The sequence below is a fragment of the Panthera onca genome, chromosome C1, assembly GCF_046562875.1.
Source record: "Panthera onca isolate mPanOnc1 chromosome C1, mPanOnc1 haplotype 2, whole genome shotgun sequence".
Lineage (NCBI taxonomy): Eukaryota > Metazoa > Chordata > Mammalia > Carnivora > Felidae > Panthera > Panthera onca.
The window spans coordinates 129,339,861-129,484,039 of NC_138346.1; the positions used below are offsets into that span (position 1 = coordinate 129,339,861).

At 39.7% G+C, this 144,179-nt stretch overlaps 1 protein-coding gene and 1 pseudogene across 2 annotated transcripts; both read left to right on the forward strand.

Annotated features, from left to right (window-relative positions):
- The first annotated feature begins 20,497 nt into the window (after window positions 1-20,497).
- On the forward strand, window positions 20,498-81,498 carry LOC132672485 (mitochondrial adenyl nucleotide antiporter SLC25A24). 2 transcript variants are annotated; one of them, XM_078451607.1, is made up of 10 exons: window positions 20,498-20,902; window positions 38,717-38,843; window positions 43,298-43,385; window positions 53,953-54,064; window positions 61,091-61,249; window positions 63,580-63,732; window positions 70,393-70,500; window positions 72,459-72,626; window positions 77,507-77,657; window positions 80,333-81,498. In XM_078451607.1, exons 1-10 carry the CDS (start codon window positions 20,720-20,722, stop codon window positions 80,515-80,517), a joined length of 1,434 nt encoding a protein of 477 aa, XP_078307733.1. In that variant the 5' UTR covers window positions 20,498-20,719; the 3' UTR covers window positions 80,518-81,498. The 2 variants fall into 2 exon arrangements, with proteins under 2 accessions (XP_078307733.1, XP_060480590.1); XM_060624607.2 differs by lacking the exon at window positions 20,498-20,902 and adding an exon at window positions 33,024-34,135.
- LOC132673075 (segment polarity protein dishevelled homolog DVL-3 pseudogene) lies at window positions 44,793-49,281 on the forward strand (annotated as a pseudogene).
- Window positions 81,499-144,179: the final 62,681 nt, after the last annotated feature.

Genomic DNA, 144,179 nt, shown 5'->3' on the forward strand with positions numbered 1-144,179 from the left:
CCAGAGATCCTGTCTTAATGCCATAGGAGAAATAACTGGACAATATTATAAGATCTGTGGTGTCAGAAGTTCAATTTAACACCAAGGCACCCTCTGCGTAGTTTTTCAGATACCGTTAGAGCTTAAAGATCACACCCTTTGTGGGTTACCTTGCAGAACTGTGATACAAACTAGTGAAATTCATGGTCTCCAGAGGGTTAGTAGCATGTTACACCATATAACTAAGATTTTTGGATAGGTTAGAGTGGGTTATAGAAAACACTTAGTATGATGAATTAAAGATAAAGAAGGACCATAGCAGAAGTGATGATCTGGAGACACTTGGGATAAGTGCCTATTGAATTTTTGACCCCAATAAATCTCTGGACTTCACACAGAAAGGTAAAGGACTCTCCAGAAATCACAGAGGCCTTTCAGAAATTTAGTTGGCAGTCCACTGCAGCAAAACAGTAAGCCCTCAGATCCCCAGAGGCCTCTTATAGAGCACTCATTTCTCTAGCTGCATGCAAACCCTGTGTTCCTGAGGGCAGCGCAGAACTTCTGGATATTCTGTTGCCCAGACTGCATATTCAAAAACCAGTTTATTAATCTATTCGCTTTGGAGAGAGCAGTTGAGAAAATCCCAGCATGTTAATCATAACATTCTGAAGGCTGGTTTTAATCCTTGCAAAAACCAACAAGCATCTGTGGGTTCTCAGGGTTCATAATATTTCAGGAAACAGACTATTTCTATTCCTCTCATTTCTAGATTAGTGTATAATTTTCTCAATGATCAATTTTCAGATAGTAATTAATCTGTTGCAGGTGTGTAGAAAAAATCTTGAATAAAGCACTTTAATTGTAGAGGGAACTAATGAATCCACTAATCAGTGCACACTTCTTTACCTCCATTTTTCATATAGGAATGGGTATCCTTAAGGATGATCATGGTGGACTGATAGAAATGGAGTAGTGAACTTTCCCTGAAGCTGTTCTTAGAGTGTCCATCTCTGCCATGTTCTAATCCCACCTTACATGTTGTCAAGTGATCATTGGCCTTGTATGAGTGGTCTCACTGTGCCCCAGAACAAAAGGAGTCCAGACTGGCAGAATGACTAGCAGAACAACTAAAATATTTTCCCCAATAACACCAGGCTCCCACCAGGGCTCACATTCGGTTTATAGTTCAACATGTATGTGCCAGGTACTATGCTAAGCCAGGTGTCTAAAGAGCAACAGAAGTCTTAGCATTTACACAATAGTTCTCTAAGCTGACAGCTATCCACCATGTACCACCATGGGAGTGGTGCAACATGAGGGAGTAGTCTGCCTATGTAGCTCCCCTCTGCTCTGGCAGCTGGGAAGAGACCAGTCCTGTGCTTCAGCTAACTACCTGGGACCTACTGTGCTTGTAGAAAATCTTTCTCCTCTTAAACTTCTGACTTTATCTCAGAGAGATAGGTATAAGTTGAACCTGTCTCTGCATCTTCAAATACAGCCCTGTGAGGTTTACAATTTTATGCACAAGTCACAGTTCTGGCCCTTTACCCAATCTAGATCCAAGGTCTCATATCCTTTTCCTGTGTGACCATTGCCTGCTATTATGAAGCTCAAATGAGATGATGGATGTGAAAGTATTCTAAAAACCACAAGCTTTATGTGAGAATATTACAATTTTTAGGGTAAATAGTATGTTTGTGGTAAGGTAGAGAGTAAGGATACTTTGATTCAGAAAGACCTCCAGTTCTGTCTTTAGCGTTCATTGTATTTGAAATTTGTGGACGGTCAGTTAATCTTGGAGTCTCAGTTTCTGTATTTTTAAAGTGGGGACAATAATATTGCCTTTTGTAAACCTTATTTACAAGATTGTTGTCAGAACCAAATGAGATAAGGGATATGAAACTGCTTCATAATATATGAACAGCCATTATAAATAGCCTTAGTTTATTAATCCATTCAGTTTGGAGAGAATACATGTGGACTTTGTAAGATATGCTTAGACTTCAAAAATAGGAAACTGTAATGTTGGTTACAATCCAGATCATTTATATAATGTACAAAGGTGGTCTCCCCCTGGTATGCTGTTGTCTAGCAAGGAAGGAGTCTGGTGTTCCCAGGGGAGACCTGTACTGGAGTCAGAGCACTCTGAAGGTCCCAGTGTCATCAGGACTGCTCTGCCGGCAGAGTATTCAAGCCTGACCTTTGTGTCTCTTTCAGCTTCTGCAAGGTTCTTTCCAGCTGAGGTCTAAGTCTTGGGCTTAGGGGCCCCCTGTTTTTCTTTTGTTTCTTCTCATGTATCAAGACAGCAGTTAGTTTGGACAGAGGTCCTAAAATGTCCCAAAGACTGAGGGAAATAAATTGTTAGTCTGAGCTCACTTATCACAAATAACTAAGTTTTGACTCTAAATAGACTAAACATGTTTCTTTGTAATTTTTGCTTCTTTGTAAACTATAAGGTCATTGCAATTTATTGCAGCCCCACCAGGTTTTTTATATACTTTGTCTCATTTAATTCTCTGAAGATTTCTATAAAATAGATCACCACTGTTTCACAGATGAGACAGACTCAGGTAATTTATCCAAGAGGACACAGTAATTCAAATTGAGTTCTTCTGATAAAAAAATTAATGCTTTTTCCCCAATAGTATAATGATCTTAAGTCTTGGGGGACTGTCTCAGCCTCTTAGAACAATACTACATGAGACAGAATGAGGCTAAGCAGCTTATCATTTGTTCCAAGACAAATTTTTGTTTATAACATTTCCAGTCAGGAAATCTGTAAAGTTTGAAGAAAGTCTAGGAGTTTGAAATTCAAATCTTGCCAAGTTGACAGGGTTTGGATAAACTCCTTGGACTTCACATTAAAATCCCCAAAGAGCTGTGCCTTAAAAGTAAGCCTGGAACTTTAGGACTAAGGGCTAAAATAAACCTCCCCTAACAAAATGTAAAGACTGGTCCCCATAGACAGGATCAAGGTTATCTGACAATAATTTTAAATCATCAGAACAAAATGCATCATTTTTTAAAATTTTTTTATTTATTTTTGAGACAGAGAGAGACAGAGCATGAGCAGGGGAGGGGCAGAGACAGAGGAAGACACAGAATCCAAAGCAGGCTCCAGCCTCTGAGCTGTCGTGGGGCTAAAAGCCTGACGTGGGTCTCGAACTCACGGACTGTGAGATCATGACCTGAGCTGAAGCCAGACGCTTAACCTACTGAGCCACCCAGGCACCCCAAAAACACATCATTTTTTAGCAGACAGAACAAAATCCAGAATTGCATAAATGTATTACCAGTAATGACCAGTATACCAAAAAACAAAATACAAAAAAACACTGCAGGTAAAGAAGCAGGAAAGGATCATTCATAATCAAGAGGAAAAACTTGCGTATAGAAGCAGACTCACAGGCGACATAAGTGTTGGAATTAACAGAGGACAGCTACTATAAATAAGTTAAAGGATTTAAGGACGTCAAAGATGGAGAATTTTGGCAGAGAAATGAAAACTATGAAAGAACTAAATTGAAATTATAGCACTGAAAAATGTCTGGAAAAAGATGAACTGGATGCAGTTAATGGCAAATTAGAGATGACTGAAGGAAGAGCTAAAGGTAGGTCAGTAGCCATGATCTACTTTGAAGAACAGAAAAAATAATTGGTGGACAGATGAGCTTCAGTGGTCTGTGACATAATATTGAAAGATCTAACATACATGCAATTAAAGCCCAGGAGAAGAGGAGAGAGAAAGTAGGATATAAAAAAAAAAATATTTGAAGGAACAATGGTCATGAAAAATAGAGGTAGACTGAAGGTCAGGGAACTTTAAGCAAGATAAATACAAACCATACCTGAGCACATAACAGCGAAACCACCAAAAACCAAAGATAAATCTTGAAAGCATTCATAAAACTCTTCATTGATTTAACACTGGCTTCAAATTAAAACTCCAAACTGTTTTTCTCTCTTGTTGCTTTCTTGAGTTATGTCATTTCCCACTTCACATTTTCATGTTATCTAGTCATAATCTTCATTGTTTGGCTATCCCTTTTCCATTTTTTTATGTCTGTTTTATGGTCTTCCTTCACAGTTGTAATTGCTCTGTTATATTTTTTCTTTTTAAAATATATATATAGGAATATTAGCTTAGAATTTTCATCTACCTGCAGTAGGCATTTTGTGTGTGGGAGTTTTTATTTATAGGAAAATTGGTACTCTATTTTTTTCTTATACTGCCTTAATCTAGATGCTGAGCATATTCATTTTTATTAATCATAGTTGAATGAGATGGAAATTTCTGGATTAGAATTAGAAGTTTCTGTGGAGTTTGTTGGGAAGCCAGGATAGCTTTCCAAGCTTCATAGTTCAGGGAAACAAAACAGCTGCCTTTGTGGATATAGTCCTATCTCCCATGGTTCTCGGGACCCAGCCTAGTTTAGGGACCCTGGACTTCCACAGATTCTTTGTATGTTGCCATTACCAAGAAACACAGTAATCACCTTCCAGGAGGATGTACTTTTCAAAGTTGGTGGGAACTTTGTGAAATCTGCCCCTTCAGGGTTCCGTCTTCCAGCATTTTCTGAGCATTTCTCTTTGCCCTTCTCCACTGGTATCCTGTCAGACTTCAGTCTTGTTCACAATGGTTTCTTTTCCACATAGGATCCTCTCCTTATAGAATGTAACATTTGTGGAAATCTCTGAGATCTTCCACTGCCGGGCCCTCTGTTCTTCTCTAAGACATGCATCACAAACTCCTATGCAGGCTTCTTAGCGACCCTACCTTTGGTAGTGCTTATGCCCAGTTTTGAGTTTTCAGATTTTCCCTGTCTCCTGTATTCACTGAAATGTAGTTTGAGGGATTTTTCTTTCTCCTCCTATTTCTCTGGTTTCTAGAAGAAATAGTGCAATTCAGAATTTAGTTTCTACCTCATTCCAATGGAACCCAGAACTCTAAGTAAGACAAAATATATCCAATTGAATATTTAGATGATTTTCTTTGTAATTGAGATTTTGAAATAAGAGCTAAATTACACGAATGATGGCAGATGGTGGGAGCCAGGTTTCTCACTGCTAGGGGTGGGGGTGGTTACAGATAAACAAGAGCAGGAGGCTGGAATGATCCATGTGGTGAGGATTAGTGTTGGAGACCTCAGTAAGAACTCATGTTTATCTCAAAATATAGATATAGATGGTCACATATAGGGGATTTTTTGTAGTTAGGTGTATTTTACACAGGTTATTATACACATATTTCTTTGGTCAGTTGAGAGAATAACACCTAAAAGAACACTCCAGTGGCAACCAGCACACCTAATGCCCAGATCTTGGTTTGTGATATTCTCTAATAAAAGACTCCTTGGAGAAATAATTGATTCTAGGACTGAGGAAGTAAATATATATATGATGAGCTTGAAGCATCTTGTAGTGCCAGAAAGTAAGGAAGTGATCATAAATTCAAAACCAAAACCCACACACATACACACATTAATGGTGATATGTAAAAGGGACACAGGAGTTAGCTGAAAGAGCTCCCGATCAGCAAAAGTGGAACAATTTGAGCAATGAAATTAATGAAGGAGTGTTGAATTATAACCCAACATATAAAATAAATATCTGTAAGTCTGTACTGATGTAAACAAATGATTGAATAAATAAATCAATGGGAGAGAATAGACAGATATCCTGTGCAGAATTCTAAATAATAATGTAGATACTTCTCCTTCAACTCTCCACTCACTAAGTGTGGTGTAGGCATAGTAACTTCCAAAGAGTACAATATGGAAAGGGTTTGGAAAAAGAGTAGGTTTATTGGAGAAATCTAACAAACATGCCCCAGCCAGGTAAAGTCAATATGGGCCAAGTTATATTGATAATATATACTATTGACATAATGTTATGAGAATGGCTCTTTACCTCTGTTTCTTCCTTCCAAAACCCCATAATCCCATAATCATGAGAAAAACATCAGAGAAGTCTCACTTGAGAGACATTTTACAAAGTCCTTCATCAGTACTCCTCAGAACTGTCAAGGTCATCAAACACAAGGAGAGTCTGAGACACTGTCACAGCCAAGCAAGGAGGAGTCTAAGGAGACATGATGATTAAATGTAAAGTGGTATCTGGGGTGCAATTTTGGAAAAGAAAAGAGGCAGTATGTTAAAAACTAAGGAAATCTGAATAAAGTATGGATTTTGGTTAATAATGTATCAGTATTAATTAATTGTGACAAATACATCACACTAATTTAAGATGTTAATAATAGGGGGATGCTGGGCAAGGGGTACCTGGAAATTCTCTGTATTCACAATTTTCCTGCAAGTCTAAAACTATTCTAAAGTTAAACTTTTATTTACAAATTGTTTTTAAAATACCTCCACAAATTTCTAACTTGATCCCTAAGAGCTCCCTAGGAGATGGTATTATTCTCATTGAGAACCTACTGAACTGGTCCCATACTTCAAACTCTGATGTCTTACCTCTCTTTGCTCACTTAGAAAAATTGAAGGTAAGGTGGAATGCACAAACTTTTTAGGAATAGATAAGGACGTTGTCTCACTGCCATGGAGTTGGTGTGAAATATTTTCACTAGGTAATTTGGTTTGCTGCCCATTTTGTAATTATAATAATGATGATGATATTAATTACAGTAATAATATTGATGATAGTGATATTGGTAAACTCAAGAGGGAAATGGGGAAAAAGTTGGGCTTCTTGTTAAATCCTAATATTGAGAGTAATACGTGTTGGGGTGGGATTCTCAGACTTACTACTGGAAAGACAAGGAAAAACTGTCATTGGTGTGATTTTCCTATAAGCAATTAGTGTAGCTCATTTTCTTTGCTGCTTATAGTAGAAACTGGCCTCTTAGAACAGTGGTATTATTCTATTAGAATACACACCAGCCTCAGCATAATCTTTTTCTTAACAAAGATAGTTGATCTGTAATCAGACAATCCTTAAGAGAAGGGAAAGAATTTCCAACCTGACATATTCTTTCTGTATCTCCTTTAAAAGAACTATAATCACTGGACATAGCAGAAAGAGAGGGTTATAAAAAGTTCCTTGCTTCTATAAAAGCTATGAGTTCTGTGAATGACTAAAAGAAGACTTTTGTTAAGAAGACAAGACTGTCTGAAAATATCAAATTTTCCCTTATCAGTAGAAAAGTCAGATAAAGAGAACAGTATGCCATTAGAAAGTAGATTATGTCAGAGGAAAGACAAAAACCTCACCAGGAATGGATAGTGTAAATATACCATGAAGTAGTGGTGCAACAGACACATTATGAAACAGAAGGTGATGTAGAAGATTGCGTGTGAACAGCTTATACAGGTGATCCTAGAAAGATAAGCTTACCCTAATTTTTGTGGGCGTCTAATAAATTTTTAGGGCATCACGGTACTTTAGCCTACTATGAATTTGCTTTTGCAACAACATATGTTGCTTAATGCTTTTTCTTTTAATAGAAGTTCCTTTGGATTTTTGCTTGTAAATTGGACAGTTAATGCCAGATTATTGAACCTTCCAGAGGAAAATTTTTTCTCAAGTTTATGCATAGTATTGAGTTAGAGATGTCTAGCTCCCACAAAATATTCAATCTCCCCCTTTTTGTGGGAATGCAGCTAAACATTTCTCAGCATCCCTTGCAGTTACGGTAGACATGTGACTAAGTTCTTTCCAATGGAATGTGAACAGAAGTGACGTGTTCAATTTCTGGACCTGAAGGGAGATTTCCTGAAACTCTGCATGGAGGAGAGCTATCTGTGACCTGGAAGACCTGTATAGTACTATTATATGAATGAGAAATAACTACTTTTGAGTTTGAGCAATTACAGTTTTGGATGTATTTGTTAGAGTAACATAAAGTATCCTAATGTGAGACTCTTGTTGAGTAGTCAGTGAATGAAAGAAAAATCTTTCATAGGGCTTTTTTTTTAAAAAAAAATCTGACTATATACTGTTTACAAGGAGATATGCTTTCGACCAAAAGATAACAGCTAGGTTGAAAGTAAAGAAATGGATTGCTTCTTGGCCTTTTGGCTAAGATCAAGTGAATGCAAAGATGGAAAAAGATATATCCTGTAAATAATGATTATAAAGCTAGCATGATTATACTAATATCAGACAACATAGACTTCAAAACAAAAAAAATGTTACTAGAGATAAAAAGGGACATTTATAATAATAAATAGGTTAATCCATCAGGAAGTTATAATAATCAAAAACATATATGCACCTTACAACAGGGCCCCAAAAGATTTGAAGAAAAAACTGACAATTGAAAGGAGACAATTAATAATAATATTTAGACACTGTAATAGTCTCATTTTCATAAAGGATGTAACAACTAAGCAGAAGATCAACAGGAAATAAAACATTTGAGGAACACTATACACTAATATATATTAGACCTAATATATATGGAACACTCTACCCAACAGTAGGAGGCTATACCTTCTTCTTAAGTGCACATGAAACATTCTCCAGAATAAACCATATGCTAGGTCATAAAATAACCTCAATAAATTAAAAAGGATTAAAATCATACATAGTATGTTCTCTGATCTCAGTGCAGTGAAATCAGAAATTTCACTCCATTTGATAACAGACCATCCTGAATAATTTTGAAGAACAGAGTTTGAGGATTTATACTACTTGATTTTAAGACGACTGTAAAGCTACAGTAACAAGACAGGATGGGATTGGCATAAGGATAGGCATTCAGATTAATGAAACAAACTGGAGAGCCCAGGAACAGACCCGTGCATATGTGGTCAATTGAATTTTGATAGAAGTGCCAAGGTATCCAATGGGGGGAAAGGATAGTGTTTTCAACAAATGACTCTGGGACAACTGGATGTCCATATGGAGTAATACGAACTTTGATCCTCCTACCTTTCACAATTCACAAAAAGTTAGCTGGAATAGGTCATATCTTAATGTAAAAGTGGAAACACTACCATTCAAAGTATTGCATATTAAATTAAGACACCATTTTCATCTCTTAAATTGAGAAAGTTTCTGAAAGGGAACCTGGGTGAGTCAGTCTGTTGAGTGTCTGACTCTTGATTTCAGCTCAGATCATGATCCCAGGTTGTGGGATCAAGCTCCACGCTTTGTGTGGAGCCTGCTTAGGATTCTCTCTCCCTCTCTCTCTCCCACTCCCTCTGCCCGTCTCCCTGACTTACACACTCTCTCTAGAAAAATAAAAATTAAAAAAATTTGAGAAAGTTGATAATATTCTAATATTTAATTGCATTTTTAATTAAATAAAGCACTTGCATCTTTTAATTAAATAAAGCACTTTCATACACTACCTGTGGAAGTGTGTATTAGTCCAAACTTACTGGAGGGCAATTTGACAATACTTAGCAGAAGAAGAAAAAGCCATAACTGAGCAGTTTTACTTCTAGAAATTTATCCTAAGGAAATTATCATAGATATTAAAAAAGATTTATCTACTGGAGTGTTTATATTTTCTATTGTTTATAATAGCAAAGAATTGTAATGAATATGTATTCATGAAATCTTAGTTTAAATCTATAACACATTACAACATTAAGCAGTTCTTTGAAATGTTGATATAGGAGAATATTAATGACATGGGAAGATGTTTATACTAAATCATCTAGCAAAAGCAGTACTCAAAATATTATATGTAATTTGAGATTATTTTATTAAAGAAGAAATATGCAATAAAGCAGACATAGAAAGCAGAGTTGGTGCGGGTGGGAGAGAGAGAGAGTTTACTATATCTAAATTAAATCTCTGGACAGTGAGATCATGAGTATATTTTCCTCTGTGATTTTCTATATTTTTCATACAACAAATGCGTATCAGTTTTATAATCAGAAATGAAATTGCAGGGCTCCTGGGTGGCTCTGTCCATTGAGCGTCCGACTTCAGCTCAGGTTATAATCTTACAGTCTGTGGGTTTGGGCACTGCATCAGGCTCTCAGCTGTCAGGGTGGAGACTGCTTTGGACCCTCTGTCCCCCTCTGTCTATTGGCCCCTCCCCTGCTTGTGCTCTCTCTCCAAAATAAATAAACATTAAAAAAAATGAAATTACAAAAGTCATTTAAAAATAATGAGAGAAATTATAAAGGAGAGATTTTTTTTTCTTTTTTAAAAAATGTTTATCTGTTTTTGAGAGAGAGAGAGAGACAGAGCATGAGTGGGGGAGGAGCAGAGAGCAGGGACAGAGAATCTGAAGCAGGCTCCAGGATCTGTCAGCACAGAGCCTGATGTGGGGCTTGAACCCATGAACTGTGAGATTATGACCTGAGCTGAAGTTGTACGCTTAACCGACTGAGCCACACAGGCTCCCCAAAAATTTTTTTTAAGATTTTATTTTTTAAGTAATCTTCACACCCGATGTGGGACTCAAACCTACAACCCCGAGATCAAGAGTTGCACGCTCCACCAACTGAGCCAGTCAGGTGCCCCTATAAAGGAGAGAATTTTAAGGTGGCTGAAAAAATTCTAATACAACATAGGTGGCTAATGAAGCTCCTTTGTTTTTAAGATTAAATGCCTTCAACAGCCTTTAAACAATAAAAATATAAGAATAAAACAGGCATATTTTAATCCATTTTTTAAAACTTAGTAATTTTATTATAGTTGATTTCTCAGCCATCACGTCTTGTCTCATAAATAACCTTTGTTCTAGGAAGAGTTTGGTAAAAAAGTGCTCATAATGTTGTATATATATACTCACCCTATCAGGTCACAAAGGAAAAAAAAAAAGCAACCAAGAAGTCTGTGCAAGATGTTGCGTGGGCAGTGGGAAGTTCTTCCGAGATTTAACAAATAAATTTGGCTAAAGAAAATTCAGACAGGTGCACATCATGGCCAGCCTTACTCCATTCATTCATGTGCACTCTGGATTACTGCAGGCAAGTCATAATTAGATTGATGATGATTTGTATAACCCAAATACATGTTTTTAATTCAATGATAAAATAAAAAAGAATGGTCTCCATTTTCTACTTTGGGTTTTTATTGGTAGCAGTGTTAGGCTTTTAGACCAATAAACTTATTTTTTAAGCAAGCATTTCTGGTTTGAATTTTTTCAGAGAGGATATAATGGCTTTTAGTGCTGTAGTATATCCCAATTTGTGATGATGATGTACGGTCCCAAACAAAATATGGTTGCCTCCAAGATAATTCTTCTGTCTGCAGAAGAAGGGATGATAAGATATTGCTCTCCTCCTCCAGTAACAATATTTTGGAATTAATGAAGTGCTTTATAGTGTATTATCTCACGATTCTTCCAATATCCCTTAGAGAAAGGCAGAAAAAGTATTACTAATCCAGACTTGTCCACAAAGAAACCGGAGTTCAGAGATTTTAGGTAAGTTTGCTGGAAATTAAAAATGTCTAGGAAGGACCTGGGAACTAAGGTGGTGTCTAGAAAGGACATGATTGTTGGGACCAGATCTATAGGAACATGAATCATGACTGTCATTTGGAAAAGTCACTCAATCTTTTTTTTTTTTTAATGAAATTTATTGTCAAATTGGTTTCCATACAACATTCAGTGCTCATCCCAACAGGTGCCCTCCTCAATGCCCATCACCCACTTTCTCCTCCCCCTCACCCCCCATCAACCCTCAGTTTGTTTTCAGTATTTAAGAGTCTCTTATGGTTTGCCTCCGTCCCTCTCTGTAACTTTTATTTTCCCTTCCCCTCCCCCCTGGTCTTCTGTTGAGTTTCTCAGGATCCACATGAGTGAAAACATTTGGTATCTGTCAGAAAGTCACTCAATCTTGCTGATAGTTTTCACATATGTAAAAAAAGGGTTTTGGAACACCTGGGTGGCTCAGTCGGCTAAGCATTTGACTCTTGATCTCAGTTAAGGTCATGAGCTCATGGTTCATGGTTTGAGCCCCAGGTCAGGCTCTGCACTAACAGTGTGGAGCCTGCTTGGGATTCTCTCTCTCTCTCTTTGTCTCTCCCCTCTCCCTCTGCCCCTCCCCTGCTCACATACACACATACGCACACTCTAAATAAATATTGAAAAGGGGGGGTCATTAATTCCTACTTTGGAAGATTGTTAGGAGACTTAAATGAGAATAATGTAAGTAGATTATCTGGAATTTAGGATGTTACTCTAACAGCTGTATTCATTCATTTCTCTTAAATATCTCTATATTTACTGAGACCCTTGCAGCTGAGTATTTTAAGTAGGAAAACAAACATAACTTATGGGATGGAATTACTAAGCCATTTAACTGTGTTTCCCAGAGTCACTTTGACTTTATTTCGTGTGGGGCTGGTGCTTGCTCTACATGAAATTTGGGGCAAGGCCCACAGCTTTCCTGATTGCTTCAGTTAACAAAAGGTTCTTCAAAAAAATAATTAATATGCTGGGTGCAGTGCAGTCATCACAACTGCGATCTCGAAGGTAAAGAACTTCTCCCTCTGCCTTTGCTAAGGCCTTCTGCAATGAGGGGGCTGGGCGTGTTTGGCTTCTCTCTTTTCCCCTTCCAGGATTCTTTCTCTAGCCTGTGAACAGGATAGAAAGGAGAGGAAAAGGCCAGGAGGCCGGTTCTTCTGTGACTAACATGCTGACAGGAGCTGCACTGAGTTCCCTGCCCTGACATCTTTCTTTAATGGGGCTCTTTCGTGGCTTCCGTGGAGACTTCCTATCCCACCCAGTCACTAGGAAACTCTATTCTGTAGTTTCTTGTTGGGTATCATGCACTCTCCCTGGCTGGTCAGTTATATTTCCTTCCTTCATCTCTACACAACTGATGATGTCTCTACTTTTTTTTTCCTACTGAAGTTTATCTCTGAATTTAGACAGCCCTTCAGCCCTTTTAGACAGGACCCAAGACAACACAGTCCTTCCCTGGGGCACCTTGCACAGCTCACATCTGATACAGAAGAAACATTCATACATTCTTTGTTTCAACAGACTGTGTAACTTTCCTAAGGCAGCAACTTCTCTTTCACTTTATTGGTGATAACAGTCAGCAAACATTCTGTAACCGTAACTCTGTCCACAGTCCATCAGTCCTCAAAACTCGTGTCAGATTTTCAGGGAGTCTCACTAAAGCTCTTTGCTCTAAGCTGGAGATGAGGGGCACGTACCTCTTCCCCCAGGTGGAAGGTGGGGCTGGGTAGAGGAGGGGACTCAATGCAGCAGCAGCTCTTTCCAAATATCCTCTTCTAATGCAATCCCTTTTACCCTCAGTATCGGTGAGGGTTCTCACTTACCGCCATGACTTCCTTTGAAAATTCTGCATTATGGTCGTGCATATCATTTTGAAATAGGTTATCCGTGGTCTTGGTATCTTAATCTAAAATTCTACTTAACTGCCTGTTCATTCTGCATTACCTTATATAAAATTTGTGTTCCTATATGTTGAGTATGAATTTAGCTTTTGTTAATTGAATCTCATCTTGTCGTTGACTTGAATAATAGTTTCAGAGATACTTTATTGTTTTTATCTGATTTGTTTTTAAGTGGAACTGACTTTTGGATGTTTGACAAATTAGATAGAATCTGATATACTGAAGCCCAAAGCAATTACATTTAATAAAGAAACTCTATCTGTACATCTATATCCTCTTCCAGAAAATGCCCTTCTCCCTTTTCCTTTTATCTGGTTTCCCTGGGAACTGCAGAGCATTGACATAATCCTGGGACCATGGCTAATTATTCCAGCAGTGAGCGCCTAACCCCAAGAGGAGTCCGGCATGAAGACTTGGAGACTTTGTATCAGAGAGTGTTAGCAAAGATTCTCTCTGGCGCCTGAGGGGGCATGACATAAAACTGAGAGCTGTTGCAAGCATGCTTTCTACCACGTGTAGAACACAGAGGTGAACTGTGGGAAAAGATGGAAACAAGAGCTCAGATGGGAGCAGAGAACGTGAGAGAATCTCAAGGCTACTCCAATTCGGGGTTCTCATTTCACCCCAGCTCCAGCTGTAGTCCTTTCTCCTATTGCTAAGTTAACGCAAGTGGGATTTCTGGCATTTTGACTCCCCAAACGCTATTTCCTGATAGACTTCTAAGGTGTCTTGGTAAAAAAAATTGTTTTGAAAACAGAAAATATAAAAATTAAGTTTTAATATGACTATAAATTTATTGTATATACACACACAAGTATTATAGTGCCTTATATAGAGCCAACATCTAGGAGACCTTTGAAGCTGTACAGTCATAAAAAGGAAGGGTTAAGTAAAATCAACAACAACAAAAATGTATCAATACTGTAACAACTTTAAAAAGTGGGACACTTAAAAAAAATTCCATAAAAGTCAAATCATTTTGGACAGCTAATTTTGCATAAAGACCTGATCAAAGGCAGTGAGAAACATGAAAAAAAAAAAAAGTGGTACACTTTGGCAGCAGAAGATGTCAAGGGTTACAAAAAGAATTTTAACCATCTTTTGGCCTTTTTTGGAGCACATTATCTAATTTGGAGTTACATTATCTACTTCAGGGCTTAAGTAGATGATGGAGTCACTGAGAAATCATTCACAAGGATTATAAAGTTCCAGACTCCAGAGGAACCTTAGATTTTGTTATTGACAGAGGAAGTATGCCGATGTGATGCATTGTTTTTGCAATATATAAAATAACTTTTAAAGGTAAATGTATTATAGTTCTGTTGATTTACTTTAGTTTTGTTAGAGTGCAGGAATGGATATAGACAGTATTTTTTTTAATGGAAAGAAAGTATATTGTTACACCCAGGTTTTAAATAACATTTCAGTTTGTATCTTTTGTTAGTGTAGTTTAGGTATCTATAACTATATTGATGACCAAAAAAGAAAGACCCACTTTTCTTCCTTTCCCTGGATCCCCTTCTGCTTTCACTCCCCCACTCCAGCTTCTATTTAGCTCTGACTGTCCTTCATCTTTAGGTAACAGCACCCTCTATTGAGATGTTAGCAACATTACATGGTGGCCATTTTCCCCAATGCTGGCTTTTTCTTTGGGAGAACAACACTGAAAATGTACTCAAGAGATGAACTTTCTGCAAATTGAATTGCTCTCAAACTCTTTGAAACTTACTACAAAGATACAAGTACAGTCACATTAGTACAAATATACAAGTGATCATGAGTTTGAAGACATCACAAAGACGTATGCAAACTTTAATGTAAGGCATCAAAAATTTGAATATATATATATATATATATATATATATATATATATATATATATATATAGCAAAAAGGCATGAAAGAAAAAAACCAGCAAAAATTTATGTTTTAAAAATGAGTGATGGGGGCACCTGGGTGGCTCAGTCGGTTAAGCGTCCGACTTTGGTTCAGGTCATGAGCTCAAGTGTGTGTGTTCCAGCCCTGCGTCTGGCTTTGCTGACAGCTTCAGAGCTTGGAGTCTGCTTCATATTCTGTGTTTCCCTCTCTTTCTGCCTCTCCCCCACTTGTGCTCTGTCTCTGTCTCTCTCTCAAAAAAAAATTTTTTTTAAATGAGTGATGAACGTTTTAAAATGGGAAAATGTGCATTGGAAATTTCTCTCTGCACAGCATAACTAAATTTTTTTTTAATGTTTATTTATTTTTGACAGAGAGAGAGACAGAGCATGAGCGGGGGAGGGGCAGAGAGAGAGAGGGAGACACAGAATCCAGAGCAGGCTCCAGGCTCTGAGCTGTCAGCACAGACCCCGATGTGGGGCTCAAACTCACAGACTGTGAGATCATGACCTGAGCTGAAGTCGGATGCCCAACTGACTGAGCCACCCAGACACCTCTGCACAGCATAACTTTAAAAATAAATGCCAGGGGAGCAATTTTTTAAATTGTTTTTATAGATTCTTAATTTTATTGTTATTTATACAACCCAAACTTCTTCTAGCTGCAGAACCCCAGAGGTATGATTATTTCCTGTTTCCTCTGACTAAACTGTATGCCCTATGAGAACAAAGACCTCTTTATATTTCTGTATCCAAGAATATTTAAAACCGTGCGTTCGCACCAATACCACTAATTCAAATGCAACACTGTAGGGTTCATTCTAGCTTTCTCTTTTGCATGTTTCTAACTCCTTTCTCTGAGAGCAGGAAGCCTAGCTCTTACTATCCTCAATATATTTATTTACTTGCTCAAGCCCCTTATATGTAACCAGCCTCCCAACCCAGGAGGCTGCTGCCCTGCCCATCTTCTTTCCCTGAGCTCTGACCCGTTCTGGGCAGCTTTCCTCAAGCCCGCCTAATGACGTTTAACTGGTGATGAAGGAAGGGAGGGAGGGAGGGAGGAAGAGAGGATGGAAGGGAAGGAGGGGAGAGAGATGGTGGCTTTACAAGCAAAAATATATAGAATATTGATCTAATTTTCATAATTATTGATTCCTTAATAGATGTGCTTTTTTTTTCATTTTAAATCTATCAGCCTTCAGAACAAAATTTACATAAATTTTCACAAACTGAAGACATTCTTAACACAGTCTTTTACATAGTTATTTTCAAAGTAGTGAGGGATGTGGTTTTGAAGCCAGTTTGAACTTGACACAACTGTATTGAAATGGGAAGTATTTACACGATTTAGTAATGATGTCAAACTTCCAGTAATTAAGTGCCATGTCTGCATTTACTTTTTTGGGTGGTTAGGGGTAGTGGATGATGAGGGGTAGTGAGCAAGACACAGAATTCTCCTGGTTATCTGGATTTCTGTCTCGTACATGACTTGGAAAATCTCAAGGGAATATTCACGTAGCTTAGATAGAGTTAAAACTTAAAATGATTCTTGTCTCTCTAAAGACTACCTGGATATTCAAGGTTAAAATACATATGATAAAACTAGCTTTCTGGTGATGGTGATGGCTTTACCCTGAACCAAATGAATTCTCTTACATAGCCCACTTTGTAATTCCTTAAATTTGAGACAGCAGTGAACAGAATTTTGACACAGAGTTATTCCTTGTAGAGAGGCTGAGACTGGTTTTCTTAGCACCCACAGTAACTGCATGGTCCAGTAGGTAAAAAGGGTAAACTTGTTTACCAGCTAAAACTATGAACATCTAGAATGATCATTCAAGGGGATTCTTCCTAACTACAAGGTAGGTGCTGAAAAAGGTCTTTGAAGACCAAAATAGATGAAATTTATAAAGTTTGAAGGTCGTCCTAATGGAAGATGGTAGTGCTTAAGAAAGCTAGAAACTGGAAAAATACAGAGGCAAGCTGAATTGGGCTGAACCCTCAACTTCTGTCCTGACCACAGAAATGAATTGGGTTAAGGACATCTGAGTTCAGGGTTTCTCCTTTTGATCTCTGTCGGAGCTACTTGTCTTTGGGAATTATCAACATAAAAATGGGTAGGGATGCTGTCTCTCGTGCGTGTGTTTAAATGTCTATGTAAAATTTTATTCTCTCATGCAGGAAGTTGTATTGTTAATTTTACCTTTATTCTGTATGGTAACAGTGTTTTCTTTCTTTCTCTTTCTTTCTTTCTTTCTTTCTTTCGAGAGAGACAGAGTGCAATTGGCGGGGTGGGGGCAGGGAGCAGAGAGACAGGGAGACACGGAATCTGAAGCAGGCTCCAGTTCTGAGCTGTCAGCACAGAGCCTGACGTGGGGCTTGAACTCACGAACCATGAGATCATTACCTGAGGTGAAGCTGGACGCTCAACCAACTAAGCCACCCAGGTCCCCCAAGTAACAGTGTTTTCTTAAAAAAATTTTTTTTATGTTTTATTTTTTGTATTTGAGAAAGAGAGACAGAGAGTGAATAGGGGAGAGGAAGAGAGACAGAAACAGAATCTGAAACAGGCTCCAGGCTCCCAGCTGTCAGCACAGAGCCCCACGCGGGGCTCGAACTCATGAACCGTGAGATCATGACCTGAGCTGATGTCGGACACTTGACTGACTGAGCCACCCAGGCGCCCCAACAGTGTTTTCTTAATCCATTGTGGATACATAAACCATTGTGAAATACAGTAAAAATGATTTGTTAGAGAATTAAAATTAAAAAGACAATACAGGAGTCATTATTAGACTCAACAAATATAAAAGTACTCTATCAAAACTGCTATAATGTTTCTGGATGCTTCCTCTTAATCTCTGACTAAACTTGTTGTGAACAGGGAAGAGCTTGTAGTCTGGCACTAGTGTGCAAACCGCACTTTGAGTGGCATTACTTTATACCAGCAAAGCTTCTCAAACTTTGATGTAGGAAAGGATCACTGGGGCTTTTGCATAAGTGCAACTCTGAGGTGGTCCTGAGACTGTATTTCCTAATAAGCTCCCGAGTGATACTGATGCTGCTGGTCTGCAACCATACTTTTGTGTAATAAGTCACAAACTTGTTTTGATTTTCACAGTGATATTTTGAACTAAGGATTCTTATTCTGTTTTACTTATGTTTAAGTCAGATATTACAGTCAGATTTAATGAGGTATAATTTCCACAGAGTGAAAGTAAACCTTTTTAGTATACACTGCTGTGCATTTTAACAAAGTGACAGTTGTGTAACCACCACCAGAATCAAAACCTAAGCAGCTCCGTTACCCCCAGAAGCTCCCTTATGCTGTTACATAGTCAACACCTCCCACGCCCCAGCCCCTGGAAACCCTGGTCTGTTTTCTGTCCCTATAGTTTTGCCTTTTCCAGAATGCCATATAGCGTGTTATATGGTGTAGTGAGACACTCCTTGTTATCACTGTGTTCCACTGTATGAATGCAACACAGATCGCTCATCCATTCACTCATTTAAGGACACTTTGCTTGTTCTTGGGTTTGGATGATCATGAATAAAACTGCTCTAAACTTTCTTGTACAAGGCTTTGTGTTTAAAAAATTTTTTCTCAAAGTTTTGACAGTTAATTCCTCTAGTTACTACAAAAAAAGAAAAAAGAAAAAAACATTTAAGTCTGGGAGGACTATTTCAAGCAGCCTCTCTTCGAGTACAGTGTATCCACAGTGGTGGTTAAAAGAGGTTTTTAAGGACAGATAGAAAATTTGATGTGGTTAGAAGGCATTTCCAAAGGAAGAGGATAATTGATAACAAGATTGGAATTCAGAAGTAGTATGAAGAGATTGGTCTCACAATGATGTAACTAAACAGGCAGTCCTCAATTTACAAACTCTAGATTCGCCTGTGCCTTCGATATATAAAATGGCATGAGGGGAAGTGATTTCTGGGTCTGAGTTCCTGGGTTTTGTTGGAAGAACTAGTCTTTGTTTAGTTATTCAGAGGATGTGGGGAAAGCCTTATAAGTACAGAGTTATAGCTCCTGCAGATAAGAGGAATGAAACAACAGTTTCTATTAAGTGGCTGGTGGATGAACAGGGAATTATTACAATTGGTGAATCTCATTTTATTGGCACTTGAGAGTATTAAGACCTTTCCCATACAATGTAAAACCCTGTTGCTATGAGGCAGATATTCATACTCTCATGTTACTGATGAGAGGCTGATAGAGAAGCTATGCCACATTTCCAAGTTTGCACAGCAGAAGAATTAGGACCCTGCCACTTTCTCTCTATCCCCCGTGTTCCTTGTCTTATTCCATGTTATGAAGGAAGCCCTAAGCCATGTAGCTGTACCCCTCTTGAAAGAGAGGGGCCTGAGGTCCTCCTGGTAAGTGCTGCTGGCAAATGCTCCCTATGATTTGTCAGGGTCAGATCTTACTAAGCTGTAGAGCAAAGTAGTCCCTCTTTTTACCACTGCCCACCTGGATGAACATGGATCTTTTCTGCCAAAGACCCTTGAGTTTCTCCTTTTTTTTTTTTTTACCCCCAGTTGTATTGAGACATAATTGACATGTAATACTGTATTAGTTTTAGGTGTTGTTTGTTTTTTTAAATTGCTTTCAGCTTTAACTTGTTTCTTTTTTTAAATAAATTTTTAATGTTTATTTTGAAGAGAGAGCGAGTGGGGGAGGGGCAGAGAGGGAGGGAGACAGGAGACAGAGGATCCGAAGCAGGCTCCGTGCTGTTGTCGCAGAGCCCATCGCAGGGGCTCCATCCCATGAACCCGTCTGATCCTGACCTCAGCCAAACTCAACAGTGGGGCGCTGAAAGTACTGTGCCACCCAGGCGCCCCCTTAACTTCTCTGTTTCTTAAAGAATTCCCATCCCAGGTGTGCAAACACCCAACTTCCTCCTTTTTGTTAATGGAAAACAGGCCTGGAAGTGTAGTATCTGTGGAGCCACACGAAAAAGTCAGATATTTGGGCCGACCGACATGGCTCACTTTCCATGCAGAGAGGACTACCTCCGGGCAGCTTGCTGAAACTCCCAAGCTGTTAGGGAAAGGGGGCGTGAAGTTAACCTGAGCTTCGAACGTCCTCTCCCCCCGCCCCAGCAATTAACCTGCGGATGCTAAAACCCCCCCCAGCCTCTGGGGGCTTGCTCCTCGAACTTGCCTCTCTGACAGCTCCACTGGGCGCGAGCAGACCTCCTCCTCCCCGTACCACCCTCCCCCCCTTTCCCCAGCCCCGGTCCCACCGCCCCTCCGGAGACCCAAGGCAGCCCGTTCACTTCCTGCTCCGCTCTAGGCAGCGCTAGGCCCGCCCCTCCACGCCTCTAAGGGAGGCCGGCGCCGGGCGAGCTCCTCCCCGAGCAGCAGCTGGAGCGGCCACTCCCTGCGCGCCAAGCCGGGCTGGGCTGGGGTCTTTGCTCCTGCGCCCTGCACCCGGCGGGCTCCTCGCAGCCAGGCGGCGGCCGGGGCGCTGGTCCTCGTCGCACCCGCCACCCCCCAAGTGACTCCCCAAGTGACTCGCTGCCCCGGTGACTCCCCTGGGCTGCGCCGCCCCGCGCCTCCGGGACCATGCTGCGTTGGCTGCGGGGCTTCGTGCTGCCCGCGGCGGCCTGCCAGGACGCGGCGCCGCCGACGCGCTTCGAGACCCTCTTCCAGAAGCTGGATCGCAACGGGGACGGCGTGGTGGACATCGGCGAGCTGCAGGAGGGGCTCAAGGGCCTGGGCGTCGCCCTGGGCCAGGATGGCGAGGAGGTGGGTGGCTGCTGGGCGCAGCGGGAGGGCCGGGAGGGCTGCGGAGATTCTGGGTGCGGGCTGCAAGGAAGGCGGAACTGTGCGGCTTCCAGCCGGCGATCGGGTGCCGAAGCTCGGGAATGGGGCGCGGGGCCAGGGTCCCCCGGGACCGGTGCTCGTCACCTGAAAGCCTCCTGGTATTTTTCCAAAGGAAGTTAGCGCAGCGAACACTGTGGCCCGCTCTAACGATTTAAAACGTCTGTACCGCAGTACTTTTGTGTGAATGCATCCCGGCTCCTTCACCTGCCTTTTTGCAAAATTTAATCATAAAGAATTTTTTTTTTTAGCTCTCATTAAGTTTTTTGTTTATTTAGGGTTTTTGTTGTTGTTTGTTTTTCAAGTTCTCAGACTTACGTGGGCTCCAGGTTCTGTAAAAAAGGCTCACACTTTGTAACACTCAGAAGCTGCTTTGTTACACCAGCTAGTTTTGTCTAGTATTTCAGAACTTGTGAAAACCAACCAACCGTGTGTTTCCTGCCAGCTAACTGTTGAGGAGAGGCAACATTCCCTTGTTTAAGACCTTCTTAATGTCCTCAGTACATATATTGACCTAAAGGGTTGGCCTGTCGCTGAGCAGTTTCAACTCCTATGAGTCATTTTGATTGTGCCTCTGAAGTTCAGCCCCCTTAGCGAGGTGGGGATACTTGGAACCTCGCCAACCGCTCCGAAACGTAAGAGGACACTTCGACATTCCCTATCCCAAGAGGGAAGGTGATTAAACCATAAGAGCCAACAACTGCTTCACAGTTACATTTTAAGCTACTCGTTCAATGTCTTTAGTAGTTCCAGGCCCCCCCGTTAGTTTACTATTTCTTACCGAGGTCAGGCTTATTAGTAAGTTACAATTTTTAGAAAACTGTCTATTTTGTCCAAGGTTCATAATATTCACTTACAGTTTTTAAAAAGTTCTGACTATGTGTCATTAACTTGCTCAATTTCATTTCTGATATTGATCTCCACCCCCCTCCTTCAATTTTGTCAAAGATTTTTCTTATTTATACTTTGAAAGAATGAACGTTTGGTACTTTTTGCTGATGGTTTCTTTGTTATTTTTTTCCCATTAATTTGTGTCTTTCCTTCTGCTTTCTTGGGGCTTACTCATCTGCTCTTTTTCTAATTTTTTCAGTTGAATGCTTGATGACTTAATTTTGAACTACAGTATCCCTTTAATCACTTTTTTTAGCTGCATCCCACAAATTTGTATTTTTGTTATTTAGTTCCAAGTATTTTCTAATTTCCAATGTGATTGCATCATTAACCCATGAATTATTTATTAATTTTTAAATTTTTTAATTTTTTTGAGCGAGAGAGAGAGAGTGTGTGTATGTGAGTGGGAGAGGGGCAGAGAGGGAGGGAAACACAGAATCCGAAGCAGGCTCCAGGCTCTGAGCTGTCAGCACAGAGCCTAATGCGGGGTTCGAACCCAAGAACCATGAGATCATGACCTGAGCTGAAGCTGGACACTTAACCAACTGAGCCACCCAGGTGCCCCAGACCCATGAATTATTTAAATGTGTGCTTTAAATTTCCAAAGATACACTTTTTTGGTTGGTTCTTTGAAAATATCAGTAAAATAGACAAACCTCTGGTAAGGTTGATTAAGAAAATAAGAACTTAAAATCAGAAATAAAAAATACCTTTAGTTTTCCAGAGTTTATATATGAACAAATTATAAAGTAAGTTGTATAAAATTATGTGAATGCAAACATAGAATAGGATGGCATATATTTATCGCTATCACACACACACATATATTATACATAAGCATAAAATGTATTTTATGCATACATATACACATATACAGTATTACTCCCTGTGCTTATGCTAGATATTATTAACTATTCCCAGCACTCTTTTTTGACTTTTTTAAAAAATATTTATTTATTTTTGAGAGAGAGACAGAGCGTGAGTGAGGGAGGGGGTAGACACAGAATCTGAAGCGGACTCCAGGCTTTGAGCTGTCAGCACAGAGCCCAATGTGGGGCTTGAACTCATAGACTGAGATCATGACCTGAGACAAAGTCCAGCACTTAACTGACTGAACCACCCAGGTGCCCCTTGACTTCTTCAATAAAATGTTAATAATGGTAGTGGCACTTGGGTGACTCAGTCAGTTAAACTCTGACTTGGATTCAGCTTGAGTCATGATCTCATGGCTCATGAATTCAAGCCCCTTATTGGGCTCTACACTGACAGTGTGGAGCCTGCTTGGGATTCTCTTTCCCTTTCTCTTTACCCTTACCCTGCTTGCACACTCTCAAAATAAATAAACTTTTAAAAAAAGGTCAATAATGGTTATTTATGGATGACTGGAGTTAAATTACCTTTTTACTTTTTTCTTCACAATTTTTGTATTCAATTTTTAAAAATAATTGCATATTATTATGATTAGGGGGAAAAAGAGGTTTTTGTTTTGTTTTTATAAGTATCACCTCCTCTGAGATGAGCCTTTTTGGACCACCCTCTATAGAAGAGTTGATCACACCCTACTATGTGTAAGTCATTTGTCTCACATGTCACTACTGTTATCATTTTCAAAAGGTATTATTTTCAGTTACTGCCTGTGCCCTCCAATAAGACCAACCATCTCGAAGATGAGGGTCATGTCTTAGTCACCTAAACACTGTAATACAAAAATATTTAGGCCTGTGATTTGAAACAGCCTAAACAAGGCAGAGGCCCATTTGAGATAATTGCAGAAAAAAAAGATAAAATTTAAGGGTAAAGCAGTTGTTAGTACTTGTATTTCCAGCCTATGTAGGACAAGATAACCAAAAATCCTCCTATTGCAAGATACAAAGAAATCCTGGATAAAATAAGAGAAACATCTTTTTTTTTCTAAATGAAGACTTATTTTTTAAGATCAATTTTTAAGTTTAATTGAGAGGAAGGTACAGAGATTTCCCATATACCCTCTGCCCTTACACATGACATGCATAGCCTCCCCTATCGTCAACATCACTCAACAGAATGGTGCTTTTTTTTAACCAAGAGTGAACCTACATTGACACATCATTATCACCCAAAGCCCATAGTTTACCTTAGGGTTCACTCTAGGAATGTATATTCTGTAGTTTTGGACAAATGTATAATACATGTATCCATCATTACAATATCATACAGAGAATTTTCACTGCCCTAAAAATTCTGTGCTCTGCCTACTCATCCCTGTCCCCCATTGCTGATCTTTTTATTGTCTTCATAGTTTTGGCAGATAAACATCTTTTTACATGCATAAGAAAATAGGAGAAATCTAAGCAAACTGTCTGGGTTTGAATCTTGGTTCTGCTACTTACTAGTTAACTTTGGACAATTTTCTTTTTCCCTCTCTTTTTTTAATTGAAGTATAGTTGACACACAATGTTACATTAGTTTCAGGTGTACAACATAGTGATTCAGCAACTCTGTATGTTCTGCTGTGCTCACAAGTGTAGCTGTCATCTGTCACCATACAACACTATTACAATACCATTAACTATATTCCCTACGCTGTGGTTTTCATCTCTGTGACTTATTCATTCTGTAACTCCCCTTTACCAATTTTGGCTTCACCCCTTTCTGGACAATTTTCTTAACCTCTCTTGCCCCAGTTTCCTCAACTGTGACAGAAGCAACATTAGTTCCTATATCATAGGGTTATTGTGAAGAATAAATGAATTAAAATATGTCAAGTACTTATAAAACTGCCTGGTACCTAATAAGCAATCAGCCATTAGCCTTTATTTTTAAAAAAAATTTATTTATTTATTTATTTATTTATTTATTTATTTATTTATTTATTATTATTTTTTTTTTTAGAGAGAGCAAGCATGAGTTGGGTAGGGGCAGAGAGAATCTTAAGCAGGCTCCACGCCATGCTCAGTGTGGAGCCTGACATGGGGCTTGATCCTACGACCCTTATTTCATGACCTGAGCTGAAATCAAGAGTTGGGTGCTTAACTGACTGAGCCACCCAGGCATCCCAACAATTAGCCTTTAAATTATTATTAAAATTTTTTTTAATGTTTATTTATTTTTGAGAGAGAGGCAAAGAGACAGGGGTGGGGCAGAGAGAGACAGAGACACAGAATCTGAAGCAGGCTCCAGGCTCTGAGCTGTCAGCACAGAGCCTGACATGGGGCTCAAACTCATGGACTGCAAGATCATGACCTGAACCAAAGTTGGACACTCAACCGACTGAGCCACCCAGGTGCCCCTAGCCTTTAAATTATTGACTATTGTTACTACAATCTCTACTGAAAGATGTCAAAAGCTTCCTCTGTGGTTGTGGATTTGCCAACTTCTCTTTATAATTCTGTCAATTTTCCCTTTTATATTTTAAAAATAGACTATATAGTGGACTATACTACTGGTGTGTTCAAATTTAGCATTTTGGTATCCTCCTGGTAAATTGATCCTTTTATCAGTACACTGTCTTGCCTACCCTTATAGCATATTTTTCAAATGCCTGAATTATTATACCAGGGTGTCGTCCTCAAACAGTCATTTCCCAAATCACCACTGGGAAATCATCAGCATTGGGCTCCTACCTTGTGCAAAACATTATTCTTGTGCCATATTCCACTCAGGGCTCTTTGCCAGTTGGGTGATGAGTGAGCCAGTTGCCAGATCCCATGTTATCACCTCTTGTGTTGAACTTCTCTTGTACTGTCAGTTCTGGTCTTCTGAGGGGAAGAAACCCAAGATGGGATTGAGTGTGCAAAAGATTTATTGGGAGCAATGCTTGTGAAGGGTAAGGAGGACGAAAAAAGGAGTAAGTCGAGGGGGTTTTAAGACCATGACATAAATTTAACCCCTGTTAGAAGAGTTGAAGAAGAATGATTTTGGAACAACTTTAGGTCAAAGCAGTGTTCTTAGAAAGTCTCAGCTAAGATAATAGGGAGTCACAGGGCAAATGTTGTTAGTGGAGTCCTGTGTCACAGGCTGCCCTGTGCTGGTCCCCTGCTGTGGCCAGTGTTTGGTTGGAGCAGCCCAGGGCAAGCACGTACTTGGTGTGAGAGCTGTGGCAGCAGGGTCCAAAGGTGTGGCAAGGCCAGCCGTCAGTCAGCTCTGCTCCCACATCAGCTTCCCTTCACGGGTGATCTGACCTAGCCACCAGAGACCTCTCCTTGTGCCACGCAAATCTGCTTCTCTACATCATTGTGGGGAATACTTCCTCATTGTTTTCTCCCTCTGTTTCTCAGGGAGGTCAGTGGGACAAACTACAGTCTCCATTCCAGTCACAGCTGGTACTCATTTCCCTTCTTGACTGTCTATTTTTTAAAAACAATGTTTATTTATTTATTCTGAGAGAGAGAGAGAGAGAGAGAGTGTGAGCCGGAGGGCGGGGGTAGAGAGAGAGAGAGAGTGAGAATGAGAATGAATCTCAAGTTGGCTCCATGCTCAGTGTGGAGCCTGATGTGAGGCTCATTCCCACAACCGTGAGATCATGACCTGAACCCAAGTCAAGAGCCAGACACTTAACCGACTGAGCCACTCAGGCGCCTCTTGACTGTCTCCTTTAAATTCCACTCATACTCAGCTATAATACCTGCAGGTCTTTGTGACTTCCGGTGTGCCTCAAACCTTCATTTGTGAGGGGTCTGAGCTTCTCAAGCCAGTGTTGCTGCTTGTGTCCGTTCACAGTTCTAATTGGGCAGTGGAGTACCAGGTAGCGTTTGTGGTGTCCACATGGGTCACCTAAGTTCCATACCTATTCCTGTTTGTCTCCATTGCATAAAAGCAGCCCTGTCTCCTGCTGATCGGGGTCAACTGAAACCTACTAAAGCAATGACTTCTTTTCTTGCCTGTTGGTCCCTGGACACAGGGAGTTCCATGTGTCCTGGTGGTAGCTGTAGCTGTGGTTCAGGGGGACCCTTGCTGTATTCCCTGTTTGGGGACTAGAAACTAACCCTGTAAAGCCCAGAGTTGTGGGAGCAGGAAGCAAAAAGTCTCCCAGTGGGTCACATGGAATGCTAGTAAGTGTGACTGACTGCTCTTGCTCCTACCTCTTGGTTCCTGAACTCACGTTTTCTTCCTGTTGGGGGCACAGAACCATACAGAGGTCTCTCATCTCATACATATACTGCATCCTGAAGGCTGGCAACTCACTTTGGCCAAATATTGTCTCCTCAGTGCTTCAGTTATGGTTTCAGTAGGCCCCTCTAGCATCCTGTGAGGATGGCTGCTTCTGGACAGTGTGGTGTGTAATACGCCAGTGGATCCCTTGGTCATGGGCCTACTTCCACACCTCTTTTACTATGAAGCAGATTCCCTGGTCAGACGCTATGTTATGTGGGGATTTCAGGCCTGTCAATCAGGTATTCCATAAGCCTCCAGATAGGGGAAAGGGAAACCCCTACCTGGAGGAGGTTATCTATTCCTGTAAGGATGAGCCAGTGCCCCTTCCAGAACAGAAGGCCTCAGTACAGCTGACTTTCCGCTTAGTGCCTGGTTGGTCTTCTTGAAAAATTAGTGTCATATCAGAGGAAGACAGGCCAGATCCTCAAAGACATTTTGGGCCTGTTGAATGGTTTGGCTTTTATATGAGCAATGGGAGACTTGAGAGGTGTTAAGTAAGAGCGGGACACAGGCAGACTGATGTTTTTAAAAGGAAGATCACTGTGGTGGCCGTGTGGGAAATAAGTGGAGGAAGAGAGGGTTAAAGCAAGCCTGGGAAACAGTAGCTAACCTAGTACTTGGAATTAGGATCACATGGTCAGTCTGTATGGGGGAGAGTTTCAGAGGCATAGGTCAAGGGTTTGCATAATGTCAAGGATTGGGGAGATTCTTTACTTGAGTACCTAGAAATGAGAACTATGAGGTGACTCTTCAAGGGAAGCCTAATAGTTTGCAGCTAAGACAAATATTCAGCATGAAGTGAAATCTCTCTAAATTTCCATCTGATAATATCTCCTCTCCATGTTTCCAAGCGTTTGTAATGAATTCAGTAATTAGAAGACAGCAGATTTCTGTTTAAGTTCTTTTAGACCTTAAATGGAAAGAATATGGAATATAAAAGTAGAGTGTAGAAGAGAGTCTTAAGGAATACAGCTAACCATTACTAAGTGTTGCAAAACTACCCAGGGAAAAGATTTCAAAGCAAGTTCTGCTTTTTAGAATATTTTCTTTTTTTAAAAAAAATTGTTTTTTAATGTCTATTTTTCTTGAAAGAGAGTATGAGTGGGGGTGGGGGGGGGGTGCAGAGAGAGAGAGAGGGAGACACAATATCCAAAGCAGGCTTGAGCTGTCAGCACAGATCTTGATGCAGGGATTGAACCCACAGCCGTGAGATCATGACCCGAGCCGAAGTCGGATGCTTAACTGACCGAGCCACCCAGGCGCCCCTAGAGTATTTTCTATTTTTTCCTCCTCCCTCTCCTCCTCCTTATTGTTTTTCGTCAAAGGCTACATTAGAGCATTCTAAAATACAGTCCCAATGTTTGGATGCCATTTGAGGTACTCTAAGGAACAAGTTTTAGAACATTAAAGAATAGAGGAAATAATCTGAATTTTAATTTACCCAAATGGAAATTCTGAGGAAAATAAACTGATGGGGAAGAGTCAGCAGTTTTAGCTGGAATTATGCTTATTTTGTTTCAATTTAGAAGAAGAATTTGGAAGAATTTGGAAGAATTTGGAACAGTGTAGGGCCAAAAACAAAACAAAACAAAAAAACAACAAATGCCCCAAATTTTGAATTCAGGCAATAAAATGAAAAAAGGGGATCTTGCCCAAAGGATTTTACAGATATTTTTCCTCCTTCTCCAATCTCGGCATCATTTTAGTGACTCCTCTTTTAGTAGTATGTGGAGGAGAATGGGGGTCAGGTTTCATAGAGTATGAAGGTATTCCTGTATCCAGGTTCAGAGCTGGCTGATTTAACAAATGTGTTTAGTTAACCAGGTAAATTACAGGCAGTTTTAAAACTAAGTTGTTTGCCATATTTTCATGTGCATCAAGTCTTACTGTAACTTTCTTAGGAGAGATTTATCATCATAAGGGGTCTAGGACTCTCACAGCAGAGACTGCCGAGAGCAGGAAGGGAAGCAGCATGGCCAACAAGGTCCCTATGTGGTGTGACTGTGTAGTCCTGGTCAAGTCACTTAACCCTTTGCTTTACTTTCATTATTCTTTTTTTTTAACATTTTTTATTTTTTTTTTATTTTTTTTTTGGGACAGAGAGAGACAGAGCATGAACGGGGGAGGGGCAGAGAGAGAGGGAGACACAGAATCGGAAACAGGCTCCAGGCTCCGAGCCATCAGCCCAGAGCCTGACGCGGGGCTCGAACTCATGGACCGCGAGATCGTGACCTGGCTGAAGTCGGACGCTTAACCGACTGCGCCACCCAGGCGCCCCACTTTCATTATTCTTAAAATGCAAATATCTTTCTTGGACAGAGATCTTTTTTTTTTTTTTTTTTTTTAAGTAGATTTCACACACAACATGAGGCTTGAACTCACAACCCTAAGATCAAGATGCGAGCTGAGATCAAGAGTTGGACACTTAACCAACTGAGCTCTTGTCAAGATCACATGTGGCTGGATATGAAAGTTCATGTAGAAAAGCCTTTAAAATGTGATGTCACAGGTACTAGATGATGGACTTGAGGACCCTCTGTCCTAATGGGTTTTGAGTGTATGCTAAACGATTAGGCAGTGTCTGACAAGTGGTTGGACTGGACAGCCTGATTTAAGGGGTCTTTCAACTCGGACATGCTATGATTGTTTTGATTCTCTGTCCATAAATTTTATATTTACAACTACAGATGGAATAGGGTCACATACAAAAACAGTAGCTTAGCAAATGTGTATTGCTTTGCATGCAATTTCTTTTCAGGGTTTTACTCCATGACATAATTCCTCTGTTAACAAGAGGGATTTATTTCATTAGCATTTCAGTTGTCAGAAACTTTATTACTAAAGAGAATATGATAAAGAAATCATAGAGGTACATTTTAGGACATCATAGCAGGGAGATTATGGTATAAGAAAAACAATGAATTCCAAATACATTTATGTCAAATGTTCTAAAATATATAACATCTGTACTTTTGTTTTTTCTCCTTATATTCTAAAATCTTATCCCTCAAGGGATGACATCTTTATTTTGGAAAGAATGAAAAAAATGGAAGAAGTCTTTCTTAAGGCATAAAATACCCATTCCATCTTGGTAGCAGTCTACCTGTTAGTCTTCTTCCCAAACCCCAACATTCTGTTTCCCTGATTGGGCCACAACCATGGACACTTGTCTCTTTATTTTCTTTTCTCTGCTTGGCATTGCTCTCACTCCCTCTTTTCTGCCTGGTAAACTATTACCCATTTGTTCAAGGCTTCAGCTCACCTGTATAATTTTACCCTAGTGCACTCAGAATTCTTTCTTTTTACTTATTTAAAAAATGTTTACTTATTTTTTTTTAATGTTTATTTATTTTTGAGAGAGACAGAGACAGAATGTGAGTGGGTTAGGGGCAGAGAGAGAGGGAGGCACAGAATCCAAAGCAGGCTCCAGTCTCTGAGCCGTCAGCACAGAGCCCGATGTGGGGCTCGAACTCACAGAGCTGTGAGATCATGACCTGAGCCGAAGTCAGATGCTCAACCGACTAGGCCACACAGGCGCCCCCATTTACTTATTTTTGAGACAGAGAGAGAGAGAGAGAGAGAGAGAGAGAGAGAGAATGAATGAGTGGGGGAAGGGTGAAGAGAGAGGGAGACAGAATCTGAAGCAGGCTCCAGGCTCTGAGCTGTCAGCACAGAGCTCAACACGGGGCTTGAACTCATGAACGGTGAGATTATGACCTGAGCCAAAGTCAGGTGCTTAACCAACTGAGCCACCCAGGCACCCCAGAATTATTTCTTTACCGGACAGGACCTATGAACACAGCAAAAGGATTTGTTGAGGAAGTTTGATGCCCCACTCTGAACTGTAGATGATCATACCTATTTCATTCACTGGTGCAATGGGTGTGGTGGTTATTATTATGAGCTGTGGAATTAGTTAGACCACTTGTGACCTTGGGTGAGCTATTTAATGCCTGGAAACCTGAAATGTAAACTAAGAATGGTAAGAGCTACATAGTAGGTAGCACAAATATTAATATCATTCAATTAATGCTTTTGAGTAGTGCCAGACACTGTTCAATGAACTGGGGATATAGTGGTGAACAAGACAGACAGGGTCCCACAACTGTGTCCTCACAGCTTTCCGTATAGGAGGTCTGTGTTGGATGGATGGGTGGGGGGTAATTATAAGCAAATAAGGAACAGGGTAATTTTTAAAAGTGGGAAGAGCTAGCTATTCAACAAAAATAGTTGCCCTTTTATTAGATGAAACTATCAGCTCTATGTTTTGCTTCCTCCTATCAGTTCTGTAAGATGATGTCAGTTTTCCTTATTACTCTGGCCATTACTTTTGTCTTTTCTCCTCGGACCACTGGACTCTTGTGTCCTGTCTGGATGTGTGTCTTCTATGACTGAGTACGTGCCTTCTCTGCAGTGCACAGGGAACCTGTGGACTGTGCAGTTCTCCTTTTGTGGGAGAATTCATTCTTGATTGGGCCACAGCACATCTAATGAAACAGCATTAGATGTTTACCACTGCTCAACAGCTCTGGCTGGGGTCGGAGGGGGGTGTTTATTGCAAAGCCTACTGTGGTACTTAGAACTAACCATAGCATAACTTCCTCCTAGAGGCAAACTTGTGGGTGTTTCATGGACATGTGACAGGCCTCTTTATGTTGTCAGTACTTGACAGGGTGAATAAATGGAGCAAGAGCTAACAGATAATGGCTGAATTAAATTTTCTTTGTGAATTAAAAAAAAGAATTAATTAATTAATTAATTAATTTTTTGGAGCAGTTTTAGGTTCACAGCAAAATGAAGTTACAGAGATTTCCTATATACCCCCTCCCTCTACACATGCATAGCTTCCCCCATTATCAACATCTGGCACCAGAGTTGTACATTTGTTACAATTGATAAACCTACACTGACACATCATTATCACCCAAAGTCCATGGTTTACCTTAGGATTCACTTTTGGTGGTGTTCTGTGGGTTTGGACAAATGTATAATGACATATGTCTATCTTTATAGTATCATACAGATTGTTTTCACTGCCCTAAAAAAATCCCCTGTGCTCTGCCTATTCATTCTTCTACCCTTTCCCTCAACCCCCCGGCAACCACCAATCTTTTTAATGTGTTCATAGTTTTGCCTTTTCCAGAATGTCATATAGCTAGGATCATAGTATGTACTCTTTTCAAATTAGCTTCTTTCACTTAGTAATATGTAATATGCATTTAAGTTTCCTCTGTCTTTTCAGAGCTTGATAGCTCATTTCTTTTTAGTGCTGAATAATATTCCATTGTCTGGATGTACCACAGTTTACTTACCCATTCACTTACTGAAGGCCATCTTGGTTGTTTCCAAGTTTTGGCAATTATGAATAAAGCTGCTATAAACATCTGTGTGCAGGATTTTGTGTGAATGTAATTTTTTTAAGTTTATTTATTTTGAGAGAGATAGGATCCCAAGCAGGCTCAGCATTTTCAGCCCAGAGCCTGATGTGGGGCTCCATCTCATGAACCAAGAGATCATGACCTGGGTGGAAATCAGGAGTCAGACTGTCAACTGACTGAGCCACCCAGGCTCCAGTGTGGACATAAGTTTTCAGCTCTTTTGGGTAGATACCAAGGGCATGATTGCTGGATTGTATGGTAAGAGTGTGTTTAGTTTTGTAAGAAACTGCCAAACTGTCTTCCAAAGTGGCTGTGCTGTGTTGCATTCCCACCGGCAATGAATGAGAGAGTTGCTGCCGTCCCGCCTGAATTTTAATATTCAACTTTTTTTTTTTTCAACGTTTTTTTTTTTTTTTTAATTTATTTTTGGGACAGAGAGAGACAGAGCATGAACGGGGGAGGGGCAGAGAGAGAGGGAGACACAGAATCGGAAACAGGCTCCAGGCTCCGAGCCATCAGCCCAGAGCCTGACGCGGGGCTCGAACTCACAGACCGCGAGATCGTGACCTGGCTGAAGTCGGACGCTTAACCGACTGCGCCACCCAGGCGCCCCAATATTCAACTTTTTAAAGAGTATTCCATATTTAGGTAAATAAATTACATAAAAAATGGGAGTTTTTACTGTGAAACTACACTTCTACATTTCCAGTAGAGCAGGGGAGGGACCATAGGTATATGTATAGGGGAGCCAGAGCCCTCAGTGGCTCTGGAGAGTGGGATTAAGAAGCCACATTGTTTATGAAGATCTCCTGACATCCCTCTGGGATCCCAGCTGACTCAACTTCTGTCCATTTTGAGATTATCCTGAGTGTGCTGCCAACATCTGCAAGGGTAAAGCTGGGACCCTGGCAGTTAGAGTAGCCTTGACCCCAAGCCACTGCAAATGCTGGCTGAAGATAAAGAACTGGGGGCGGGGGTGGGGTAAAATCACAGAGGGAAGACCCAAGTGGGCAGATTTTCATCAGGTTCCTAATTACTTATCTTTACAACAATATTATGCGCCTCAGCCTTAGAAGGTTTTTCAAAAAAGGCGTGACGAAACAACCTAAAAAAAATGTTGGACCTTACCACCAGTCAATGTGGCCCTACAGTCCATGTCCTAACCATCGCTTCCCCCCTCCCCCCGCCCCAACCTTTTCTCTAAAAAGAATATCTACCTTTAGAGACAGTCCTATGCAGAGGTCCTTCCAGAAGTTTGGGGAAGGACACGAGTTGTCCCTTCTAGGCTCCTCCTGGAGTGGGGTGAAAACCTGGGCCTCTCATCCACTGACCGCCCAGTGCAGGCGGAGCACCATGGCCTCAGCCTGGAGCCAGGCCCCCAGCAGTGAGACCTCCCGCGCCCAGATGCACCTCGAGCCTCTGCCCTGGAGCCATTGCGATGGTCCCTCCCCTTCTTGTTTTAATCTTGAACAAGGAGCCTGGGGGGAGTGGCTGGGGAGAACACTGCTATCATAGGTCCCTGCCAGCTGTGCATGTGGTGGGCAGTATCTCCTTCCTCCCTCTCACTTCCACCTCTGGGAAACTTCCGGAGTACACAGCGTGGTCCACTCCTGACGCCAGAGACATCCCAAATGGATCCCCTTTTGAAAAACTCTTTCGGTACTTGGACCATAATGACGATGGGACCCTGGACATCCTTGAGCTTCAGGAAGGCCTGCAGGATATGAGGATCATTGATTTCCTGGAGAAAGGGCAGGTGGGCCTCAGTGGGGCTATGGTAAGAGAGGTGTGGGGCTGGGAGCTCTGGACAGGCTTGGGGAAGCCAAATTGACACGTTCCCAATTGACCTGCTGATTACCCACGTTTTACCATATTAAGAATAACACAGCTAAAACTTCTCTCAAGCACTTTCTCATTATTTCCCCTGGCCCTCATAAAACTTCAAAATTCAGATTGTTCTCAAGATGTTGGCTAAAACCTTGTTTTGAGGAGGTCACCTTGTTCAATATACTCACCTGTTATTAGTAGGGTGAATGGGCATCTTGGCCAATGATGTTCCTTCCTCACTTTGGGGAACTGGGATAATCACCATATGTATGTTTGGGAGGGGAGTGGTAGTTGGAAATCGTCTAATATTATCTTTTGGTTTTTGTTTCTGGAAGGAGGGCATTCAGTCTGAGTGGCTTGTAGTCTTGGGGTTTCACCACTGCTGACCTTTCCTCATAGTATGCCTAATTAGCAGACTTTTGAAGACTGAGCTCAGGCATCATTACCTCATGGAATCCCTCTTTTTTCCCAGCTGCCTAGATTATAGGTTGCTTCTCAGTATGTAATGCCTTATACCTGTTTCAATCACTGTATTTCCAAATTATTTTCTGTTTGGAAATTAGTATTGAATAGAATTACTTTCCAATTATATTTGCTCTTTGGGTATTTACACCAGTAGAATGGCAGATTCAAGACCATGAGGACCATTGAATTCATTTCAGATCATTGGTATTTTGTTTTCAAAAATCTCTTGGCTGAGTTCTGTCAATGTTAAGATTTAGTAAAATTCTTCTTACTAGCTGTGTGATCTTTGGGAATCTTTATTTGAATCATCCAACCAGTGATAGATCAGTTGTACTTTGGGCATGTTCTCTATGTCAAGCCCTGTGCCTTAGTTTCTTCATTGGTAGCATCAGAGGCCTGGATTGGGTATTGTCTGTGGACTAGGCCAACCCAACATGTTATCTCTGGAAAGTTCACTCAATTTTTTAAATTCCTAAAACAAAAACTAAAGTATTCTTCTTTTTAAAGCTAAATATCCTTTTTAGGCTTATTTATAGCCACTCTTGCACTTAGATTTTCAAGTGTGACTTGTGTTTGTTTACTTGATACAAACTATGCTTTTATAAGAAATTCTGGTTTAAGCCATAAACCAGTTCAGTTCTTGAAACATTTTTTTTCTTGTCAAAAAACTTTTTTTTTGCAAATCTTTTGTTTTTGGTAAGAGATGGTGTGAGCCATATAAAGGCTTTGTATACCCAGTGATGATTGATGAGGGCTCACGTATTAAAACCAAGGAAGAATTAATTCTGGAGGACTTTCAGCAACTACACAGAACCTTATACTTCCGGGGAACACTGATGTGGCTTTTCCTCAGGCGACAGTGACATCTTTAGGGGGTTCTGATGTGAGTTTTCTCCCACATGTCTCCAGTTTCCCTAGTAGAAAACTCATTTATATAGATTAATAGTTCAACCAATTAAAAAATAGAAATGGTACTTATGTAATGATAAGCAAGAAAAGATACAACTTTTTATTCTGATAACTAATAGGTTTTTTGAATAATGTTTTATTTGGCTTTTTACTGTGAAGGGGGAGAGACTGAATACACAAGTATGGACAATGGTTTGCCCATATTTAAAATTGAACTTTGGCCCACAACTTGTAGCAATCCACTCGGGAAACCAACCCATTTTCTATAATAAATGATCCAGGCAACCAACCTGCTATAACTAAGACTTAACAGGAGGCCAGATTGTGGTCTCTAGACAATCCAGAAAGCAAAATAATAACTTCTGTAATGGCCCCAAATGGCCACAGATTGATTGATAACTGACAGCTTCTGTAATTTTTATCTCCATTTCCAACTTAGGACCAGAAAGCTGAATAGGTACTCCTAACCAATCACACAGGATGCCCCCCACTTCTAGTTAGCTTGCCTATAGCTTCCCCAGGCCAAGAGCTGCCAATCAGGGCACACCCGAAGCCTCCCTTTTCCCCACTATAAAGCTTGCCCATTCTATGCCTGCCTTTGAGTCTCAGCCACAACTGACCATGGCTGATTCCCTTGCTATAAGGAAGCTCAGAACAAATAGCCTTTGCTTTTCTCATTTGATAGGTCTTCATTTATTTCTACAGAGGAATACAAAAGAAAATTCAAAAGGGAAACCCTGGTCTTTCATATTTTTGTAAGTTGGAGTCCTTATTTACCACAAGAAGGGTTAAAGTAATATGGGTTAAAAAAAAAAAGCTGTTCAAAAATAGGGTCGGGATGTCTTTTAACTTGTAATTTATGAAATGATAATTGTTCCCTGATATTTCCATTGACCAAAATACAAACTTCTTAGAGGAAACTTGAGTATGTACATGGGGCCTCAGAATGCTGTGACATTTTCTCTTGAGTTATGCTCATCTCAGTATATGTATTTGAGTAATCAGGACATAATTTCCAGGTGAAAATGATCCTCAATCTAATTTATAAAAGCAAATAGAAGTAATTATTTTTCAGTGATAATATAAATGTATTTCCTTTTTGAAAATGATCCTCAATCTAATTTATAAAAAAGTAAATAGCAATAATTATTTTTCAGTGATAATATAAATGTAATTGTTTTTAAAGCTGTAAGCAATAATTGGTGGTTTTTGAATTCAGGCTATTTAGTTTGCAGATGAGAGAATCCTGTTCACACTAGGTTAAACAAAAAAGGCTAGAATTCTTGGTAGATACCTTTTATCAGATTGGGGAAACACCACACTGTTTCTAGTTTGCTCAGAGTTTTTGATCATGAATGATGTTGAATCCATCAGATGGTTTCCTGCATTTATTAAGATGATCATATGATTTTTATTCTGGTAATGTGGTAAATTACAAGATTTTTTTAAATAGTATTAACCTAACCTGGTATTACTGGAATCCATTCACTTTGTTGTATGTAACTATATGTATCGTGCACAACTATATATATATATATAAAATCATATATATACACATATAATGATATATAATATATAAAACTACATATAAGTAAATACAAAACTGTATGTAAATAATATCCATTTTATGTGTAGTATTATAATTTTATATATTGTCATATTTGATTTGCTAATATATAGGATTTTGCATCTATTTCACTAATGACACTGCTTATAGTTTTCTTTCCTGGGAATGTTTTAAAATTACAGATTAAAATTTCTTTAATACTTATAGGCCTCCTCATATTTTCTGTTGTATCAATTTTTGATAAGTTCTTTTTTTCTAGGCATTTGGCTATTTTATCTTGATTTCATATTTTTTTGATATAAAATTGTTTATAATATCTTTAATAGCTGTAGTATCTAGTGATTTTCACTGTCACTATCATTCGTTATTTGCCACTTTCAGGGGTTTATCAGTTTTATTGGTATTCCCAAAGAGGCATCATTTATATTACTGATCGTCTCAATTACACATTTTCTTCATTTTACTCTTTATTTTTTTCTTTCAGCCTTGTTTCAAACTTTTTTTCTGATTTTTTGAGATTGAGGTAAGCCTCATTGACTCATCATTGATTTCTAGCCTTTTTCCATTTCCTTTTTTTTTCTAATATTTATTTATTTTTGAGAGAGAGTGGGAGAGAGGCAGAGAGGGAGATAGAGGATCTGAAGCAGGCTCTGTGCTGACGGCAGAGAGCCCAATGCAGGGTTCTAACTCATGTGAGAACACGACCTGAGCCAAAGTTGGATGCTTAAGTGACTGAACCACCCAGGTGCCCCTAGCCTTCCTTCATTTTAAATTAGGCATTTAATTTTTAAAAAATGTTTATTTATTTTTGAGAGAGAGACAGAGACAGAGACAGAGAAAAAGTTGGGGAGGGGCAGAGAGAGAGGGAGACACAAAATCTAAAGCAGGCTCTAGGCTCTGAGCTGTCAACATAGCTCACGAACCCACGAACCACAAGATCATGACCTCAGCCAAAGTTGGACGCTTAACCAACTGACCCACCCAGGTGCCCTTTAAATTATGCATTTAAAATCATAAATTTTCCTCCAGGCTTTTGTTACATCTTATGGAGTTCAGATCCTTTTCTTTGAGTCCAAAGCTTGGAGGTCTGGCCATTTCACATTCTGCAACGAGGCATTATTTCACAACGAGACATTATTTTCTCCACAAAGTGTGACCATTAAACTAATAGAGTCTATAAGCTTTGAGTGGGTGATTATGAGTGTCTTAACAGGCAGAAGGTTTATATTTTGAGTGGTGGTAGTAGAAGGCTTGCTTGTAATATCAAATAACATAATTTTATTTCTTTCTCAAAAGCAATGATTTGTATTAATAGAGATAGATAGTTTGATATGACAGCTTTTTATAAGGATCATTTTTTGGAAAAGATTATTTAATTTTGGAAATCAAAGGGAAAAACACTATTTTAGACATTTAAATCCTATACTAAGTCAAATGTGTGTTTTTTATCTTGGAGTTTATAAAATGCATGTCTTCTGGAAAGCAGGCAATCTGCTCAAAGTGTTTGTATGTCCAAATAATTTTGCAGTTTAGCCTATTTAAAACTCTTTTTTTTTCTTTTTTTTGTAGAAAATCTTAACTACTGGTGATATCAACAAAGATGGGAAGCTGGATTTTGAAGAATTTATGCAGTACCTTAAAGACCATGAGAAAAAAATGAAATTGGCATTTAAGAGTTTGGACAAAAATAATGATGGTGTGTCTTTATTTTCTATTCATCACCAGCTATGAAGAAGCCCTTCTCATACTTCCAACAGTATAAAACAATGTGTTTTTGGTCTCTCTTTTTTTATTTGGAAAATAATTGTTAATAGTGTGTGTGTACTTGTTTTTCTTAGTGATGTGATTTTCTATAGGATTTATGTCTTAGTGAAGAAAAGACAAAGACATAGCTTTGTCTACTGAATTAAAAACTGAGTAGGGCGGTTTATAAGATGTTCACTATGGAGTATTATGCCAATTTGACTTAAAGTTATAGATTAAAAATAGTTATGTTTCCTTGCTCTCTGGGCAAGAGATATTTATTTTTATTCATATATATTCTACAATTTAAAATGTTAAATATGTTCTAAATATAAAATGTTATATATTCTGAAATTTATTTATTTATTTTTTTAAAATTATTATTTTTTTAACGTTTATTTATTTTTGGGACAGAGAGAGACAGAGCATGAACGGGGGAGGGGCAGAGAGAGAGGGAGACACAGAATCGGAAGCAGGCTCCAGGCTCTGAGCCATCGACCCAGAGCCTGACGTGGGGCTCGAACTCACGGACCATGAGATCTTGACCTGAGCTGAAGTCGGATGCTTAACCGACTGAGCCACCCAGGCGCCCCTATATATTCTGAAATTTAAAAAAAATTTCAAATTGTCTTACATTTAATAGTCTTGAAAGAATTAATTTAGAGCAACTGTTCTCAGATCATGGAAATTGGGGAAAAGTACTAGATAGACATAAATATGTGTCTTCTTTTCTTTTATAATTAAGTGAATTCTACCTCCAGTGTGGGGCTTGAACTCACCACCCTGAGATGAAGAATTGCATGCTCTACTAACTGAGCCAGCCGGGTGCCCCTAAATATGTATCTTCTGACTGGAATTATGCTTTCACTATTTACATTAATAGTTTGGAGTTAATGGAGTCCCAGTGTGGAGAGCAAAAACAAGTGCCACAGTAGGAGAAAGGGAGGGGTCATGAAACCCTTATCACTTAAGGCAGCCTTTGATAGGAAGTGAGAATTTATTTTTTTAAAAATTATAATGCATAAGAAACTTAATAAAAAAGCTGAAATGGATCCTCAAACCCCTTCCTATATATGAGTAGTCAGGGCCATTTAATTCACAGACTTGTTATTCAAGAAACACATTAAATATATTGAGGAGAAAATATAGTTCACAGTTGGGGTGGGCAATTTTTTTGGTAAAAGGTCAGTGGGTAAATATTTTCGCTTTGTGGGCCATGTGGTCTCAGTTGCAGCTACTCACCTTTGCTGTCATAGTGCAAAAACAGCTCTAGACAAAATGTAAATGAATGGACATGACTGTGTTCCAATAAAACTTTATTTATAAAAGCAGGCAACAGGCCTCATTTGGCTGGAAGGTCATAGTTTGTTGGCCCCTCGTTTATACTGAATATAAACTTTAGTTAGGCATAAAGCAAGTTTCTTCAAACAACTAAACCTTTGAATGAATTTGATGATGGTTCAAGTCTGTGACAGTCATCTAAGAAGCTGAGTTTGTGGTGGAAACTAGTCCGATTCGAACATTTGTTACCTTCTCCTCTAAGCCTTACACATTATATGTCCCCAAGTCTAGCCTTAGTCCAATCTTTTAGCAAAATGCTGTTCTTACTACCAGCTTTACTTCTCTACAAACATTCATCCTATGTTGAACCCATTACAGTTCAGTCAAATAGGTAGGACTGTGTGTATAGTGTTAAGGCAGGCAGTAGCTGGGCGATGGAACCCCCTCAGGATCATCTGCCAGATAAGCAGAAGTGAATCATCCCAGTATGTAAGTTGTGCACATATCAGTTGTTCATTCCAGAAAATTCTAAATGATCCAGAGGAAATAATTAAAGGTGAAATTTTATGGTACATTTGTAGTAAATGAAAACAGTTTTCCCTTAATTTATCTTGTTTGTAGATTTTGAAATAGTTTCTTATTGTAAGTTCATATTTGTGTTTATCAGGCTTCTTTTTTTTAATAGACTCTGGAGACTCTATTCTCATATATATATATATATATATATATATATATATATATATATATATAAAGGTCATTTATTTATTTTGAGAGAGAGCTAGTGAAGTGGGGGAGGGGCAGAAAGAGAATCCGAAGCAGACTCTGCCCTGTCAGTGCAGAGCCTGATGCAGGGCTCAAACCCACAAACCACGAGATCATGACCTGAGCCAAAATCAAGAGTCAGCTGCCTAACTGTCTGAGCCACCCAGGCACCCCTGTTTATCAGACCTCTTAAAGCAAAGCATAGTCTTTCCTCATTTGTGGGTTCTATATTTGAGAATTTGTCTACTTGCTAAAATTTAACTCCAGAAGTAATTCCAAAATCAATGCTTACAGCATTTTTTCAGTCCTTCACGGACATGTGCAGAGTAGCAACAAATTTCATTTGCTTGACGAGCACATTTCTAGCTGAGAAAGAAGAAAGTGATGCTCTGCTTTCTTGTTTTAGCACTCCTACTGTAGACAAGTGTCCTTCTGCAGTCTACTTAGTGCCATGGTTTTTTGTTTTTGTTTTTTGCATTTTGTGCTTTTTGTTGGTGATTTTGCTGTTCAAAGTGTCGCCCAAGCATGGTGCTGAAGTGCTGTCTAGCATTCCTGAATGCAAGAAGGCTGTGATGTGCCTTAGGAAGAAAATATGTATATTAGATAAACTTCATTCAGGCATGAGTTGTAGTACTAATAGCCATGAGTTCAATTGGTATTGAATCAACAATACAATATGGTATTATGTAGTACCATATATTTATATACACATATAACAAGGTTTTATATTGACAAGGCTTTGTATTGATTGATTGGTGAAAATACTGTGATCAGAGGCTCACAGGAACCTACCCCTGTATTTCCCATAGGAATAATGGTTCAGTATTTGATAATTCAGGGATTATAGTGACCTTGTAGAACATAACTGCCATGAATAATGAGAATCGGCTGTATTTAAGAGTGCAATTATAAAAGGGAACATTCAGGGGTGCCTGGGTGGCTTAGTTGGTTAAGCATCCGACTGCAGTTCAGGTCATGATCTCATGATTTGTGAGCTCAAGCCCTGCGTCAGGCTCTGTGGTGACAGCCTGGAGCCTGTTTCAGGTTCTGTGTCTCCCTCTCTCTGCCCCTTCCCAACTCATGCTCTGTCTCTCAAAAATAAATAAATGTTAGAAAAAATGAAAAATAAAGGAGAATATTCAGAGTGGTATATAAGGAATTTCATTGCTAACAAATAGATGCCTCTAACTGTTCTTACATTGTTCAGATTCTCGTGTTTCTCTTTTCCTCTCTCCAGGAAAACTCTCCAAATCCTGGGATTTCTTTTTTTTTTAATTAATTTTTTTTAATGTTTATTTATTTTTGAGAGAGAGACACACAGAGCATGAGTGGGGGAGGTGCAGAGAGAGAGGGAGACACAGAATCCAAGGCAGGTTTCAGGTTCCAAGCTGTCATCACAGAGCCTGATGCAGGGTTTGAACACATGAACTGCGAGATGATGACCTGAGCTGAAGTCAGACGCTCAACTGACTGAGCCACCCAGGTGCCCCTGAATTCTGGGATTTCTCCAAAGTCTTTCTCTTAGATGAAGTCTTTCCTTTCATCGCTAACAGTCATTTTTGTCCTCCTCTTTTCCTGGAGAACTTTGCCATTAGTACTAGTTTGGCATCGGACCCTCTCATGCTTTGTTTTGTTTCATCCTATTTCATGTATATCGATGTTGGGATCATGAATCTGTGAGTTGCTTGAGGGGAAAGTAGTATTTAATGCTCCAGTTTATTGCTTCTATTTTCTCTTGTTCCTTTCTTCATAGTCCTCTCATTCTGTCTATAAACATGCTCTGATTTCTTTAATAATAATAATTTTCCTTCTTCCACTGTCCTACTATCCCTGATTTCTTTATTTTTACTGCCAGATTTCTCAAAGGAATAGTCCCCACTCGGGCTTCGTTTGGTCATTTTCTACTTCTTTTTAAGCCAGTGCAATGCATCTTTATGCATATGAGATGCCTACTCATTTATCAAAGTATAGAAGTGCAAAGTTGTGAAATGAATAGATCCTAGTTAATGTAATTTACTTCGAAGTTAGAGTGTCTTGATTTGAATCTCAGTTCTGCTGCTGCTTAATGCTACTTGATCATGCCACATAAGCTTTCTTCTTTAGATGGCATATCATTATTCACTTACGAGGCTTTATGATTTTTGAATTAAATAATGTCTATGTACTTGTTTAGTCTATTTGTTAAATTTTGAGCTGGCGTGGAAGTATGTATTTAAGCAAACCTATAACTCACCTAGATTCATAAAAATTTTGCCTTACCGAGTCCAAGACTTTCCATTACTAAATGAGAGATGTAAAATTCATGATTTCTAAGATCCTTATCAGTTCTGAATCTGAGTTTATGCTCTTTTTAATTTTTTAAAGGAGTAATTGAGGCTTCTGAAATTGTCCAGTCTCTTCAGACATTAGGTCTAACTATTTCTGAACAACAAGCAGAGTTGATTCTTCAAAGGTAAGCTCTTTCTCTTACTGACAATTGTGGGGGGTTCCTTGATGTTAATTTTATGTTTTTTTATTATTTTTAAGATTTTAATATCTTATATTAGAGATCTTCATTTTAAGTATAGCTTAAAACTCCCTACATCTTACCATTCCTCATGTACATTCAATATCTTTCTTTGTCTTCCTTTTAATTTTGTATGAACACGTGTAAAGCGTAGGAGTGGAGGGTGTGCCTGGCTGGCTCAGTTGGAGAAGCGTGAAACTGAAGTCTCACACACCCGTATCCTACCTTCTGACCCCTCTTCCAAATTTTACGTAGTGTTTCTCCCACTCTACTTGCTTTTTGACTTACAGATCTCTGGCCCCTTTGTTTACACTGGTTCCTCAATATCTTGATCCATTTCCTTCCACTTTTTCACTCCTCCTTTCTCCCATCCCCAAACCATCCTACCAGTTGCCTTCTTTGCCCCAACATTTGGGCTATTAAACATTTCTAGAGAAAAATGAGACTGTATAGATTAGTACTCCTAAAATGCACAGCCTTTATTCTCTACTAGACATTCAGGCTGAAGCTTTGTGTGTCTGTGTTCCTGGCCACCCTTGTCTTCCATTCCCCACAGTGATTCTAAATGTTTACCGTGCTATTCCCACCTGCCACTCTCTGTCCATTCTCTGTGGCTTCAAAGAACAAGTTCAGCTAGGCATGGATGAAATCTGTTGACTCTGCTCTCACCATGTTTCTTTCAGGTCTTTGAATTCTCTAAAAGTCTTTTCCAACTTTGGAGCCTTTCACTTGTAATTCTCACTGCTTAAGGGACTAAATGCCTCCCGTATGTTTGACTTCAGTCTTCATGTCAGAGAGATCTACCCTGTCTAAATCAGTCCCCTCCACCCTACAGCAGTTTTATTTATTTGTGCAACTTATGAAGTTGCTGGTTCATCGCTCTTACAGGTTGTAACCATAAGCTCATTTGTATAGCTTAGTGTTTAGAAATACAGTTTCTGAAGTTAGAAGGCCTGGGTTGAAATACTATATTCTGTTTTATTTACCACGCCTGTGGCCTAGGACAAAATACTTAGTCTCTCTCTGTCTATAGGATGGAGACAATAGAAAGTATATAGGATTGTTTTAAGGATTAAATGAACTTACTTGGGAAGTGCTTAGAACAATGCCTAACAAATGCTCCATGAATATTAGCTATTACTTGCTACTGTTCAGTGTCTGTTTTTCCTGCTACACTGTAAGCTTTGAGGGCACAGACCACTTCCATGTTGTTAAGTGTTCTACACTCAGCACCTTGCAATAGTGGGCCCTCAGAAAATATTGAAGAATGTGTTAAAGAATGAGTAGAAGTCATCCTAGTGAAAAAGAGTAGGGGGAAGGACATTCTAGGTAGAGGGAGAGACCTGTGCAGACATGGAAGCGTGTGAACACCACACTCAGGAAATGGGTCAGACAGTGCTTTTCAGAATCCTCTCCAGACCACTGGTGGTCTTTCTTTTAGCTAGTGGTCTGTGAGCTGTTGGAGTGGCCCATTGGAAACAGCCATGAATATAATAATAATGAACAATTTCTGGGATTTAAGAAAAAGAACAGCTGAAATAATAGACAATAATAGTGAGACCAGAGAGAATAATTTGTCTTAAACTGTTCTAAGATCCTTATTCTTAGAAGAGGGAGATCAAATAGTATCTTTAGATTTTGTTATATGTATCTGGCAAAAATTCAAGGTAAACCTTGAAAGTATAGGAAGAAACTAGTTTCAGGCAATTCAACAAAGAAAGGAGGAAAACAATTCAAAGAAAAAAATGAGACAGAAAACAAAAGATAAGACGGGAGAAATAAGTTCACGTACAACAAAACCCTGTCAAAATGTACCCTGAAAAAATGTTAGGTCCTGTTTTCTTTTCACTTCCATTCCCAAATGGGGCAGGTTAAATAAAGTTATTATCTTTTTGGGAGGTGTAGCATGGGAGAAGAGTAGGTTAGAAGGTTATTGCCTCTGATAGGTCAGGATTTTCTCAGTTTAGTGTACAATATGGTGGGGACAAATAATTTCAATATTTTTGTAGTATTATTGTGACGGAATACACTCATTGAAAAATATTAATGTCATAGTGGCATGAAACTATATATTTTTTTTAAATTTTTTTAACGTTTATTTATTTTTGAGACAGAGAGAGACAGAGCATGAACAGGGGAGGGGCAGAGAGAGAGGGAGACACAGAATCTGAAATGGGGTCCAGGCTCTGAGCTGTCAGCACAGAGCCCGACGTGGGGCTCGAACTCACAGACCATGAGATCATGACCTGAGCCGAAGTCGGACGCTCAACCGACTGAGCCACCCAGGCGCCCCACATGAAACTATATTTTTATGCTCCCTACTTATAGTGGATTTTTAATGTATATCAAACTAAAAATTAACATAAGATTTGTTTGAACAGAAAGATTGTCAGATGAAAGAAAAAGTAAAACAAAATCCTGCAAACTAAGTACAAGCTGCTGTAGCTAATTAATATCAGATAAAATTATAAGGTAAAAAACATTAGTGGGAAATAAACTGTCACCACATTTAAAATTCACAAAGACATAAAATTTTAAGCTGGTTAATAGAATTCCAGGGATAAATTGACAAATCCTTCATAGTAGTGAGAAGTTTTCACATAGATCTCCCTGTACTTGTTAGATCAAGCATAGAAAAAAAATTTAGTCAAGATGGAAGAGAAATAAATAAGCTTGATTTAATGGGTGTACAATGGAACCTTGCACCAAAAAATTAGAAAGAAAATTTTTTTTCCTCAGGTACGTATGGAGCATGTATAAAAATTGATTTTATAGTAGTCCATAAAACCAGACTCAATACATTTCAAAGAATTGGTATCACAAAGACCATCTTCTTTGACCACATATAGGTATTTAGAACTTAATAGCAGAAATAAGTTCTAAAAATATCATGGGTTTTGGAAATGGTATATACTTCTCAATAATTTTTGGGTCAAAGAGGAAATCATAGTAGACATTCAAAGATACTTCGACTTGAAAGAATATCACATATGAAAACTTGTGAGATATAGCTAAGGTGGTACTTAGAGGGAACTTTATAGCCTTAAAGCTTGTATTAGAGAATTATCAAGGGGTGCGTGGGCTGCCAGGCCAGACCCGTGAGGAGACCAAGATAATCTGCAACCTGGATGGGCGGGAGATGTGGTACCTAGCGGAGCTGCCCCTGCTCTCCGAGAGCGTCACCTTGGCGGACTTGAAGGGCATTCTGCAGCGAACCAGCTCTATGTTCTTCTTCAAGGCTATGGACCACGGATTTGGAGTGGTGAAGGAGGAGCTGTTGAACAACAGTGCCTAGCTGAGGTTGGTGTCTGCTGATGGCTCACACCCAGAGCTAGCTCCCTTCTGTGCTGACAACCCACTGTAACTGCTGCTGCCCATGGAGCGCACGGGACTCTGGGGACTCCCGGCCCTGTCTTTCCACTCTTGTGCTGGTGGGGCAGCCAGGAAAACCTGGACAAGGACACAGAGACAGACTCTTTGGTGTCTGCTCAGCATAAGCGGCCATGAAGGAAGGATGGCCCAGAGCGCACAACCCAGGTAAACAGAACTGCAAAGGTGGAGCAGCGGCAAGAGCCAGGGGGTTGGAATAGCCCATCCACCTTATGAGCAGTGATGTGGAGATGACCACCTTCTTCCATTCGGGTGAGGATGACTGCACCTGCAGGTTCAGCAGCTCCACAGAGCAGGGCAGCGCCTCATACCTAATGAGAAGACCAGCATTAGCGGTGGCAGCAGGAGGTTTTGCAGTTTGAGTGGTCCTGATCCTTCAGCAGATCAGGAGTCCTTCATGGATTCCACAATGTCTCTCAACATCATCACAGTCACTCTCCTGGAAAAGTAGTTTTCTGGGCGTCTTCACTATGGGCCAAGGCAACAAGCATGGTGATGGAGGCATCTACATTGGCTCTGTCATGAAGGCTGGGGCTCTGGCTGCTGATAAACACATCATGCCAGGAGATACGCTGTTACAGGCAAGCTGGATGAACTTTGCGAACATGAATAATGACAATGCGGTCCATGTTCTTCTGGAGACTGGGCACAGACCGGGCCCATCACCCTGAGTGTAGCCAAGGTGGTCGGACCCAGGTCCACGTGGCTGCTTCACAATGCCTAGGGGCAAGCCCATGCAACCCACTGACCCTGCAGCCTGAGTTTCCCACGCTGCAGCCATGACCAACACCTTTCCTACGTATGGTATGAGCTCCTCCCTGAGCACCATCACCTCCACTGGCTCTTCCATCACCAGCTCCAACCCCGACACACAGCGTCTGGACCACTTACACCTGTCCATCCACAGTGACATGGCTGCCATCATCAAAGCCATGGCCTCCCCAGAATCTGGGCTGGAGGTCTGTAGCCACATGAGGCTCCAGATTACCATCCTCAGTGCTTTCATTGGCTTGGATGTGGGGGACTGTACCACAGTGTGGAAGGCTTCACTGACTGGTAGGAGACCAGCAAGTATGCCAGCAACCTGCTGAAAGTGACTTCATCCACCACACTGTCAACAAGGTCAGCTTCTCTGGGCAGTGCTACTACAGCTTTGGCAGCCTTTGTGGCAACATGGTCAGCATGTCCCTCCATGATCACAATGGCTTCAGCAGAGCCTCTGACTAGGACATGCCGGGCCCCTTTGCCACATCTGGGGGCTGCTCCTGGATCCATGGATTCCCTTACCAGTACCTGCTGCCCTTGTACCCCTACAACCTGCACCCGGGCTTCCCAGAGCTGGGGTACAGCTATGGTGGGGGCAGTGCTAGCAGTCAGTATAGTGAAGACAGCTGGAACAGTGGCTCCAACCATAGTGGCAGCAACTGGTAGAAGGAGAAGGACCTGAAATTGGGTGGCAACAGCAGCAAGTGGGACCACACAATCCACAGTAGCCTGCGGGGCTGTGGGAGCCAGCGCCCGGTCAGCATAGCTGCCACAGCCAGCACTCAATGACCAGCAGCCTGTGCAGCCACCGCACACATCTGAGCTACGGCCCCCTATGGCATTCCTTCTTTCTATACAGTTCCCCCATGCTGATGATACCTCCACTACCTATGGCCCTGGGGCCCCCAGAAACCCTCCAGGCAAAGACTTGGCCTCCATGTCCACCAAACTGACCACTAGCACACAGTCCTTCCGCATGGCCATGGGATACCCTAGTAAGTTCTTTGTAGATGTGATGTGAACTGGGCCCCTCCCCCGCTTCCATCCCACTCCTACCCCAGGGCCAGCCGTGTCCCTGTCTTCATCTTTCCATCTTTTTTACTTTGTCTGGTACCTGAAAGGGAAATAAACAAATAAATTCAAAAGAAAAGAGTGAAGGCTGAAAATTAGTGTGCTAATTTAAAGGAAGAAACCAGAATATTCTCAAAGAAGGTAGGAAGGAGGAGATAATTAAGGAAGCAGTGGAAACAGAATGTAGAAATATAGTAATAGGATGAACAAAACCAAACATTGGTTATTGGAAAAGACAAACTTCTGGAGAGATTGATAAAGAAAAAGAGAAATGAGATATAATGTTTGATTGCAAGTAGACACGTCAGAAATTTTTCAAAGATAATAAAATATCATGGATAATTTTATGCTAATAAGTTTGAAAACATGAAATAGAAGAATTTGCAGACACATATAATTTACCAAAACTAAATCAAGAAGAAATAGCCAACAGTGCCATTACACCAGTAATTAAAAATTTTCCCATAAAGAAAACTTTAGCCCTAGATGATTCTCATAAACTATCAAAGAACAAATCTACAAATATATGTAGAATGTACAAGAACAGCATTTGACCCATTCTGTGAGGCCATTATAATTTTAACAGCAAAGGCTGACAACTACTGAAAGAAGGAAATTATAGGCCAGCATCATTTATGATATAAATATAAATATTTTAGAGAAAATATTAGTGATCTTCTAGCTGTATAGAAAAAAAAATTAACTGTACATAGAAAGCATAATGTACCACAATCAATACTTTTAAAAGAGCAACTTAAAATTTCTTTTAAGTTCAAAAGATATTGTGTCTAGATTTTTCTTTTTTTTTTAATACAATTTATTGTCAAATGGGCTTCCATACAGCACCCAGTGCTCATCCCAATAAGTGCCCTCCTCACTGCCCATCACCCCCTTCCCCCTCTCCCCCACCCTCCATCAACCCTCAGTTTGTTCTCTGTACTTAAGAGTCTCTTATAGTTTGCCTCCCTCTCTCTCTGTTTGTAGCTGTTTTTTTTCCCCTTCCCTTCCGCCATGGTCTTCTGTTAAGTTTCTCAAGATCCACATATGAGTGAAAACATATGATACCTGTCTTTCTCTGACTGGCTTATTTCACTTAGCATAATACTCTCCAGTTCCATCCATGTTGCTGCAAATGGCAAGATTTCATTCTTTCTCATTGCCAAGTAGTATTCCATTATATATATATATATATATATATATATATATATATATATATATATATATATATAAATTACATCATCTTTATCCATTCTTCAGTTGATGGACATTTAGGCTCTTTCCATAATTTGGCTATTGTTGAAAGTGCTGCTATAAACATTGGGGTACATGTGCCCCTATGCATCAGCACTCCTGTATGTATCCCTTGGGTAAATTCCTAGCAGTGCTATTGCGGGGTCATAGGGTAGTTCTATTTTTAATTTTTTAGGAACCTCCACACTATCTTACAGGGTGGCTGTACCAGTTTGCATTCCCACCAACAGTGCAAGAGGGTTCCTGTTTCTCTACATCCTCACCAGCCTCTGTTGTTTCCTGAGTTGTTCATTTTAGCCACTCTGACCGGCATGAGGTGGTATCTCGGTGTGGTTTTGATTTGTATTTCCCTGATGATGCATGACGTTGAGAATCATTTCATGTGCCTGTTGATCATCTGGATGTCTTCTTTGCACAAGTGTCTGTTCATATCTTCTGCCCATTTCTTCACTGGATTATTTGTTTCTCGGGTGTCAAGTTTGGTGAGTTCTTTATAGATTTTGGATACTAGTCCTTTATCCAATATGTCATTTGCAAATGTCTTTTCCCATTCCATCAGTTGCCTTTTAGTTTTGTTGATTGTTTCCTTTGCAGTGCAGAAACTGTTTATCTTAATGAGGTCCCAATAGTTCATTTTTGCTTTTAATTCCCTTGCCTTTGGAGATGTGTCAAGTAAGAAATTGCTGCGGCTGAGGTCAAAGAGGTTTTTTCCTGCTTTCTCCTCTAGGGTTTTGATGGTTTCCTGTCTCACATTCAGGTCTTTCATCCATTTTGAGTTTATTTTTGTGTATGGTGTAAGAAAGTGGTCTAGTTTCATTCTTCTGCATGTTGCTGTCCAGTTCTCCCAGCACCATTTTTTTAAAGAGACTGTCTTTCCTGCTTTGTCAAAGATTAGTTGGCCATACATTTGTGGGTCCAATTTTGGGTTCTCTATTCTATTCCATTGGTCTATGTGTCTGGTTTTGTGCCAATACCATACTATCTTGATGATTACAGCTTTGTAATAGAGGCTAAAGTCTGGGATTGTGATGCTTCCCGCTTTTGTTTTCTTCTTCAATATTACTTTGGCTATTCGGGTTCTTTTGTGGTTCCATACAAATTTAGGATTGTTTGTTCTAGCTTTGAGAAGAATGGCAGTTGTATTGAATATGTATATTGCTTTGGGTAGTATTGACATTTTAACAATATTTATTCTTCCAGTCCATGAGCATGGAATATTTTTCCATTTCTTTGTGTCTTCTTCAATTTCCTTCATAAGCTTTGTATAGTTTTCAGCATACAGATCTTTTACATCTTTGGTTAGGTTTATTCCTAGGTATTTTATGGTTCTTGGTGCAATTGTAAATGGGATCAGTTTCTTTATTTCTCTTTCTGTTGCTTCATTATTGGTGTATAAAAATGCAACTGATTTCGGTACATTGATTTTGTACCCTGTGACTTTGCTGAATTCATGTATCAGTTCTAGGAGACTTTTGGTGGAGTCTGTCGGGTTTTCCATGTAGAGTATCATGTCGTCTGTGAAAAGTGAAAGTTTGACTTCTTTGCCAATTTTGATGCCTTTTATTTCATTTTGTTGTCTGATTGTGGATGCTAGGACTTCCAACACTATGTTAAATAACAGTGGTGAGAGTGGACATCCGTGTCCTGTTCCTGATCTCAGGGGGAGAGCTCTCAGTTTTTCCCCATTTAGGATGATATTAACTGTGGGCTTTTCTTAGAATACTTGATACAGAAAAGCTGTACCTTTTTTTCAAATTGATAATGATTCAGTGCCATTGAAACTTGTCAAGAAACTTGTCAAGCTGAGCATCAAATTTATACCAAAGAGCAAAGGCCCAGGAATAACCAACACATTCCTGAAGAGCTGTGAGAAGCAGGGACCTGCTCTGCCAGATACTGATTGTTATTCAGCTATAGTTAAGACAGTGGTGGTGGTACACAGATAGCCAAGGTGGTAAGTGGAACGTAATATCCCAGAATCAGACCCATCCATATTTAGGATTTGTCACACAGAAGACAGGAAAAGGGAAAGGAGAGACTATGTGGTATGTGGGGCTAATGCATCTGGTTGTCCGTGCAGACACATGTGAAACTGGATGCCTACCTGACGCCAGACACAAAAATCAACCTAAATGTCAAAGTTAACTGGGAGTACTTATAGAGGAAGAAAAGGAAATGTCTTTATCTCATGTAAGGAAGGATTTATTAAAAAAAAAAAAAAAAGACACAAAAGGCAGTAGTGCAAATAAAAAGATTGATAAATTCAGCTATATTAAAATTAAGAGCATCTTTTCACAGATACCATAAACAAAGTGAATAGACAAAGAGAAGGTATCTGCTAATTTATAACTTGAAGTATAAGAATCAACTATATAGAGAACTGTACATATAAAAGAAAAAGACGCTTAATGTAGTAGGAAAATGGGCAAAAGACAAACAGGCATTTCAAGTAAAAGGAAACCTGAATAGCAAATGAATACGGTAAGGGATGGTTGTCATCATTAGTGATTTGAAGAGAAATGTGATTTAAACCACAATGGGACTATTTTATTTAAGTTTATCAGTGTTCTGTGGCTTTAAGCTCCAGAATTTGGAATTCATGTATTCATTCAGTAAATATTCTCTCTGCTAGGCTGTTCTAGACACTTGGGTCATATCAGTAAACAAAATCAACAAAAATCTTTGCCTTGTGGAAGATACTTATGAAGGCATGTGTGGGAGGTGGAGGGGTAGGGTCAGATGATAAACAATTGCATTAAAATGGAAAATAGTGGCTATAAGTATTGCAGCCCACAACAATGTTATAAACATAAGTAGTAACTAGGACTCTCATGCACATGTGGAATGTTAATACCCATGTGCTGAGACAAATGAAAGTTTAAGTGTAATTTCACACATGGAGGTCAAAATTAGAAATTGGCACTAGAAAACATGATAATAAGTGCCTGAAAATTACTTTTTATTTGACTGCCATCTTTATGTATCATTTTCACACAAATTATAGAATAAATATAAAGTTTGGAGGAGACACTCAAACTTTTCTTTAGAGACATTCATTAATTCAACAAATAAATGAGCACCTTCTTTGTGCCAGCCACTTTAGGTCTTGAGTATAGATAGTGAACAAAACAATCAAAATCCTGGCAGGCAACAGAGTAGATCTTAGGAAAAAGCTGGTTAAATGACACACTATGAAGACACTTGTAAAACAAGCAAAAAGTTAATGACAAATATCTAAGACTACAGTATATTAATGTTACATGTTGAAGATGAGGTACCCAGATTTCTTAAGATTCAAAAGCCCCAATCAGCAAGTTAGATTTTTTTTTTTTATAAATACTGCTAATTTTCTTAGCTTTGAGGAAGTTAGAGAAGGAAATTGATAGAATATTTTGCGTATATTCCCAAATCACATCCAAATATTTTAACAGAGCGTTAAGAAATATCTTTCTGGGGCACCTGGGTGGCTCAGTTAGTTAAGCTTTGGGCTTTAGCTCAGGTCATGATCGCACAGTTCGTAAATTCAAGTCCTGCATTGGGCTCTCTGCTGTCCATGCAGAGCCCATTTTGGACCCTCTGTCTCCCTCTTTGCCCCTCCTCTACTTGTTCTCCCTCCCTCCCTCCCTCCCTCTCTGTCTCTCTCTCTCTCAAAAATAAACACTTTAAACAAAAAAAGAAATATCTTCCTGAGCCAGTGCAAGAAAAAAAGATAGATCATAAATCTATTCATTTCCCTCCCAATATTTAATCTTCAAGCTTTAGTGTTTGATAGCTCACTGATTGGAGTTTGACACAGTGCCAAAAGTAGTATTCAGTGAGAGCTCTCTAACTTTGGGACCCTTCTTTATCTAAATGATTAAAACTATCTAACAGAACATCAAAAACTTGCTGCCATTTCCAACAATCTATTATTGTGAACTGGAATTTTTTAATAAGAATACTGAGTTTGAAAAGAAACTATCATTCTGCAAAATGGCCAATATGTTTTACTTATAAATTTTATTTTGTTTTTTAATTTGCTTCTTTTTATTTTCAGTATTGATACTGATGGGACAATGACAGTAGACTGGAATGAATGGAGGGACTATTTCTTATTTAATCCTGTTACAGACATTGAGGAAATTATCCGTTTCTGGAAACATTCTACTGTAAGTATGCTATGTGCATTACATTATACTTCCTTGTAAGCCACCCAGGCATCCCTGAAGTTCACGTTATTGTTAAATCTTCTCCCTAAAACAATGGGAACTCTCTGAGGGAATTTTAATTTTTCTAATGGGTTTGTCTGCTATGCTTATTCGTGGATTTCAGTAAATTTTATACATAATAAATAAAGTCTAGGGTTCACATTGCTGCTGGTAGCAATGCCTAAACTTAAATAGAACATTATAAAATGATTGATGATTAATGCCTCATTTCTATGAGTATAGAAAATATATTAGTAGTTCAGTTGCCTAGATAAATTTTCTACTTATGTGAAGTTATATTTACATAATCAGACTCTTACTGTATCTTTGGAGATAGTTGATAACAGGTGAGGCTACAGTCATGTATTCATTTTATTGATAGTAAAATTAAGAAAGAGAGGGTTACTACTATAGTGTAGCCTCTTATCCCTACACTCCTACCTATAAAATCTTTTACACCAGAAGCACTTAGCTGATAAATTTGTAGAAATACTATCATTATAGAACTCAATTTATCTCGGGGCGCCTGGGTGGCTCGGTCGGTTAAGCATCCGACTTCGGCTCAGGTCATGATCTCATGGTCCGTGAGTTCGAGCCCCGCGTCGGGCTCTGTGCTGACAGCTCAGAGCCTGGAGCCTGTTTCAGATTCTGTGTCTCCCTCTCTCTCTGCCCCTCCCCTGTTCATGCTCTGTCTCTCTCTGTCTCAAAAATAAACGTTAAAAAAATTAAAAAAAAAAAGAACTCAATTTATCTCAAGCTATATTTTTAATCTATGGTGATGTGAGTAGGATGAAGGACTATTTTTAAACAGTATTTCCTTGTTAGCTAAATTTTATAAAGAATTTGTTGCATGTTTTAAATGACAAGTCTATAAAAATATTTATAGACAGTCTGTATAGCAGATGAGTTTCGAGGTGTTCACATATATAGCTTTAATTTTTATTTACAGGTCTATAGCATATATCATGGTATAAAGAATAATGTGGCTATAATTTTGAGATAAAGGGAATACCTTTGAAGAATTGACAAACTAATTTCTTTCTGTAGCTAAAAAGGATTCACAACACTTGACAAAAGGCTGATCTTTCATTCTAACTTAGACCAAGAAGAGAAAAGTTGTTCTGAATCCATTCAGAAAGAAAGCTGTAGTTTTTGGTTTTGTAAATTTCTAATTACTGTTAACTTTCATTTCCTGTGAAGTGATAGTGTACTTCATTTAGTGTGGATAGTCTATTTATAATTATCTATATGCTCAAATTAGTTCAGTGTACTTTTTTTTTGAATAAAAAAGTTCTAAATATTTTTATTCTCTTCTAGTAATCTACTGTACTAAAATATTTACTTGAAAATTTTTGCAGCTTTTGCATTTGTTTTTCTTTTTTAAGTTAAATCCTGAAGTTAGTTAACATATAGTATAATAATAATTTCAGGAATAGAATTTAGTGATTCGTCACTGACATGTAACACTCAGTGCCCATCCTGACAAGTGCCCTCCTTAATGCCCATCACTCATTTAGCCCATCCACCACCCAACATCCTGCAAGCAACCCTCAGTTTGTTTTCTGTATTTAAGAGTCTCTTATGGTTTGTCTCCCGCTCTGTTTTTATCTAATTTTTGCTTCCCTTCCCCTATGTTCATCTGTTTTGTTTCTTAAATTCCACATATGTGTGAAATAATATATTTGTCTTACTCTGACTAATTTCGCTTAGCATAATACCCTCTGGTTCCATCCACATTGTTGAAAATGGCAACATTTCATTCTTTTTGATCACTGAGTAATATTCCATTGTAGATATATACCACATCTTCTTTATCCATTCATCAGTCGATGGACATTTGGGTTCTTTCCATACTTTGGCTATTGTCGATCGTGCTGCTATAAACATTGGGACACATGTGCCCCTTCAAATCAGCACTCCTGTATCTTTTGGATGAATACCTAGTAGTGCAATTGCTGGGTCATAGGGTAGTTCTATTTTTAATTTTTTGATAAAGCTCCTTACTGTTTTGCAGAGTGGCTGTACCAGTTTGTATTCTCACCAGCAGTGCAAAAGAGATCCTCTTTCTCCACATCTTTGCCAACATCTGTCATTGCCTGAGTTATTAATTTTAGCCATTCTGACCGGTATCAGGTATCTCATTGTGGTTTTGACTTGTATTTCCCTAATGATGATTGATGTTGAGCATCTTTTCATGTGTCTGTTAGTCATCTGGATGTCTTCTTTGGAAAAGTGTCTATTCGTGTCTTTTGCCCATTTCTTCACTGGATTATTTGTTTTTTGGGTGTTGAGTTTGATAAGTTCTTTATAGATTTTGGATACCAATCCTTTATCTTATATGTCATTTGCAAATATCTTCTCCTATTCTGTTGGTTGTTTTTAGTTTTGCTGATTGTTTCTTTTGCTGTGCAGAAACTTTTTATTTTGATGAGGTGCCAATAGTTCATTTTTGCTTTTGTTTCCTTTGCCTTCAGAGACATGTTGAATAAGAAGTTGCTGCATCTGAGGTCAAAGAAGTTTTTGCCTGCTTTTTCTTCTAGGATTTTGATGGCTTCCTGTCTTAACGTTTAGGTCTTTCATCCATTTTGAGTTTATTTTTGTGTATGGTGTAAGAAAGTGGTCCAGGTTCATTCTTCTGCATGTTGCTGTCCAGTTTTCCCAACACCATTTGCTAAAGAGACTGTCTTTATTCCATTGGATATTCTTTCCTGCTTTGTCAAAGATTAGTTGGCCATACATTTGTGGGTCTATTTCTGGGTTCTCTGTTCTGTTCCATTGATTTGTGTTTCTGTTTTTGTGCCAGTACCATACTGTCTTGATGATTACAGCTTTGTAATACATTTTGAAGTCTGGCGTTTTGATGCCTTCAGGTTTGCGTTTCTTTTTCAACATTACTTTGGCTATTCGGGGTCTTTTCTGGTTCCATACACATTTTAGGATTGTTTGTTCTAGCTCTGTGAAGAATGCTGGTGTTATTTTGATTTGAATATGTAGATTGCTTTGGGTAGTGTCAACATTTTAACAATATTTGCTCTTCCAATCCAGGAGCATGGAAAATTTTCCATTTTTTTTGTTTCTTCTTCAGTTTCTTTCATAAGCTTTGTATAGTTTTCAGTGTATATATATTTCACCTCTTTGGTTAGGTTTATTCCTAGGTATTTTATGGTTTTGGTGCAATTGTAAAAGGGATCAATTCCTTGATTTCTCTTTCTGTGCTTCATTATTGGTGTATAGAAATGCAACCAATTTCTGTACTTTGATTTTGTACCCTGAGACTTTGCTTAATTCATGTATCAGGTCTAGCAAATTTTTTGGTGGAGTCTTTTGGGTTTTCCACATAGAGTATCATGTCATCTGCGAAGAGCGAAAGTTTGACTTCCTCCTTGCCAATTTAGATGCCTTTTATTTCTTTGTGTTGTCTGATTGCTAAGGCTAGGACTTTCAACACTATGTTGAATAACGGTGGTGAGAGTGAACATCCTTGTCGTGTTCCTGGCCTTAAGGGGAAAGCTCTCGGTTTTTCCCCATTGAAGATGACATTAGCAGTGGGTCTTTCATATATGGCTTTTATGATCTTGAGGTATGTTCCTTCTATCCCTACTTTTTTGAGGTTTTTTTTGTTTGTTTGTTTGTTTGTTTTTACCAAGAAAGGATGCTGTATTTTGTCAAATGCTTTTTCAACATCTATTGAGAGGATCATGTGGTTCTTGTCCTTTCTTTTATTAATGTGATTTGCAGATATTGAACCAGCCCTGCAGCCCAGGAATAAATCCCACTTGATCGTGGTGAATAATTCTTTTAATGTATTGTTGGATCTGTTTGGCTAGTAGTATCTTGTTGAGGATTTTTGCATCCATGTTCATCAGGGAAATTGGTTTGTAGTTCTCCTTTTAAGTGGGGTCTTTGTCTGGTTTTGGAATCAAGGTAGTGCTGGCCGCATAGAATGAGTTTGGAAGCTTTCCTTCCATTTCTTTTTTTCTGGAACAGCTTCAAAAGAATAGGTGTTAACTCTTCTTTAAATGTTTGGTAAAATTCCGCTGGAAAGCCATCCGGCCCTGGACTCTTGTTTGTTGGGAGATTTTTGATTACTGATTTAATTTCCTCACTGGTTATGGCTCTCTTAAATTTTTCTATTTCTTCCTATTTCAGTTTTTTGTAGTTTATATGTTTCTAGGAATTTGTCTATTTCTTCTAGATTGCCCGATTTGTTGGCATATAATTGCTGATAGTATTCTCTTATTATTGTTCATACTTCTGCAGTGTTGGTTGTGATCTCTCCTCTTTCATTTGTGATTTTATTATTTGGGTCCTTTCCTTTTCCTTTTTGATCAGTCTAGATGGGATTTTATCTATTTTGTTAACTCAAAGAATCAGCTCATGGTTTCATTGATCTGTTCTACTCTTTTTTTTTTTTTTTCCTCAAAATCATTGATTTCTGCTCGAATCTTTATTATTTCCCTTCTTCTGTTGGTTTTGGGCTTTATTTACTGTTCTTTTTCCAGTTCTTTGAGGTATAAGGTTAGGTTGTATATTTGAGACCTTTCTTCCTTCTTTAGGAAGGCCTGGATTGCTGTATACTTCCCTCTCATGACCGCCTTTGCTGTATCCCAGAAGATTTGGACTGTCCTGTTTTCATTTTCATTGACTTCCATGTATTTTTAAATTTCCTCTTTAATTACTTGGTTAACCCATTCATTCTTTAATAAGATGTTCTTTAATCTCCAAGTATTCATGGTTTTTCCAAATCTTTCCTTGTGGTTGATTTTGAATTTCATAGTGATTTTGAATTTCAGTGGTCTGAAAATATGGATGGTATGATCTCGATCTTTTTGAATTTGTTGAGGGCTGATTTGTGACCTGGTATATGATCTATTCTGGGGAGTGTTCCATGTGCACTCAAGAAGAATGTGTATTCTGCTTTAGGATGAGATGCTCTGAATATATCTGTTAAGTGCATCCAGTCCAGTGTGTCATTCATAGCTATTGTTTTCTTGTTGCTTTTCTGCTTACATGATCTGTCCATTGCTGTAAGTGGGGGTGTTGAAGTCCCCTACTATTATGGTATTATTAGCAATGAGTTTCTTTATGTGTGATTAATTGATTTATATATTTAGGTTCTTCCATGTTGGTGGCATAAATATTTATAATTATTAGATCTTCTTGTTGGATAGACCCTTTAATTATGATATAATGCCCTTCTTCATCTCTTGTTACAGTCTTTATTTTTAAAATCCAGTTTGTCTGATATAAATATGGCTTCTCCAGCTTTCTTTTGATAACCATTGGCATTATAGACGGCTCTCCATCCCCTCACTTTCAGTCTGCAGGTATCTTTAGGTCTAAAATGAGTCTCTTGTAAGCACTTATAGATGGTTCTTGTTTTCTTGTCCATTATGATACCCTATGTCTTTGGAGCATTTAGTCCACTGGACTAATGGAGCATTTAGTCCATTGACATTTAGAGTGAGTACTGAAAGATATGAACTTAGTGCCATTGTGTTGCCTGTAGAGTTGGTGTTTCTGCTGATGTTCTTTGGTCCTTTTGGTCTTTGTTGCTTCTGTTTTTTGTTTGTTTGTTTTGTTTTGTTTTGTCTTTTCTCCACTCAAAGAGTTTGACTTAAAATTTCTTGCAGGGCTGGTTTAATGGTCATGAACTCTTTTAGTTTTTGTTTGTCTGGGAAACTCTTTGTCTCTCCTTCTAATTTTGAATGACAACCTTGCTGGATAAAGAATTTTTGGCTGGATATTTTTCTGAGTCAGCATGTTGAATATATCCTGCCACTCCTTTCTGGCCTGTCAAGTTTCTGTGGTTAGGTCTGCTGTGAACCTGATCTCTCTTCTCTTGTAGGTTAAGGACTTTTTTTTCCCCTTGCTGCTTTCATAATTCTTTCCTTGTCTGTGGATTTTGTGAATTTGACTATGATATGCCTTGGTGATGGTCAGTTCTTGTTGAATCTAATGAGAGTTCTCTGTGCTTCTTGGATTTTGATGTCTGTGTCCTTCCCCAATTAGGAAAGTTTTCCACTATAATTTGCTCACATAAACCTTCTGCACCTTTTCTCTGTCTTCATCTTCTGGGACTCCTATGATTCGGATGTTATTCCTTTTTAATAAGTCACTGAATTCTCTAAGTCTTGTATCATGATCTTTTGCCTTTGTTTTCCTCTTTTTTTTTCTGCTTCATTAATCTCCATAATTTTATCTTCTATATCGCTTATTCACTGTTCTGCTTCGTCCATCTTTGCTGTCATGGCATCCATTCGAGATTGTATCCTGATTATAACATTTTTAATTTCCTCCTGACTAGATTTTATTTTTTTCTCCACAGAAAGGGATTCTCTGGTGTCTTCTATGCTTTTTTCAACCCCAGCTAGTATTCTTATTATCCTGGTTCTAAGCTCTAGTTCAGACAAAACTTCAGACTCTATGGTCCACTGTTTATAGAATCCTAGTGGTATTGAAACCCTCTCCTTTCTCCCCATCAATGGTTTGGGTGAAAAGATTTCCTGTTCAGTCCCCTGTGAGTGTTTACACTCTTTCTCTTTCTCTCCAGCTACTTTCAAGGGGTGTGCTTTTCTTGTGCAATCCTGATGCACCACACTCTTTCCCTTTCTCTCTCTCTCTCTCTGTCCTCTTTCCACGAAAATGGCTCCCTACCCTGTAGCCTTTCTGACCCCAGCTCACCTCTTCATGCCCCGTTCCTGCGGGGTTCTGTGGCTCAAGTTACATAGATTGTTGCGTTAGTCCCCATATCAGTTTCCTAGTTGTTCAAAACGGTTTGGTGCTGACCTAGCTGTGTTTCAGGGAGGAGACAAGTTCAGGGTCTCCATGATGCTCCACCATCTTCTGTGGACTTTGGCTTAGTATACTTTCTAAGGAATGAAGTTGATGTTAACTATAAACTAACACATGATTCTTCTCCAAGAGAAACCTTCTGGAGTGATCTATTTTTAATTGAAGGGGCATGGGGATCTTTCCATTTAACAGGGTATTGACATAGGAGACAGTTTAACTATTCCGGATGAGTTCACTGAAGAAGAAAAGAAGTCCGGACAGTGGTGGAGGCAGCTTTTGGCAGGAGGTATTGCTGGTGCCGTCTCTCGAACAAGCACTGCCCCTTTGGACCGTCTGAAAGTCATGATGCAGGTGAACTTTATGATCTTGTGTCTAAGTTTCTCCTACATATTCTGAAACAGTGAGAAATGTGCTGGTTTGAAAAAGAAGTTTTAAAATTTCTTAGTAATATTCTTTCATACCTTAAAAAAGAAAGTATGAAAGCTCTATTTTGTTGCTATTAATCCTGAATTCAGTCCATGTAAGTATTTCAGTGTTCTGTAAAACCTTAAATTGTTGTGTGATGAACTTTTAGTCTTTGGCATTCTATGACTTTTCAAATGTTTAATGAGAAAAAAATATCTAGGCCATTATTGTAGGATTCTCCTTAAATTATTTATATTTTCCTTCTGTTTTGTGTACTTTCTCAAAGTGGAATGTTTCCAAGTTTTAGAATCTGGGAACAGGGATGTGATTTTTGAAATCATTCTAAAGATGAGGTTAGTAGAAAAGACCTGGATTTATAGACTGACTTTGCTATTTACCTGCAATGTGGCTTTGGCTGATCAGAGTGGAAAGAAGGAGAAAGGAAAGGAATTGATATTTATTTGGTGCTCATTATGGTAACCCATTTAATCTTCATAGCAAGTGGGTATTATATCCTCACATTATCTCTGGAGAACCTGAGGCTCAGAGAAGTAAATAATTTTTCCTTTATAGCAAATTAGACAAGGAATGGAGTATCTTTGGCTATAGAGCTGTGGTTCTCACACTGCATGGAACCCCTGAGGTCTCATTTTCCTTCATCTGGGAGTGGGATTAAGAATATCTAACAAGGCTAGTTGTAAGAATTAAATGATTAAAGTATGTGCAAATGCCTGATAAACTGGAAAACCCTACTGGAATATAGTAGTTGCTTAAAAATGAGTTTTTACAAGTTGTGTTGTCATACAAGTTGTGTGGTCAACATTTTTTATACTTGTCATTAGATTTAGGTATAAAAACATTTCTGACAATATTTTTAACAGCATCCATTCAGAATGTACCTAAATCCCAAGATATATTTAGGGGTAAAAATAGTGCATTAAGGAAGAATAAGAAGGAATTGGTGTTTGTGTTTTTCTTTAGGAATGATAGTAAATTGACTTTGAGAGAGCTTGAATAAGCATTCATCTTTTCCTTTGTCATATTTTTTTGTGAAGTTCATTTAAAATAAAATGGATATCTCTGGACTTTATTTCCTGCAAGTTCTGTGGGGTAGGTGGGTGGGGTTTTTCAAAACTACCTTCAGGTTCAATAATTCAGGAAGGCTCACAGAATATACTAGAAGCTTTAATACTCATGGATGTGGTTTATTACAAGGAAAGATACAGACTCAAATCAGCCAAGGAAAAAAGCATATAAGGACAAGTCTGGGAAAGCACCAAATGCAGAGTTTTTGTTTTCTTCTCCCTGTAGAGTTGCCATGTGTTATGTTCCAGCATTGATGTATGACAATATGCACAGTGTTGCAAACCAACCAAGAAAGTTCGCCTGAGTCTTTGATGTCCAGAGTTTTTATTGTGGATGGATCATATATTGCCCACGTGGCTGACCTTTATTCTTCAGCCCTTCACATATTGTTTTTCTGTTTTTTACGGTAGCCACTCATTCAGTAGCCACTCATACCATAACCAAAATGATCAGAAGAAGAGCTGATTTCTATAACTGTTTTTGGCTTATTAGATTTTGTCATTTTTATACAGAGGCAGTTATAAGGTCTAGTGTATTTAAATAGTGATCACATCTGTGGTATAAACCAAGTAGTCACTGGGTGAGGCAAGTGGTACATGTTGCCATGAATTTATTGCCTAGAGAGGCTTTGAGATAAGCCATAGAAGGTATTTTAAGTTTTGGTGGGAGGCTGTGTGCATTCCATTGTCTATGGCTCTGATATACAAAATACAAAATTGTTTTCAGACCCATTTATATTTCATGGTGGTATTGCTTCTGGGGGGCGGAGAGATAGTATATTACTTGCAGTGTATTGTTAAAAGTCTCTTAAACTGAACTTGTTCACATTCCAAGGGCAGTTCTGTAGTCTAATACATACTTTGGTTCATGTTATCTTATTGTTTGTAATAATTTTAATTTTGATCATGTCCTGTCTGCCTGCTTTCCCACACTGAGGGTACTGATTTTTCTTAGTTTTAGATTTGGAATCAGCCTCTACAATGTGGTAATAATTCTTCCCATCATTATATATTTTCTGAGCTTTCTATATTCTGTATTCTATTTTTATTTTTTCTAGATTGTATTTTTAAACATATCTTCTTGCAGTAATAAATAGTGTTGAAATAAAGAGGGTGGTTTGTATGGTTACCTTAGAAATAGTAACAGTAACATGCCACCAGTATTTTGTATCACTCTGCTTTTATTTTTAGGTCCACGGTTCAAAATCAGGCAAAATGAACATATACGATGGCTTTCGACAGATGGTGAAGGAAGGAGGTATCCGCTCCCTTTGGAGAGGAAATGGTACAAATGTCCTTAAAATTGCTCCTGAGACAGCTGTTAAGTTCTGGTCATATGAACAGGTAATTGTTATCACCTGTGGAATTTGTTAACAAAGAGGAGTTAATAAACTGATTCAATAGTAGTGAACATACAGTGCTTTTTGGGTTCTTGTTGTAATGCATAATAATTTTCCACATCTACTCCAGGAGGAATTTCTCTTATAGGAGATTAGACTAGATAAACTCAAATTCCTTATGACTAAACTCTAGGATTTTTTTTTAATGTTTATTTTATTTTTAAGAGAAAGAACGTGAGCAGGGGAGGGGCAGAGACAGAGAGGGAGACATAGAATCCCAAGCAGGCTCCAGGCTCCAAGCTGTCAGCACAGAGCCTGATGTGGGGCTTGAACCCATGAACTGTGAGATCATGATCTGAGCTGAAGTCAGACACTTAACTGACTGAGCCACCCAGGCGTCCCTAAACTCTAGGATTCTTAATTTCATATGATTTATTTTAAAAAAGACGTTTATTATTATTATTTGTTTTATTTTAGAGAGAGAACACATGAACTGGGGAGAGGGCCAGAGGGGGAGAGAGAGAATCCTAAGCTCGATCTCACGACCCTGGGATTGTAACCTGAGCTGAAATTAAGAGTCAGAAGCTCAATTTGCTGAGCCACCAAGGTGCCCCTAAAAAAAAAAAAAAAAAAAAAAAAAGACTTTCTTTCTTTTCTTTTTTCTTTTCTTTTCTTTCTTTCTTTTCTTTCCTTCTTTCTTTCTTTATATTTTTAAATTTTTATTTAAATCCAAATTAGTTAGCATATAGTATAATAATGGTTTCAGGAGTAGCATTTAGCGATTCATCACTTACATGCAACACCTAGTCCTCATCCCAACAAGTGCCCTCCTTAATGCCCATCACCCATTTAGCCCATCCCTCTACCCACCTCCCCTCCAGAAAATCTCAGTTTGTTCTCTGTATTTAAGAGTCTCTTATGGTTTGCCTCCCTCTCTGTTTTTATCTTATTTTTCCTTCCCTTCCCCTATGTTCATCTGTTGTGTTTCTTAAATTCCACATATGAGTGAAATCAAGTATTTATCTTTCTCTGACTGACTTATTTCGCTTAGCATAATACATTCTACTTCCATCTACCTTGTTGCAAATGGCAGTATTTCATTCTTTTTTCTTCTGTTTCTCTCTTTTTTAAAAATTTTATTTATTTATTTTTAAATTTACATCCAAGTTAGCATATAGTGCAATAATGATTTCAAGAGTAGAATCCAGTGATTCATCCCCTTCGTATAACACCCGGTGCTCTTTCCAACAAGTGTCCTCCTTAATGCCCCTTACCCATTTAGCCCTCCCCCAACCCACAACCCCTCCAGCAGCCCTCAGTTTTTTCTCTGTATTTAAGAGTCTCTCATGTTTTGTCCCCCTCCCTGTTTTTATATTATTTTTGCTTCCCTTCCCTTATGTTCATCTGTTTTGTATCTTAAATCCCACATATGAGTGAAGTCATATGATATTTATCTTTCTCTGACTAATTTCGCTTAGCATAATACCTGGTTCCATCCACGTTGTCACAAATGGCAAGATTTCATTCTTTTTGATTGTCGAGTAATACTCCATTGGAGGATAGAGCAGAAAAATGAACCTGGACCACTTTCTTATACCATACACAAAAATAAATTCAAAATAGATGAAAGACCTAAATGTAAACCATCAGAATCCTAGAAGAAAAAATAGAAAACGACCTCTTTGACCTCAGCTGCATCAACTTCTTACTCAACATGTCTCCAGAGACAAGGGAAACAAAAGCACAAATGAACTATTGGGACCTCATCAAGATAAAAAGTTTCTGCACAGTGAAGGAAACAATCAGCAAAACTAAAAGGCAACTAACAGAATTGGAGAAGATACCTGCAAATGACATATCAGATAAAGGGTTCATATCCAAAATCTAAAGAACTTTTCAAATTCAACACCCGAAAAATAATCCAGGGAAGAAATGGGAAAAAGGCACAAATAGACACTTTTCCAAAGAAGACGTCCAGATAGCTAACAGACATGAAAAGATGCTCAACATCACTGATGATGAGTGAAATACAAATCAAAACCACAATGAGATACCCCCTCACACCTGTCAGAATGGCTACAATGAACAACTAAGGTAATGACAGATGTTGGTGAGGATGCAGAGAAAGAAACACCCTTTTGCACTGCTGGTGGTAATGCAAACTGATGCAGCCACTCTGGAAAACGGTATGGATGTTCCTCAAAAAACTAAAAATAGAACCACCCTGTGAGCCAGCAATTGCACTACAAGGTTATCTATCCAAGGGATATAGGTGTGCTGTTTTTTTTTTTTTTTTCAATATATGAAATTTATTGTCAAATTGGTTTCCATACAACACCCAGTGCTCATCTCAAAAGGTGCCCTCCTCAATACCCATCACCCACCCACCCCTCCCTCCCACCCCCCATCAACCCTCAGTTTGTTCTCAGTTTTTAAGAGTCTCCTATGCTTTGGCTTTCTCCCACTCTAACCTCTTTTTTTTTTTTTTTTTTTTTCCTTCCCCTCCTCCATGGGTTCCACATAAGAGTGAAAACATATGGTATCTGTCTTTCTCTGTATGGCTTATTTCACTTAGCATCACACTCTCCAGTTCCATCCACGTTGCTACAAAGGGCCATATTTCATTCTTTCTCATTGCCATGTAGTTAGGTGTGCTGTTTTGAAGGGGCACATGTACCCTAATGTTTATAGCAGCATGTACCCCAATGTTTATAGAAGTATGGAAAGAGCCCAAATATTCATTGACAGATGAATGGATAAAAAAGATGTGGTATATATATACAGTGGAGTATTATTCAGTGATCAAAAAGAATTCTGTACTCTTTCCTTAGTAGCTCTTAAAAGAAATGTAGAATTTTTGCTTATTCATTATTCTTAATTTTTTAAAGAAGTTTGTTTATTTATGAGAGAGAAAGAGACAGCGTGTGAGTGGGGGAGGGGCAGAGAGGGAGGGAGCCACAGAATCTGAAGCAGGGTCCAGGCTCCAAGCTGTGAGCACAGAGGCCAATGCGGGGCTCAAACTCACGAACAGTGAGATCATGACCAGAGCCAAAGTCAGACCCTTAACTGACTGAGTCGCCCAGGTGCCCCTTGTTTATTCATTTTGAATTCAGAGCAGAAGCTGCCTGTTAACGTATGTTTTATGAAAGTATCCCAATCTAAGATCTGGGAGGAAAACTTTTAAGTTGTGTATTGACATTGTCATAAAGTGGAGTTGAGTTAGAATGAAAGCTCCATGAGGGCAGGGTTTTGGCTTCTTCTCCATGGACTCTAGCACTTGGAGCCTGGCCTGTGAGAAGTGGTCAATAAGTGTTTGTAAATGAGTGTCATATAGTGGGTGAACATCCTTCAGGACTTTACTCAGGAGTTATTTCCTCCAGGAAACCTTCTTCACTGTTACAATTCCTTTGTTTCCCTCTATTAGAATTATCACACTAAATTCTGATTATCTCAGTGCTTCTCTCTCTCCTTAATGAGACTGTGAGCTTCCTTAGGCAATATCTGTTTGCAGGTTTATATTCCCAGTATTCTGCCCAGTGACAGTGAGTCCTTACCGATGAGTGAAAGCACAGAGCTCCCAGAGCTGGAATTTGAGCCCAAGCCTGCCTGCATCTCAAGTCCACTAGGGTGAAGGGGAAATGTGTATTTCAAGCAGAAGCAGAAATGCAGGCACAGGGGAGCATCATTCACTTAGGAAATTGAAGGTGGTTCATTTGACTCCAGTGCAGTGGAGTGTGTTTCTGGGAAGATAATGATGAAAGCAGGCTGGACAGGTAGGCAGAAGCCAAATGTAACAGGAATTTTGATTTTATCCTGAATAGGGTGAGGGACTATTGGACATTTTATATAGAGAAGTGAAATGAGTATATCTACATTTAAGAAAGACCAACCCGGAAAAAATGGAGGATGTATTAGAGGCAAGTGAGGTCAGACTGGAGGCAGGGAGACTAGTATTTAAGGAAATATTTCTATAATTCAGGTAAGAAATGATGATCACCAGTGCAGGGTGGTGGCTGGAGAAATTGGAGAAGGAAATGAACTGAAAAATATTTTGGAAATAGAATCAGCACAACTTGCTGACTGACTAGATATTGAAGTGAGAAAGAAAGAGGAATCAGAGATGATACTCTGGTTCCTAATTTGAACAACTAAAATACATAGAGAATACAATAAGAGGAATAGGTTTTCGGGTAAAGTGACATGTTCCATTTTGGACAAGCTGAATTTGGGACATCTCTGCAACACGAGCAGGTTGCTGTCCAGTGGGACTTTTGATCTCTGATGGAGAGGTTTTTTTTGAGTTGCAGCCATTGAAATGGATTGCTGAGGAAGGCTTATAGAATGGAAGAATTCTGGGAATCTGCCAGGGAGAAGTAAAAGGAGCCCGTTGCAGAAAAGACTGAGAAGGAATAGCCAGAGGGACAGGAGGAAATGCAGAGAGTGATGGCCTAGAAGTCAGAGGATTAACAGGGTTTTGTGAAGGGTCAAGTGCTATAGGCTGGTAAATACAATAAGGAAAGGGTCTTTTAGGATTTATCAACACACAGACAGGAGAACTTGGCATAAATGTTGAAGTAAAGAGATGAGAAACCATTCTGAAACGACTGTAAACCAGGGGGTGAAAATAATTGTACAGTGTAGACACATTTTTTGGGAAGTTGGACTTGAGTGAAAGGAAGGAGAAGATATGAGGGAGAGTGATAGAAAGATGGTGGACAGAGGGGGGGTTTTAATATGTTTTATTTTAATGTGCCCATTGCTGAAGCAAGCATGTCAACACAAAGAACGAAGTTAAAAGTATAGGTGGGAGAGGCTGGTAAACGCAGCAGGTGTTCACAGGAAGTGGGGATGGGGGTGGAAGGGCTGGGGAGACATAGGTGCTATCCAGATGCCCTGGGAAGGATTGGCTTTGATGGTACGGGGGACTCTTCTTATGTCAGTTTGGGAAGAAAGAAGATATATGTGGATGTGGATAATTTTGCAGAGAATGGGCAGGAATACCCTTGCCTGGTAGCCTCTGTTCTTCCTTGAGTTCCCAAGAAAGGACAGTCGCTGAGAATGAGGGAGGAAGTGGTATTGGAAGCTGGAGGAGGATAGAAACAATTGAAATAGGTGTTGTAACACATGGAAAAGGACAGACAAAAGGATTTTAGTGTGGCTTTGAGGGCTCAGTTAGTCTCCTGCTTCTCTCTGTTGATTTATTCCACTTCTCCCTCCAGGGTCGGTGGTTAATAATTACCTTTGTAGACTCTCCTTACCTTTCTAAAACAAGGAGTCTGATTTGCCTGGTTTATGACCACAGTCTGTTTGGGCACAGCTTTTCTTTCCAAGTTGTAAGAAGTAAAGAGTAATAGTGATCACATTTGCTGAACATTTGCCATGTCCTCAACACTCTGCTGTATTATATTATTTAATACTTTTAGCAACCTTGTGAGATAGGTTGTTATCATAGATGAGGAAACATGCTCATGAACTTGCTCAGGGCCACATGTTTCTGGAGTTCCAGCCCCAGGTCTGCCTGTATCTGGAGCCTGTGATATTATCATCCTGGTCTGTGGACATTTTGGATGCATCGGGGTCAGATTTTACCCTTGGCCAGATTGGCTATGTTGGTTGCTTTAGTACCAGTGGGCCAGATGGGCTCTGGGGTTGATGTGGTAGAGTAATTATATGTATTACCTACAGAAATCTTTCTAAGTTGTTTTGTTAATATTTGTCACTTATTTTATTTATACTGGTGAAAATAAACTCATCTTAAAAAAGAAAAACTATGAGAAAAACATCTAAAAATTGTAAACACTTCATCAACCCTGTATGAGTGCTATGAATTGTGTTTTAGCAAAAGAACAACTGGGTCCCATCTGTGGAACATCTGTGTTCTGTGGAAATCTAACTTGAAAACCACTGTCCAGTAAACTGAATGTATTAGCATTTGAGCCTTGCTTTTTTCTGTGAGGTATTAACGCACTGTATGTATTTGGAAAAGCATCATCATATTGTCAATTTAGGAGCTAATTTGTATTTTGATATTTACCTAGTCAGCTCGCGTTGCCATAACAAAATACCATACTGATTGTTTAAACAACAGAAATTAATTTCTCACAGTCCTGGAACTGCGGGATCCAAGACCAGGGTGCTGACCAGTTTGGTCAGTTTTGGTCTGGTGAGGGCTCTCTTCTTGGCTCGCACATGGCTGCCATGTGTGCTTACATGGCCTTTCTCTCATACATGTGTGTGTAGAAACAGAAAGAGAGGCAGAGAGAGAAAACTCTCTGGTATCTTTCTTAAGGACACTTTTTTTTTTCTTTTTTTTTTAACGTTTATTTATTTTTGAGACAGGGAGAGACAGAGCATGAACAGGGGAGGGTCAGAGAGAGGGAGACACAGAATCTGAAGCAGGATCCAGGCTCTGAGCTGTCAGCACAGAGCCCGACTCGGGGCTAGAACTCATGGACCGCGAGATCATGACCTGAGTGGAAGTCGGCCACTTAAAAGAGCCCCACCCTCATGACCTCATCTAACTCCAATTTATCTCCCAGAGGCCCCATCTCCATGTATCATCACAGTGGTGGTTACAGCTTCAACATAAGAATTTGTTGGGAGGGGGAGACATGATTCAGTCTATAGCAGGTATTAATATACATTTAAATATGTATTTATACAGTACAAGAAGTTGCTTACTGTGGAAGGACAAAAAATAGGAATCTTTGACAGATTTATTTCTGGTTCCTTGGCTGGGGCAACTGCACAGACTATTATTTATCCTATGGAGGTAAGTACCACTCTGAAGTCTGACTGTGTGGGTGCTATTTGTTTGATTATCTACTGTTGGGTAACAAGTTACCCCCAAATTAACAGTTTAAATTTTTTTAAATGTTTTTATTTATTTTTGAGACAGAGAAAGACAGAGCATGAGTAGGGGAGGGGAAGAGAGAGAAGGAGACACAGAATCTGAAGCAGGCTCCAGGCTCTGAGTTGTCAGCACAGAGCCTGACGTGGGGCTAGAACTCAGGGACTGTGAGATCATGACCTGAGCCAAAGTCGGGCACTTAACCGACTGAGCCACCCAGGTGCCCCCCAAATTAGCAGTTTAAAATGGGCATTTATTATCTCAGGATTTCTGTGGGTCAGGAGTCTGAGAGTAGCTTAGTCGGGTGCCATTGGCCCAGGGTTTCTCTGAGCCTAGAGTCAAGGTGTGGGTCAGGGTCGCAGCCACCACAGGGTTCACCTGCAGATGAGTCTGCCTCCAAGCTTGCTCACATGTTTGTTGCTGGGCCTCCCTGTTTATTAGCTGGAGATATCAGTTCCTTATCGCAGGGACCTCTCCATAGGCTGTTGGAGTACCCCCACAACATGTAGCTGTTTTCTCCAAGTTGGTGATATGAGAGAGTGAGAGAGAGGGAGAGAATGTTTTAGCCAGCACTTAGGATGGAAGCTGCAATCTTCTGTCATTTCTGCTATATTCTGTTGGTCACACAGACCAGCCCTGGTGGAGCATGGGAGGGGACTACACACCGTGTGAACACAAGGAGGCAGGGATAGTTGGGGCCCCTCTTGGAGGCTGGCTGCCACAGTGTTGATAAGAATTATAGCACTCATTTCCCTCCAAAGAGGTTCTGTACCATACATTTAATAATGGAACCTCAAGATTCGACTAGGTAATGGTAGTCCTAACTAGGCATCCTATCATTAGAGCCTGGGGTTGGCAAACCATGTACCTGTGTAATACTTTGTATAGCCCTTGAGCTAGGAATGATTTTATACATTTTTAAAAGGAGGTTAAAAAAATATGCAACAGACCTGATATTTTAGGGCTGCAAAGACTGAAATATTTACCATGAGGCCTTTGCAGGAAAAGTTTGCCAACTCTTGCGTTAGAGTGAAAATAATATTACAGATGTGGCTATCTTTATTGGTATGACAAAGGGGTTTTCAGCATATAATAAGATCTAAGCAAAAAATACCCTTCATTTTCACCTTTGTGCTATGCATATTAATACAGCTTTCCTTGCAAGCATCTTTTTTTTTTATTTTTTATTTTTTATTAAAAAAAATTTTTTTTTTAACGTTTATTTATTTTTGAGACAGAGAGAGACAGAGCATGAACGGGGGAGGGTCACAGAGAGAAGGAGACACGGAATCTGAAACAGGCTCCAGGCTCTGAGCTGTCAGCACAGAGCCCGACGCGGGGCTCGAACCCACGAACCGTGAGATCATGACCTGAGCCGAAGTCGGACGCTTAACCGACTGAGCCACCCAGGCGCCCCCCTTGCAAGCATCTTAATATGGTTATTCATATTATTTCCCATAACCCCTTAAAAATATCCTAACGGAATACATAGCCTTCCTCTTATAGCCTCCATCTCAGTTAACAGCATCACTTTCCCACTTCTCTGCTGCCTCCCTCCTGTGTTCAAGCTAGAAACACTGGGATCATTCTGTGTGCTACCATTTCCCTTACCCTCCATATCTAATTTTAAGACCTCTGTAAATTTTTTTCTATTTCCTCTGCCACTACCCTCATTCAGATCCTCTTTAAAGTAAATAGGTCCTCTTGGGTGTCATCTTAGCCCTTCACTAGTCATGCTATGTGAGGGATAACACATCAACAAACTAGACAGTCATTTGAGGGACACTATGTGCTGGGTATTTGTTCTCTGTAAAATACTTTGAATTCCATGATGGACTTAATATAAATAATAACATTTTGTTATATTCTTTTATAACTAGGTTATAAAAACCAGGCTGGCTGTAGGCAAAACTGGACAATATTATGGAATATTTGATTGTGCCAAGAAGATTTTGAAACATGAAGGCGTGGGAGCTTTTTACAAAGGTTATATTCCCAATTTATTAGGCATCGTACCTTATGCAGGTATAGATCTTGCTGTGTATGAGGTGAGTTTGCAGCCATGTTTTAAATCTGAAAATGTAGTTAATATAGTTCCTATTGTTAGAATTTGACTTCATATAAAGAAGCACATATATACCAGGAAATAGTTTGTGACCAGAAGCAGATTCAGGGCCTGGGCACCTTTGTATCAGATTTCCCTGGGAGTTATTTTTTAAAAAATTTTTAATGTTTATGTATTTATTTTGAAAGAGACTGCATGAGCAGGGGAGGGGCATAGAGAGAGAGGGAAAGAGAGAATCCCAAGCATGCTCTGAACTGATAGTGCAGACTTGGGCTTGAACTCACAAACCTGTGAGATCATGACCTGAACTGAAATCAAGAGTTGGAAGCTTAGTAACTGACTGAGCCGCCCAGGTGCCTCTCCCTGCAAATTATTTTTATTAATGAAGTGAGCAAACTCACATTCAAGTATAGTTATTCAGCTGAGAAGATGGTATTAAGGATTTTTTTTTTTTTTGAGGGGAGACAAAATAAGCAAGAAGGGCGCATTTTCTTTGATTTGTTAAAATCTGACATTGATGAAGCTGAGAGACTGATGTATATGGCACAGATTCACCCCTGGTACTGAAAAGACAACTTAGACTGCAAATCTTGGGTCAACTCTGCCAAATTTTTGAATTTGGGTCAACTCTGCTAATTTATGAATCTGACAAACAGTTTCAGTTTTTGCCTTTGAAAAACTGAAATTCTGGTCGGGGAGATAGGCAGACTACTAAAGCATAGTGTGGTTAGCTGTGCTGTGATAGAAGTAAGCCTGGGCGCATTTGGAAGAGACCCACCTATAGCTGAGAGGAAGGGTGGCATGTGTAATGAAAGTTTTCTTAGAGGACTTTACCTTTTTTTCTAAACAGATTTATTAGGATATAATTTACATGCCATACATTTCATTCATATAAAGTGTACAGTTCAGTGGCCTTTAGAATTTAAAATTTAATTTAAAATTGTGGTAAAATGTATGTAACATAAAATTTGTCATTTTTAACCATCCTTAAGGGTATAATTCAGGGATATTAATTACATTCACAGTACTGTGTTCCATCCCCACTATTTCCAGTGTTTTTTTCATAATCCCAAACGTAAACTCTGTATCTGTTATGAAATAACTCCCCACTCTCCCTTCCTCCCAGCCCCGGGTCACCTCTAATCTACTTTCTGTCTATATGAATTTGCCTATTCTAGTTATTTCATACAAGTAGAATCATGTATTCTACAAGGGAATCATGTCCCTTTTTGTCTGGCTTATTTCATTTAGCATAATGTTTTCAGGGTTAATCCATGTTGTAGCGTATCAGAACTTCACTCCTATTGGCTGAATAAGATTCCATTGTATGTATATACCACATCTTGCTTATCTGTTCATCTGTTGGTGGATACTTGGCTCACTTCTGTTTTTTGGCTATTATGAATAATGCTACAGTGAACATTGGGGTACAGGTATCTTGTCAAGTCTCTGCTTTCAATTCCTTTGGGTATATACTGAGGCATAGAATTGCTGGGTCCTATGGTAATTCTATGTTAAGCTTTTTGAGGAACTGTCAAACTGGTTTCCATGGTTATACCCTATTTCATTCCTACCAACAGTACACAAGAATTCTAATTTTTCTACATCCTTGCTAACACTTGATAGCTTCTGTTTGTTTATTTATTTAATTTTTTTTAACATTTATATTTATTTTTGAGATAGAGATAGAGCATGAGCGGGGGAGGGGGAGAGAGAGGGAGACACAGAATCTGAAGCAGGGTCCAGGGTCTGAGCTGTCAGCACAGAGCCCCATGTGGGGCTCAAACTTGTCAACTGCAAGATCATGGCCTGAGCCGAAGTCAGATGCTCAACCGACTGACTCACCCAGATGCCCCTGTTTGTTTTTTTTAAATAGTGGCCATCCTAACAGAGATGAGGCAGTGTCTCATTATGCTTTCGACTTTCATTTCTCAGATGATAAGCGATGTTGAAGATCTTTTCATACGTTTACTGTCCATTTATATATATTTTTGGAGAAATGTCTATCCAAATTTTTGCTAATTTTGTTGAAGTATAGTTGATACACAATGTTATGCTAATTGTAGGTGTACAACATGGTGATTTGACAACTCTGTGTGTTATGTTCACCAGTAGTGTCACCTGTCATCTGTCACCATACAACACTATTATAATACCATTGGCTATATTGCCTATGCTGTACCTTTCATCCTTGTGACTTATTTATTCCATACTGTGCTTCCCACTCCTCTTCATCCATTTTGCCCATCCCCCAATCCTCCACCCTTTTACAACTATCGGTTTGTTCTCTGTATTTGAGAGTCTGTTTCTGCACACCTGGGTGGCTCAGTCAGTTGAACCGCCAACTCTTGATTTTGGCTCAGGTCATGATTTCACAGTTTGTGGGATCGAGCCCTGTGTCAGGCTGTAAGCTGACAGCATGGAGCCTGCTTGGGATTCTCTGATTCTCTCTCTCCTCTCTCTCTCTTTGCTCCTCCCTGCTCGTGCACTCTTTCTCTCTCTCAAAATAAATAAATAAACATTAAAAAGTCTGTATCTGCCTTTTTTGGTTGTTTTTTTTCATTTGTTTTGCTTTTTTTAAATTTTTTTATTTAAAAAAAAAATTTTTTTTTAACGTTTATTTATTTTTGAGACAGAGAGAGACAGAGCATGAATAGGGGAGGGGCAGAGAGAGAGGGAGACACAGAATCCGAGACAGGCTCCAGGCTCTGAGCTGTCAGCACAGAGCCCGACACGGGGCTCGAACTCACGGACTGTGAGATCATGACCTGAGCCGAAGTCGGACGCTCAACCGACTGAGCCACCCAGGCGCCCCTGTTTTGCTTTTTAGATTCTACATATAAATGAAATCATGTGGTAAGGGTCTTTCTCTGTATGACTTATTTCACTTAATACCCTCATAATACTCTCTAGGTCTATTCATGTTGTTGCAAATGGCAAGATCTTATTATTTTTTATGGCTGAGTAATATTCCATTGTATGTGTGTGTATGTATGAATGTATATATGTGTGTATATGCACATGCACGTGAACACACACACAGCGTATCTGTTCTATACATTTATCTGTCCATGGACACTTAGGTTGCTTCCATATCTTAGCTATTATAGATAATGCTGCAGTAAACATACAGGTACATATATCTTTTTGAATTAGTCTTTTCATTTTCCTTGGGTAAATACCCAGTAGTGGTATTGCTGGATGATATGGTTGTTCCACTCTTATTTTTTCAAGAAACCTCTGTACTGTTTTCCACAGTGGCCATACCAATTGGCATTCCTGCTAATGGTGCATGAAGGTTCCTTTTGCTCCACATCCTCACCAACACTTGTTATTTCTTGTCTTTTTTATTCCATTCTGACAGGTATAAAGTGATATCTCATTATGGTTTTGATTTGCATTTCCCTGATGATTAGTGATGTGGAGCATCTTTTCATATATCTGTTGCCTTTACCCATTTTAAATTTTTTTAATTGTTGTTGTGGAGTTATAGGAGTTCTTTATATATTTTGGGTATTAATCCTTACCAGATGTGTGGTTTGCAAATATATTCTCCCATTCCATAGATTGCCTTTTCACCTGCTGATTGTTTCCTTTGCTGCACAGAAGATTTTAAATTGGTGAAATTCATTTATCTATTTTTGCTTTTGTTGCCCGTGCTTTTGACATCATGTCCAAGAAATCATTGCCGAATTCAGTATCCTGAAACATTTAACCTGTGTTTTCTCCTAGAAGTTTTATAGTATTAGGTCTTATGTTTGGGTCTTTAATCCATTTTGAGTTAACTTTTGTATATGGTGTAAGGTAAAGGTCCAACTTTATTTTTTGCATGTGGATATTCAGTTTTTCCCACACCATTTGTTAAAGAGACTGTTCTTTCTCCAGTCTGTAGTCTTGGCATCCTTGTTGATGATCATTTGGCCATATATTCAACAATTTATTTCTGGGCTCTCTGTTTTTGTTCCATTGATCTATATATGTTGTCTTTATGGCAGTACCACACCATCTGACTACTGTTGCTTTGTAGTATCTATTCAAATAAGGGAGTATGAGGCCTCCAAGTTTATTCTTTTTTTCTAAGGTTATTTTGGCCGTTGGGGTCTCTTGAGATTCCATATGAATTTTAGGGTAGTTTTCTCTTTTTCTTCAAAAAATACCTTTGGGATTTGAGTAGGGATTGCATTGAATCCTTAGATTGCTTTAAGTAGTGTATTACTATGCTTGTGCTACCATAACAATAATTTTCCCACGTATGTGCATAGATTCTTATACTTAAAATATTGTATATTTAAAAAGTAGGTTAGCATATGTGTTTTATACAGTTACTCTCAATCATCACCTTCTAATGGAATTACAAGGATATAGGATGACAGGGAAAAAGGCATGGCCGGGGGATCAGTACACTTGATTCTGCACTCTTGTTAAAAATAACTCCACTGAGACTCATTTTCCTCATTCTAAAATTGGAAGAATAGCTCCACATCAGGGAAAGGACTAAATGAAATAACATGTATGTAAAGTATACAATTAGATGCAGTTAGTAGAATTACATTGTTTTTATTAATACCATTGGAAATGTGCTTGAGGTCCTACATTTGGAGTGCTGTTGATCTTAACATTTGTTCAGAAGAAAAGGAGCAACCTGTGCAAGCTCATGTGTTCTGAATCCCCAGTGGCTACCACACCTGTGTGCGGAGCTGCTGCCTTTTCCAGTGACTGCCGCTGCTGGGAATGTGTTACCTGATCTCACAGATGTGCGGCCTCTCATAAGGATGAGGGTGTCTGTGAAAATGTTCATGTTGAGCGAAAGCAGTTGTAATGTTAGTTGTTCACTGTTTTTCTTCTCTTCTGTTTCTCTGGCAGCTCTTGAAGTCCTACTGGCTGGATAATTACGCCAAAGACTCTGTAAACCCTGGAGTCATCGTGTTGCTGGGATGTGGCATCGTATCTAGTACTTGCGGTCAGTTGGCCAGCTACCCCTTGGCTTTGGTGAAAACACGCATGCAGGCCCAAGGTAAGTTTTTTTTTAATGTTTTTATTTATTTATTTTGATAGAGTGCATGCATGCATGCATACGTGTGCATGAGTAGGGAAAGGACAGAGGGAGAGGAAGAGAGAGAATCCCAAGCAGACTTCATGCTCAGCACAGAGCCCGATGCGGGGCTCAATCCCACTACCGTGAGATCGTGACCTGAGCTGAAATCAACAGTCAGATGCTTAACTGACTGAGCCACCCAGGTGCCCCTCAAGGTGAGTTTTTGATGGATGAATGATGCTGATAAAAGTACTCTATCAGCAACATGCTTTTGGAGCTTCAGGTTCTCCTGAGGTAGCAGAATATGCTTTTAAGATAGTATTTCACAAGCTTTATTTATTTATTTTTTTCATTACTGCCTCCCTAGGGAACCCTTTCATAAATTATTTTCCTAATCACTCCCTCTTCATGAAATTTTAATATCACAAATACACTGCACATGTACTCTGTGTATATCTGCATTTTATGGGTAAACAGTGAGATTTGGTTTTGCCCATATTGAGAATGCATGTTTTAAGAGTATATAAGCTTAAGTATCTAGATGGATTTGGGTTCAGACCTCTTTGGACTTTCCTCTTTGCCCCAAACCTCTTTGGATTTTCCTTTACTCATCTGTAAATGGGAATGAGAACTGTGCATGTTGTGAGAACTGGCAACAATATATGTAAAGCACCTGGCCTTTGGCAAATTGTTGGTAAATGGTGGCTGGAATTGTTTGCTCTTATTGGACCCTACAACTTTTGAACTGTGGGATCCCTCCTCATTGTGACCCTGTCCTCTCCCTTGGCTTTGATTATACTGTGTCCCCTGGCTTTTCTACCATCTTACTGATTATTCTCTATTCTTAAAAGATTTGCTGGCTTTTATTGCTATTTAAAGTATGTAGCCTGTGCCTTTCTTTCCTTTTTTTTGCTCTTTGCTGGCCAGTCTCACCCACCTACTATCATTTCTTTAAACAGTACCTCCTGGGTATCTATAGCTCTATTCCCAGTCTCTCCTTCAAGTACCAACCACCCCACTGCCCCCAACCAAGTGGTCACTCGTTAAGTAACCAATACTTTCAGAGCCATTGTCAGGTGCTGGACACTCTGCCAGATGCTAGGGTTAGAGCAGTCCACAAGTCACATGTGGTCCCTGCCATTGTGGAGTGGAAAAGACACACATGCAGCAAGTAAACAAACTCGTTAAATCACCTCCCCTTTGTCAGGGGAGTACAGAGCAAGGGGCTCTAACCTTACTTGGGAGTCAGAGGACATTATCATTTAAGTTCAACCTGGGAAGACAGGTGGAAGTTAGCTGGTCAAAGGTGGGGTGAGGTGGAAAAGAAAGAGCCTTACAGCCTGAGGAAAAGCATATGTGAAGCCACTGAGGCAGGAGAAAATGGGGTCCATTTGAGGAGCTGAAAGAAAATCATATGCCTGGAGAGAAAAATGGAAAGTAGTAACTAAATATTTCATTTGTATTCTCTCATTTAACCATCACAACCATCTTTGGGATTGATACTAGTATTATCTGTATTTTACAGGTGAATAACTGGGGCAAAAAGAGATAAAGTAACTTCCGTAAGGTTATACATTGGTAAATAGTGGAGCTAGACTTCAAACCCAGACAGTCTGATTGAAACCTTCATCTGGCAAGTCCCCCTCTCCCATCTGCCAACTCCAATCTAGTCCTCTCGTGGCTGATAGACCTATGTTTCTTTTTTTAAAGATTTTATTTTTAAGTAATCGCTACACTCAAAATGGGGCTCAGACTCAAACCCCAGACTCAGGAGTCACACGCTCCTCCAACTGAGCTGGCCAGGCACCCAGATCTGTTGTTTTTAAAGTCAAGGTCTGTTCACTTGATTCCTGTTCAGAAATCTTTGTGACTCTTCAGTGTCCTCAGAATAAATTCCCAAGTTCTTAGTGGGAATTTCAAAGCCTTTAGTAATCTGGCCCCACTTTATTTTTTCTCCTCCTCTCCATTTCCCCACCCCTGCCTCACTCACCTCCAGCGCTGGATACCCTCTGTGTAATAACCACATCAGCAGTCCCCATGTAGTGCCCCCATGTGCCCTCACTTTTCTTTGTGGTGTCAGCAGCATGGGCTTTCCCTTCCTCCCTTTCTTGACTCTTGAGGCCATTTTCAAGGCCCAGGAACCCTACATTTTCTTAAGCTCCTCAAAGTGTTCCCATGCTCCCCTTAATTCCAAGGATTGATCTACTCTCTTTTCAGTGCTTGGTTAATGAGGAGGGCTGGCCATGGCAGTGTGGGGTGGTAGAAAGTGTGTGAACTTTGGAGTCAGAAAGACCGTCTACTCTTAGCTCCCCGCCACTTGCTGGCTAAGTATATTAGGCCAAGTTTCTCCATCTTCCTAAACCTCCAATTCCTCATTTATAAAATAGGTATGGTACTTACCTTGCAGGATGGGTATATAAAGTAATAAAGCCAGTATCTAACCCATAGCAATTACTGAACTAATAACTGTTGTTACCATTGTTACCGTAATTACGGAACTCACTATTAGGTGCCATGCAAGGAGATTTATATATAAAGGGATACTTTATATATTCTAGAATATCATTCAGAGTCACAAATAAAACATATTTGAATATTAAATTAGCCTTGTTTCTTTCTTTATTTCTTTCTTTTTTCTTTTCTTCTTTTCCTAGCCATGATAGAAGGAACCAAACAAATGAACATGGTTGGCCTCTTTCGACGAATAATTTCCAAAGAAGGAATACCAGGACTTTACAGAGGCATCACCCCAAACTTTATGAAGGTGCTCCCTGCTGTGGGCATCAGTTATGTGGTTTATGAAAATATGAAGCAAACTTTAAGAGTAACCCAGAAATGACATGTTGAAATTTTTGCTTTAGGGTGATTATTGAAATTTTCATCAGTCCTCTGGAGTGACTTTTACCACCTAGAATTACAGGTCTATGGCAAAAGAAACCATATATTTGTCACAAAAAGGAAGAGCATATCAATGATTACTTCAAATATTTGGGCTCAATTTTATATATACAGAAATGTTAAAAATCATAGTTTTGATAAGCTCACACAATTTTGAAAAGGCCACAAAATTGTATTTTATCTTTTCATATTAGTGCCTTTCGACAAAGCTATGCCCTGAGTCCTAAATCTGAAAAATGTATTGCTTTAATTAAATTTGTTTTGTGTGGTAATTATAAATTACTAATCTTTATTTTGGTTGGTTCAAGTTTATGCCAGTTCCTTAATACTTAAATGTCTTTTTCTAAAAAACAAAATGATCAGAAAACCTTGAAATTTAAGTTGTTTAATGTATTTTGAATGTCTTTGTAGACTTCTTAAAATTTCCTTGTAGAACCATTAATAGAAAATCATTGCATGAAAACATACCTTACAGCAGCCAAGTAAGTATAGGGCTTATATCACTGTGTTTCTTTAAGCTGAATGAGAATGAACTGAAGTGGCAGAATTCCAGGGCATGCAAATAACTCTAGTCCATTTACATTTTTTGTATAAGGAGAAGTGATGAAACAGTATTTACTTCAATGTGCCCCTTTCCATTTTCCTTGCACTGTTAGTTGGTTCCTGGAGTGACACACTGATTGCCAGTATATTGCTGTTAAATTATCAATGCAAGGCAACTTATTTGAAAGATTCTATTTATTCTGTCATTGCTTTGAAAAGCACCAGGAAGCAAAACCTTTTACCTATATCAGCATCTGCAGAACAGCTGTCTTATCTTTGTCCTCCTTTGTTTCCTACTTGAATCAGATTCTCTTTTAATCAGGAAGGCTTCTAGGGAGCATTCTTGGTAATCAAACATTTCTTAATTATGTCAAGTAGGTTGATCATGGGTGAATGACATCTTCATTTCCCCCTCAGTGTTAAATTTGTTTGAACCTACAATTCTCAACTTGGGCAGTGCAAACCTGGGAGAATAGTGCATTTTAATAGTAGTGTATATTAATATTACATGTTAGGTACCTATGTTTAAATGAAAGGCTCAATTTATAAACATATACATTCTTATTCTCCCTTGTGCCAAGTTTTAGGAACACATTATGATGTAGAAAATTTGTAAGATTGGTGGCATATTTTTATTTTACTAAAGTCATTTTTGAAGGCAATCATCTTTTTTTATTTGTGTGATTAAGACTTAGACAAATATTTATTAGTTGAAGTTATTCTGTAGCTTTTTAATGTAGTTTGATTTCTAGAGATTTCGGTTATCAATTGCCAACATTTTTTTGTGAAAATCTAGTGACATAATAGGCATTTATTTGAACCTACCTCTTATATTTTTTGAATAAAAGAGAAATGTTGGAGCTGTGTTTGTGAAACATATTCTAAAATATAGCTTTTAATACATTAGTTATGCCTGATAAATGTCTTGGTATTTTTATAATACCCATGATAAGCATGGAACTCTATCTTCAGGGTTGTTTGTACTTTGGAGTAATTCATAAATGACAACATTAAGGTACATGATTAGCTTTCTCTTTTTTTACTCATAAGAATTATGGGATGAATAACTAAAATTTTAAGCTACTGAAAAATAGTCATTGTTCATTATGAATTTAAATTGTTTGCTATTTAACATTGTAAGGTATGAATGTGGTTTATCTGTGCATCATGTATCTTTTGAAAAAATGATCTTGTGTCTTTTGAAAAGAGCTCAGAGTTGAAGATGTTTATTTCTGGTATTATTGCATATGTACTTTGCATTTCTATTAAAAAATATATATGTTTGTTTTAAAAATGATTTGTTTCCTCATTTTTAAAAAATAGGCAAAAAAGAAAAAAAAATGGCTGTGTTACACAGCTTCTATCACTGGCAGCAGTTTGACTGATACTTTTCAAATCTGACTCCATATAGTCTGCAAATATTTTCCTGAACAGCCACAGCAATTGTTGTTAATGTCATACATTTTGGCATAAGATGTTTTTCATGATGTCCAAATTCCACATTTATTAGTTAGGGTTACACCCCTGGGGGTTCATGGTGTCAAGGAGAATTCAAAATCATGGGATGACTTTTGTGTGTGTGTGTGTGTGTGTGTGTGTGTGTGTGAGAGAGAGAGAGAGAGAGAGAGAGAGAGAGAGAGAGCAGGGTAAGAGCAGAGAGAGAGGGAGAGGGAGAATCCCAAGCAGGCTCTGCACTGTCAGCACAGAGCCAGATGCAGGGGCTCAAACTTGCAGGAACTCGATCTCATGAAACATGAGATCATGACCTGAGCCAAATCAAGAGTCAGACGCTCAACTGACTAAGCTACCCAGGTGCCCCCAAAATCATAGGACTTCTTGACACACCTTGGTGGAGTATCAGTTTGTCTTCAAGCTGTGGGAAGCAAAGCTAAGTAAGTTTAGTGGTGATTAAAACATTTTTTTTACAGTGCAGATTACAATTAAATACAAAATTTGATTTTAAAAAACAAAATAATAAAACATAAGACTGCAAAGAAATTTTTGTGCTCCAACTCAGATGCCACTCAGATTCCAAGAATAAACATATGAACCCTCCTCTGTTTTCAGGAACCCTTGATTAGAAAAATGCTGCTGCATTTACTTCTCAGCCTTGTATCCACATCAAGAGAAGCTTCATGTGAGCAGGGATCATATTTTATGCTATTTTATACTTTGAGCTTTATATCAGGACACATGTATAAAAGTATGGCCCGGTTTACTTCTCTCCAGATAGGAATTTTACTTGCCCTTTTGTTCTTATGGAATTTTCTTTTCTCTTCTTCTTTTCTTTCTTTCTTTCTTTCTTTCTTTCTTTCTTTCTTTCTTTCTTTCTTCCTTTTTCTTTCTTTCTTTCTTTCTCTCTCTTTTCTTTCTTTCTTTCTTTCTTTCTTTCTTTCTTTCTTTCTTTCTTTCTTTCAGATGTGCACCACAGGAGTATTGATATTTGTGGGGAGGAGCAAGCAGCAACCCTCCTCTCCTGCTTTGCTGTGTTCCCTTGTTGGGATTAGTGTGGGGTGGACTGAACTCCTTTAGACTGCTCTCTGGGAGAGCATGCCCTGCCACGTTCTCCCTCCAGTGCAGCCCAGAGCTTTGCTGAAGTCCAAGCTGCCCCAGCCTGGACCCACCACTGCCCTCTGGCCACAGTGAGACTGAAGATGTCTATTCATAGCCCTCTGGCTGGTGGGAAAGTTGTTTTTCGTGTGTGTGTGTGTGTGTGTGTGTGTGTGTGTGTGTGTGTGTGTGTTTTACCAGATGTGCGTGTTCCCTGGTTGTCTCTGGGTCCCATGGCCATGAACTCAGATGCTCAGCCACAGCCACTGCAGCATGGTTTTCTGTTAAAGAAGGACCTCAAGCCTGGGCCACTTGGGCATCTTATTCCATAAGAACTTATGTGTCATTTTTAATTTCAGTATTTATTAAACACTACTTTGTGCCAGTCACTTTCAGCGGCTGAGGACACAGCATTGAACAGAAGACACAGCACCTTTCCTCATGGAGATCACCTGGAAGGAAGAGACAGACAAGAAATTCACAGAGTAAAATAAGTAATATGTCTGCTGGTGTAAGCACAGAAGGCAGTGCTGGGGTTGGGGCCGTAATTTGAGATAGAGAAGGCCTGGCCCAGAAGGTGCTTTTTGAGTAGGGACGTAAAGGAGGTCTGGGAATGGGTCATACCAATATCTGGGGAGGGCATTCCAAGCAGAGGGAATGCAGGTACAGGCTGCAGGTGCAGTGGAGCCGAGTGAGCAAGGGGGAGGGGAGGGTGTAAGCCATGCAGCCAAGGGCCTACCGTGGGAGGCATATCAACAGTGTGTTTGTCTAGTTCTCAGTCTCTAGGACTCCAGGACAAGATTCAAATGTCTCCCCTCTGGGGGTGGGACTTTCATTATTGGAACCTTGTTGGAAAATGCCTGTCATTTCAGGTAACCTTCATGTCCATCTGTACAGTTGTCCCTAAAGTAGTCCAACACATGGACCCCTTCCCAGGCAGCATGTCTATTGGCTGCTGTATGCCTGTCCCTCTCCAGAGAGAATTTTAATTTTTAAAAAAATGTTTATTTTTGAGAGAGAAAGAGAGCGCGAGTGGGGGAGGGGCAGAGAGAGAGGGGGGACAGGGGACAGAGGATCTGAAGTGGGCTCTGAGCTGTCAGCACAGAGCTGGATGCGGGGCTTGAACTCATGAACCATGAAGTCATGACCTGAGCCCTGAAGTGGGACCTTCAAGCAACTGAGCCACCACCCAGGCACCCCAAGGAAGAATTTTTAAAGTCTATCCACTTGTGATCTTTGTTCTTCTGATTTTGTTTCCTTCCCACTTTGTGTTATTTGCTGAGATGTTCCTCCTGGTGAGATACGAAAAAATTTTCCATAAGGTAATAAAACTATGTTAAGGAGAGGAAAGAGTCAGACAATAGAAGAATTTTGCTATAGTTAAAAAAATTTTTTTTTAATGTTTTTATTTATTTTTGAAGGTAAGAGAGAGACAGAGCATGAGCGGGGGAGGAGCAGAGAGGGAAACAGAATCAGAAGCAAGCTCCAGGCTGTAAGCTGTCAGCACAGAGCCCGATGCAGGCAAACTGTGAGATCATGACCTGAGCCGAAGCTGGACGCTCAACCGACTGAGCCACCCAGGCGCCCCCGCTATAGTTTTAAATTTTTGCTTTTTTATGTGTGTTTTCTATGACTAGTAAAAATATATGACTATTATTTTAGGGAATTTTGACCAGAGATTATGGGAGACTTTCCTCTCTATGCCAAGCCTTGATAGTTCACTTATTATTTATATAAGGCATGATCAAAAAGATTCAGAACATCAAGAGACATACATTGGTCAAGAGGGTCATTCAGCAAAGTTCTTCCTATTTTTTTTTTTTTCATGGTACTATTAACTGATAATCAGATGGTAACTTCTGGTGAGGTAGTTCCATCCCCTTTTCAGTTCTGCACAGTGGAGGTCTCCTGTGGACATGGCCTTAAGGTAAGCAGTGAACTGACATCCTGATTTATAACTGATGATTTCTCATGATGTTATTCAATTATAGATTTGCCTGTTTGGGGCACCAAGGACCATAAATATGGTTCTCTATTTTAATACAGGCATTGCAAGTGTCAAGTATGCATAATTTCTGACAGAGAGAGAGGGAAAGGGAGAGAGGGAGGTGATTTATGACTTTTGCAGCTCATTTCATCTCTTCCCTTGTTGATCGTGTATAAATTATCTCTTTGGAAACAAATGCTTCGGGAACACTAATACAATCAAGCTCAACTATTCCTAGATGGATGGTTACATGATAAATGGCCAAAAGCCTCATCCCAAAGGTAGTATTTTCCAAGGGTTTCTTGCCATAGTCTACCCTTTGTTTTACTGACTGTGAACAGAGGAGTTACAAAACTCTGTAGATTCTATCATCCAATGCAAAGTGAAATAGGAAGGCTATTTTTTGCCTGTTGTAGCAATAGCACTGGACCAGTAAAATAATAACACCTGGCCCACAACCATAAGGCTTTGAAGGTGTTGGTCATGAGAACTTTCCCCATAGCAGCCTAGTGACCACCATTTAAAAAGTATGAACTGTTAAAACCCAATTTTTAATTTACTTTTCAACACCATAGTCTATATCGCATTAGTTTTTCACATAGTCACAGATAAGACTGCTACATTTGAGTTGATCCAGCTAATGATGATATACAAATTGAGGTAGGGCCAAGTTTATCTCAGTCTGTTGGGTCTAAAGTTTATACTCCTGATGCAGATAATTTAAAAAAAAATTTTAATGTTTATTTAGTTTTGAGAGAGAGAGAGAGAGAGAGAGAGAGAGTGAGTTTGCGGGAAGGGCAGAGAGAGAGAGGGAGACACAGAATCTGAAGCAGGTTCCAGGCTCTGGGCTGTCAGCACAGAGCCTGATGCATGGCTGGAACATACTAACCATGAGATCATGACCTGAGCCAGAGTTGGATGCTTAACCAACTGAGCCACCTAGGCGCCTCTCCAGGCACATAAATTTTAATCAAAATGCTATATGCTTCTTCTGAGAGGTGTCTTTTTTTCCCCAGGCAATAGAATGGAGCATCTAATTGGAAGATGGGGATGTCTCGGCATCCTTGTGGACTGCAGCCCTCATAGGGACGCTGACAGCTGTGGTTGGGTAAACCGAATGCATATACGTAATTGCCAAGCTAGTGTTAGCATGCCCTGTCCAGGCTTCCTTCACCGTTCAGGGTCACCCACTGCACCACATATTTCCGTTTAGAGGAAAGATCGGTATTTTTATTGAACCTCCAGTACTTCCAAAGTGAGCCAGTAATTATGTAATTCACGCCAATTACATGTAGAAGATATGCAAAGTGAGTCTCCCCTTACCTATCTGTGGTTTCGCACTCAGCAGTTTCAGCTGCGCCGGCAGCAGTGGTCCGGAAGCAGCTGATATTTTTTTCTGACGAATCATAAGGTCAATAGTAGTCTAACTCGCTAAAGTCTCAATAACTGCGTCATTCACTTCACTCCATCTCGTCGCGCAGGCATTTTATCCTCTCACATCATCACAAGAAGGGTGAGTATAGTACAATGAGATCCTGTGATAAGAGAGACCATGTTCACATAACTGTTGTTAGTGTATGTTATTATAATTATCCTATTTTATTATTAGCTATTGTCGTTAATCTCTTACTGTGCCTAATTTATAAGTTAAACTTTATCGCATGTTCCTATGTATAGATAGGGGAAAAAAACCCCAAAACAGTATATATAGGGTTCCGTACTATCCCGGCATTCACTGGAGGTCTTGCAACATATCCTCCTTGGGATAAGGGAGAACTACTATATTGCAGATTAACGAGGACATTATAAATTTAATATAATTGCTTGGAAGAACAAAAGTGAGCTAATATTGATAGGGATCACCTTTAGACATTGTAATTTTTTTAAAAAGCTTATTTTGAGAGCGTGTGTGAGCGAGCACAAACACACATGCGCAAGTGAGGGAGGGGCAGAAAGAATCCCAAGCAGGAGCACAGAGCCCACCGCAGGGCTCCATCTCACAAACTGTGAGATCGTGACCGGAGGAGTCAAAATCAAGAATTAGGTGCTTAACAGACTGAGCCATTCAGGTGCCTCTAGCCATTGTAACTTCTTAAGCAGATCTTAGACACAGTTGAGTCTTCCTAAGTAGTATTTTTTACACAGCCCTAATTGGCGTGTAATTGAGATAGAATAAACTGCACGTATTTAAAGTGTATAATATGATGAGTTTAAACAAATCCCTATAAGCACAATCAAGATGATGAACATACCATCAGCCTTCAAAGTTTCCTACTCCACCAGGAAACCACTGATCTTTCTTGCTATCACTATAGATTAACTTGGATTTTATAAATTTGACGAAATGTCTGGCTTCTTTGACTCTGTTTCTTCTGTGTTTCTTCAAGTACCAACAGTCCATTCCTTTTTCTTGCTGAGTAGTGTTCTGTTGTAGGGCTACTCTACAGTTTGTTTATGGACACTGAACTATTGATGAATGTTAGAATTTTTTCCAGCTATTACAAATAAAGCTGCTATGAACATTCATGTACAAGCTTTATGTGGACATATGTTTTTATTTCTTTTGGGTAAATACCTAGGAGTGGCATGGCTGGATCATATGGTAGTATACATTTAACTTTTTAATAAATTTCTAGACTATTTCCCAAAGTGGTCATATATTTATTATTTTATATTCCCATCCCTGAGAGTCCTATTTACATTCTTGCCTTGTGGCCTTTTAACATTTGAACCATTCTAATATGAGAAGTGCCATCTCCTTGTGCTTTTAATTTATATTTCCCTAATGACTAATGATGATTTTCATATGTGCTTTTTTTTTTTTTTTTTTTTTGCCATTAGTTTTTTGCCACTGTGTTTATGGGTGTATACCTAAGTCAAAACTTAAAAAGAAAATTTCACTTTTCTGAAGTAGTTTTTCAGGTCTTTTGACCATTTGGGGGGAATTGTTTGCTTATTATTGAATAGTGAGAGGTTTTTTTTTAAATATATTCTGTGTAAAAGTCCTTTATCAGATATATAAGGTTGCAAGTATTTTCTCCTAGTCTGTGCTTGTCTTTTCATTTTCATAGCTGTGTCTTTGACGAACAGTTTTTAATTTTAATCCAGTTCAGTGTATCAATTTGGTCAGTTTTAAATTTTGATGAAATTTAATTAAGTTTTTCTTTGTGAATTATAGTATTATACCTAAGAAACCTTTGCTTAAACTAGGGTCACAAGAATTTTCTACTGTATTTTCTTTGAGAAGCTGTGTAAAGACCTTACATATAGGTCTATGATATGTTTCAAGTTAATTTTTCTATATGGTACAGGGTGTGAATTGAAGCTCATGTTTTTGCATACGTTTATTCAATTGTTCTTGGCTCATTTGTTGAAAGAACTATTTTTTCTTTACTGAATAGCCGTTGTACCTTTGTTGAAAATTATTTGTCCATAGATATGCGCTTTTATTGTTGGACTCTGTTCTGTTGATCTGTTTGTGTATTTTAAGTCAGTGAGACACTGTCTTTATCACTGTGGCTTTGTAAGTCTTGAAATCAAGTACTATAAATCATCCAACTTTGTTCTTTTTTTTTTCTTCTTTTTCAAGGTTGTTTTGGCTATTTTAGGTTCTTTGCATTTCTATATGAATTTTGGAATTAGTTTGTCAGTGTCTGTAATAGAGTCTGTGGGAAATCTGATTTGGTATTACATTGAATCTATAGATTAATTTGGGGAGAAATGACATTTTTTGACACATGAAGAATGTATACCTTTCCATATGTTAATTTTTAACATTTCTCACGGTAGTGTTTTGTAGTTTCATAGCAATATGTACAAAGCTAACAAAAACCCATAACTTTGAAAAATGCAAGTTGCAGAAGGTTTCTGATATGTCACCTTTTATATAAAGTTAACAAAACTCCCACCACAATCAATTACCAAGATAGTCTTTGCAATTGTTTAAAATACAGTTTTAAGTGGTACCTGATGGCTCAATTGGTTGAGTGTCAGACTCTTGATTTCAGCTCAGGTCATGATCTCACAGTTCATTGGATTGAGTCCTGCACTGGGTCCATGCTTGGGATTCTGTTCCTCCCTTTCTCTGCCCCTCCCCCACTCTCTCTCACAAAATAAATAAACTAAAAAATAAAATGAAAATAAAATACAGTTTTAAGAAAAGCAAGATTCAGATTAGTGAGTACTGCTGAGTGGGAGGGGATTATGATTTAGAGGGCATTCTGGATAGTCAATAATACTGTGGTATCTTAGGCTGAGTAATGGAGACACAGTCATCATATTTTATATATACATTTTTTTCATATAGAATATTTCACTGAAATATTTAAGAATCAAATCCATAAGATTGGAAATAGCTGTATAACTTCTAATCTCCCCAAAGAAAAGAACAGAAAATGAGAATTTAACCAGCCTAACAAAATTGAGCAAAGGGGATGTGAAAGAAACAATGAGAACATATTATGTACAGATGGTGCATATACATGTATTTCTAAAGTTTGTACATGCATAGATAAGAATCTCTAGTGAAAAACTCAGAGCTGTGTGGCATGTGCATAAGAACTTTCTTATTTATTTATTTATTTATTTATTTATTTATTTAATGTTTATATTTGAGAGAGAGAGAGACAGTGTGTGAGCAGGGGAGGGGGAGAGAGAGAGGGAGACACAGAATCCCAAGCAGGCTTCTGGCTCTGAGCTGTCAGCACAGAGCCTGACCTGGAGATCAAACTCGCAAGCTGTGACCTGTGTTGAAGTCAGATGCTTAACTGACTGAGCCACCCAGGCGCCCCAGAACTTTCACTTTTATTTATTTATTTTTTTAAACTTTTTTTTTTTAATGTGTATTTATTTTTGAGAGAGAGAGACACAGAGTGAGAGCGGGGGAGGGGCAGAGAGAGAAGGAGACACAGAATCTGAAGCAGGCTCCAGGCTCCCAGCTGTCAGTACAGAGCCCGATGAGGGGCTCAAACCCAGGAGCCATGAGATCATGACCTGAGCCAAAGTCGGAGGCTCAACCGACTGAGCCACCCAGGCGCCCTGAACTTTCACTTTTAAATGTAAACTTACATATTCAAATTTCTACATGTTTTACTTAAAAAAAATTTTTTTTTAATGTTTATCTTTTGAGAGAGAGAGTGGGAAAGAGACAAACTGGGGAGGGGCAGAGAGAGAGGGAGAGAGAAATCCCAAGCAGGCTGTGCGCTGTCAGCACAGAACCCCAGGCGTGGCTCCAGCTCCCCAGCAGTGAGATCATGATCTGAGCTGAAATCAAGAGCTGGCCGCTTAACTGACTGAGGCACCCAGGTGCCCCTAAGTGTTTTACTTTTTAAATTATTTTACTTTTATAATCTTTAAAAGTGTCAACAGCAATATGTTTTTACATATGTTTTACTTTTATAATCTTTAAAACTGTAAAAAGCAATATTAGGTTGTATTCTGTGTGACATTCTGTCCTCTTAACTGTCTAGTCCTGGATGTGTCTGCTCCCAGATCCATTCCTTGTCTTCCCCCTGCCGTGCTCTGTATCATGGGGCCAAACTCCTCCAAACTTGTTTCCCAGGCTCCTGGGTCTGCTGCCCCCAGCTGGAGCTGGCCAGTGGCAGTAGGTTGGAGGGCAGAGGAAGGGAGAAGGGAGGATATTTTTCCCCTGTCTCCACTTTCCCCCACTGACAAAAGACACACATATCTACACCACAGTTGCAAAATTCAGAACACCAAGGATGAAAAGAAAAGATCTTAAAAGCTTCTGAGGTAGAAGGGGAAACACAGATCATCTGCAAAGGAATAAGAATCAAAATATATCAGATTTTACAACTGTCTTTAGAAAGTAGAAAGTGATTTTTAATTTAGAGTTAAAAGCATTAATTTGCTAAGCTAAAGATAAGAAAAATACACATCCAAAGTGAAAGGAAATTTACTTCCCACACAGTTTTTTTTTAGGATATAGTCAAGCAAAATGAGGGAGTAAATATATCAAGAAAAAAGAGGGAATGGGATACAGGCAACAGTGGCCTCAACCTGGGAAAGCAGTGTCAGAAGGTCTCAGGATAACAACGGGTACAGAGAAGGACTCCACAATGGAGCAGTAATATGGAGGGCATACATAGAAACTCTACAGAGAAAGAGGGACTCAAAAGAATACCAATCCCTGATTGGCACAAGAGGGTAGGGGAAAATGTCAAATAAAGGCAAAAAGGGCAAAAACATTAAAAGGTGGTTAGAAACTTCAGGAAACATTTAAAAGCTCAGATACAAAAGAAATGTAATGAGGGGCGCCTGGGTGGCTCAGTCGGTTAAGTGGCCAACTTGGGCTCAGGTCATGATCTCGCAGTCCGTGGGTTCGAGCCCCACGTCGGGCTCTGTGCTGACAGCTCAGAGCCTGGAGCCTGTTTCAGATTCTGTGTCTCCCTCTCTCTGACCCTCCTCCGTTCATGCTCTGTCTTTCTCTGTCTCAAAAATAAATAAACGTTAAAAAAAATAAAAAAAAAATAAATGTAATGATAATGAACATTAGCTCTGCAGTGAAAAATACTATGGAATCACATCAGTGTGTTTTTTAGAATCAAACTATAGGCTGAGCATCTGGGACTTAAAACATAGCTATAGAATAAGGTAAATGAGAAATCAAATATAATCAGAAGCAGAGCTGTAGGAAAGAGGAGGAACAGCTAAAGGGAAGTATGGGGGCCCTAAAGTCTTCATCTTAGAGGATAAGATGCTGGCTATTGTGGATGGAACCCCAAAGGAAGCTGTTAGCATATCCTGAAAGTGATGGAAGTTTCCAAGGAAGGACTTAAAATGATGAATCAGGAAGATGGGAAGGGGAGATGGCTGTGTGTGTTAGTGGCTTGCTCTTCTAGGTGAGATGGCCTTAAGTGAGTGCCAACAGTGCCTTGCCCAGATACCTGACCCTGACCGTGGCTGCATACAGCAGCTCTGTGTCCAATGAGGCAGCTTCTGCATGTCTTTGCTGTGGAGTTTCTCCTGCAGCTGAAGCTCACTCAGCTGCCCATGTGACAAAAGCAGCCCTAAACTGGCAATCCCAGGCTCTGTTTTTCACTGGCTCCTATTTCTGCACTGGGGTCTGGCTCTAGGTGCTCGCAGTAGCAGCTGGTTTGATGCCATTCCCTTTCCTGGCTTCCTTTCCTGTGTCATCTCACTTCCCCATCCTGCCAAGGAATCCTTAACCTCATGGTCTGCTTCCAAAAGAACCCAAACCAGAGCAGTCCACCACCAATAGATCCAGATGAGCAGCAAACACATTTTATTTAGAGATTATGGAGGAACATAGCAAAAGAAGCATCTAACAGACCTGTAAGTAATTACTTCTAGGGAACAGGACTAGAGTAGGAGTGGGTAGAACAGGGAGTATCAGAGTGTATCTATTTGCACTCAAATAGATACCTGTACATATGCTATTTTAGTTTCAATTTAAAATAATCATTTGAAACATAGAGCAAACTAGAATACTGTGACAAATGGAATCAAAAGAAGAGAGCGCTAACATATCTTCATGGCCTGACTTGGGGTACACCTCCCAATCCCTTAACTTAACTTGCACATGTCAATCATTTTTGAGTTGCAGCCATAAACTGGGATAAATTATTGCACAGGTATGAACAGCTGAAAAATATTCTTTGTACAGAAAATTCATAAGGACAACTTTAATCATTATAATGGGGGATAGGTATACTTCCCACCTGTGTTTTCACCGTGTAGGAAAAGACACACAAAATACATTGGTAACCACTGGAAATGAGATTTGTTAAGTAGAAATGGGATTTGTTAAGTAGAATAGTACTTTACGTGGTACTACTTTATGAAGAGGCACTTTGTTTATGAAGAGGTGTTATTGTGTACTTTCGTTTATAGGAAGGTATGGTTTGTGTCTTGGGTTTGAATATTGTTTGTAGTTGGTAGTGGGTGGTTTCTTGATAGTACATCATGTCCCAAGGGGAAGCTGTGGCCCAGGTGTCCGTGATTAGAAGCCGTTCTTGATGGCCTTGAGGCCCTGGCACAAAACTATTGCAAATAACCAGCGTTAGCCTCTGTCTTCCACTAGGTGGCAGACGTCTCCCAGTTCTGCCGACAGCAGGTGCCAGGAGAGGGACACAGAGCCTCTTTGGGCCGCTTTCTCCCTTTGCTTCCATCTGGAAAATCACTGCGCTGCTTCTGGCCAGATTTAGATTTCCAGCGCAAGCCATCATTACCTTGGTTAGCGGAGTGAAGGTAAGGTCGGTCTGTTAGCATTCCGGGACAGAAGGTGACAAAGATCCTTTATATGTAGCACTGGAGAGAAAGGCTTGTTCTAATTTTTTTAGACAGTTTTTCAGAAATAGAAAAAAATTCCATGTTTTACAAGTAAAATTACAAATGACTGAAAAAAAAACACACACACAAGTATTACTGGTCCTATACAGGGTTATAGCTAAATGTTCAGATATGAGCATTGTGACCATAGAAGATATTTTGAGACATTTGTTTTCACAGTGTGATGAATATTTTTTTATTCACTTAAAATAATTTGAGAGGTGTACTCATAATTCCAGGATGAAGTGAAAGTGCGGTAAAATAACTGTAAAAATAAAATAAAACAAACAAGCAAAATGCACCACAAAATTGAATTTGCTCTATTCTCTTTTAGGGATTTTTTTTTTAATTTTAAAAATTAATTTACACCAAGTTAGCTAGCATATAGTGCTATAATGATTTCAGGAGCAGATTCCAGTGATTCATCCCCTATGTATAACACCCAGTGCTCATCCCAACAAGTGTCCTCCCTAATGCCCCTTACCATTTAGCCCATCCCCCCACCCACAACCCCTCCAGCAACCCTCAGTGATTCTATTTGAGTCTCTTGTTTTGTCCCCCTCCCTGTTTTTATTTTATTTTTGCTTCCTTTCCCTGATCTTCGTCTGTTTTGTATCTTAAACTCCACATATGAGTGAAGTCATATGATATTTATCTTTCTCTGACTAATTTTGCTTAGCATAATACCCTCTAGTTCCATCCATGTAATTGCAAATGGCAAGATTTCATTCTTTAAAAAAATTTTTTTTTAATGTTTATTTATTTTTGAGAGAGACAGAGACAGAATATGAGTGGGTTAGGGGCAGAGAGAGAGAGGGAGACACAGAATCCGAAGTAGGCTCCAGGCTCCGAGCTGTCAGCACAGAGCCCAACTCTGGGCTCGAACTCACAAGGTGTGAGATCATGACCTGAGCTGAAGTTGGACGCTCAACCGACTGAACCACCCAGGTGCCCCAAGATTTCATTCTTTTTGATTGCCAAGTAATATTCCATTGTGTATATAAACCACATCTTCTTTATCCATTCACCTGTCAGTGGCTTTTTCCATACTTTGGCTATTGTCAATAGTGCTGCTATAAACATTGGGGTGCATGTACCCCTTAGAAACAGCACACCTGTAAGGGATTTTTTTTTTTTTACAAGAAGTTGTTTTCATTGATTCGTGTAGTACTCTGGTTGGCATGTTTTGAAAGAAATACAGTTTAGATTTCACATTGAGATATATTTTCTCTGGTGTATAAGCATCAGAGGAAGAATTTAATAAGAAGATAAGGCAACTCAACCTGAATTTTTGGGTTAATCTGGAGTAGTCATTAATTCTAGTAAACAGGTGGAAATATTTACAAATTTCGATCAGAGAAAAGTAGAAATTAGGATGGGGAAGAGTACTGTTAGATTCTGATGTGATGTGGGCCCCTCCCCTCTTACAGGGTCTACCAGATGTTTACCTGCTCCCCACACCCCCTTCATAGGAACTGAGAAGAGGCGCCAGGCCCTGGCCTCCTTTTCCTCTTCCTTTCTCCTCCCTCCCACCCACCAGTCCTCTGGTGTTTTTTAGTGATCCTTCTTTACTTCCCAATTATCTCTTTCCCCTTGTTTGTTAACTTAGTAATAAAAAAACTGCAGGCAGGTTACCAGTGAGAAGCCTGTACCCCGCAGCCTGCAGGCCTTCGCAGGAAAAGTGAATGAAAATTGAAGAGGAAAATCAAGGTGATGAAACTGACCTCATTAAATTGTTAAACTCCTTCAACCCTGCCTAAAACTGAGATGAGCTTTTCAGCTCATTTCCCTCCAAATTCACAGAAAAATGTCTGTGCCTGAAGAGAAAACACAGAGGATCCAGAGCTAAGATCTGGTGATATTCTGGCCAGTTTTTTAGCCAGGGTAAGATTTTCTCACCCAGTGATCCCTATTTTAAAATGAATAAAAAAGATTCTTATAAAAATGAGAAAGAAAAGAATATAAAAGGAAAGATTGGGATTATAAGTCTTGTTCAAGAGAATAGAAAATGCTATAGCTTCCCAGTTTTAATTCTTATTGTTTATTTAGATTTGGGGGATTTTTTTTTTTTTAGTGTATAATGCTGATTCTAAAATCTACTTGATAAGCACTGATAAATACTAATGATTTTCACCAGGTCTCTTTTTGTTAAGCCCTGACACAGTGGCTAGAAAATTTACCAGCACATTAGAACCACCTGGGTGGGGGTCTAGCGTGGCTTTTAAAAATCCCAGGCCACACCCCAGAGTATTTAAATAAGAATCTCAGGTGGAGGGTTGAGACAGGGACACCAGAATTTTTTTTTTTTTATTTTTTTAACGTTTATTTATTTTTGAGACAAAGACAGAGCATGAACGGGGGAGGGGCAGAGAGAGAGGGAGACACAGAATCGGAAGCAGGCTCCAGGCTCTGAGCCATCAGCCCAGAGCCCGACGCGGGGCTCGAACTCACGGACCGGACCGTGAGATCGTGACCTGAGCTGAAGTCGGACGCTTAACCGACTGAGCCACCCAGGCGCCCCAAGGGACACCAGAATTTTTTAAAGGTGCTGCCACCCCAGATGATTCCAGTGTGTAGCCAAGGCTGAGAACCATTGCAGACTGGTTGCCTCCTGACCACTGCGTATAAATGACATTGTGAATGGTTGAGATAAAAGGATATAAAGAAGACAGGCTCAGGGCATCTGGGTGGCTCAGTGGGCTAAATGTCCGACTTCGGCTCAGGTCAAGATCTCAGGGCTTGTGAGTTCTAGCCCCACGTAGGGGTCTGTGCTGACAGCTTGGAGCCTGGAGCCTGGAGCCTGCTTTCAGGCTCTGTGTCTCTCCCTCTCTCTCTGCTTCCTCCCCTGCTTGTGTTCTGTCTCTCAAAAATAAATAAACATTAAAAAAAGAAAAAAGACAGGCTCTCCAGTGCCCTCCTACAGAGAGGAGACTGGAAGGGAGTCAACAGGATTTGCTGACAGATACGGTAGAAATTTAACAGAAATTGTTGAGTCAAGTTTTTGACCCAAGAGAGATAGAATGATGAAGCTGCCTTTTATTGACATGGGCAGACTGCACGAATCCCCCCAAAAGGTGGGGCTGATTGGCGGGGGTGGGGGGAGAACTGGGTTTGGAACATATGAAATTTGAGATGCCCAAGAGGTAGCCTAGGCAAAAATCCAAGAAGGCAGTTCTGGAATCCAGGCTAGACGCACACATCTGGGAGTCTTAGCATCGAGATGGTATTTAAGGCCTGGAGATCTGATGGTTACCTAAGCGGTAAGTGTAGACAAGGGAGAGGAATTAAGGGCTGAAGACCAGGGCCTGGCACACCCTGTAGGAGGTCAGAAGGATGAGGAGGGAGCAGGTGGGGTGATGAGAAGGAGCAGTGGTGAGGTAGGAGGACAGCCGGAACGTGGAGAGGCCATGTTAGGTAAGGTGAGGACTGAGCGTGGACCTTTGGCTTTCACTCCATGGAGGTTGCTAGAGGAAGGAGAGGAAGAGAAGTGTATGACAGGAGAGAAAATTCTGCCGTAGTGTACCGGATTTTTTCCAGCAGTGTTTAACATCAGATAGCTTGATTAGACTAGGGTTCAACAGGCAGGAGTGTGAAAGCACAGACAGGAAGGGAAGGTGGGAGTCCCAGAGAGGGAATTTTGCACATTAGGACCTTGGAATCAAAGTAGCATAACGGAGGGGAGACTGTTGCATTGAGGAGGGTGTGGGTTGATGGTCCATGGGTCCTAAAAGATCTGAAGAGCACAGGTTGGGGGAATGATCGCAGATCACCTGGGAGGAGAGCAGTTGGGCCAGACTGAGATTTTGAGACAGAGAAACAGTGAGGGGTGAGGGCAGTGTCTGGTGACCTAGTTACCTAGTCTTTAATGAATGAAAGTGAGTAACTAGGAAGTGGGGAAAAAATGTTGATGACAGAAGGAAGATGATGAGGGACAGAATTTAAGATGCATGAGGATGATGGGTAGAAATAGGAATGCGAGCAGCGTTGAAGCCTGCCAGTCTCCCTCCCTGTCAGGTGAGGGCTCTTGGGAGCTTGTGTTCCCAGGGGTGCTATGGCCAGAGGCAGAAGAGCACTGCTTGCTGGCTGTCACAGAGGGGAGCAAGAAGGCAGATCTGAGAAATTCCATCCTGGAGGGAAGTCCAAACTGAATCATCAGTCCACGTCAGGGGCCATGTACAAACCCCAAATGTCAGGGTGTGGAGGACCTGGAAACTGAGTGGGAGAGACAGTGGTATGGGCAAGGAGGAGGGGGCCTGGGAGTTTCCTGGAGACAGAGCAATGACCTGCTTTTTTGTGCCGGGAGTCTTCAAATCAACCCCAGTGAAGTCTAGCGTGGGTGGGCGTGGTTCATTTACAAGGGCAGGAATGGAATCAGCGGAAGGCATGGTTTTCAAAGAGTAGTAATTACTACACAATGACAAAATTAGAAAGAATGAAAGGAAATTAAACGTTGTAAAATACAGAGGCCGTGCCTTTTGAATCAAAAATAGCCACTTAAGCTGTTTGGTTATGTAATATTTCATTCATTAGGCATTGAATTACCTCTGGCTGTATGTACCATTTCTGTGAAGTTAATTTTGATTCCATTATGAGAGAATTAATCAAATCCAGTGAAAGAACAACTGTTCTCATTGCTATCTACAGGAGGAGGGGTGTGAGCCAAAAGTCTTTTTGTGGTTTTAATATTTTTGATTTCAACTTAATAAAGAAGAGGAGCCTGAGGGATCAGAAAAGAGGTCAGGTTTTGCTTTTTCCACTTAAAGTACATAAATAGAACAAAGAAGAAGTTGTGAGATGTGGACAACTGTAAATACATAAAATCAGCCTGGAACATACTAGATATTGATGGGAAGCACCAGCACCAAGCATTCACGGTCCCACTGAGAACAGAGTAATTATCTCAGCAATTTTTGTTGATGTGTGCTAACTACATGCCAGAGACTTTGCCAGGCATTAGGCATATATAAAAAATAAATAAGAGGTACTGGGGTGCCTGGGTGGCTCATTCGGTTAAGCGTCCCAACTTCAGCTCGGGTCATGATCTCGTGATTCGTTGAGTTCAAGCCCTGAGTCGGGCCCTGTGCTGACAGCTCAGAGCCTGGAGCCAGTTTTGGATTCTATGTCTCCCTCTCTCTCTGCCCTTCCCTTGCTCATGCTCTATCTCTCTCTCTCAAAAATGAATAAACTTACAAAAAAATTTTTTAATTAAAAAAAATTAAAAATTAAAAATAAATAAATAATAGGTCCTTTTTGTTCTCACAGTTCACCATCTATTGGAAAGGCTGATCCACACACAAAAAAACCCAATTTCTGTATAAAGTGGGAAGTACAAGAATCTAAACTGTAATTTAAAATTTATCTTTGAGACAAATGACTAGATGTCAGTCGTGGAAATAGTATGGTATAGAGGATAGAATGCTGGATTGAGAATAGGGAACCTGGCTTCCCGCCCCGGCTCTGCTACTGACCTGCTGAGTGAGATGCCAAGCTATTGCTCTGCTTGAAGTCTTCATTTCACCTCTCAAACGAGTTAAGTTCCTGTGCAGTGGTCTCTTTCAGCCTGAAAACTCTATGATTCAAGGTGTTATAAATTTGGTAATATAAACATATCTTTTCCTAAAATAGTTGGCCTCGAGTATAACTTAGATGTTTTGTTTTTGGAGTGTTTGCTTTATACTAACTTTAAGAATAAACATGTATTCTTTAAGAGGAGATGTGAGAAAGAACTCTGTAGACTTATGAGGTAAAACGGCTACATTTCTATTTATTAATAATCATGCTAATTTTCTTGACCCAGAGACCTCACGTGTTTTCCCTCTCTCTCTCTCTCTCTCTCTCTCTCTTTGGATATATTACCCTGGAGTATGAAATCTTAGCAGAAGGGGGACCAAAATTAAATTAGCCCCTTATCTAAAGATTTAGATGCCCTGGCATAAACCTCTCAAGGATAATAAACTAACCATTTCCCTATGGATGGTGAAATTCTGGTTTGCATAATTATTTCCTCATGATTTAATTGAAAATATGAAAGATGAAGCACACAGATACCAGGGACTCTAATACAGGATAACACATTTCCATCTTTTGTCTCTATAGCCCTCACAGCCTGTAAGGTTTCAATGCAAATAGAAATGCCCGGGAAAGATGGGGCTGAACTGAGGCGTGGAGGTGGGCCATGCTGTGGTCTATGTAAGCTTAGGAGACTCTAGGAGTCTATGGAGGGCAGAGGCCAACAGCTGTCTTTTCCCTCTTCTGACATATTCCTAATCCTACCTGTAAGCACCCCTCCACAGGACTTGGGAGTGCCATCAAGCATTCACACCCTCAGACCTGGCAGCACAGGAACTGGGTGGCTTTCTGAATAGACCCACTGAACAGCTCTCTCCTGCAGCCTGAACTCTGTATTTCAGAGACACAACCTGCTAGAAACCTGACAGCCATCCTGAGCTCCTCTCTTTTCTCCTCCCTCATGTCTAAGAGGGTTTTTGCCACCTAGATAGTCTTTCTTCTGGGTCCCCTTTTTGCTTACTATTCTCACTGATGTAACTCTGGCAAGAGCCTCTCCTGCTTCCCAGCCATGCCCTCTCCATATCCACCCTCCACAGTGCTGCTAGATTCTTCAACGTGGCATTCAAGGCCCTTCCTTTTTTGTCCTCTGATACCCCCAGAGTCTCACCTCTCACTTTTACTACCTTCATGCCTAGATTCCAGCAACACTGGTGGTTCCCTGTTTCATCTATTTCTACATGCCTCCTGCTTACCTGTACTGCCCCTGTCCTGACATTTTAGCACATAATAGGTGTTCACTGTATGCATGTTAAATGGAACTAAATTTTATTTCATTCTTTCCTTCTTTACCAGCCATATAACCCTTTTATTTTTATTTTCAAAAATATGTTTCTAGAAGAATAGAGAACTTTTTTTCACTTTTCACACATGTCCTAATATTAATAATAGCAAATGTTTCATTTGTTGAGTGTTTTCCGAATACCAGGTACCTTTCTAAGAATTTTACATACACTATTTCCTTTATTCCTCACAACAGTCATGTGAGGGAGGTATTATTGTCTTTATTCTCTGCATGAAAGGTCTTAGCTTCAGAGATGAAGCAACTTTACCAAGGTCCAGCAGCAAACAGAACATGGCTGCAGACCTGGGTCTCCTGAGAGCAAAGCATATGCTTTTATCTTGCATCTGCCTCTTACTAATCGCTGTTACCATGTGTTGAATGTGCTTTGGCAACGTAATATCAGTCAATTGTTTTAAAAATGAAGTTTTTCTAAGTTTATTTATTTATTTTGAGAGAGAAAGAGGGAGAGCACATGAGAGTGCTAGGGAGGAGCAGAAAAAGAAGGAGACAGAGAATCCAAAGCAGGCTCCATGCTTAGCGCGGAACCCCATGTGGGCTCAATCCCCTGACAGTGAGATCATGACCTGAGCTGAAATCAAGGGTTGGATGCTTAACTGACTGAGTCACCTGAATGCCTCTAAAAATGCAGTTTTTAAAATGCACCGTATGTGAATACCTTCTCTTGTTTAAAAGGAAAACATCACAGAAAGAGTTCTTTGACTGCTGATTCCCAAACCCATCCCGTAGCCAAAAAGACACTACTGAGTTTTGTGTGTAGTCTTCCAGATCTTTCCCTGTGCTTTTACATACATAGTACACACTTGCAGTGTATTAATTAGGATAAAAGCAAGCTAGTTCAGCAAAGGGGCCCCCAAAGATAGTTGATTAAAGAAAGTCAACGTTTATGTTCTCTCACATAATAGTCCCAAAGTGAAGAGTTCATGTAGAAAGATGGCTTTGCCCACATGGCCAATCACAGACCTTCCTTGTGTGCTACCCTTCTCTGCATGATTGAAGATAGGTCAATGGTAGCTCTAAATCCCATCATCAGGAAGAGAGGAAATGCATGGAGGAGCTGACACCTGGTGTTGTAAGGAATAGAACTAAAAGGGGCAAACCTCACTTTTACTGCTTTTCAACTAGTTGGATATGAACATACCAAATTTTAGAAAATTCTGTTGAATAACTTATTGTACTGGGTAGTTGTACTTATTTACATGATTGCCAGCAGTATATGAGAATCTTTTCTGATATTCTCATTATCACTTGATGTTATTGGATTGAAAACATTTTAGCAATTGAAAGGATGAGAAATGATCTCATTTTTTCCTTTATTTTTAAATTAAAAAAATTTGTTTTAATGTTTATTTATTTTTGGGAGAGAGAGAGAGCACAAACAGGGGAGGGGCAGAGAGAGAGAGATAGAGACACAGAATCTGAAGCAGGCTCCAGGCTCTGAGCTGCAGCAGAGTCTGACGTGGGGCTCGAACACACAAACCAGGAGATTGATGACCTGAACTGGAGTCAGACACTTAACCAACTGAGCCACCCAGATGCCCTGATTTCATTTTATTCTGTTGAATTTTTTTTTTACTGCTTTGTAATTCTTTCTCCATATTAGACTCTAATATTTTATTAGAGATATGAATGCCAAACTACTTTTCTCAGTCTTTAACTTGTCTGTTAACCTTATTTATGGTTGGCTTTCTCAACCTCTGCACTATTAACATAATTCTTTGTTGTGGGGGTTGTCCTATGCACTGTAGGATTCTTGGCAGTGACCCTGGCCTCATTATCTTAGATGTCTGTAATATCCAACCTCCCCTCCCCAGTTTTGGCAGGCAAAAATGTCACCAGGTATTGCCAAATGTCCCTTGGGAAGCAAAATTGTCCCCAGTCAAGAACTATTGTTTATACAAAGCTTAATTCTTAGTATGATTATATTGATAAGGCTTTTTCTTACGATTTTACTTTTTTGTGACTTATTTAAGGAAGCCTTTCTTAACCCCCAGATAATAAAGGCATGCTTTTTAAATTTTCTTCTAGTACTTTTATAGTTTATTGTTCTTTAAAAAGTATTTAGGTCTCTAATGCCCCAGAAATTATTTTCGTGTGAAATGGAAAGTGTGGATTTGTAACAAAGCCAGTTTCTGTGCATCCCCGGTCTGCCAGGAGCAGCCAGGATGCTGGCCACCTGCCCTGTTGCTGGCCAGAGGGACCCTGGAAATGGCTCACTTTGTTCTCATGGTCATAAAGCCATAGCCACTGATCCCATTGCCTGAGGATCCCCTTGTAGCACTGACTGACAAGGAGAGTCCATCATCCCTGCACCTTGGTTAGATGGGATATGTGGACGCTCGGACTTCTCCAGTGGCTGCCTGGAGGGGGCACAATCAAGAAGTGTAAGGGAGTCAAGGCCCTAGTAGGTGGACTTCTATAAAGGAAGAGAAGAGGGGAAGGGGAAGGGGAAGTGTGGTTGCCTGTCCTCATCCCATGGAGCTCCAAGATGCAGTGGTTTCTTTTTCTTTTCTTTTCTTTTTTTAATTCCAGTGCTCATTCTAAGATTGATTGATTGATTGATTTAATTTATTTTTAATTTACATCTGAGTTAGTTAGCATATAGTACAATAATGTTTTCAGGAGTACATTCCGGTGATTCACCCCCTATGTATAACACCCAGTGTTCATCCCAAGTGTCTTCCTTAATGCTCCTTGCCTTTCACCCATCCAGGAACGCTCAGTTTGTTCTCTGTATTTAAAAGTCTCTTATGTTTTGTTCTCCTCCCTGTTTTTATATTATTTTTGCTTCCCTTTCCTTATGTTCATCTGTTTTGTATCTTAAATTCCACATATGAGTAAATCATGATATTTGTCTTTGTCTGACTGACTTATTTCGCTTAGCATACCCTCTAGTTCCATCCATGTAGTTGCAAACAGCAAGATTTCATTCTTTTTGATTGATGAGTAATACTCCATTGTATATATAAACCACACCTTCTATATCCATTCATCAGTTGATGGACATTTGGGCTCCTTCCATACTTTGGCTATTGTCGATAGCGCTGCTATAAACATTGGGGTGCATGTGTCCCTTCAAATCAGCACACCTGTATCCCTTGGATAAATACTCAGTAGTGCAATTGCTGGGCTGTAGGGTAGTTCTATTTTTAACTTTTTGAGGAACTTCCATAGTGTTTTGCAGAGCAGCTGCCCCAGTTTGCATTCCCACCAACAGTGCAAAAGAGATCCTCTTTTTCTGCATCCTCACCAACATCTGTTGTTGCCTGAGTTGTTAATGTTAGCCATTCTGACAGGTGTGAGGTGGTATCTCATGGTGGTTTTGATTTGTATTTCCCTGATGATGAGTCATGTTGAGCATCTTCTCATGTGTCTATTAGCCATTTGGATGTCTTCTTTGGAAAAGTGTCTATTCATGTCTTTTGCCCATTTCTTCTCTGGATTCTTTGTATTTTGGGTGTTGAGTTTGATAAGTTCTTTATAGATTTTGGATACTATCCCTTTATCCGATATGTCATTTGCAAATATCTTCTCCCATTCCATTGGTTGCCTTTTAGTTTTGCTGGTTGTCTCCTTTGCAGTGCAGAAGCGTTTTATTTTGATGAGGTCCCAATAGTTCATTTTTGCTTTTGTTTCCCTTGCCTCCGGATATGTGTTGCATAAGAAGTTGCTGCAGATGAGATCAAAGAGGTTTTTTCCTGCTTTCTCCTCTAGGATTTTGATGGCTTCCTGTCTTATGTTTAGGTCTTTCATCCATTTTGAGTTTATTTTTGTGTATGGTGTAATAAAGTGGTCCAGGTTCATTCTTCTGCATGTTGCTTTCCAGTTTTCCCAGCACCATTTGCTGAAAAGACTGTCTTTATTTCATTGGATATTCTTTCCTGCATTGTCAAAGATCAGTTGGCCATATGTCTGTGGGTCTATTTCTGGGTTCTCTGTTCTGTTCCATTGATCTGTGTGTCTGTTTTTGTGCCAGTACCGTACTGTCTTGATGATTACAGCTTTGTAATACAGTGTGAAGTCCGGAATTGTGATGCCTCCAGCTTTGGTTTTCTTATTCAGGACTGCTTTGGCTCTTTGGGGTCTTTTCTGGTTCCACATACGTTTTAGGATTATTTGTTGAAGCTCTGTGAAGAATGCTGGTGTTATTTTGATAGGGACTGCATTGAATATGTAGATTTGTTTGGGTGGTCTTGACGTTTTAACAATATTTGTTCTCTCAATCCATGAGCATGGAATGTTTTTCCATTTTTTTGTGTCTCTTTCATAAGCTTTCTATAGTTGCCAGTGTATAGATTTTTCACCTCTTTGGTTAGGTTTATTCCTAGGTATTTTATGGGTTTTGGTGCAGTGGTAAATGGGATCGATTCCTTGATTTCTCTTTTTGTCAAGATGCAGTGGTTTCATTTGGCCTCTTTGGAGACATGGTGTGAGACCAAGTGATGAGCTGTGTTGATGGCAAAGCTGTGGCCAGCTCACTAACTCGCCTCCATGCATCTGCTCTCACTTTTTCCCACAGTGCAGGGTTAGCATATTGGCTCTTTGTGGAGTCTGTCTGGAGCTAGAATCTTACTTGAACCTTTATCCCGTGTGGATAACTAATTTCTCTAACAGCTTTTATCAAACTCTTCATTTTTTTTTCCACCTTGAAGATGATTTCAGCTGCAAGTAACAGAAGTTGCAACTGAAAGTAGCAGGGCCAGGAGTTGAGTCAGACAACTGAGGGACTTACCTTGGGTGCAGATTTGGGACTGGGGGGCACCAAAAAACAGTAATAAAGATTTATACCATTTTAATGTAGGGTTTTAAAACATCAACATTAATGCAAAAAAATCCATGATGAACAAAATATCAAAATTTTAAATGAGGACAGAATCTGATCCTACACCTGCTTGATTTACTCACTTCCTCCTAATCCTGGCTCTTAAACAATGAGAAATTCCTATATTACATAACAAGAAATCTATAGGAAGAAAAGGGAAGGCTCCAGGCTCCTTAAAATCATTAGCTCAGCTGTGTCCTCCAGGACCAGATGCCTTTCGTCTTCTGTTCTTCTGCCTTCAATATCAGCTACAGCTCAAGGCTGGTTTCCCATGGGATTGTAACTTAGGCAGCATTCCAGGAATTACATTCAGAGGTGACTAGTACAGAGGCAAAGAAGGGACCCACCTTCTGGTGGAATTCTACTCGGTTGTGTTTTGGACAAAAACGAGGAAGTTTTGTGTGAATTAGTTCAATGACATGTTTTCTTCCCAAACATGGTTTAGCTTTCCTGAAAGACTGAGTTTTGAGGATGAGAATAATGATAGGAAAAATGGAGACTTAATTTTGTGATGTGGGGGACACTTCAGGGAGAGTGGTTCTGAGTAGGCTCTGGGAAGCTAGAGGAAAGGCAAGAGCACTGGGAACTCTGTAGGGGAGACCACATGCCAGAAGGAAGGGAGGGGAATGAGAGAGAGGTACAAGAAAAGGGGGCTGAGTAATGTCTCTGGACAGTATATAGGACCTTCCCTGCTCCTCCACACCCTCAGGAACCTTTGATAAGAGTCCCATTTCCAGACAAGCCTAAGCTGTCATTTGACCTTCAGGATGTGGCCATTCTTTTGACTGCTCCAGTGCTATTTACATGGAAACTTGGGGACATTTTCTAAGCTGGCTAGGCAGGGTCCTAGGAAAGTGATAGTGCTGTGTGTGTGTGGCGGGGTGTTTCTCTGGTGGCAATGATGGCTCACAGCATGAAAACCTCATCCTCCCTGTCTCCTAATGGGACAGTCCAGGCCAAGTCTGGACGATCCTCTTCTGGTTACCTGTCACACTGAATTAGTCTGGCTCTTTGTAGGCTCAGGATCATGACTGCAGTCTGGGGCTCACTGGACCCATACCGACTGCTTGCTGATCTCAATGAAGCCAGTGTTGCCAGTTTGAAGTGATGCGTCCAGCCTTGTTCTTAATCTGACCCTCCACTCATTCCTCCCCAGGCATGGGGGGTGGGAGGAGGCAATTTATTTGATTGCCTTTGGGAGGCACTGAACACTTGTGGCCTGGCCAGCCACCCTCCACTTCTCAGTCTCTTTTGGAGCCACCTATCTATGGAATGGACTTATTTTGATCTGCTTTCTGCTGTATACCATTTGCTCTGACCCAGTCATGGAGGCTTCTGATGGCTCAGCTGGGGATGAGGGGTGGGTGCTTGTAAGTCATTGCAGTTACACATCTAGGCTACATGCTTCACTCCAGCTATGTAAGTAGTAAAGATGTCTGATTCCCTTTTTTTTCCCTCTCTTACAACGGTTCTGAATTACTGGCCCCTAAAACCCTAACCGAACAATGGAATTTATTCCAAAGGAAAAAAGGACATAAAGAAACTCCTTCCACTGGGGCCTTTAAATTTACTCATTTATTCAGTAGACATGTATTAAAGTCATATTTGGTGGACAGTATGGTGGTAGGTGCTGGACATGTTGTGGGGTCAAATTCCAGCCTCATGGAGATAATATCCTGTGTGTGTGTACTTGTGTGTGTGTGTGTGTGTGTGTGTGTGTGTGTGTTTGGTCAATAAACAGATAATCCCCCAATTCGTTTATTATAAATGTTAAGGAATTTTACTGTGAAAGAAAAGTGCTATAAGAGTACTGTTGGGTGCCTGGGTGGCTCAGTCGGTTGAGCGTCCGACTTTGGCTCAGGTCATGATCTCATGGCTAGTGAGTTCCAGTCCCACTTCAGGCTCTGTGCTGGCAGCTCAGAGCCTGGATCCTGCTTCAGATTCTGTGTCTCCCTCTCTCTGTGTCCCTCCTTGCTTATTCTCTGTCTCTCAAAAATAAATAAATGTGAAAAAAAAATTTTTAAGAGTCACTGTTGCTGCTCAGCCAGATCAGCCTGTCCTCAAACAGCCTCAAAGACACCCAGCCACCCTCCTCACCTCAATATCCTGTTTCCCACAAGGCACAGGGACACTGTGCAAAGTGAGCCTTGGTAATACCCTATGCGTCCCCAGGGTAGATATGCAAGTTATACTCACAGTCGTTCTGCATTACAGAAATATCTTTAATTAGAGATGTTAAATTGCCAAATTAAAAGAAGAGGAAACAATTGCCAAAAAAAAAAAAGAGTTGAGGATAGGATCACATCAAGGAAATAATTGCTTAATAACCCCTGTTGTAGTCTTCCAAGAATATGAACAGGAACATTCTTTTTGGTCTCTAAGGGTTCAGAGCAGGCGTCAGGCTCCTCTCAGAAGTCAGGAGCAATTCCTAAGCTGTGCTGTAAAGTATGTGGGTATGGAGAGAGGGACCCATGAGGCCGGGAGAGCCTCCCATTCAAAAGCGTCTTTTCAATGTTCCCACTAACTAGAATTTTTTCTTGGTTAGCAAATAACCTATTCTTAAGGTTAAATCTGTTAATAATTTCTTTCTTAGTATAAATTAAGATTATCTGTATTGGGATACTAGGAATTTGAGTTGAGGAATTGAGAAAATAATAATAATGATTATTGTTTATGGAGAACTGAAAGAACTGATTCCATGAATTAGGTGATAAAGGATTTTTTGAGGTTGGTACTGTTATCATTCCAGTGGATTTCAAGAAAGTAAGTGACTTGCTTATGGTCATAGCCCTCCCTATTAATTGGCAGAGTCATAATTGGAAACCAGAATATTCTGACTTCAGAATCAAGTCAGTGCTTAAGTCTTGCTGAGCACTGCTGGGAAGGAAGGGAGAGATCATCTCTGCAAGGTCAGGAGGCAGGGTGAGAGTGTAATGGAATAATAATGATAATATTAACACACATGTAGCTTCAGTTTATTGGGTACCTACTGTGTGCAACTCATCTCCTATGTGTCATATCCTTAACCCTCTTAATAACCCTACAAGGAGAGCCTTGTGATCCCCATTGTACAAATGAAGAAAGGGAGGCATGACCATACTCAAAGCTATACATCTTTGTATAGCTTTGGGGGTCAGAAGACAGCTTGGATTCCCAGGCAAAATGGTACCCCCTGAATTCCATTACCAGGGGCATAAACTGCTGGTATTGTTTGGAGGACATGCTGTTGGAGGCAAGAAGGAGCCTCAACTTCATGACTGTGACATAAGCCACCTTGGGAAGCAATTGAGACCCAAGAACTAGAATTCTGTGAAGTTTATTTTCCTATTCTGAATTTGTTATGTTTCTGTATCTAATTAGCTCAGAGCTACATTTAGAGTTTAATATGCAGATCTTCCTTAGGGAGTTTTGGGTCTATGGCAGGAACTCAGTTTACATATGTAGCCTTAGATCTGGAGGGAAGCATGGGGAAGAATGGTAGGAGGAGGAGCCTCTGATAAAATTAGGTGGTCTCCATGGCTGCCTGAGAATGGGCTAGTCTGGATATGTGTCAACTTTGCCTCATCTTCCCCAGAGCCTCAGTTTTTCCCAAAATGGCCTAGAAATCCCCAAGTTGCTTGATGTTACCCTGTCCAGGTCATCAGAAGATACCCCATCCAAAGCCACTCATGAATATGAGCCCCTGGGAAATATGAAGGGTACCATAAGTCTCTTTTTAAAAATGCACTAACCTCCTGGGGAGAAATACTGTGTGCAACGGCAGCTTTTCATAAGGACTGAACCCAGAGCCCTGAGCCTCCAGTTTGTTGCTGGAGGCTGCAGTGACTGGGCTCCTGCTGCTATTGCTGCTGGTATTTGTGCCCAAGCTCCTTTGGTGGTCCAACTACTGCTTCAGTTCCTTCTTCATGGACAAAGCCCAGGGACTCTTGCCATGCTACTCAAGTCCCAGCAGACAGATTGGGTTCCTCAATTTCTCTCGGTGTGTAAATGCTACTAAATGCCAAGTGATACCAGGCCATATTCACAGATTTAGTAGTTTAATTAACTGTGTTTTCTGGAAGTAGAATTAGGCATGCTAATCAGACCTTAAGTGAAACATAAGCCAGGCTGTCTGATGAGAAAGTGCTTTGCTGACAACTTCATTAAACATATATGAGGAAGTGAGTCAAGCATTTCAGCAGAGAGGAAATCCAGTAGACAGTGGGCAGGAAATAATAGGAACACCAGCAGGGCTTAGAGATACATGAACATGAAGCATAGTTGTAAAGATGAGAATAATTGGCTTCGGCATGGATGCATGCCAGTATAGAGGAGTAATGAGGCTTTGTTTATTCACTCATTAAAAAAAATATTTATGGAGGTATTTTTTCCATCCCAGGTACTGTACTAGACAATGGAAAATGGGATGAATAATAAGATCTAGTATTGGCCTTCTGGGTACTTACCAAACGTAATGGATTGACATTTTCAGGAAGTTTTTAAACAACTTTAGGCAAGTAGACAATTTGGGCAAATTATTTACTAATATTATTTTTAAAATCTCTGTTTTGAATTTTTTAATGTTTGTTTTTGAGAGAAAAAGAAAGAGCATGAGTTGGGGAGGGGCAGAGAGAGCAGGAGACACAGAATCTGAAGCAGGCTCCAGCTCCAAGCTGTCAGCACAGAGCCCAACGTGGGGCTTGAACACATGACCTATGAGATCATGACCTGAGCCGAAGTTGGACACTTAACCAACTAAGCCACCCAGCCACCCCTTAAAATCTCTATTTTGAAATGTACAGAGTGTATAAAACACTAATGTAAAGTTTAATGAAAAATAATAAAACAAAGACCTGCACAGCTGTGTTTCAGTTTAAGGAACAGAACATTACTAAAATCTCAGAAGCCTCCTGTGAACCCCTTCCTAATTTAATTCTCATCTCAACCCCACCTAAAGGAAACTACCTTGACATTGGTGTTAACTTACTTCTTCCTAATTGTTTTCCTTTTGCATGTTTTTCTGAAAAATATTTTGGGAATCCGAAAAGTATGTAAGTGAATCTAAAGATCATTTTGGTGAGAATTCATTATGATATTAAATCTTTCTATCCAGGAATATTACATATTTCTCCATTTGTTTAGGGTTTTCAGTATTGCAATAAAGTTTTATATTTTTTCGGCACAATGTGTTACATCTTTTGTTAGTTTTTTTTTTCCCTAGCTAACTACATCTTAAAAAAAGTATCTTAAAAAATTATGATTTCTTGACTAATTGTTGAGGGTGTAGAGCAATGCCATTGGCATTTTCATATGGGTTTTGTAAGCAGCAATTGTTAAACCCTGTTACTAATTAATAATTTCCTATGGCTTACATGTAGACAGTCATAGGAGATGCAAATACTGACAATTTTATCCCTTTCAAATCCATTTTTGGTATATTTTTCTTGTCTTACTGTACAGGCTAAGATCTCTAGTACAGTGTTCAGTGGAAGCAGTATTAAATAAGCATCTGTGTCTTGTAACAGACAGTGCCTAACAGTGAAATGCTGGAAGCAGTACATTTAAGTATGCTTTGCTACCAGACTACCAGTTATTTTTAGAGATCCTTTGACAAGTTAGAGACTTTCTATTTCCATTTTCTTAGGTTTTTTTTTTTTTAATCATGAGTGGATATGGAATTTTATTGAATGCTTTTCTCATATCTATTGAAATAATCATTTTGATTAATTGATATTTAATTTTAAGTCAAACTTTCATTCCTGAGAAGGAAAACCAACTTGATCATGTTACATTATTATTTTATGCATTTTGGGATTCAGAATTATAATATTTTCCTTAAGGTATTTACATTTGTGTTCATGAATTTACCTGACCTGGGTGATTTATTTCCTGTTTTTTAAAGTTTATTTATTTATTTTCAGAGAGGGCGGGTGGGGGGTAGGGAGAGAGAGAGAGAATGAGTACGAGCAGGGGAGAGGCAGAGAGAATCCCAGGCAGACTCCATGCTGTTAGCACAGAGCCCGATGCAGAGCTCCAGCTCACGAATCATGAGATTATGACCTGAGCCAAAATCAAGAGTCAGATGCTTAACCGACTGAGCCACCCAGGCACCCCTGATTTCCTTTTTGTTCTGTCTTTGGGTTGGGTACGAAATATGGTAGCTTGAGAATATGAGTTGGGTAACTAACATTTCTTCTTTTTAAAAAATATTTAAAGTTTATTTATTTTGAGACAGAGACAGTGCAAGTGGGGGAGGGGAAGAGACAGAGGGAGAGAGAGAATCCCAAGCAGGCTCTGGGCTGCCAGTGCAGAGCCTGACTCGGGGCTTAAACTCATGAAACTGTGAGATTAAAGCCTAAGTCAAAACCAAGAGTTGGACACTTAATTGACTGAGCCACCCAGGTGCCCCCGTTTCTTCTTTTTATGTTTTCTGGAAGAGCTTATGTAAGATTAGAGTTATTTTTTACTTGAATATTTGATAGAATTTGCCTGTGAAGTTCTCTGGGCCTAGTTTTCTTTTGGGGAAGGTTTTAAAATGTTAATTAAATTTATGTCATGGTTATAAGAATATTCAGATTTTCTGTTTCTTCAGTTATTGTAGGTAAGGACTCCCCTCCATCCTCCAGAACTGATATGTTTCATCTGGTTTTCAAATTTACAAAAAGTTGTTTATCATTTTCTGATCTTAGTATCTGTGTTTTAATAAACAACCCCAAAGCCCAGATAGGCACAATATCTTTTCCCTGAACCAATTTTCCAGCGAAAGGATTTATTGATTGCCACACTGCTAATTCAACCTCTACTTCCAGCCACTATTATCAATTTTTGAAGGACCTGATCTCTGAATTCTGATGTCTATACCTTGCCTGGTGTTTGCCCCTAAACTGAGTTTTTATTGACCTTTGTGTGCCCAAACTTCTTCAGTATTACCTTTTACTGTTTATGGGTGAGAAGTGGTTGCCTCCTGTACTATACAAGTCCCTGAATTTGTGGGCTTTGTTCTCTTTCACCCCTTTCTGAAAGCCAACCAAATCTTCCTTGTGCTCCTTTCTTCCTGTTGGCACTTTCTGAATGCAGCCAACCGTAACCAAAACATGTAGGTAACATTTTGTCTTCTGAGCTTTTTCCCTAGGGTTACAAATTCACTAGGTTCATGAGCTGCCTTCCAGGTTCCTGTAGTGACAATTCTACCAAATGCTTCCTAATGTATAAAACAGATTGCTATTCTAGCCTCTACTCAGTTTCCTTGCCAGTGACCACTAAGCCAGTGTCACCCATTGAGGGTATTTGTTATTATTTTTCTTATTAGCAGAGTCCCCCTTCTGATACTAATTTCTGTGCATGTCAAGGGAAGCCTAGGTTGCGCTGCAATGCTAAATGACTTCAAACTTGACAAGTTCAGTGTAGGTCGGCAGAGGCTCTGCCCCTCATAGTCACTCTTTGACAAATGTTGCCATGATCACAGCAGCAGGGAAAAGAGTGGCTTGCCTGGCTGCTCATGGCCCTATTCTTCATCCTTTCCTTGTTTTGCTCTGTAGTGTAGGAAGCTGACACAGGTTGCCATGTCAGCTGGCTTCTCATGGGTTTTCCAGTGAGAGGTACTGGGGGGAAAGGACTGGGTATTTCTGAGATTCTGAAAGGAATCTGAGATGGCTGAGACTACCATAACAGGGTCTGTCCTCTCCCATCCCACACGTAGTTCTTGAGCTGAGGCTTGAAGCCTGGGAGGGCTCCTCTCAGTTTCAGCAGGTGGCCCTTACACCTGTTCCCTAGGTTTCCACTTGGGTGGAGTCTTCTTTTGGTGGTGAGTCTTTGCCAGCCTTTTTGGTTTGTTTGGTTTGCTTTCAGGATGAGTTTGAGGGAGACTTAACAACTTCATGCTGCTACCATTGTTCTTTTTCAGAAGTCCCCTGGGGCCACTTTAAATTCTCTGCTTGGGTGTTCGGACCACAGAGTTGATGTGGATTTAGACTGTGAACCCATGAGAGCACTCTGTGGTTATGAGATCTCAAGGAGAATATTTTTTCCTGTTCCACCCACCATCAAGATGGAGGCGGACTATCCCTTTCAGCATGGAGGGGTTTGGTTTTTATTTCATCCTGAGGGTGTAGGCCTTTGCAACCTCAGCTTTGTGCAGGGTTTTCCATTTGATGCCTACCCTGGGTAGTAGCTAGGATTTATACTCCCCACTCACCCCTGGCCATGTACTCTGCAGTTTTATTAAATGTGTCTCTAGGATTTAGCACAAACCTTCCATACAGAATTTCATACTTGCTTACCACCTAGAGTTCCTGCTCTCATTTCATTTTTGGACTCTATAGATTCCTTTGTGACACCTCAGTGATGCATTTAAAATATTTTAAGAAACATTTTATCCTGCATTTCAGCTTATTCGATTGTGAAGGTTATTCTGAGTATCTAATCTGTTCCTAATGCCAGAAAAAGAAGCCTACTTCTGGTCTTTTTATTCTTTCTGTAGCACAGTAGGAAAAGTCATTGGGACAGTAGTCCCTATTTTAAAGTGCTATGACCATACCAAAAAGACAGGGGAAATAGATGCCTGGGTTAGTATTGATTACTAGATAGTAACAAGTAAATTGATAAGGTTAGTCATTTATTCCCTTGTCTGGAATTCCTCAGGTCCTCTTGTCTGCTGGAAGGTGGGGAATTATGTTTAATGAATTTAAATAAAACTGGTTTGAAACCCCATCTCAAATTAAAAACAGAAACACATACTTGCTACAGTAGAGCTAAGGATTTGGGGGTAGAAGAGGCTTGCATTTAGTATTGCTAAATTTAATAAGTAACAATACTACTTTTTAAAGTATTGGTATATCGCAGGCAATATTTGAGATAATACATATTCCAAAAATGTTTGTTATCATAAATTAAGATTTAAGCTGGTGTCCTTTATTTCATCTGGAAACCCTGCTGTCATTTCTTCTAGTCACCTCTTGCTCACATTTTCTGCTTCCACTGAATTCTGCTTCTCTTTGTTTCATTTTTCATAGATATTCCCTTCTCTCTGCTCTTGGTTACTCTCAAGGGAACAATTCCTTTTTCTGATTTCTATGAAATACTTTGTGGACTTATACTGATGACTTGGAGGTTGATGTCAGGTTTGTGTGATATTGCAGCAGAGCCCAGCAGGCAATTTAAAATAGAATATTAACTACCCCTTTTCTTCAAGATCAAGAGCTAGGCCACAACTTTGAGTTTCTGCGTAGCAATCTGTTCTCGGCCACTGTACCTCTTTTTCTCTCTTCATCCTCTTATATCTCTTCCCCCAGTTTCTCTCATGTTCACAGACACAGCCCCACCCCTTCCACAAAAACTTATTTACTGTGTAGAACAATTTAATTCTTTTTTCTTCACTCGTGGCCCATCCTGCGTCATCTTAAGGGATATCTTTCTACAACAAAAGGCCAATCAAGATATTATAAATAAAAGATCATTTTCCCTTAAAAGTATCCTCTCACTTAGTTTTTAAAAAAATGTTTAATGTTTATTTATTTTTGAGAGAGAGAGAGAGAGAGATGGAGCATGAGGGGGGAGGGGCAGAGAGAGGGGGAGACACAGAATCTGAAGCAGGCTCTAGGTTCTGAACTGTCAACCCAGAGCCCAGCATGGGGCTCAAACTCCAGAATGGTGAGATCATGACCTGAGCCGAAGTTGGACGCTTAACCTACTGAGCCACCCAGGTGCCTCTCTCTCACTTAGTTTTTTAAGCCAACATCTTTTCCTTCCCTTTTCCCCACTCTACCTGATCATTGGTGATTATAGATTTGAGCATGAAGGGATAAAGAGGAAAGAAAATCTTTAATGGAAATACTAGGACTGAGCTGTGTTGAAAGGAATCAGGAACACGAAGTATTTTGAAATGTAGCTTTCTTGGAAGAAAAATTATTCAAAGGCATTTATTGCATTGGTGGATTCAGTAAATGTATTCATAGTTTTCTTACTGGTGCCAAAATAGTGATTATGAATGTGATACATAATACCAAATTACTTAGTTGCTTTCCATGTTGGAGATTTATAGTTAAGTGGCATGTTTTCACAGTATTATATGGTGAAAAGATATTTTGTTAGCAATTCTTTTAGTCATGGCATCAATAAACCAAAAATTTATAGCACCCAATATACTCTAGGACTTACTACCATCAAGCTATATATGTTTTCTGAGACTACCAAAATCACACATTTAAATGTATTAACCTCCTTCATAAATAGCACTGAGTAATGGGAGCAAATTGGTGCCTTTATATAAAAGTGCTGTCACCCTGGGCCTCTGATGTGGATCTACATTCTTAGTTGATAAGAACCAATGTCTTACAAAGTAGGGCAGAATTTTTCAAGGTTGTTGGCAATGAAACTTAGAGATTACACTCAATTTTATTGTGAGCTGACAAATGACCTTTAATAAGGGCTTGTGGTAGATTGCTTTATTGTACCCAATTCTCTGTTACCCCTTGCTTCTGCACCCTTGTGGGAGCCTCATCATGGCTGAACTGTATCTCCTCCTTTTCATCTTGACCTCAACTTCGTGATTTTTTTTTCTTGCAAATGACCTGTGCACAGAAGTGATAGTGTGCCAGTTCCAAATCTTGGGCTGTGCATTTATGTAGCCCCTCTTGTGCCTTGGCTGTCCCATGAGAAGAACATGCCCAGACTAGCCCATTGGTCCAGAAAGGATGAGGGACATGTGGAACAGAGCTGCTCCGGACATGCTCAGTGTAGGTCAGCCAACATGCATTAACAATAATAAATGAGTGTTGCTTTGAATCACTGAATTTTGGGGAGTTGTCTTTTATTTGTTTGTTTTGTTTTGTTTTTGTGTATAATTTTTGTGGCAATACCCAACAGACCAGCAGCTTCCTAAATTTTTAAATGTAAAATGTTTAAAAATTTTTAAAAGCAAAATGTTGTGAAGACTCTGAATGAAGGATGACAGTTTCCAAGTCACCTGTTAATTCTGACTGATGTTACCAGCTGCTGGGTGCATTGTTCTCAAAAAAAAAAAAATCTGAAATTGAATCTAGGTTTAACACAAAAGTGATGTGATTGATTATTAATGTCTGCTACAGGAATAGGAAGGGAAAGTGGAAGGCTCTATGCTATATATCCTCCATCCTTACTCAGACTCAACTCAGGTGAGACTGGCTATTCATGACTGACTGGTAGGGTAAGTGGATCACCAGGAGCTTTCTGAAGTGGATTATAACTTGTCATTGAATCTCACTAGACTCTTTCTATTTTGTGTTTTGTTTTCTTTCAAAAACATCTGCTTCCTCTAGGTATTATTGTATCTATCTGTGGTGTGTCACATACTGCAGTTTGTTTGGCCTTCTCCACAACCATTGTGTTTCTAGCATGTTTTCCTGTACATCAGAGGCTAGAAAGCTAAAAATCACATCTTTAAGACGGGCTCTTAAAAGGTTCTGGTTGTAATTTAGGTTTTGCCAATCAGATGCACTTGTAACTTAGAACTGAGTTAAGTGGGAAGAGAGTCAGGATCTCTGAAGCCTACATTGGGCTGATCAGGATTGTGATGGAGCAGCACGTTCTTCAGTCAGCAAAGAAATTATTTTTCTTCCTTGATTTCTTCCTTCCCTTCTTCCAGCCTATCATCCTCAGTTCTATTCCACACAACCTCTCTGGTTATTCTGGTGGCAGCAGGTATGTTCTGCCAGTCTGCCTTTAGACAGTGGCTACCTTTTTTTCAGCCCTCTTCACATTATTGATGACAGCATTCCTTTGAGGCAGTCAAGTATTTAAATCTCATTTTCCCTGGGAAAAGTCAAGAGTAGCTTAAGTTACTATGAATCTTGGAGGTGCATGTCTGAAAGGAAGCTACACAATTGGGCATGGAGTTGGAGCTGGCTGGCTCTCCGGGGCAGAAAGCATTGGGTTTCTTCACTAAGGAAACCCTCGTGGTCTGATCCCAGGGGTAAGTGACCTTACATAGGGAAAAAAAAAATCCACTCATCATTGCCCAGCTATGTTTACCATTTAATTAATGGGTGAAACTTCCTCCCCCCTTTAAAAAAAACAATAATACAATGAAATCTTGAAGATAGAACAAATCAGATTTCAGGCATGAAGAAATCATCGCTAGTCACAGAATACTGGCATGTTGAGTTGAAAGTGACTTCAGAAGTAGTTTAATCTAACATCCCACTCAATGGAGAAATCTTTTACATCATCCTTTAGAGAGCTGATCTCTCATAAAACATGCACCCAAGCAGGGACTGCCACCTCATTAGAAAATTCTAACTCAACATTTCCCGAAGTGTGTTCCATTTTAGAAAGTGATAATTTGCATAAAAAGGTCCTGAGATTAAATGCATTAGGAAAATGTTTTACAGAATTGCCCCGTCTTGGAGAGCCATCATCTGAATTAGAGTAACAAGAGCTCTGCAAAAATCAGGAGATTAAAAAAAATTTTGTTTAAACCAAATTTTCCAAACATTTAACCGTGAAATTTTTTCTACTTCTTCATAGAAGTGATCTGAGGACACATTTGGAAAATATGTAATTTGCAGTAATTATAAGCTACAATAATTATAAAGCTCTATATAATGAGAGAATTTTTTGTTTTTGTATCTTCTCTCACACTTACACCAATTAGTCTTAATTGTGACCTGGAGCAACAGAGAAAAATGAATACTTTCCACGTAAAGATCTGATGTATGGTGGTCACTTAGTACTGGCAGTGGGTAATGGGTGAAAGCTATTGAGGGAAAGACAAGCGTCATGAGGGATAGGAAAAAAGTCATCTTACCAATTTGTCTTTCTGTTGGGCTGTGAGACTCCATATTCTGCCCAATTCCTTCTTCTCTTTGCCCCATAGAGTGACCTTTCTAATCTCACCCTGTTTTTCCTTTCAAAATGCCAGTGCTTCCCATCATGGAATGGATAAATTTCAGTTTCCTTGGCAAGGCATAGAAAGTGCTGCAGGATCTGGTCTTTGCTTCTTGCATTTTTTTTTCTTTGGCCAATATTTTCTCTCCCCATTCAACTTGTACTAGAGCAATAATGAATTACTTGCAGTTTTTGGACCCACAATGCCATTTCACACCTTGCAGGCTTTGTACAGGCTGGTCCCTATGCCTGGAAGAATATCCTCTCATTCTCCATCCCCACCTTGCCTTCCTGTAGCCATCATCCATGCCCTAAATTAACATCACTATATCTGTGAAGTCTTACATGAATTCCCCCCACACCTAGATCCCCAGTAAGTTAACTGCTACTTTTTATTACACTTGAATGTTGTATATAATTTTATTTTATATTTGTCTTGTCACTCCAATGTGTAAATATTTATTTATGTGTGTGTCTCTTATCATGGGTTTCTAAAGATAGAGACTGTATAAGTTTCCTAGGGCTGCAGTAAAAAAAGTACCACAAACTGGGTGGCTTGTAAAGAACAGAACTTTATTGTCTTGAAGTTCTGGAGGCTTGCAGTCTGGAATCCAGGTGTCAGCAGAGCCATGCTCCCTCTGAAATCTCTAGGGGAATCCTTCCTTGCCTCTTCCTAACTTCTGTTGGCTGTCAATCCTTGGTGTTCTCTGGTCTGCAGCTGTGATGCTCCTGTCTGCCTCTGTGATTACATGGCCTTCTCTCTGTGTATTTCTCTCTTCTTCTTATAAGGACACCAGTCATACTGCATTAAGGAGCCTCCTCACTCCAGTATAACCTCATCTTAACTAATTACACCTGCAAGCATCCTAATACTAAATAAGGTCACATTCTGAGGTGCTAGGGTTTAGGACTTCAGCATATATTTTTAGAGAATATAATTCAACCCATAACAGGGACTGTGTCTCACTTTTCTTTTACTACAGAGTAGATGCTTGGTAAATGTTTGCTTGGTTAAGACCCGTGTTTACAGTTAGACATTTTGGTTGTCTGCTCACCTGCATTTCCTCCCTCTATTATTGAAAGTATTGCTGTGAACAAATGTGCATTCTCCCTCAATTTTTTTTTTTAATCTCTTGCTGATTTAAGTCTATAGCATAAATTCCTGAAACTCAAGTTCTTGAATATGGGCTGGGCATTGACTCAGGCCAACTGAAGAGATGACTATAAAGGTACAGTCGGGTAGGTTGACAGTTAATTCACTCACGATTCATTATTCATTCATCAGTGTGCCTACTATCTATCAGCTACTAGGTTAGTGAATAATGGTGCTGTGTCCCATGCTTTCATGGAATTTATAACCTAAGAGCCGTGAGCACTCAGTAAATCCCTACCCTCAAGATCTCCCAGTGTAGTGGAGGAGATGGACACATTAAGTGATAATTACAATATAATGTTGAGTATAACAAAAAAAGTGTGTGCTGTGATGTTTTTGATGAGGAGTTCCTAAGCCAGCCAGAGTGGAGAGTGGAGTTCTAAGGGGGGGTTCTGGATATGGACACAGCTCAGCTGAGTGTAAAATGATGAATAACAGCTGGGTATGTTTTTATGACTCTTTTGTGGCTCAGGGGGTGGGAGTTATTGCATAAACAAAGGCAAGGAGGTAAGGAACAAGTTGTATGTAATTCCATGTGACCTAGAGCATAAATTGGCAGGTGGCGAGAAGTAAAAATGATTGGAGAGATAGATAGTTTCGAGATCATGAAGAGTTTCCTAAGCCGTGACATTTGTTTTGTCTGATTACAAATACAATACATAGGCAATATTCAAACATTAGCAAAACATAATAGCAAAATAAATCCCAACAAATCCAACCCCCAGAATAACCACAATCAACATTTTAGCCCACGTTTCCCTGATTATCTTCTAAACATATTATAATTTTGTCAAAATGGGATTATGCTATATACATATTTTTCTGCGGCTTGCTTTTTAAGTTAAGTAATATTTCCTGGGCATCTTTCTACCTTAGAACACATGGCTCATGGTGTGGGCGAACTAAAGTGTATTTAACCATTTCCATGCTTGATGAATATTAGCACGGCTCCAACTTTTGTAATTACAAATAGTGTTGTAAAGGAGAGTTTTAAATGTATGTTTTTGGGCAGTTGTGGGAGTATTTCTGACACATAAATTCATAGGAATAAAATATGAACATTTTAAAAGGAAAAACCAAATTGCTCTCTAAAAAATGGTTATCAATTTACCCTCATACCAATAGTGTGTGAGCACTTATTTCTCCAGATGATTATGTCTTTAAAAAATATTTGCTGACACGAAGGGCAAAAAATATCACATTCAGTTATAAAGTTGCCTCGTTAGCAAGGGTGATTGTCTTTTCAAATATTTATTGGGCACCATTATTTAGCTGTAAATTTCCTTTAAAAATACTGTGTATATTTTTCTATTGAATTTTTATCTTATTATCTTACAGAAACTCTTGCATATTATAGATATTAATTCTTTGTGTATTAACCATATTCCAAATCTGTTATTTGTCTAGTAACTTTGCTTATACCATCTTCCGCTATATAAAATTTAAAAAATTATACTGTGATATCTATTTATTTTTATGACTTCTGAGTTTCATGTTTTGACGAAAGAGCCCTTCTCTCACAATTTAAAATATTATAGGGGTATAATATACCCCTCAGTCAGTTGAGCATCCAATTTAGGCTCAGGTCATGATCTCATGGTTCATGGGTTCAAGCCCCGTATTGGGTTCTGTGTTGACAGCTCAGAGCCTGAAGCCTGCTTTGGATTCTCCCTCTCTCTCTGCCCCTTCCCCACTCACGCTCTCTCTCTGTCTCTCTCTATCTCTCAAAAATAAATAAACATTAAAAAAATTTAAAAAATATTTTTGAGTAAACGAGTGAAGAATTTATTAGAATTTCTGGCACTTACTAGGTATACAGTAAGATTACTTCTTAACTTTCTTCCACTGTCCCTTTTCACTTTGGTGGGTGGTAAGGGAAGAAGGGAGGGAATTCAGATAAAGAGGTGATTTAGGATTATTTTATACACAAACAAAAAATATTTTGGTTCCCCCATCCTTCCAGCTGCCTTTCTGGGTCATCGCTCACCTATCTGATGAAGGGAGGGTGGGCTTTGTCACTCACTGTCCCTGAAAATAACTTTGATTCCAATCTTTCATTCCCTTCCCACAGGAATGCTTTCTCATTTCTTTTAGGTTTTCTGTTTGTGGCGAGCATTGAGCACAATGAAATAACAGCTCATTTATCTATTGATTTATTTTGTCTTAAAGTCTTGATTTTTTTTGGAATTTCCTGAATCCAATATTTAAACAGATACAGAGGAACCCAGACTGTCAGGAAAGGAGCATGTAGTACTGTTTGGCAAGGGAATTGGGATTCATGCTGGCTTACATATTAGACTTCCAAGTGCGACATCCAGCTGATGGCTTGTTGTCTTCAGGCCTTGACCTTGCATGGATGTAAAACAATTCCTTGGAGTCCCCTTTGTTGACCCAACCTTTGGGCCTTGCTATTTGCTAGAGTGAGAAGTGGTTTAAGTTGCTTCTCATGAGGCCAGTGCCCTGGATTCCTAATATTATAAACAGATGTGTTTCCTAGAAAAGTCTTTTTGCCATTTCACCATCTCTGGAGAATTCCTGTACATCTAAATACCCTAATATCCAGTATTGCCCATCCATTCTCATCAGTTACTCTACTGGAGCTGAATGGATATGTTTTGTTTCTGAATGGAAGGCACAAGAACTTCCTCTTGTACTATTTGGCTATCAAGTTTGGCAAGGTCTAATGAGGAATGTATACATTTTTTAGAGTAAGAATGTTTCTTCTCTGATAGCACAAGAACAGGGAGTTTATTAGCTGTGTTTCAAAGCAGTGAAGGACTAAGGAATGGTGCTGGGGAAGGAGATAGGAGGCCAGAATTTCAGCTTTGTTCTTTCACTTAATAATCAATGGACTTGGAGTCATATTTTTATTTTATTTTATTAAAAAAATTTTTAATGTTTATTAAAATGTTAAATGTTAAATTTAATGTTTATTTATTTTTGAGAGAGAGAGAGAGAGAGAGAGAGAGAGAGAGAGAGAGAGACAGAGCATGAGCAGGGGAGGGGCAGAGAGAGACACACACACACAGAATCTGAAGCAGGCTCCATGCTCCAAGCTGTCAGCACAGAGCCTAACAGGGAGCTCGAACTCACGAACGGTGAGATCATGACCTGAGCTGAAGTCAGATGCTTAACCAACTGAGCCACCCAGGCACCCCATTTTTAAAACAGGAGTCATATTTTTAAAACCAATTTCTAGGTAGAACTTTTGTAACTATCAATATTAAGGTGATAACATTCCAAGGGAAAGGCTTTTTTTCCTTCAAGGACCATTGCTTCTTCACTCAGATGTATATCCTATTTCCTAACACATTTGAAGCTAGCATCCAATACTTAGAAACTGGTGAGAACTCACTGAAATATTAGTATAATTAATTGCCAAATCTGACATTTTTTATTGCAAAAGTAATTGTATTATATCTAAACTGTTTTTGATAAAAGATTTTTGAATAAAGCTTGTTCTGAAATATCAGTGACTAAGACTTAGCATGACTAGAAATATATATATATATATAGATAATAATTTGGGTTTTAATTATCATGTCTCTAAGTTTTCTTTCTCTGTATCTTACCTTTTGGTCTTTGCCCTTATACTTGCATATTTTCAGATAGTTGTAATAACAGTGCACATATTGTTTGCATTCTGTCTTTGTTTTGGCAATAGGAGATAAGATAATAAGTACCATAATCAAAACATAATTCTTTTGAATCTAACTATAACTAAAAACATCATTTATAAAATCACACAAGTTGGAGAAAAAAGAAAGAAAACAGAGTGTCTTATGTGTAGAACCTGTATTTAGCAAGCTGCATCAGTACAGCATTTTAAAATTTGCCCCTCTTGCTTTTTCAGAATTTCCATTGTTTGAAAGAAGTTTATACCTGGTTATGGAGCCCTTGGGACATCTCGTAGGTGTTTGGGAAGCCAGCAAGCTCAGCTGTTGTGTCCCCTGACTTAGTCTGTTTGAACTGCTGTAACAATTTCTCACCGACTGAGTGGCTTATAAACAGAAATTTTATTTCTCAAAGTCAAGTCCAAGATCAAGGTGCTGGCCAATTTGATGTCTACTGAGAGCCCACTTTCTGGGTCATAGATAGCTGTCTTATTGCAGTGTCCTCACATGGCAGAAGGGACAAGGGAGCTCTCTGGGGTCTCTTATTAGAGCACTGATCCCATTCATGAGGCTCTACCTCATGACCTAATCACCTCCCAAAGGCTCTACCCCCAAATACCATCACATCGGGGACTGGATTTCAATGTATGAATTTTGCAAGGACAACATTTAGTCTATAGCATCCCCTGTGCCATTTTCTTCTGCCTTGTATCTTACTTCCCAGGGTGTTGTCTGCTGCTGGGGCTGCAGGTGACCAGTAAGCCCTGAGCAGGTATTTCTCTGCTGCTGGGATACAGTAAGCCCTGAGCAGGTATTCCCATGCTGTCTGTCTCTCTGTGCCCGTGTGTTGTTGTGCTGAGGCACCTCATGTGTCCTCCATGAGGCAACCGTTCATCTCATCTAATGTGAAGTGGAGAGAATCCCTTCCCTCACTGTGGCATCAAACATTCTTAGCTGAGTCTTAACGCAGTTTTAGACTCAACTTTCCCTTTGTGTTTATAAAAACAACTTTGTCACCTTTTACCTGAGGTTCTGCCATCTCGCAGTAATGTCTAGTTTGACACTGGTAATGAATTCGTACTTTAGGGGATTGTTATCATTCCACGTCCAGAGAGGTGCTCCATCAACACAGCTCTGACTCTCAGCTGTACTTGCACTTTGGAAGCAGGAAGGTTAATCTGTGATGAACATACTGAGTTTCAGTCTTGGAGAAACTCGTAGACAGAAACCTTGGGTTTCTTCTTCTTTGAATTATCTGGACAAAACAGCTCCTAGCCCTCAGAGATAATATGAGGGTATAAAAGAAAATAAAATATGAACTCAGATTTCAAAGTTGGCTGAGGCCTTTTATACATGCTCACATATCTTTCCCTGGAGGGCTTCTTCCAGGAGGACTGGAGCTGTAGGGTTCTAGGAGCTCCTGTCCTTGGGTTGTCCCTTTTGCCCACTGTTCTGCAATAGCGCCACAGTTCTGACCTGATCACTTTGACTCAGACCCTTGAACTTGAAGGTTTTTAATTCTCTATCATTGATGGACCTAGGCTGACAGTGATGGCAGAGATATTTTTATCACTGGTGCAATTCTATATGTCTTACATGTTTTTAAAATAAGGACCTACCAGCATTGGTATTTGTCAAGGTATAAGTATAAGCCTGTGTCTCCCAGATGGAGAGTGATTATGTTCACAATCCTCTAAGGTCTTGCCAAATAAAATTAGGTCATAGAAACAAACATCATTTTACCATTTTACCATCAATTTCTAGAAAATATCAGTTACTCCAAGATCCCTTGGGCTATCATTTTAAATTGGACTCTTATGGGACACAAGAATAGTATCTTTTCTTTATCTTGGTCAGTCCTATACGTTTGATTAATATCTACTTCTTGGGGCATCTGGGTTGTTCAGTCGGTTAAGCATCCAACTTCAGTTCAGGTCATGATCTCACAGTTCATGGGTTCGAGCCCTGCGTCAGGGTCTGTGCTGACAGCTCAGAGCCTGGAGCCTGCTTCAGATTCTGTGTCTCCCTGTCTCTCTGCCCCTCCCCCCCCCTCTCTCTCTTAAAAATAAATAAACATTTAAAAAATACCTACTTCTTAAGACAATTTTTTAGAACAACTGGCTTCCTAGCACCTTGTCTGGAGTATCCTGGCTTTGTGGCTTCGGTACACAGATCTATTTTGGTGCATTTACTCAGAATGCAGTAGTTCATATTATCTCCAAGTTTTGTCTTGATTTTCTGCAATAACCCAATAGAAGCATATGGTCTATAGGACTTAGAAACAATTGGGTGACCATACATTCTGGTTGGTCTAAGACAGCCTCGATTTTATGCCTGTTACTTGGGTATAAATATTAATAGGGTCCCCTTTCATGCTCAAGTTATCCTGATTTAGATAATAAAGTATATGATCACCCTTGAGATGATGTCATTAATTGCTGGTTGTAACCAGATGTTAACTTAAGGCAGAGAACTCTTTTTATGGTGTTATTTTCAGGGTCTAGTTTCTACTGTCTTTGTTTTATGCTGTTGCCCTGAACACAGATTCTGTTATACTCAGGAAGGACATAACCTTATTCCTTATTTGTATTTTCCTCCTGTCTTTTCTTGCATGCTCTGGGGACTGAAGAGTCTTTAAATCAAAAGTTTTCAAGATTTAAACAAGGTGTCTCAGTTGTGAAAGCTTCAGGAAAGTGGTTTCTGTCTTTTGGTAGGCTCTGCACTCCAGACACGGATGAGAAGAATATCCAGCAGCTTCCCAGCCTCTCACGTATAGTACTGGGCAGATACTTGAGATGCACCAGCGTTGTACTCTATTGGTGAACCCGTCCCCCGTTTCACACCCATCCCCAATCCAGGCATGCAAACATCTCCTCCTTACTCCCACCCCTTCTTCAGGAGATTCCCCCCTCACATACCTGAAGTAGAGGCAGGCGTTTGGACTTGGGCACGGAGTCCCCACCTATAACCGTGCTCACAACAGGAGGGACTTAGGTGGTCATCAAGGTGATTTCAAAATTACGGCCATTTGTTGCAGTTAAGCCCTACAGAGTACCACATCCCTCTATTTTTCTAATTGGGTTAACCAACTTACTTGTTTCTTTTGAACCTCTTATAAGTAAACATTTGAAAGGTTGGTAATATCCCTTGAATTTCACTTTCAGTGGGGTCCACCAGTCCCCTCTGAGAATCTGTACTCTTTCCTGCATACTTAAAAGTGCATACAGTTATTTCCAACATATTTCTTGTTCTAGGTAATTAGTCTGTGGGGTAAATATACTGGGCAAAGATCCATTACTATTCTGGACAGTGCTCCATCCTCTTCCCTGCCAGTCATCCTCACATCGATACCTCAAGTAGTAATGACTCCTGGATCCCATTGGCCAAATTAGCAGAAGTTGAGCTTTGCTCAGCCTTTTTCTTCTCTGGTATTTCTGGAATTACTGCGGGGGCTAATTTGTTCCTAAAAATCGTCCTAGTCTTTCTACTACTTACAGGTAGTGTAGGAACTCAGATGTCCCCTTGAGGCTACTGTTGGCCATGAGTCTGGTTCTCCAGAGAGTCCACCATCAACCAAGAATAGCTTGCTCTGAAGGTGGCAGGACAGAAATATTGGTATTGCCTATTAATACAGAGATCCAAATTTCACTCTCATAGAGAAAGTTTCTATGATAGACTCAATTAAATGAGAGGTGGTGGTGGAGGGCAGCCTCAAAGCAAGGTTGTTTGTCCCCCAAGGCTCCTTGTTTCTGTAGCTCTTACACCTACCACTGGGACAGGCTGGGCGGTCACTGCCAGCTTTGTGGAGGCCCTGGCAGACCTAGTTGAACCCCCACTCCTGCTGGCCCCATTGTCCTGTTCTGTTATCTACCCACCACTGAACGACTAGTCATCTGTGGTACCTCACTGGATGAGGGACTACTCATTTTCTCTCTGCCTTACCTTTTGTGCCCTACAGAAATATAATTGGGCTCCAAGGGTTAAAGCTCTTTTAATATACATCTGCCTCCAGGGTAGCTGAGTTGGGAGGAGTTCTGAGGCAGAGGTTACTATCCTGATCCTTAACCCTTGATGCCAAGACCAGTCCACTGCTCTTGATTCCTTCCATCTACATGGTCAGTTCCTTTTAGTAGTCTCACTATTTCGTAAAATTCAAACTCAGACCCTCTCACTTCTAACCCATCAGACAATCTGCAAAAACTCTGAATCTCAAAAGGAAGGATTTGGGTCTTCCAGAATCTTTACTCCTTCTCTTAATTTATGGATACATAAAGACTGGTCAGACACTCAGGAATTCTTAAGCTTTAACACAAATGGATGTATTGGGAAGGGCATTATGCAAATCTGTCATCATCCTGAGTCTGGGCCAGCACATGCCTAGCCAAAGTGTCTTGTAATACCTGATACAATAATTTGAATTTAAAAATAAAATTTGGATCACACTGAAGATTCTCTTTTATGACCTTCATGTTTTCACCTAACTTCATGAACATCTTGCTACAACAATTGTAGATACTTATTTCTAGTTTTTTCACATCATGAATAATGGTGAGATAAATATCCTTTTACAAACATCTTTGTGTACATCACTGATGATTTCCTTGGGATGATTTCCTAGAAGTGGAATTTGCTGGGTAAAAGGGCACTCCAGTTTACTCCAACACCAACAGAGTATAGGGCTTTGCAGAGGGCTGTCCGCAGGCATCGAAAATAATTCAGGATACATTCTCTTGTGGCTTTTCTTTTAAATGGTCCATAAGAGAATACAATCAAAGCTTAGAATTGTTCACATACAACAGCTACTTCTGAGTCCCTGAATAACAAACTAGATAGTACAGTTAACTGCTTTCTCTCAAAATATCTTTTATTGAATTTATCTTTAATATTTGCTTTTCAGCAAAACATAATGACAGTTGTAATACTAATAATTGCCAGGAAGGGTTTCCCCTAATGCTCTGAGTATTTGTGTGTCAAAAGAAGAGCCTTTATATCCTTCCAAAAGAACAGCAAATACAGTGGGGGTGAGGGTGGGGACAAAGTTGCATCTCAAAGGCTTTCCTGTTCTTGGGGAGATGCCTAGAGAGGTTAGTAAGTATTTCCTGGCAGGGGTGGGTCTGGCTATCCTCTCCCCCCCCCCCCCCCCACTGCCACCAGATTGTAGCCTTAAGAATACTATGTCTTAATGATGAGTGATGTTCATCATTTTAGCTGTTAGTTTGCCTCCTGGGACCCTCTTCTAACCTTCTTATGCACCCTGTAGCATGTTGGCTCTAGACTTGTGACATTATTATCTTTTTCTCTGAAGGCACAGGAAGAGTTAGGGAACCATCTGTGCTTGTCCTCAATACTGTGTTTAAAAGATAAAGAAGCAATTACTTTTCTCCTCCGGCAAGCTCATTTTCTGTCAGGAAGACTCTGCCTTGATCTCTCCTCAGTAAACAGTAGAAGCAATGTAGCAATTCCACAACCATAGAAGCCTGTGGCTGGCTGCCACCCCAGCAACTTTAGACTGCATTAATAGAAATACAGCATATGGATGGGATAAAATGCCAATCCCTTTGAACTCTGCAAATCTTCTGCAGACATTTCCTATGTGTTATGCACTGGACACTTGGCCAAATGTTGAGATTCAGGGCTGAAAAGACAGTTCCCACACTTAAGGAACTCAGAAGGGAGGCAAATATAGCCACAAACTATTATCATATGATACTATAATTATTTTAATGAATATTTGTTCAAAAGGCAGGAGGTATGTAAGGAGATGGAACACCTGTTACAAAGAGCCAGTGAGCTTTTCTTGGAGGATAAATAGGTATTTGCCCAGCAGGTGAATGGATGAGGGAATTCCAGGCAAAGGAACACCATGTGCAAAATCATGAAATTGTAATGGTTCGTGAAGTGTTCAGAAACACCAAACATGAAATTTCAGAAACATCAAGTATTCTAGTTTTGCTATTAAAATATGAAGGGTAGATGGGCAGGAAATGAGGTTAGGGGAGTAGTCAGGGTCAGGCAATGAAGGGTCTCATGTCACATGCGGGAGGGACTATTAATTGTCCCCCAATATTTGTTTTCTCTCTTCTTCAATTAGCTGGGCACATGGCAGCTCAGATTGAAGACTACATTTCCCACACTTCCTTGAAGCTAGGTGTGGCCAGCTGACTTAGTTCTATAAATAGAATATCATGTGGCCATTCCAGGGATTCTGCCTTGGCCCTTCAAGACAATGAGGATGAGAGTATCCTTTTTGTTTTGTCTTTGTCCCTTTTTCTACATAAACTCTGGAAAGCAAATAATGTCAACAAATTTTTTTTTTTTTGCTGGGTCATTGGTGCCTTGGGTAACCTTACAGCTCCAGACCATCTACCAGATTTCTACCTGAGAGAGAAATAAACTTCTATTCTGTTTAAACAACTGTTATTTTGAGTTTTCTGTCTCTTGCAAACATATCTAACCCTAACTAATACATTCTGCAAAGGAGTTTAGATTTTGTACCATTGCTGATAGAGAGGCAGTGGGAAACTTGAGTGGAGAACTGCTGGGACAGCAACACAGTCAGAGTCATGTAAAAGAACTACCCCCCTCAGGACACTGTGAAGGTGGATTAGAGCAGGACACATGCGGGGTGGGTAGAGCCACTCAGTGGTGATATAGCGGCTTCGTACTGGGTCAAACTAGCTAAACTGGGATTATACTTCCCTTCTCTATGTGGTTGTTAGGACTGACTTCAAGAGAAATTTCACAAGATTTGGAAGGGGAGAGGGAAGCAGCAGCCATGTTTACATGGGAAGTGGATGTAGGGTTGGGCGCCGTTGCAGCTCACACATAGTTGGGAATCTGCTCGTTCACATTCTTGGCTCCAGGCAGCAGCTGGGCCTGTGTTTAGTCCAGCTATTGTTGATCTCCTCTTTCAGCTCCTCTTCTTCTGGGCCAGCTGTGGTTTAGATTCCGGATAAAGGGTGAAAACTTAGAGGTGCTGGGAAATGAGGAGAGTTTCAGCTTGTCCTCTTGGGCTCCAACCTACCCTGTTGGTTCCAGTTTGTCCTTGCTCTCCCCCACTTCCTGTCTACCTTTCCTTCCCAGCTGCCTGCCCTGCTGACTTCAGGCCTGCACCAAATGAAGAAGCAACAGCTGTACATAAACTCCTTAACCAGGTCCCCAAAACTGCATACAGTCAACTCGCTATAATTGGTCCCATCACTCTGAATGGTTTTGCTTTTCTGATTGAACCCTGAGTGATACTGAGAATGAAGATGGAGAGGGCAAAACTATAACTTTTCTTATTTACCACTGTGTCCACAGAGTTAGGAACAGTGCCTGGAAGATTGTAGATGCTCAATAAATATTTTTTTTATTTTTATTTTTTAAATGTTTATTTATTTTTGAGAGAGAGATAGGGAGAGATAAAGAGGAGTGAGTAAGCAAGCAGGGAGGGCCAGAAAGAGAGGGAGACGGAGGATCTGAAGTAGGCTCTGTGCTGACAGCAGAGAGCTTGATGCAGGGCTCGATTTCACCAACCATGAGATCATGACCTGAGCTGAGATCAAGAATTGGACACTTCACTGACTGAACCACCCAGGTGCTGCATCTCAATAAATACTTTTAAATGAAACAACTGAAGAGGATAAATACTGCGAGAACTTTGAGAGGCAGAATTAATAGGACTTGGTAATTGCTTGAATGGGGAATTAAGAGGGAAGGGTACAACTAGCAGGACCTCATGGTTTTTTGTTTTGTTTTGTTTTGTTTTCTTTTGCCTTTTGCAACGGGGTGAGTTTGGTGCCATAGGCTAAGATAGGGAATCTAGGAAGGGATCAATTTGGGGTGTACTTTCCAAAAGGGCTCTTCCCAGGATGGTATTGAGTTGAATAAACCACAAGGTAGCTCTTGTGCAGTAATACTTGTATTTGTAGAGACTCTCAAAGCTGTGGAATCAGAGGTTGAATGAGACCGCCTCTGCAGTTCCTTTTGGCTATAGAATCCTATGTTAGTATGGAGAAGATAATGAATTCTGCTTTGAATATACAGGATTTGAGGAGACTGTGGGATATTCTTTTGGAGATATGTAGTAAACTGAAATTCAGTTCATATATCAGATAAGGGGTCTTGGCTGGGGATTTAGTTTTGGGAGTCATCTGTATAAGAGCAGCAGTTGAGGCGATGGGCATGTTTAAATGAGTTTAAAGGTTATTAGGAGACCAGACTGGAAACTTAGGGACCAGCAATGTTTAAGAGTCTGGCAGGAGAGGGGAGCCTGGCTAGCTCAGTTGGTTAAGCTCTCAACTCTTGATTTCGGTGTAAATCATGATCCCAGGGTCATGGGATGGAGCCCTGAGTTGGGGTATGAACTGAGCATGGAGCCTGCTTATGATTCTGTCTCCCTCTGCCTCTCTTCCCCACTCACCCTCTCTCTCTTTCTTTAAGAGAAAAAAAGAGTCTGCATGAGAAGAGCCTGGACACTTAAGAGCAAAGGACACTTAAGACAGTGGTCAGTGAAGTAACAGGTGAGCCAGGAGAGTGTGGTTCTAGAAGCTGAGGGAGGAAATAGTTTCAAGAGAAGCACCATCTGCTGTGAAGCATTCAGGTAAATGAACACAGAAGTGTCCCCAGGAAGAGTATTTTCTGTGACACATTTGGCTGAGAAGCCAGGGTGAGGCGGGTTGGGAATAGTTGGGAGGTAGCGAACTGAGTGTTTGTTGGTGAGTAAACAGAGTGCTTTTTAAAAGCTTATTGTGCAAGAAAGAGGGATTTGGGATAGGAGTGAAAAGAGAATGAGAACCAGACAGAAAATGGTCAGACTAGGACAGTGGGGTTTAAAATCTCTGAGGGAGCTATTCTGAGTGATGACAAGGTCTGCATGTGGGCTTGGGAGTGGGTGGCTGAGGGGCATGAGTTGAAGTCCCTGGAGTAAAATCAAGGAAGTGGAAGCCCACGTGTGGAAACAGTCTATCAATGCCCATTGATCCTCAAGCAGATAATAGCGAGATGGTGAGAAAGATGACAACGTGAAGTTCATGGTGAATGTGAGCGAGTAGACAAGAGATGGGCATGTTGCAGAAGTGAAGTGGAGAAGAGATTGTCACTCTTGAGGGTATGGGTCTCAAAGCAACATGAGGTTGTTCATTTAAGGCTCAATATTAAGTGTCTTCAATTACGACTGGGTGTATCAGTGGAGCATAACTGGGGGAACCGCCTACTGACTCAGTTGTAAGAGGGAGATAAAATACCTTCACTTGGGAAGGAGTAGGCTTAGGAAAGATCCAGATTTTCTCAGTGGTTTAAAAAAAATTTTTTTTAATGTTTATTTTTGAGACAGAGGGAGACAATGCAAGTGGAGGAGGGGCAGAGAGAGAGGAAGACACAGAATCTGAAACAGGCTCCAGGCTCTTAGCTGTCAGCACAGAGCCTGATGCAGGGCTCGAACCCACGAACTGTGAGATCATGACCTGAGCTGAAGTTGGACGCTTAACAGACTGAGCCACCCAGGCGTCCCTCCTCAGTGGTTTTTAATCCTGGCTACACATTATAACTCCTGGGGGGGTGGGAGGGGGCTTTTAAAATGCAACATGCCTAGGTCCTATGCCAGTCCAATTCTATCAGAATCTGATAGCATCATCAGTAGGGCACAGCAGCAGTTTGTAAAGTCCCCAGGGATTTCCAGTATGCAGTCAGGCTGGCAGGTCACTGATTAGCAAGGAGTCCTTGGGCATAAAGAGGTTTCAGTGCTGAAGCTGACGTGGGCCTCCAGAAGCTGGAGGTGGGGTAGGTGCTGAGTGGCACCTGCATTTGGCACCCAGGCGGCAGGATGTATAGTGGGGCCCCTGCCTCTAGGGAGCTCTGATGGTCTGCAGCTGAAGCCCTTAGCCAGTGGGTGGAAGTGAATAGGGCCCAGGTGCAAAGCATCTTATCACTGCCTGCAGCTGGGCGTCATGAGGGAGAGGACAGGAAAGGGGGCGGCCCCAGCGTTATTTCCCACTGGGAGGGAGGCTACTTGTAGAGTTCTGTCATCAGCCCTTGGTGCTACATTTGAAAAGTAGCATGAGAAACTGGGGCCTGTTTTGAAAGGGTAAACAGGAAGAAGGCTGAGTTCAGGAAGCTATGTCGCTTTAGGAATGAGAGAAGGAACTAGAAACTGGGAGAAGAAAAACCTTTGGGTGCTTCTGACAACTGTCCCCTTGAAAGGCTTTCCTGTAGAAGAGTGATTAGATTTAGTGGGTTTAGCTCTAGGAGGCAGACCAGAGAGGAGAAATTCAAAGAAAGACGAAATCATCTCAGTATGAAGGAAGATATTGCTAATAATTAGCTTCTACCTCACTTGGGAGGGCACCATATGAAGTGGGGCAATTGCTTAGAGTTTATCAAGAGGGTGGATGACCAGATCTTTAAATGGTTTAATAACAATATAGCCCTACTTTGGGTAGGAGGCTTGATATCATCATTATTATCTCTTCCTAGTTTTAAATTCTAGGAAACTATTCGACGTGAACATTAAAGATCATTAAAAAGTTAAAAACAGCAGCTAAAAAAATTCCTTGGTGTATATTGGCCATTGTCTTGGGAGAAACAAAGTGTTAGTAGTTTTGTTTTTTTTTTTTAATCTGGCATTATACTTGGGAAATAGAGGTAATAATATTAAACTATTCAAGCTGACAGGTTTTTTTTTGAAATTAAAAATCAAGGGCTTTCTTCGATATATATATTTATAGATTAACACATTAATAACAATAACTATAGACCCTGACATTTTCAGAACAATCTATTGGTTAAGCCTCAGAGTGTTTCTATTTAAGTAGGTCAGTATTTTTACAGGAGGAGAAACTTGAAAAACAGAGAAATCTGTGTGACTTGAGGAAGGTCATAGCTGAAGTCAGCACTGCAGCCAAGAATAACCAATGGCCATAATTTGACAGGTACACATCTCTAACGGTGTGCCCAGACTGAATTTGTAATACAGAGCATAGAGACAAATATAGTCCCCGTTCAAATGGATTCCCACATAAACCAAGGCAGATGACAATTAATACAGAAAGAAGATGGATTGTGTTCCTTAGGGGAAAGCAGTAGCTATTATGACCTTGTTTTCCACTGCTGGGTCCTTGTGAGGAAACTACATCATAATCCTTAAAAAATGGCTCTACTCAAACGTTAAACATTTTGGAGAGATTAAAAAAAATTTTTTTTTGGAGATATTAAAAAAAACAGGTTTTAAGGAATAACTAGTCAAAAGAGGTGGCTTTAAGAGGAGGTGGTAGGGCTAATTACCAGATAATTTTAAGGAATTAGTTACAGAAACATTCACAGCTGCCCAGTGCTGCAAAACATGGGGGCTGGTAACTGAGAGTAGGAACTTGGTCTTGAAGAATGAGGACACACCCTTTCTGGGAGATGTGAAGAGAAGGCAGTTGGTGATACCTGCCAATGTTTAGGAATGCATAAGGGTAACCAGACGATTATTATTATTTTGTTGTGGTCTCACCTTTTAAAGAGACTAAATAGAACATGTGAGGCAAACTACTAATCCCTTTTGAGAGGATCTGAGTGGATATAAGGACAGCCTGCTGCTGATTCGGTGACAGCCCCTCCTCTATGAAGGCCATAATACCCTCTGAAGCTCCTGAGAATGGGTGTGTGAAATGATGAGTCCCCAGAAAGTCTGAGTTGCACAGGCCCTGACTTCAGGTATCAAAGCATAAGACAAAGTTGAAAGTTCTTAAGGCGAAAAATAGAAGCAGTGTTGGATTGACTGGTCAGTGTTCAAGGATTGATGTTTATAGTGTGAGAAGCCATTTGTTTATACTTAAGTTTGAAGCCTTACTTTAAATTGCATGTCATGCTGTTCACAAATGGACATACATGTTCTATTTTGTTTAAGAAACTGTATTTCCACAAAAGAAGCATGTGTTGTAAATTGTGAACTGAAAGCTGTGGAACCAGAAATCTCCACCTAGGGAGATCCTGGACAGTGGACCAGGTGGCCATGGCCCATGGAATCACACTTCTCTAGGTACAGATTCACCAAACTGGAAACTAGTGTGTCTATAAGCTAGAGGTATAAGCTGAGAGCCCGTCCTCAGGCATAGGCATCCTCATATTTACCTCCATCTCAGTCCTTCAGGAGTTGATTACTTTTCTATTTAAATAGATTGTTAGTGAAGAGGCAAGTGGTAAAATTTCAAAGACAAAAAAATGTTTAGCTCTGAAATCAGGCAAAAGGAAATATGCCCCTGTTGTTGTCTAGGATGATAGTAATGAGGGACAAGCAGTTAAGGTGAGATGAGAGTGACAAATGATGGTTATGGAATGATGGCCCTCAAATTTGGTTTTCATTAGGATCACTTAGAAGACTTGTTAAAAAAAAAGTACACATTCCCAGACATTACCAGAGAAGACATACAGATGGCAAAGAAGCATGTGAAAAGATGCCTAATGTCATTTATCATTAAGGCACTGCACATTAAAACGAGATATCACTACATACCTTTTAGAATTGTTAAAATTAAAAAAAAAAAAGAAAGAAAGAAAACGGAAAATCCCAATGCTGATAAGGATGCAGAGCAACAGGGACTTTCATTCATCCTGGTGGGAATGCAACACATACAACCACTTTGGAAGACATTTTAACAGTTTCTTACAAAACTAGATATAGTCTTACTATACGATTCAGCAATCACACTCTTCAACCCAACTGAGGAGGTATTCATTCAACTGACTTGAAAACTTACGTCCACCTGAAAACCTGTGTACAGATGTTTGTAGCAGCTTTGGTTATAATCACCCCAAACTAGAAGCAGCCAAGGTGTTTTTTTAATAGGTGGATGTATAAACAAACTGTGGTTTCCATGCGATGGAATATTATTCAGCAGTAAAAAGAAATGAGCTGTCAAGCCGTGAAAAGACTTGGAAGAGTGTTTAATGTACATTGCTAAGTGAAAGAAGCCAGCCTAAGCCAGTAGCTGCCAGGGCCTTGGGGGTGGAAAGAACAGCATGAATAGGCAGAGCCTGGGGAATTTTTAGGGTGGTGACACTATTCTGTATGATACTGTAATGATTTATACGTGCTATTATGCATTTGTCAAAACCTGTTATAGCTTTACAACACAAGAGTAAACCTTAGTGTATGCAAATTAAAAAAAAATAGGAGGTTAGGGGGTCCCAGGGAAGAAGACAGGCCGGTACGAGACAATCTAAGTGTGTTACGTAAGTGTGAAACCCCCTCACTGGTGTGTGACCTGGTAACTTTGAAAGTGAGTGGAGTCTTTAAGATCAAAGGCAAGAAGGAGTGCACATGAGTACTGGCCTCTAGTCAGAAGATCGTTTCTCACAGAGGTGAGCATTAGTGATTCTGATACTGCTGTAGATGTATGCAGGAATAGAACCATAAAGTAAATGAATGGTGGCTGGGTAGGGACCATTTTTTACTGTTGGAATGGATGTTTTCAGAGAAGGGATGTAATAATGGATTAGAATGGGGGGTTTCAGTAAAAACTCAGGGTAGTATTTATACAGATGATTAACATAGAAATATTTATAGATATGTATACACACACACTGAAGGAGTATGTCAAAGGTGCACAGGGGCCAACTGAAAGAACTCCCAATGGCCCAAACCAGAATGTTTTGGGCAACAAAATAGAGTGGCTTTAGATTATAACCCAAAGTATTAAAATAAATATCCGTGAGTACATACTGATGTAAATAAATTATTGAATAAATTAATAAACTGGGGAGAAGAGATAAATTTTCCATGCAGAAAGAGTTCAAATAATTATGTAGATTCTCCATCCTAAAGGAGGGGGACCATATATTCCCACTCCTCACTTGTGGGCTGCACATAGTGACTTCCTTCCAAAGAGTACAATATGGAAGGAGGGGGAGGAGTAACTTTATAGAAGAGAAACCTGATAAACACTCTATAAGCCAGATGATCAAGGTCAACAACAGTCATAAATCATGTTGACAGTATTTACCCTTGACATGCTGTGATGAAAATGGAAATTTACCTCTGTGATTCTCCTTCCCCAAACTCATAATCCACAATATAATCATGAGAAAAATATTGGATAGATTCCAATAGAGGACTTTCCTACAAAATAGCTGACTGGTACTTTTTTAAAAAACTGTCAAGGGCATCAAAAAAAAACTCTGAGAAACTGTCACAGCTAAGAGGAACCTAAGAATACATGACAACTATATTATAATACAGTCTCCTGGAACAGAGGAAGGACACTAGGTAAAAACTAAGGAAATCTAGGGGAGCATGGGTGGCTCAGTTGGTTGAGCATCTGACTCTTGATTTCAGCTCAGGTCATGATCCCAGGGTTGTGGAATCAGGCCCCCTGTTGGGCTCTGTGCTGAGTGTGGAGCCTGCTTGGATTCTCTCTCTCTCTCTCTCTCTCTCTCTCTCTCTTTCCCCCCCCCCTTTCCCTCTGCCCCTCTCTCCTACTTGTGCTCTTTCTTTCTAAAATAAAATTTTTAAAAAAGTTAAAAAAAAAACAAAGGAAATATAAGTAAACTATGTGGCCTTAGTTAATAATAATGCACCAGTTTTGGTTCCTTAATATTAACAAATGCACCATATGATGTAAGATGCTAATAGTGGAAACTGTGTTTGTGTAGGGGAGCACAGGTAACTCCCTGTATTATTGCCTTAATTTTCTGTAAATCTAAAACTGTTGTAGAAAATAAAGTCTTTTAATAAAAAAATTAATTAAAAAATACACATATCCAGCTCCCACTCCCAAGGTGATTCTGATATACATCAAAATATGAAAACCACATATCACCAAAATATTCCAAAGCCAAGAGAAGGCTTGAATTCTAGGCCTTTTACTGGGTCAATATATATTTTTTAATAAACTAAAAAGCAAACATAAGATCTTAGCGAATTTTGCATTTTTAAAAACATCTGTCTCCTCAGCTGGACAGATCAGGTGCAAGAAGTTGCCTGATGCTGGAAAGCGAAGCAGATGATAGCTTTGCAGCAGGGAGGTGAGAAGAGACATGAAGGTTTTGAGCCTCCCACAATTTAGAAGTAAGAGACAGCTGGTGGGACTGTTTGTTACTGTATGAGATTTGTGTTAAAATTGTCACCAGCAATATGTAGTAATAAAGATACTCCTGACTTCAGGAGCCAACAGTTTCCATTTTCACTACTGGCTGTTGATTATTGAATAACAGGATAACAAAACTGAAAGAGATTAGAAGAAATAATTGGCTTGGCATCTTCTTTTCTCTTGGGTAAAAGCAACCTATATATATTTCCCCTGAAGTATTGTAATGGAAAATGGCGATCTTAAACTCATTCTTTTTTTTTTTTTTCTTTAAAAAGCAAAAAGGTAAAATGTATCAAAATTGTAGGATAAATGATCTTGGGTCCCTAAGGATGGGGATTCCTCAAAGTGGCAACATCTGATTTATAAATGCCCTGTGAATCTAGAAGAGGGAGTGGAGTTCCCAAGACAGTGGATTATCTTTCTCTTACGTGCTTGCAAAGCTCCAGACCATTAATTCTTAAGGTGTGGTCCCAGGACCATCTGCATCAGCACCATCTGGGAACTTGTTAGACATGCAAGTACGGAGGCCTCATGTCAGACTTCCCACATCTGAAATTCTGGAGTGGGGTCCAACAATGTGTGTGATAACATACCTTCCAAATAATTCTGACCCACAGTGAAGTTTGAGAACCACTAATCCAAGAGGTGGGGGAGAGATGGTCTTAGTACCACCAATACCCCTCTTGCCACCTAAGCAACCTGGAGACTTTGGGAGGATGGGGGAAGAACGTGGTTGTCTTCCCCCATCAAAAAAATGGAAACCATTTTTTTCCATTCAAACAATGTTACATATGCTGATTAGGATCTTAAGAAGGTCCACAGTAGATTATTTCATCCACAATGTGAGTGAAATACTCATACCAACCTAGTCATCAAAGTTTAGGACCCCGGGGTCCTGTCATGTCATTTTGCCATATCAGTAGTGCTATGGCCTGCCAAGGGTGCATTTGCAATGAGGGTAACAAAAATGCAAGGTTAAAAGGAAATCACCACATTTCCTCCATTTTAAGATGAATAGTTTTCCACAGGTTAATATTTCTGAAAAAAAGATATACCTTACACTTGGTGTATACATTCAGTGTGGTGTTTCTCACCAAACCCTCTAATACTATTTTTAAATCAATGATGTGTCTTACAATTGACCCACCTTAGAAGTGAGAAAATCTGGCAGTCAGAACGTGCTATGAAAAGTGAAAAGAATAGCTTCTGAATCATTTTCCCCTCTGAATCTAGTAAGGACAGTTAGGAAGCAATTTTATTTTCTCTTCATCAAACTCTAAACATGATACATTTAATATTTTCTCTTTTTAAACTAAAATTGCATCCAAGGATTTTGCTTTAGGGCCAAGATAAAATAAGAGGGACTATATTTAACCCTTGCCTGAAAGAACTAAAAAAGTAGAACAAAATATATGAAATAACAGTTTTCAATATGTTTCAAGATTGAAATATCTGGCAACAAGGAACGGTGATCCCTGAGGAATGGGAAGGAACTGAGGTGAGCCCCGGGATCACCCCAGCAGACTAACTGGGAGTCCTCAGGCTGTGGTGAAGGAAAGGGGGCCCAACTGCCATCTGGAGAAGGAGAGAAGGTTCTGTGTCACAGTAACGGTAACATGATGTGTCATGGTTACCACGATATGTTTTTGTCCATTTGGAATATATTTAAAAATTATTGGCCACATAGATTTCTTTATTTATAATTTAGGTGTCAAGGTATTTGTCAGGATTAGATGGAATTAAATACTGATATTTTTAGGAAAGTGCTAATACATCAATGCTAAAATCATTCTGGATTTTAGAGGCAGCTGCGAATGGCATGAGAAAACTGGTTGTAGCTGAGTGTGAGTTGTGGTTCGTGTGGGGTGGGGGCACGCACACTCAGCAAACAGACAACAGCTGTTTGGTTGCAGGATGAAGCAGGCCAATTGGGAATTATAGAATTATTATTTCTTTGCCCAGACCTTACTCAGAACTTCCTGGCTTCTGCAAGATTGGCTTGTGATCTGAGTAAATAGGAATAGACAGTACTCTACCTGATAGAAACAAGACTCTTTTGACATGGTCTCTCTAGTTGGACTGAGCCACACAAGGCTTTGAGTGCCCTTTTGATCTTACCATGAAAGATGTTCTTCCATAATTTGGCTATTGTTGAGAGTGCTGCTATAAACATTGGGGTACAAGTGCCCCTATGCATCAGTACTCCTGTATCCCTTGGGTAAATTCCTAGCAGTGCTATTGCTGGGTCATAGGGTAGAGCCTAAATGTCCATCAACTGATGAATGGATAAAGAAATTGTGGTTTATATACACAATGGAGTACTACATGGCAATGAGAAAGAACGAAATATGGCCCTTTGTAGCAACGTGGATGGAACTGGAGAGTGTGATGCTAAGTGAAATAAGCCATACAGAGAAAGACAGATACCATATGTTTTCACTCTTATGTGGATCCTGAGAAACTTAACAGAAACCCATGGAGGAGGGGAAGAAAAAAAAAAAAAAAAGAGGTTAGAGTGGGAGAGAGCCAAAGCATAAGAGACTCTTGAAAACTGAGAACAAACTGAGGGTTGATGGGTGATGGGTATTGAGGAGGGCACCTTTTGGGATGAGCACTTGGTGTTGTACGGAAACCAATTTGACAATAAATTTCATATATTAAAAAAAAAAAAAGAAAAAAGATGTTCTTGAAATGCTGAGCAAGGCTGTTTATGCATTGCATCTGTAGCCTATCAGGGGATATTTGCAACAGAAGCTGGGTAGGAGAAAGCATGTGCAGATCTGGATACCAACGATGATCATCTCTAGCCTGGAACTAACTAAAAACTGGATGATCTTGAGCAAATTAATGACCTTGAGACTAGACCTCAGCAGGGACCTAGTAAATGGGAATCCCTGGTTGTGGGATTGAGCATTAGTAATTTTTTTTAAGCATCCTGGTGATTCTAACTTGTTTCCAGGCATGAGAACCACTGACTAATAACTGATGTGTAAGTTCCCTTCTAGACCTTGGGGTATAAATTGAAGCCTAAATTTTGGCAGATGACAAGGCTTTACCTGTCATCTTGTGGTAGTTTAGTTTTGTTGTTGATTTTTTTTCCAGTTATGATAATTAGCTCCTGTATCAGCAGACATCTGTAGCCTTAAATCCAGGATCTGGAATGATCTATCCAGCTGGGGCCTGCACTTCCCACCTCCCAGGACTAGCTGGAACAATGTGTCGGTCTCTTACTGCTCTTCCCTTATCATTTTAATGAACTTCCTGCTATTTAAAAATTGTGCTGGCAGTGTACCCTCTCTAGGCCATTTGCTCATTGCTAACAGCTGGTTATCACCCTAATTAGAATGAGTGTTGACTTTCTTTTCAGCCCTGTAATTTAGGGTACAGAAGCTGCCAAGTTGAGGTCAGTTTTGTTTGTGGGATCTGAATCTTACCAAAGTGACCTTGACAGCTAAAACCTTGTGTAGATTCCCTAAGCCTATTTCTATCATATTAGAGGATATTTTTTCCTATTACTTAGTCATCAACTGTAACCAGCTATGTTAAAAGCTTAAAATATTCCACAAATAAGTTAATGAAAGAATGATAACATATCTCCTTTGGAATATTATTTCATATATTCATATTATTATTATTTCATAACATCCAGGGTATAGAATTATGGAATCCTGGAGGGGATTTATAGGATGATCAACTTCCTATGGAATAAATGAATCTCTTCTATGAGCATACATCTGTCATTCAAACATTTCTAGTGACTATAATTTGTTGTTCTGTTCATTCATCATGATTTGTTTCTTACAAGCATTTAAATTTCAGTATTTCTAATACTATGCTGAATTCAAGGATTACACAGATATGGGGGAGGGGAAATCATGATTTATTTAGTTAGTGGGAGAAGAGTGACAAGATACCAACTGTAGCAATACAGTGAGACAAATGCAACTATAGGTGTAGATTTTTCTGGAAGTCCCTTCACTGGGAAGTAATTAATTTTGATTGGGACTGGGAGAGGGCAAAAGATCAGGGAAGTTTCCTAGAGAAGATGATATATGAATTAGGTCTTAAAGAATCAGGTTTTCAGGCAGAAAAGGTAGAGTGGGGAGAAGGTAATGGGGATACCATAGAAACTCTCACAACTAAAACCTCACTTTTATCCGTGGTATACTTCTAATTATTTCTCTCTGTCCCCCTTTCCCTAAGACAAAGAATAGCATGCAATTTTGTTACTCAAAATATGGTCCATGGACCAGGAGCTCGAAAGAAATGTAGACTCTTAGATCCCACCAGATCTACTGAAGCAAAAGCCTCAGGTAAGTTGTACGTAGATTACAGTTTGAGAAGCACTAGGCTACAACTAGTGTCTCCCTTATCTCCCTTATCTTCCTTATCTATAAGATATCTTCCTTATCTCCCATTTGATCTTTTAAAAAGACTATTTTATAAGTAACTAATGCATGTACGTGGTTTTAGTGGTCAAATAATACAAGGTTTACAAGGTTCATAGCAAAAATGGCAGACCCCTTTTTTTATCCTTCTCCATTCCCACTAATCACTTCCTAGAATCAACCATTTTTATTTATTTAAATTATTTTTTATCTTATTTTATTTTATTAAATATAATTTATTGTCAAATTGGCTAATATACAGTGTGTACAGTGTGCTCTTGGTTTTAGGGGTAGATTCCTGTGATTCATCGCTTACATACAACGTCCAGTACTCATCCCAACACGTGCCGTCCTCAATGCCTATCACCCATTTTCCCATTTTCCCTGCCTGCCCCCCTGCCCCATCAACCCTCAGTCTTTTCTCTGTATTTAAGAGTCTCTTATGGTTTGGCTTCCTCCCTCTCTGCTTATAACTATTTTTTTGCCTTCTCTACCCCCATGGTCTTTTGTTAAATTCCTCAAGTTCCACATATGAGTGAAAACATATGATATCTGTCTTTCTCTGACTGACTTGTTTCACTTAGCATAATACCCTCCAGTTCTATCCATGTTTCTGCAAATGGCAGGACTTCATTCTTTCTCATTGCCAAGTAGTATTCCATTGTATATATAAACCACATCTTCTTTATCCATTCAACCACATCTTTATCCATTCATCAGTTGATGGGCATTTGGGCTCTTTCCATAATTTGGCTATTGTTGGAAGTGCTGCTATAAACATTGGGGTACATGTGCCCCTATGAATCAGCACTCCTGTATCCTTTGGATAAATTCCTAGTAGTGCTATTGCTGGGTCACAGGGTAGTTCTACTTTTAACTTTGATGATGAGTGGCATTGAGCATCTTTTCATGTGTCTGTTGGCCATCTAGATGTCTTCTTTGAAAAAGTGTCTATTCATGTCTTCTGCCCATTTCTTCACTGGATTCTTTGTTTTTTGGGTGTTGAGTTTGATAAGTTCTTTATAGGTTTTGGATACTAACCCTTTATCCAATATGTCATTTGCAAATATCTTCTCCCGTTCTGTCAGTTGCCTTTTAGTTTTGCTGATTGTTTCCTTCATTGTGCAGAAGCTTTTTATCTTGATGAGGTCCCAATAGTTCAATTTTGCTTTTAATTCCCTTGCCTTTGGAGATGTGTCAAGCAAGAAATTGCTGCAGCTGAGGTCAAAGAGGTTGTTGCTTGTTTCCTCCTCTAGGGTTTTGATGGTTTCCTGTCTCACATTCAGGTCTTTCATCCATTTTGAGTTTATTTTTATGTATGGTGTAAGAAAATGGTCTAGTTTTGTTCTTCCGCGTGTTGCTGTCCAGTTCTCCCAGCACCATTTGCTAAAGAGAGTTTTTTCCATTGGACCCTCTTTCCTGCTTTGTCAAAGATTAGTTAGCCATACATTTGTGGGTCCAATTCTGGGTTCTCT

Bases quoted from the DNA above. Each gene is read 5' to 3' on its own strand.
- LOC132672485 (XM_060624607.2), top strand. From the start codon at position 33,818: ATGGTCCCTCCCCTTCTTGTTTTAATCTTGAACAAGGAGCCTGGGGGG. The intron at 54,065-61,090 runs GTAAGTATGCTA...TCCATTTAACAG, and splicing joins GTTTCTGGAAACATTCTACT to GGTATTGACATAGGAGACAG. The intron at 61,250-63,579 runs GTGAACTTTATG...TTTTATTTTTAG, and splicing joins GTCTGAAAGTCATGATGCAG to GTCCACGGTTCAAAATCAGG.